Source organism: Simochromis diagramma, unplaced genomic scaffold (assembly GCF_900408965.1).
Source record: "Simochromis diagramma unplaced genomic scaffold, fSimDia1.1 OVJJ01000594.1, whole genome shotgun sequence".
NCBI lineage: Eukaryota > Metazoa > Chordata > Actinopteri > Cichliformes > Cichlidae > Simochromis > Simochromis diagramma.
In genome coordinates, this window is record NW_024387404.1 from 1 (window position 1) to 101,421 (window position 101,421).

At 42.8% G+C, this 101,421-nt stretch overlaps 3 protein-coding genes across 4 annotated transcripts; 1 reads left to right on the forward strand and 2 right to left on the reverse strand.

Annotated features, from left to right (window-relative positions):
* Window positions 1-2,777: 2,777 nt before the first annotated feature.
* Window positions 2,778-5,125, reverse strand: LOC120720739 (major histocompatibility complex class I-related gene protein-like). Its single transcript, XM_040010508.1, has 4 exons — window positions 4,550-5,125; window positions 4,005-4,114; window positions 3,256-3,360; window positions 2,778-3,046 (listed from the first exon to the last, which is right to left on the reverse strand). The coding sequence occupies exons 1-4, from the start codon at window positions 4,804-4,806 to the stop codon at window positions 2,952-2,954; spliced, it is 567 nt and encodes a 188-aa protein (XP_039866442.1). The 5' UTR covers window positions 4,807-5,125; the 3' UTR covers window positions 2,778-2,951.
* A 3,324-nt stretch (window positions 5,126-8,449) lies between these two features.
* Window positions 8,450-12,607, forward strand: LOC120720738 (major histocompatibility complex class I-related gene protein-like). The gene is made up of 7 exons (XM_040010507.1): window positions 8,450-8,681; window positions 10,529-10,789; window positions 10,970-11,248; window positions 11,358-11,660; window positions 11,832-11,933; window positions 12,202-12,219; window positions 12,472-12,607. The coding sequence occupies exons 1-7, from the start codon at window positions 8,633-8,635 to the stop codon at window positions 12,519-12,521; spliced, it is 1,062 nt and encodes a 353-aa protein (XP_039866441.1). The 5' UTR covers window positions 8,450-8,632; the 3' UTR covers window positions 12,522-12,607.
* Window positions 12,608-28,007: 15,400 nt separating this feature from the next.
* On the reverse strand, window positions 28,008-81,809 carry LOC120720737 (phospholipid transfer protein-like). 2 transcript variants are annotated; one of them, XM_040010505.1, is made up of 14 exons: window positions 81,650-81,809; window positions 74,652-74,751; window positions 74,418-74,543; window positions 70,953-71,108; window positions 62,257-62,311; window positions 59,576-59,737; window positions 59,309-59,482; window positions 54,221-54,280; window positions 35,406-35,528; window positions 34,945-35,012; window positions 34,827-34,854; window positions 34,698-34,749; window positions 34,111-34,187; window positions 28,008-28,892 (listed from the first exon to the last, which is right to left on the reverse strand). In XM_040010505.1, exons 1-14 carry the CDS (start codon window positions 81,756-81,758, stop codon window positions 28,719-28,721), a joined length of 1,464 nt encoding a protein of 487 aa, XP_039866439.1. In that variant the 5' UTR covers window positions 81,759-81,809; the 3' UTR covers window positions 28,008-28,718. The 2 variants fall into 2 exon arrangements, with proteins under 2 accessions (XP_039866439.1, XP_039866440.1); XM_040010506.1 differs by lacking the exon at window positions 35,406-35,528.
* Window positions 81,810-101,421: the final 19,612 nt, after the last annotated feature.

Genomic DNA, 101,421 nt, shown 5'->3' on the forward strand with positions numbered 1-101,421 from the left:
CTTTTTTTTGTTTTTCGGATCATGAGCTGTTTCACACCTTTTCCGTGTTTTTTTCTTTGCCATCATACTGGTAAAGCTTGATCTTGGTTTTATCTATCCACAGATGTTTTCCCAGAACTTTGATGGCTTTTTTAAATGTTTTTTTTCTTTAAAATCAAAGTCCAATCTAGCCTTTTTTATTCTTTAGGCTTATGAGTGGCTTGCACTTCACGGTGAACCCTTTGTATTTATTGTCATGCTGTCCTCTTTTTATAGTAGACTTGAATATGGATATGCCTACTGTCTATCTCAGCTCTATTAATTCAATAACTACATACTATTAGGTTATAATGTAGTATAATATACAAATATTTATTTTAGTATAGGGTGATACAATATAGTCGATACCCTTATCATTTGTTTATTATTTATTTCAATAAGTATAGGTACAAGTATTTTTATGTAATCATTATAGAAATTTTGTAATATTCATGAAAATGTTTCCTTTTACATTTTTACAGTTCAAAAATTTTACAGATTAAAGATCTACTGACCAAACTTCCAGCTTTGCAAAACGTTACACTGGGGCATCATGGTGAGAAGAAAGCTGAATATAAAAGCAAAGCACTCAGTTTACTGGTGGATTTACGTCCCTACCTTTACCCATCATCACAAGCTCTGGATGGTGACCAAAAGAAATCAGCTTTCTCCAAAGGGTGGCTGGCCTCTCCCTTAGCGATAGGGATGAATGGATCGACTGATAGATGGATCTTTTATGAGAGTTTGTTTTTTTAATTTTGATTCATAGCTCTAGAACAATAATATGCAGTTTTGTAACACTACCACTATCACTTTGGGTGAAAAACACCCGTCGTTATTGTTCTAGGATTAATGTAATAAGTAGATGGTCAATTAGGCATTGTCTTGGGAAAGGAAAAAAGTAGTTCCTCTCATTAATGTAAGGGGGTGCCAGAAGTTTGCCTTTCTAAATGAGGTCTGGCTCCCCTTGGTGGTTAAAGATTTATTTGTTAAACTGTGCATTTAAATAAATGTGTTTCAACTCTAGATGTCGCCAGACGTTAAACACAGCGACAAAGATCATTAATTCACAAGTTTAAAGTGATTATAACACAAAGATGAATTTATTCCAGTTTTTCCAGAAACTTGTAAAAGTAAGATAGTAAAATGTGTAGATTCCATAAAAACGCCACCTCAAAATAATATGTATAAATAGGAATACAGTAGGTTCTGGTTATTTGACAACATGTGTACAGATAAAATTTCCATGAAAAACCTAACTGATGCGGCACATCATAACATAACATAATATAACATAACATTTCCTGCTTGTATATTTAAGCCCCGTGTTTCCTTCTGTCCGTTGTCGCAGCGTCCCATGTTCAGTGAGTTTCTCTGTGGTTCTGGTTTTCCATTGTTCCTAGTTCTGTGCTCCTTGTTTCCAAGTGTTTCTGTTTCTAGTTTCCCAGTGTTTAGTTTCCATGTTCAGCACATTCTCTTAATATCTTAGAGCTATCTCCAGAGTTAAAAATGTTATGTCAGATTCTGTAATTCATTTACTTCTTCCCCCTTAAACTAGATGTTGTTGTTGTCAGGATTAATATTTCTCATGCTATCAGTTAGTATTTCTAAAATGCTTGTGCTGTGAGGTCCCTGAGTACATGTGATTATCTAATTAACCAGTGGACAGCTACATATATAATATACTACAACTTATATAATTATATAATATTTCCTATGTACATTTTAGACCGGGTGGCAGAATTGCTTTGACCCGTTTTTGGGTTTTTTTGTTTGTTTGTTTTATTTAGGAATAGGTAGAAAGTCCTCTCTTCCTTGCTGGCTCCATGAATCTCATGAGCTCTAGAAAGATTAAATGTCAAACACATCCAAAGTTTGAGGGCTGCAAGCAAAGCGGGCAGCAAAGTCAACTGAGCCCAGAAACAGCTGGAAACCTGTGTGGTTATTACAATAAACACAGCACTCATGTTAACAGAGGAAGAATTTAGCTGAAGCACAGTGATTTTTACAGTCACAGCCTGCTTTTTTAAACAGCAATATTTCTCCATATTTTTTTTCCTTGTTTGCATGAGGATTTCTCCAAAACATCTGTTGTCACAATTATTGCAAATCTGTTACAATAAGTAGCTTTGAAATTGTACAGGCCTCGTCTGCATCTGTGTTTCACAGAATAGTATTATCAAGATGTGGCAAAGACAAATTGGCCAGTAGATGTCAAACGTTTCTGTGTTTACTTAGTTAGAAATGAAGTACAAAAACTAATACTCTTTCATGTGGACTTCACTGTGAGTTTAATTTTTAAATTGTCTCTTTTCTCTTTTGAAACCCAGATTACTGTTTAAAAGAGCCATCCTACCTTCTAGTTCTAATGCTTGGCAACCAGGAGAGCTGACGCCTGAACCAAAACAAATCATGAAATAAGGAGGGGAGAGGTTGGATCAGACGCTGACTGGATTTTATTCTTTGTTGGCCAAAACAAAACGAATGCTAGCAAACCATCACATTTATAAGTACCTTGTGAAGAAAACATTAAACAAAAAGAAAGACTGACTGTTCTACTGTCTTCTAGGGCCCCTGCGCATAAATTAATCATAACAATGAACCCAGTGCAAGTGCCTTAAATGATTGAACAATCCTTTTAAAATAATAACAACAGGAAAAAAGATTTTCTACAAAACAAAATATTAAAGAACAAAACGAGTTTAAATTAAAATTGGAACATTTCTGCCATGTGAACACTAAATACAGGGTGCTCCGTTTATCTAAATGGTCTTTTGAATCAAGAGTCCATAACTGATCAATGGTCATAACAGTTTGCATATTAATTATCATGAAACTGAACTTACAGCCCATTGTTCCTTCAGTGGTGCTAGTTTCAGTCATTATGCAAATGTAATGTTTATAAGGTTGGGGAAACCTACATTCAGCTGAGACTAAGAAGTCATTTGGATGAATGACAAAACGTTTCTCCCACTGAAAACGCCACATCCAGATGATCTCACAGAAAGTTCAATGCTGTTCTCAGGAGCTGTAAGGGCCACAAAAGAAAAAGTATAATTTTAATAAAATCATTGTTTCATATCAAGATGTTGCACTTTTAAATAATTTAAAATCAAACTTTCTATTAAATATGAAGAAAAAAAGTCTAACATATGCTATGCTGCAGAAATAATGTAACTGAGCCATGCACTGTAGCTGCTCACTGACTGATGATCCCAGCTCCTTTGAATCTCTTACCTTTCTTCTTATTGTAAACAGCAAATCCAACAGCAGCAATGACGATGACAATAAGCACAACAAACACTGCAGCAATGACTGAAGCTGTCATGTCAGAGGGATTCTCTGCTCAGTGAAAAACACAGATAAAATGTGCAGATTAAGCAGGTAAGAATAGAAGAAGTCCACCCTGTAGCATTCATCTAGCTACTCTCACATAATGGTGAGTGGAGGTTATTGCACTATAATCTCTATGTGAGGCTCAACTGACGCAACTATACACGCAATACTATAGAATATTTAGATAAGAGAACATTTTTATCTGTTAAGCAGAGGAGATGCATATTGTTAAATTAAAGGTTTTCACAGGAGTGCCACTTAAATTCAGTAACAGCTTCCCAAATGTCAGCCCAAAAATAAATACCCAAAGTTTTTATGGATTAGAAATTCTTTGATCAATTTCGAAATTTAGAAGTTCCAATTACATAGTCCAATAATTACATTTAAAAAGTTGTTTATTAATCTTAACACTAGTAACAGCTCATATATGTTGAACCAAGAAAACTTATTAGATATAAGCACTGAAAATTAAATTAAAATTCAGTTATAATAAGTTTTCTACTCTGTTATGATCTCTATTAGTTTTTATTATGGTAATGACTAATTAAGATCAGAGTCCAAACAAAAAACAAGACAAAACATTCAAATATTAACCCACAGTCTCAGCAGACAAAATAAATCAAATGTGTTTCTCCTAAGTTAATCATTACCAGTTCTCTCTCTCCTGTTGAATCTGATTACTGTTTTATCCAGGTTGGTGATGATGTTCTTAACACCAGAGAGCTCAAACACACAGTCGTATCTTCTCCAGTTGTCAGGTGTTATGTTACGGTCACTGGGGGGACTCAAACGCAGGACTCCTTGCTCAAAGGAAGAACACAGGGTTTTTATTTACAAACACCAGGTGAAATGTGTGACAGTGACTCAGTGCTATATAAAAGCGTGCGTGGATCAGGGCTCCAGGGAATCCACGGGGAAAAGCAGGAGAACACTCACTCCTCTTCAGTCTCTCTTGGCGTCTCACCAGTCATTTACTCCTCTCTCACACCAGAAACTCCGTAGGGAACAAGGGCAGGTCCAGGGGTCTGTACACAGGGAAACAAAAGCATTAGCACAAGAACCTGAAATGCAGGTCAAGCAACGATCCAGCGAAGAGCAGTCTCGCTTCTTCCCTTTAGTAGAGGCGACAGAGGGAGAGAGAGAGAGGGGGAGAACAAAGCAGAACTTCTCAGGCAGATCTGTCGGACTGTGACATGTTACTGATGAAACATTCAGATCAACAGTTGTCTGGAAGATCTCATCATTGTTGGTGAGGATGTCTCCAGGATCCACACCCTCATGAATCTCCTCTTCATCTTTCCTAAAGAACATCACGGCTCTCTCAGGATAGAAACCTGTAGCGTGGCAGCTGACTGGAGAGGAGGAAGTCTTCTGGAGGAGAGACACAGATGGAATAACTGGAGAGAAGGAAGGTTGGAAAGAGATAAGGTGCAAATAGATGGAAGTAAACATTCAACTGTAAAAATGGGGAAGAAAGGAAAGAAGAACAACAAATATGTAGATATTAAGAAAACTATATTTTAAGAGAGAGGTGTGTGTGTAGTGTATATATTAGATGAAAAAAAGAACACAGTAGAAGAATGATATCTGTGTGGCTGGAATTCAAGATTTGAGTTCCCAGGGGTGAGCAGTAGGGAGTGTGGACCCCTCCCTCACCCTCTATGACCATTGCCCGCCCATAGGGGTTAAGGCTCAGCAAGCCGAAACTCAGGACCAGCCATGCACTCACACATACCCACCCACCTATTAATGGCACACAGAAACACATAAAGAAACACTGTATTTTGTAATTGATCCATCTTAGTGGGAATTTAAATATTATAAGTTATTCTTAGGAGCTTATTTTTGACAACACTTTGCTTCAACATGAGAGGTTTTAGGACAAAGTTTGTGTTTTCCATTCTTTAAGCACCGGTTCGAGCACCGTTTAAGCACCGGCACGGTTTCAAAAGTACCGGTTTGGCACCAGTATCGGATAAAACCTAAACGATACCCATCCTTACTGAGCAGTTTAAGACAAAACATACCTTCTTAGATGAGCCCTGGCTAGATGTTGAACAGGCACTATGCAATGATCTAGAGATTTCAGACCTACCATTTATTAGCTCAAACATCAAAAGACATGAATGCTTTAAAAGTATCAACATCAGCTTTTCTCTGACAGCATGGTGGGAGTTTCTAAAAATAACGGAGTCTTCATTAATCCCATGCAAACGTACACCTATCTGGAATAACCCTGACATATTACAAAACAATAATATGATTAATTTCCCAGAATGGAGTTTGTCAATGACCATGGAAGGCGAGTGACAGTGTTGCACTGTCTGGTGTGGCTCTCAAGTTGTAAAGGAATTAAATACTTAGAACATATATTAGAGGGAACAGAATTTATTCCATTTGACAGACTAGTTGCACAATATGGGATCAACAAGAAAAGATTTTTAGAATATCCATCCATCTTCATCCGCTTTATCCGAGGCCGGGTTGCGGGGGCAGCAGCCTAAGCAAAGAGGCCCAGACCTCCCTCTCCCCAGCCACCTCCTCCAGCTTATCCGGGGGAATACCAAGGCGTTCCCAGGCCAGCCGAGAGATATAATCTCTCCAGCGTGTCCGGGTCTGCCCCGGGGCCTCCTCCCGGTGGGACATGCCTGGAACACCTCACCCAGGAGGCGCCCAGGGGGCATCCTTGTCAGATGCCCGAACCACCTCAGCTGGCTCCTTTCGATGTGGAGCAGCAGCTGCTCTACTCTGAGCCCCTCCCGGATGGCCGAACTTCTCACCCTATCTCTAAGGGAGAGGCCAGCCACCCTTCGGAGGAAGCTCATTTCTGCCGCTTGTATCCGCGATCTCGTTCTTTCGGTCACTACCCACAGCTCGTGGCCATAGGTGAGGGTAGGGACGTAGATCGACCGGTAAATTGAGAGCTTCGCTTTTACACTCAGCTCCCTCTTCACCACGACGGACCGGTGCAGCGTCCGCATTACTGCAGCTGCAGCCCGTCTGTCGATCTCCGGCTCCCTTCTCCCATCACTCGCGAACAAGACCCCGAGATACTTGAACTCCTCCACTTGGGGCAGGAACTCATCCCCGACCTGGAGTGGGCACTCCACCCTTTTCCGGCTGAGAACCATGGCCTCAGATTTGGAGGTGCTGATCCTCATTCCCACTGCTTCACACTCGGCTGCGAACCGTTCCAGTGTGAGCTGGAGGCCCTCACATCATCCGCGAAAAGCAGAGATGAGATTCTGAGGCCACCGAGGTGAAAGCCCTCCGCCACTTGGCTGTGCCTAGAAATCCTGTCCATAAAAATTATGAACAGAATCGGTGACAAAGGGCAGCCCTGGCAGAGCCCATCACCCACCGGTAACGAGTCTGACTTATTGCCGGCAATGCGATCCAAGCTCTTGCAACGGTTGTATAGGGATCGAATGGCCCATAGCAATGGGCCAGACACCCGATACTCCCGCAGCACCTCCCACAGGACACCCCAAGGGACACGGTCGAATGCCTTCTCCAAGTCCACAAAACACATGTAGACTGGTTGGGCAAACTCCCATGCGCCCTCAAGTATCCTTGAGTGGATAAAGAGCTGGTCCAGTGTTCCGCGACCAGGACAAAAACCGCATTGTTCCTCCTGTATCTGAGGTTTGACTAGTGGACAAACTCTCCTTTCCAGCACCCTGGCATAGACTTTCCCAGGGAGGCTGAGGAGTGTGATCCCCCTGTAGTTGGAACACACCCTCCGGTCCCCCTTCTTAAAGATGGGGACCACCACCCCGGTCTGCCAGTCCAGGGGTACTGCCCCTGATCTCCACGCAACATTGTAGAGGCATGTCAGCCAGGACAGCCCTACAATGTCCAGAGCCTTGAGGAACTCGGGGCGGACCTCATCTACACCAGGGGCTCTGCCACCAAGGAGTTGTTTAACTGCCCCAATGACCTCGCCCTCAGAAATTGGCGGGTCTTTGTGTGTGTGGTTAAACTTCACTTACCTTGTTGTTTCTGTGGTCAGTAATTATATCTGTATTAATAATACCATTTTTGAAAGACATTGCAAAAATTAACTCATCTGATACGTCTTCTAACATCCAACCCTCTCTCCCCGAAAAAAGTAAAATTCATTATCTTTTCTCTAATATTAATTTTTGTTCAGTTATAGCGTTGTGGTCCTGAGTCTGGTGATTCAGTGTTGATGTTTTTTATTATTAACATTCTTTGTTTTAGTTAAGTTTCTGGTTATATGTTTTGGTGTTTTCTAGTTCTTTGGTTGCTACACGTCCCTTTTCTAGTTTCTTGTCTAGAATCTCTTTTGTCAGTCGTGCCCCCATGTCGCAGTTTGTTACTCTTGTCTCTGCACTTCATGTTCCCTCTGTCTCCCCTGTAAGCCATGTCTCCTTGTCAAGTCTGCGTCTCTGTGCCTGTCTCCTGTTTCCTGTTTTATTTTGACAGTCCTGCATCCTTTGTTAATGTTTACTATTTTGTTTACTTTCGGTCTCTTAATGTAGGATTAGTCCCAGCTGTTTTTCCCTCCTGTTTCCCATTCCCTTGTTACTTCTTGCTGGATTTAAACCCTGTGTTCCCCACGGGGACCAATAAAGTACACTTTCTTCTTCTTCTGAAGTAGCTCAGTTTAAACAGGGCAATTACAGTCCAGCTTGAGAGTATCACCCACTGTTTGATCCAATAATTAAAAATAAAACATAGAAATTAAATTATTTCTGTGCATGAATACTTATAGCTTGATTGTCTGAATCCAGCAATAGGGCATTACATTTACTTTTTCTAAATTTTAGACATTAAGGCATTTTAGAATGTCTTAAGGATATCAGAGCATGGCTGGCTCTGAATATTTTACATTTTAATGAAAAGAAGACTGAAATCATTATATTTGGGCCGAGTGGACCTGGTGTCCATCTGACTTGGGTCCTCTTACATCCTGTGTCAAACCAATTGTCACCAAACTTGCAACATTTGCAACTCAACTGAAGCAGCAGAAGTAGCATTCATAAAAAATAAATCTCTCCAAAGTATCTAAAACCAGAGTTTCATTTCTGTTTTGTTTGTTCTATGCTTTCCCATGGCATCCTGTGTGCATGCCATGGGAAAAACAAGGAGACTGTAGGAGGCACATAGTCTGTTTAACGTTTAATTTTTTCTGACTCAGATAACTTTGGCCCACCCTAACAGAATACGGACTTTGGATAGGGAACCTTACCACTCCCAGTTGTTTGGTCTGTTGTTTTTCTTGTGTTAATGAACGTGAAAATGGAAAAAAAAGATGAAGTGTGTGCTCATATTACTCCTCTGCTGCCATGTTGCATCTCCAGGTAAGCTCATATTTCAAGTTTTTCATTAAAAAAAAATATTTCTCTTAATTTATGCGAGATTGAATTGCAAGAGACATGGTCTTTTAGTTTTACTATGAGCTGTCGCCATTTTACTCATTTGTTTGTTTGGTGGAGAGTGTCAACAACTGACATTGACAGCTAACACCACCTAACTTGTCAAAACAGCACAGGGAGATATTTAAGCATATAGAAGAGGGATTTTAGACCAGCAACTGTGGCTATGCTTTTACAGATGTTTTGTTCAAAGAATTCTCACTCTTCTTTACTTCTTAATAATAATAATAATAATATTCTTAGTTTCTTTATAACACCAGCTGTATGTTAGTGCAATAACAAAAAAGTATTCTGTTTTATTCTTAAGGTGAGTGGTGGTGAAAGGAAGATGTGGGCACCCCTGAAATGTCACAGTCTCAGTAGGAGAAATTAATATTATCAGTGAATGTACTTTTGTTGTAAACGTGGCTTTAAGAATGTGGTATGGTTTTCCTGTATGTACTTGCAATGTAATTTTTGGAGTAGTAAGAATAAAGAGTTAGAGAAGAGTTATTAGCAAAAATTTAATTTTACACAACACTAAAAGTATTTCATCAGTGAGTAGGTTCTCAGTTTCTTTTCACCCTAATACTTTTGAAGACAATGCTGAATCTGAAACTATTTCTACCGTATTTTCTGCACTATAAGGTGCACTTAAAATTCTTTAATTTTCTCAAAAATCGACAATGCGCCTTATAATCTGGTGCGTCTTATGTATGAATGTTGGTTGTACTTAATGACCTTGAACTGATTTTATGCGGTACACAGCGCTCAAAATTCTGTCAAAAAATGTTTTAGTATGACTTTGGTAAGCTACAAAGCCGCACCGCTTGATGTATTGTCAGAGCATTATGGCTACCATAGTCAGGACCCTCGTGGAGTAATCTGGGTCCAAAACTCTGTCCACTTCAGGTCCCAAAGTCAAAAGAACACTGCGGCATCACTGAGAGTTAAAAACTGTCTAAATTCTTTCATCTGTAATAAAATGATCAGCGTTGCTGCTTTACCAGGCGTAAGGATTAGATTTAACATCCAGGCACCCATTATAACAGAATTTGTTAAATTTAACAGAGTTAAAAGTTAGCAGGAAGTTAGCAGGAAGTTAGCTCGCTAGTTTCCACCTAAACATCATATACCATGTTCTGACTGAGAGATTTCTGAAAAAATTAAAACGTACAGCTCTGCTATCACTTCCAACATATATGAAGACAAAAACCTAAACAGCAGTGACTTTTGTAGGGTTACTGAAGTTGGACTAGCTGGTATATAATGATGTACTACGTGATTGCTAGTGACACAGCTATGTTAGCATAACATTAGCACACTGAAGCTGGAGGATGAACGCTAACCTTTTTCCATTCGATAAAAGTTAACCTGAGGGTTCCTGATGGTTAGGGACAAATGCAATCGCATGGCAGGATGCTGTAAACGGACCGAACTTCAGTCAGGAGAACAATTGAGATAATCAATCCACAATACGAGGTTAGTCATTAATATACTGCAACAAAACCGGAATAGAGCAGCTGTGAGAGAATTCAACATTAATGAATCAATGGTACGGAAGTGGAGGAAGCAAGAAGAATGAGTTGAGTAAAGTTTGACTCATCTGACTGTTTTGTTTTGCTTAATGCGCCTCATAATCTGGTGCGCCTTATTTATAAAAACAGACCCATTCATTGACAGAGCGCCTTATAATCTGGTGCACCTTATGGTCTGAAAAATATGGTAATGATACAAAAAAAACCCTATATAATAGGAATGTATGGTAATTCAGATTTCTCCCAATTTTACAGTAAAACACTCCTTGAAGTATTTCTTCACTGAAACTCCTGGAGCTCAGAGCATTCCTGAGTTTGTGGTTGTTGCATTTGTTGATGAAGTTCAGATAGGTGACTCCAACAGTGTAAGAGAAGCAAAACCAAAGAAAGACTGGATTAAATTCTTTGAGGATCATCCTCAGGACCTGGAGTGGTATAGATTTCAATCTAATAAAATTCATCACTTCTTTAAGGCTACCATTGAGACTTTGAGGCAACGTTTAAACCAAACTGAAGGTACAGATTTGTTTTACTTGTTACTGCTGAAACATTTTGTTTTAAATCATTTTTCATTTTTTATTTTAAAAAGCCTTTATTTTTGCATTGTTTATTTGTGGTAAAGGTATAGTTTCAGGTATAAGCTGTATTGACATCTTACAGGTTTATCACAGTCACTGTTACTGTCTTTCTTTTCAGGTGTTCATATTTTGCAAAGGATGAGTGGCTGTGAATGGGATGATGAGACTGGAGAGATTAATGGATATGATCAGTATGGCTATGGCGGAGTAGACTTTCTCGCATTTGACTCGCAGACACTGACATGGATCGCTCCTAAACCACAGGCTGTCATCACCAAAATGAGATTTGATGCTCATGAACGTCGATTTGAATCAAATAAAAACTTTTTAGGCCATCAGTGCCCTGAGTTTTTAAAGGAGTATTTGCGATATGGGAGGAGCTTTCTGCAGACAGCAGGTAGAATTACATAATCTAATGAAATGTAATAGAAACTTTATATGGGTTTGTGCTTCAAAGGTAGAGTAAAATAAAATAAAGAATGTAACAACTGCCAGTCTCTCTGCAGTTTTTCCCTCAGTGTCTCTCATCCAGAAAACTTCCTCCTCTCCAGTCAGCTGCCATGCTACAGGTTTCTATCCTGACAGAGCCGTGATGTTCTGGAGGAAAGATGGAGAGGAGATTCATGAAGGTGTGGATCCTGGAGAGAGCCTCCCCAACAATGATGGGAGCTTCCAGATGAGTATTGATCTCAATGTTTCATCAGTCACACCTGAAGACTGGCAGAGGTACGACTGTGTGTTTCATCTCTCTGGTATGAACGAGGACATCGTCACCAAACTGGACAAAACAGTGATCAGGACCAACAGGGGTAAGACAAGAAGATTACTCAAACTAATGTCTGAGTAACTGTAATGACTGAATAGTAATGATTTTGTGTCATTTATTGTTTCACTCAGAGATGTCAAACTTCTCAACTTCCTTGGTGTCGACACAGTTTTCTGTTTAATATTATAAAATGCTGCCATGTGTTGTTCAACAGAGAAGCCAGCTGACACTGTGACCTTCATCAGTGCTGCAGTGGTTGTTCTAACTGTCACCATTGTCACAGCTGTGGCATTTGTAGCTTACAAAAAGAAGAAAGGTGAGAAATCTGAATGCGGGAAATATTGAGTTTAGTTTTTCAATTCATCTCCGAAATCTTACTGCCAGATCAGTTTGGACACAAACACCTAAATTCTAAAGTAACTGTAAAAGGCTCAGAGCCACAGTGAGATGATTACAGGGCATGAGAAGGATGATGTGTGAAGAAAAAAAGTACATTACAAAGGAAATGCATACAAGATATTTGTGGAATCAAGAAAAATACAAAACAAAAAATAACTGATATGGTTTATTTTTGTTTGTTTCAGGGGTATGCTCTACATCCCGTAAGTAAAATCTGCTTTTATTAATTTGTAATTTTTCAGATGTGGAATGTGATTAGAGACATTATAATCAGGATTTACGTGAAAACATAGTATAGATTCATTCAGTTTCATGATACATATTCTGCTCACTTGAATGCCACTGATCTCCCTGGGAAGCAGGGTCATTTATTCAAACAGAAACCAACAATCACTACAAATGATCTCCTTCAAAACGATAAAATATTTGTAAACTGTGTATTTTTTATCTTCCAGCTCCTGACGATGGCTCTGAGCAGTCTGAGAGACTAAATCCACAAAGTTGACTGTCCTGCAAAGAGTTCTTCACTTTACTGTCTGAATGACTTTCCTCCAGCTGCTGCAGACACTTCCACATTTCAAAGACATATATTAAACACACCTGTTAATAAAACACAGTTGATGATCATATTTTGCAGATCACTGAGAACAGGCTGCTACACTTCCTCTACATTAGTGCATGGTCATATAATTGTATCTAGCTACTGTGTGTACATGTTTCATGCAATTATGACTTCTGCTTCAGTATGATCTATGTAATCCCTGTATCGATGCAGCGGTATCACAAGTCTGCTAAAACATTTGCTAAACTAAATGTTTCAACTTTATTGATTTTTATGCATCTGACAATGACAGTTTGTTAGACCTGAAGTGTGTTATTTCACTGAGACGCTGGCAGTGTACAAAGCATGCAGTATTTTTCAAATGACACCAAAACATCTGAAGGATGACAGCAACAAACTCTCATTTGGAAATAAAATGTTATGAGTTTATTATTTTATTTTTCTGTGAAAATGACTAACCCGGGATTTCCTGCATTTGATTTGTGAGGTCTCATGACCTTGATCTTTGACCACCTCTGGCTGTCTTGATTCAAACAAAGAAAACTGTTGTTTTGATTCCACTATAACTTCCTCACTCTGTTCTGTCTCATGTGTTCAAACAAACAATTTAAATAACTTGATGTTTGAACATTACTGTTATATAGAAAATATTTTTGTTTTAGCTCAGAAGGTAAAGTTTTATATGAGGAATCATATAAAATTACAACTGCTATATGACATGATAACATTCTCTCTATCAGATGGGAGTATCAGCAAGGATCTGATAACAAACTGTCTGAAGCTGCAAGTAAAAACAGCTTGACACTGTTCAGATTAGGGATAAAAGAAAATATGCAAAATACATCACTGATATAAGTGTCTCTTTCTACAGTTTCTGGCCTTCTGTCACAGCAGCTCTCAGGTCTAACTACTGTTACGAAATCAGTTTCACCCCGGTTCTTTTTATTCCTCGGGCATCCAGAGACGGCACCGGACTCAGTAGTCATTTTCACAAAAACCTTTATTCATCTTCATTTAAGCATGCATCTTCTAGAAGGGGAGACGTGCAAGGCCGGTGTCTCTCTGCAGATCTTGCACTCCTTTGTTTGTTACAGCCAGCTTTATAGAAGTGACCCCATCATAAAACCCCCATGGTGTACAGCAAACTCTGTGTTTGTGTGTGTATGCATGAGCACATGAGTGCCTGTGTGCATGTGGGTGTGTGAGTGTAACAGTCAAAGCACTGTGTGTGTGTGTCTCTGTGTACGTGACTTCCTGCCGGTCATAAAAGTAATCTCCTCACCCAAGCTACACCAAATTCTTCTACACAACACAGAAAACAGAGTTAATGCATTACAAACACTGAGACCCCCACTCTGCATCCACTAGGCCATTGGCCTCTTGTTGTCTTACATTTACAGATAAGGTGGAGAGTCTCCTGCAAACCTACTTCTAAGTTATAACAATTATGAGTTTTTATTAAAGGTACAAGCATCAGCTACCCCCAACTGTAGCTTCCTGTCTCCTTTTATGACAGGCAGACCCCCAGTGTCCTTAAATTCCTTTCCCTCTAAACAATTACACACACTCTCAGGCCTACAGCTAAGCCAAACTGAAACACAGACAAATCCTTCCTTATTCCTCTGATCTAAACAAATTTAACACATCATATTATAATAATTATTTTTCTTGTACTCACACTACAAATAAAGAATACCAGAAAAAAATTCTGATTCTAACGGTGTGTTCACACCGAACGCGATGGACGCGAATAGAGCGTCAGGTTTACATGTAAAGTCAATGGAAAGGCGCGACGACGCGCGATTGCGGGTCCCGCGAAAATCGGAAGCAGATTTGCGTCGCGAAAACGGCAAACGCGTGAAACGCGCGTCAGTGTAGCGCGTCTGGCGCGTTTGACGCGCGAATAAAACCACGCACGTGAGTTTTTGTGTTGCATTTTGTGCATATGCGCGTTTCGCGTCTACCGCTCGAGTTGGAAAAATCTGAACTCCAGCGTCAAATCGCGCCGCGACAACCAATCAGGAGCCTGGTGACGTGGCTCTGACCTAGGTCAAAGGGGCAGATCCAGCCAAAGCCCTTCATTCTTCATTCAGTATGGAGGAAAAGCTAATCAGTGCTGTGGCTAATCACCCCGAGCTGTATGATGCCAGCTACTATTTCTACCGAGACAGGAATAAAAAGGACCTAGCTTGGAGACACATAAGTGAGGAGATCAGGCAACCTGGTAAGTTCATTCCTTCTTCTTTTTAATTTTCAGACTGACCCGATGAAGCCGTGCAAAAGCTAGCAAGCCCGCCTACTGTCCCGCGATTTTCCCACTGTTGTACAAATACCTTTCCGCTAACCAGATAATGCGTTTATTCAGAGGACATCTGCAGGAGAAAGTGGAAGAGCCTCAGGGACACCTATAATAAGGAGAAAAGGACAGAGAAGGAGAAGAGGAGTGGGTCTGCAGCAGGATCGGGGAGGAGATGGAAGTTCTTCGCGGTCATGGGGTTTCTGGACCCCTTCCTCACCCCGCAGGAGACTAGCGGAAATATGGTGCGGACCGTGGAGAACTTCTCCCCCGAGGACCAGGGACAGCCCGGAGAGGCAGCAGGGGAGTGTCAGTCAGAAGGTATGTTTACAATGAATTAATGTAGGCAGTTAATTTATGCGTGTTGTCATACAGGAGTATGTTTTGTTTATTAATAAACAGTATACAGTAGTCCCGCTGTTCATCCGTCACTGCCTCGCCTTTTCGCTGATTTTTTTTTATTGCACCGTACAGCTTTCAACAATGCGCATTGCATTGTGCAGCCCAAATGACAAATCTCCTCCGTGTCGTGTCTCCTGCACTTGCCAAACTTATCATGTTTGGTTTTGATAGCCATCATGTCCAATAGAAAAAACAGCACAAAAACACCCATAACTACGACCCTCATTTGGAAATAGACACCTGCACCGGGAGCGAAAAAGGCGCACAAAAGTGGCGCCGCAGACGGAGAAAAAGCGCGGCATAATACTTTTACGTTTTAAAATCGACAATGGTTTGCACTTCAAGAATCAACTTGTGAGAACTGTGACTACTGTTCATGTGCTGCAATAAATGAGAGACCACTGTATATAATAATAAGTATATAATAATATAATATTCTCTATGACTATTGTCTTCAACCTGTTAACATTTAATATTGTCTTGATAGAGTCAAGTAATCATGCAGCAGAGTCCTCCCCTGTTGCTTCTCCTGGCTCCCCAGTCCCTGGTCCCTCCACTCCTGCTGCTGCACCCACAGGTAGAGCAGGGCGATATGGCCAAAAATATTTATCACGATATATATTTGAAAATTTGTGATAACGATATAACTGACGATATAATTGATGCGAGACAAAATACAACTCCACAACATTACTAGCGCAAAAAGACAACCTTCCATTTATTTTCACTTAAACAAGAAGCTGGTTTTTATGTACATTAAAGCTTTATAAAAATGTAACAGTGCAAATGCAAATTCCTTGCTGAAAGTTTAACCAAAAGGCATTTCCAGTAGAAATGGGCTGACATATCCTGAGCATAACCATGTATAATATCCACTGAAGTTAAAAAGAGGTGCTTTGCAACATTAAACTGCAGTGTGCAGTACGTATTTTTCGGACCATAAGGTGCACGGGATTATAAGGCACATTAAGCGAAACAAAGCAGTCAGATAAATCAAACTTTATTCAACTCATTCTTCTTGCTTCCTCCACTTCTGTACCATTGATTCATTAATGTTGAATTCTCTGGCAGCTGCTCTATTCCCATGTTGTTGCAGTATATTAATTACTAACCTTGTATTGTGGATGGATTATCTCAGTTGTTCTCCTGACTGAAGTTTGGTCCGTTTACAGCATCCTGCCATGCGATTGCATTTGTCCCTAACCATGAGGAACCTTCACATTAACTTTTATAAGTGGAAAAGTGTTAGTGTTCGTCCTCCAGCTTCACTGTTTATGTTATGCTAACATAGCTGTGTCGCTAGCGATCACGTAGCACATCATTATATACCAGCTAGCCCAACTTCAGTAACCCTACAAACGTCAATGCTGTTTAGTTTCCTGTCTTCATTTATGTTGGAAGTGATAGCAGAGCTGTACGTTTGATTTTTTTCAGAAATCTCTCAGTCAGAACATACAATATCATGCTTAGGTAACTAGCGAAACTAGCGAGCTAACTTCCGCTTGCTTCCTGCTAACTTCTAACTCCGTTAAATGTAATACATTTTGTTTTCATGGATGCCTGGAAGTTAAACTTCATAGTTACACCTGGTAAAGCAGCAATGCTGATCGTTTTATTAAAGATGAAAGAATTTAGACAGTTTTTAAGTCTCAGTGATGCTGCAGTGTTCGTTTGACCTGAAGCATACGGAGTTTAGGACCCAGATTACTCCCAGATTTAAGAGCAACTTAGTCCGACAAATACGACAATAACGACGGCCGCTTGCATGTTCTGCAAAAAAATGTGCTTTGTCGTGTATCTGACGGACAAACACCAAACCAGTTCCACATCACTGAAGTTGCACCATTTTTACAAACTAATTCTGGTTCATCTGTTTCACTCAACAATCGGCCATGTGCGTATGAAAACAAAGGCTCTGCGCATGCGCGTTTTACTCATATTCTATCGCGATATTTCATTTTCCTATCGTTGCCTAACATTATACCGGTATTACCGTGAACGGTATAATATGGCCCAGCCCTGCCCACAGGTATGAACATCAAGCACTGATAGCTTTTTACTTGCTTGGATTCCCTTGTGATCACCTTTACTAAATATCTACAACCAATCTGTTCATATCCTGGTTTTTTTCAATTTTGAAAATGAAAATCTAGTAGCAGCCTTCTCATTACTTTGTGGTGTTTTGTGCTGTGTTTTACAGGCCCACAGAGGAGGACAGCTCGAAGGCGGGCGAAGGACGGGTCCCAGGACGGTCCATCATGTCAATCAGGTAGGAATGAAGTAAGACATTAATAGAAATAAAGAGTTGTATGTTGACATGTAGCCCTTTCCTTGCTTAAATCATTAATATTTTTGAAAAATTAATCTGTGATAAGACATAGCTTATCAAGATAGAACCATGTAACTAAAGATGAACCAAACTGTTCAGTTTTATCTAACTCTGTTTTAATAAAGGCTGGTGACCCCTGTATAGAGTCTGACAGCTGCAGGGATTATATACAAATATTCAACCAATTCACCAAGTCTCTCTGTGCCTGGGTCCTCATCACAAAACATGGCATGACAGTTTTGTACATTTTAACACAATTTAATCCCCACATTTGTGAAAGAAAAGCAAAACACTTTTTTGAAAAGTCTATAACAAAACCATCAAATCTTATAAAGGTTATTTAAATGCTGCTAAAGACTACTACTGCCAAAGAAGAATGGATTTGAATTAAAAAAAAAAAACATATCCTAACCTTAATTACTGCAGGAGAATAATGAATGATGCACACAGTGAGTAAAAAGTAAACTGAGTTAGGGCTGGGCCATATTATACTGTTCACGGTAATACCGGTACAATGTTAGGCAACGATAAGAAAATGAAATAACGCGATAGAATATGGGTAAAACGCGCATGCGCAGTGCCTTTGTTTTCATATGCACACGGCCGATTGTTGAGTGAAATGGATGAACCAGAATTGGTTTGTAAAAATGGTGCAACTTCAGTGATGTGGAACTGGTTTGGTGTTTGTCCGTCAGATACACAACAAAGCACATTTTTTTGTAGAACATGCAAGCGGGCCGTATTTTTTTGGACTAAGTTGCTCTTAAATCTGGGAGTAATCTGGGTCCTAAACTCCCTCCGCTTTAGGTCCCAAAGTCAAACAAACACTGCAGCATCACTGAGAGTTAAAAACTGTCTAAATTCTTTCATCTTTAATAAAACAATCAGCATTGCTGCTTTACCAGGTGTAACTATGAAGTTTAACAGCCAGGCATCCATGAAAACAGAATTTATTACATTTAACGGAGTTAGAAGTTAGCGGGAAGCTAGCGGAAGTTAGCTCGCTAGTTTCGCTAGTTACCTAAGCATGATATAGCATGTTCTGACTGAGAGATTTCTGAAAAATTTAAACATACTGCTCTGCTATCACTTCCAACATAAATGAAAACAGGAAACTAAACAGCAGTGACGTTTGTAAGGTTACTGAAGTTGGGCTACGTGATCGCTAGCGACACAGCTATGTCAGCATAACATAAATAGTGAAGCTGCAGGATGAACGCTAACACTTTTCCACTCGATAAAAGTTAACGTGAAGGTTCCTGATGGTTAGGGACAAATGCAATCGCATGGCAGGATGCTGTAAACGGACCAAACTTCAGTCAGGAGAACAATTGAGATAATCCATCCACAATATGAGGTTAGTCATTAATATACTGCAACAACATGGGAATAGAGCAGCTATGATAGAATACAGCATTAATGAATCAATGGTACAGAAGTGGAGGAAGCAAGAAGAATGAGTTGAATAAAGTTTGATTTATCTGACTGCTTTGTTTCGCTTAACGTGCCTTATAATCCCATGCACTTTATGGTCTGAAAAATACGTATTTGACTTTTTTATTTGGCACACTGCAGTTTAATGTTGCAAAGCACCTTTTTTTTAACTTCAGTGGATTTTATACATGGTTATGCTCAGGATATCTCAGCCCATTTCTACTGGAAATGCCTTTTGGTTAAACTTTCAGCAAGGAATTTGCATTTGCACTGTTAAATTTTTATATAGCTTTAATGCACATAAAAAAACAGCTGCTTGTTTAAGTAAAATAAATGGATGGTGTTTTTTTGCGCTAGTAAAGTTGTGGAGTTGTATTTTGTCTCGCATCAATTATATCGTCAGTTAAATCGTTATCGCAAATTTTCAAATATATATCGTGATAAATATTTTTGGCCATATCGCCCTGCTCTAAACTGAGTGCATTTGGACAGAGATTCACTTTTAATGTGTATGCATAATATAATACAGATAGATAAAAATACACTCCAAAAATAGAAGTCCTTGAAATGTACAAAATATTATTAAAAAATTAGAAAAATTGCGACACCTTGGCCAGTGGTATAATGTATACAATGTATGAAAGATCTTTACTGCAGATACTACTATGGCTCTGCAGATTTTTTCTTTTCTTTTAACCTATGTCGCCTCACCTTGAGGTTGGTGAATCTATCTATCACATTTTGGTGGTCAAGTCTCTCAAGCATCTCTTTCTCAACTGACATCACATTATACGAATGCAGCCGACAAATGCGTCCTCCTTTTCCCCGAATTTGAAGGATGGGTCGGGTGTGTCCTTTGTGGCCCACCATATCCCAGAATTAATAGTGCGGCCCAGCCAAACTCCAGTTTCCAACAATGGCGGCCGCTACTAAGTTTTAAAATTACTCTTACTAATCTTTCTGAGTCACAAAATAAACTTTTAACATATTTTCAGGTGAGAAAGTAGCTGTGTAAACATCAAATATCTGCTTGGTTTATCAAGATATTGCATATTTGCAAAAGTGCTTCGACGTTTCCGGAGACGTCTGTTACCCACCAGCTCGATAGCTAGCCGGGAGGTCGAGGGTCACTGAAGCCGCCGAGAATGGCACAACTCCGGGCACATCATTTTCAGATCACCGCGGACTTTCGCTACCTGGGTTAAATGTAATATATAAGTCACTTAGACAACCTAAAAATGTTATTGTTTGGCTTTTTTCAGTGTTTTATTTGTTTGTGAGTAAATCGGTTTGGCTGAGATTAAAGTTATTACATTAGATTAGACAAAATAAAACTTTATTAATCCCCCAGGTGGGTTCCTCCTTGGTTTTCACACAGCTGACTAAACGTCAAACAGAAGACTGATTAAAAAGAAGTATGAGATGGTTGAGAATTTACGCCTAGATAGCAAGGAGCAGACGGACGAGTTTATTAAACTCCACCGAGACAGCGGTGATGCTAATCAGAAGGCTAGACCGTCCAATTTCCCCAGCCGTTTACTTCCGGCCTACCCAACCTTCCGAGGACCCGGCCCACGTAGACCGCGAAGGCCGGGTCCTCAGGAGGATGCAGCCCATGAATTTGGATTTTTCTCCCGCTGTTGGGTCAGAGGCGGTAAAATGGCTCCTTCAAAGTTGCATAACCTGCCGCTTCAATTATGTAATGTACCGCAATGGTTCTAAGATGGCGGCACATTACATACCCTTACAGCCTAAATAATGAGGCTGTTTTAACCGACTGATTTGTGAGAACTAACTGCACCTTCCGTAACAGACTCAGAAATACTAACACGCCGAATGAAGCTAATGAAACACCACAATAAAGTGTAGCATACAGTCAAATGACCCATTGTCATTTCAAACTGGGTCTATAAAAGCGCTAGGCGTTAGCATTGGGTTGTCAGGGCTAGCTTCTCGAAAAGTCACTAGCAACAACTCGGTGAATCACTCAAACAGATGATAGACATTTCAGAGAAGAGAAGCAGCTTACCGCAGCGATCCGGGGGGAAAGTGGGCGGAAGTTCAGAAGTGAGCCAGAAACGTAAGAAAAAAGAGGCGTTCACTGGTAGTGGGAAATTACACAAAATGGACCTTGAGAATGTAAAAAATGTATGTCAATTTAATAATAATTTTACAGTATTTTTTGCCACAGAAAAAAACTAGCAGAAATTAAATTTTTAAAGTTGAATAAATATTTCAAACATGATTATTTAAATTTGAATTAATGATTAAAAGTCATAAATCAATATAAGGTCATTGTGTTAAAATGTGATGTCCACAACATAAAGCAATGTTATTGTTGAATTATCAGTGATACTTTTATGTGTTTGTGTTGGAATGGACAGCTGGAGCCTCTGCTCTAAGCGTCTCATACTGCTGCAAGTGGGTTTTTATTGGGGTCAATTGAGAACCCAGGACGTGGAAGGGTATCTATTGCTTTACTATGAAACACCTAGGGACATGATAAGCCACCACTGAAAAGTCTCTATCACCTGTGCTTTTAAACCTGGATCTCAGAATCCCCAAGAGCAGCTGGTTCGTGGACCTCAGTGTTCTGGTAGGATTATAGGGCTTTAAAAGTTCTGTTGGCACCAAACCATTGAGACTCTGAAAAACAAATAATAAAATTTTAAACTGGATCCTGAAATGTACTGGAAGCCAGTGTAACATGGCCAGCAAAAGACGAGCTGCTGCTTTTTGAACAGCAACAGCAACTCGTCCCGTCGAGTGCACACAGTTGAGCTTGAGAGTCAGGGAGAATAACAGTAAACAAAACAGCTAAATGGTCTGAAACAGGAGTATCACAAATCTCAGTGAGACATAAGTTTAAACCAACTGACAACACAAGGTCCAGTGTGTGTGTCCCTTTTCATGTGTTGGGGCAGACACTGACTGAGTGAGGTTAAATGTTCCAGTAAGATCAAGAAATTCTTCGACCATGAATCTGAATTCACAACAGACATGAATGTCTTGATGCATGCTCAATCATCCAGGTAAGTAAATCCCAAAAGTTGATTCTGTTCATCTGGACGTAGCGTTTTCAGTGGGAGAAACCTTTCGTCACTCATCCAAGTGACCTCTTCAGTCTCAGCTGACTGCAGGTTTCCCCAACCTTATAAAAAATACATTTGCACATTGACTGAAACTAGCACCACTGAATGAACAATGGGCTGGGAGGTTAGTTCCTTGATCATTAATATGCAAATTGCCATGACCATTGATCAAGAACCACTGATCCAAATAAGCATATGATGCTATCATCCTTCTGATGTGTTTGTGTCATTTAGGAAAATACCACATGCAGGGATTGCAATTCATGACATGTATGAAATGCATACACACAGATAGCTACATACAAATATTTGACTGTGCACTAATTCACAGTGATCTACAAAATGTGATCATTACTTGCAGTGGCATGTCCAAAAAATATTTGTTGGGGGGGGGGGCCAGGTAGGGGCATAGATTTGGAGAAGGGTGGCAGATGTAATTGGCAGATAATGTTAAAAAAAATTCTACCAACCGTTAACCATAATTCAATAACCCTATAAACCTAATAACCGAATGCACTTTTAACTCTTATTAGAATGAGATTTTAACCACTACGGTGCAAAGTTTTTAGATACTGCGTTGATAAAGTACAAGAGATACAATCAGAGCTTTGTCAGTGGTTATTCAGCAGTCAAGGACATCAATATTTGCATAGTATTTTTACTGACATGTAGTGCACATATGTTTTGGGCAAAAATATTTTTGAATATTAAAATACATTTTTAACATACAATTGGCAAATTAGCCAATGCCAATGCAAAACTTTATCTGCCTGTTAAAAAAAGAAGATAATCTTCTTACAAACTGGTGTTTGATTTTGAAACAGGAAAAAAGTGGGGAAACAACTGAAAAGACTAACATTTGAATAAAACCTGAAAGCAAGTAAATACTTTCTATGCTGCCTTATGGTAAACTTTGGTAATCTTGATGTATAAAGAACAACACTGGCTGATGATGAAATACAGTCAGCTGGCATGGTGACACTGCCAGTATTAACCTGCGGGGCTGGACTGGGACAAAATATTGGGCATTTGGACTAGAGACCGGCCCACCAGGTATTAAAGCCATAAAGCCTTTGAATGAAAACAAACGCTGTTGTGACAGTGATGTACACTGTCTTTTTGGTATATGTATGATTTCTATACATTTTACATCAGATAAAAACTTTGTTTGCAAGATTCAGATAATTATTTAATAAAAGCTAGATTTTTTAAATGAGAATAAGAAAGAAAAGTATTTCTTTGTGCCCCCCTCTCCCTGTTAATGCCCTACCTGGCCCCCCTGGCAAAACTTTCCTAGACCCACCCCTGCACAGTTACCAGCTGTCAGCTACTTAGAAAAGGATCCTGCTGTTATTTGTCTCTCAGAAACAGTTGATAACTTCCCTTCAAATCATTCATGTCACCTAAAAGGTGAACCTGTTTCTCCATCACCTTCAGGTTCAGTAAGGACATCTCCTGGTTTCATTTGCATGTTTCCCTCTCACCACATATCCAAACCGACATCATGACCAGCAGCTTTTATAGCTGTGGCTCCAGCAAACATCAGCTGATACTAGAAATTAATATTAAATAAATTCTAACAACAGCTGATCAAGCTTAAACATGCTGCTCTTGTTTAGCGCGACATCCGCTGATTTTCTCTTTCTGGTGCAAAGTGGGCGATAAATAAATTATATCATTCTAGCTAAAGTACGGGACAAACGGTGTCTTTTTTTTTCAGCTCAATACTAAACATGTAATATTTTCTCTGAATGAGGGACCATTCCATTTTTTAAGCAGCTGTTGGCAACTCTACTAACTAACCTTATGAATAAAATAAAGTTCACTATCAGTAACATCATAGCACCCACCCAGCTGTATAGAAACTCCGTCATGCTAGCTAGCACGCAGTACGAGTTATTGTAATTGACTGTAAAAAGTCAGCACAACGAAAATAAACTACCCCTAAACTTGGTTTATATCTGACCCACAGACTGCAGGTCATAACTTCTTACCTGAAGTTCAGTTCACCTGACACTCGGACTGGCGGCTGCCTCGGGTCTTTCCTCCTCCTGCCTCCCTTTCCCTCATCCACCTGCTGGCCTCTGTGGAAGCTCCGCCATAGCCACCACCAAACAACTGAGTTATTTTTACACATCGGCCAGCGTCTGGCCAATCCACCACCTCTCATTGTTCATGCCGTTACAAAAAAAAAAGTCATCAGCCCACCGGGCAAATGCCCGTTATGCCCGATGGCCAGTCCAGCTATGTTAACCGGTTAATCTTTTGCCGAAAAATAGTTTTCTGCAGTGCCGTCTTTCGTGCTTGGCTCTCCTACCTTTGCTAACATGATGCTCATAGTGCAGAAGCCAATGGTGCGATCACTTACACTCGGATATCTGAGCTTCACTATGAAAACATAATCGTACATTTGATATTTCATTGAATTTTATTGTTTTAGCTTCGGGGTGGAACCTGGGGTGGCCAGTCTGGTTGGGGGGGGGGGGGGGGGGGGGGGCCTGTGCCCCCCCCAGGACACCCCACTGGACACGCCACTGATTACTTGTGCTTGATTTATTCACTGGTATTTTAATGCATCTTTTTAAATGTGGAAAAGATTCAAGCAGCTGGAGGAAAATCTTACAGAGTGCAGCAAAGAACTGCTGGCAGGAAAGTCAGCTTTGTGGATTCAGTCTGTCAGACTGCTCAGAGCCATCGTCAGGAGCTGGAAGATAAAAAAAATATACAATTTGCATATATTTTAGCCTTTTGGGGGGTATAATATATTGTCGGTTTCTGTTTGAATACATAACCCTGGTTCCCAGCTGTTAAAGTAAGAGGAGATCAGTGGTATTCAAGTGAGCTGCTCATGTATAACAAACAAGAATGAATCTATACTTTTTTTCAAGGCAAGGCAAGGCAAGGCAAATTTATTTGTATAGCACAATTCAACAACAAGGTGATTCAAAGTGCTTTACAGAGACATTAGAAACAAAAACAAATAAAAAGCATGATTTAAAATTGATTAAAGTAAGCAAACAAACTAACTAACTAATTAACAAACAAACAAACAAACAAAACAGTATATAAAATCAAAACACATAAAATCACAACAGTAGATAAAATCAGTAGTTAAATGTAAGTTTTGAAATTTAAGCTTAAAAGTGTGGATTTGGTGCTTTATTCAAATGCAGCTGAGAATAGGTGAGTCTTCAACCTGGATTTAAATAAACTGAGTGTTTCAGCTGATCTGAGGCTTTCTGGGAGTTTGTTCCAGATATAAGGAGCATAAAAGCTGAATGCAGCTTCTCCGTGTCTGGTTCTGACTCTGGGAACTGATAAAAGACCGGATCCAGATGACCTGAGGGATCTGGAAGGTTCATACTGGGTCAGGAGGTCACTGATGTATTTTGGTCCGAAACCATTCAGAGCTTTATAGACCAGCATCAGAACTTTAAAGTCTATCCTCTGACGGACAGGCAGCCAGTGTAAAGACCTCAGAGCTGGACTGATGTGGTCCACTTTTTTGGTCTTAGTGAGGACTCGAGCAGCAGAGTTCTGAATGAGCTGTAGTTGTCTGACTGATTTTTTAGGTAGACCTGCAAAGATGCTGTTACAGTAATCAAGCCTACTAAAGATGAATGCATGGACTAGTTTTTCCAGGTCCTGTTGAGACATCAGATCTTTTATCCTTGAAATATTCTTGAGGTGATAGTAAGCTGACTTTGTTATTGTCTTAATGTGTTTTTCTAAGTTTAGGTCTGCATCCATCACTACACCCAAATTTCTCGCCTGGTTTGTGGTTTTTAGGTGTATAGATTGAAGTTCTCTGGTAACCTGTAATCGTTTTTCTTTGGCGCCAAAGACTATTACCTCAGTTTTATTTCTGTTTAGCTGGAGAAAATTGTGGCACAACCAGTCATTAATTTCCTCAATGCATTTACCAAGAGCCTGTACAGGGCCTTGGTCTCCTGGTGACATTGTGATATATATTTGTGTGTCATCTGCATAGCTATGATAGTTTATTTTGTTGTTCTTTATAATCTGTGCCAGTGGGAGCATGTAAATGTTAAACAGAAGGGGTCCCAAGATGGAACCTTGGGGAACTCCACATGTAATACTTGTCTGCTCAGATGTGAAGTTACCTATTGATACAAAGTATTTCCTGTTTTCTAAGTATGTTTTGAACCAGTTTAGTATAGTTCCTGAAAGACCTGTCCAGTTCTCCAGTCGTTTGAGTAATATGTTGTGGTCAACTGTATCAAATGCTGCACTGAGATCCAGTAAAACTAAGACTGACATTTTTCCACTGTCTGTATTCAGACATATGTCATTAAACACTTTGGTCAGAGCGGTTTCAGTGCTGTGGTTCTGTCTAAAACCTGACTGGAAGGCATCGTAGCAATTATTCTGTTTTAAGAAGTAACTGAGCTATAAGCGCTGCCCAGAGCTGCTTCGCCACCTGTGGAAGATCTTAAAGGTGATATGGCGGAGAGGGAGAGTTGCTGATCAGTGGAGGTGCGCAGAGGGAGTCTGGATTCCCAAAGAGGAGGATTCGAAAAACATAAACCAGTTTCGGAGCATCTCGCTATTGAGCGTGGAGGGGAAGGTGTTTTTTAGCGTTGTCTCCCGGAGATTGACCGAGTTTCTCCTTAGAAACAATTACATTGATCCATCAGTTCAGAAAGGAGTTCCTGGTTGCCTAGAGCACACTGGTGTAGTGACACACCTTATAAGAGAAGCCCATGAGAACAGAGGCGACCTAGCTGTATTGTGGCTGGACCTGACTAATGCGTATGGGTCGATCCCACACAAACTGGTTGAGCATGCTTTACACCTCCACCATGTCCCCAGCAAGATCAAGGACCTAATCCTGGACTATTACGCCAATTTCAGGCTTAGGGTCACTTCTAGGGCAGTTACTTCAGACTGGCACCGACTCCGGAAAGGTATAATAACAGGCTGTACCATCTCAGTTACGCTCTTTGCCCTGGCAATGAACATGGTGGTAAAGGCTGCGGAGGTGGAGTGCAGAGGGCCGTTAACAAGGTCAGGTGTTCGTCAGCCCCCTATCAGAGCCTATATGGATGACCTCACCATTACAACATCATCAGTTCCCGGGTGTAGGTGGATCTTGCAAGGTCTTGAGAGACTCATCTCATGGGCAAGGATGAGTTTTAAACCTTCCAAGTCAAGATCGATGGTACTGAAGAAGGGCAAGGTGACGGACAAGTTCCGGTTCTCAATTTCAGGAACCATTATTCCATGCATAACGGAACAATCAGTTAAGAGCTTGGGGAAACTCTTTGACTCCAGCCTGAAAGACTCTACTGCTATTCGGAAGGCAAATGAGGAGCTGGGAGCGTGGCTTATTAAGGTGGATAAGTCTGGCTTGCCTGGAAGATTTAAAGAAGTCCAGACACTTTTCTTTCCAAGCTCCTTAGAATCAAAGAAGACAGGCTGTCACTTATGATCTTTTATTAAAATTACCAACTTTAATGGCCCTAATTAAAATAGAGATATAAACACAAAGCTCAAGTATGTCAGGAAAAAATGTTATGTCAGTGTGGAGTTCCAGCTTCCTATTGTAACCACTCATTGAAGAACAATAGACAATTGCTGTTAAAAGGCAATTTTCAGAATTTGAAACTTTTATTTAATGGATTCAGCAAAAAACAAACAAACCCAGATGTATCTTCTACATCAGACCAGACTACATCTTCCCAGTTTCTATACAAAAGCCAAAACCAACATAACATTTTAGCAGAAGCATAGTAGGCAATGCAACTGCAAAAACTAATTATTAGCAAATTTCCATCAAAATAAACAGTATTTTAACAAAAAAAGAGGTTGCTTTTTATTTTTTTATTTTTTTATTTTTTTTTGGGGGGGGGGGGGGGGGGGGGGTCAATAAAAGATCATAAAACTATAAAAATGTTACACCTTTCCCAAAAATCAAGTCAAACTAAAAGCAACATACTCCCACACATTAGGAACTAAATCACTTTCTCTCCAAAACATTATGTATAAGGTCAATCTATTTTCAAAGTAGCCAGAGTTTGATGGTGGTAAACTCTAACAAAGCTATATTAAGTTTTATGGAGACCTTATGGAGGGTCCTTAAAGACAGAAACAAATCAATCCATCATTATTTTACATCATGCCTCTGATTTCCTTACTTTTATTACCAAGAACACAGTTTAACTGCATAGCTAAGATCTCAGTTAAACCGTTTTCTGTAAGAAATCTGTCAGATTGTAGTCACATTGTAGTCACATGTACTGTACCAATGTACCTGCACATGTGATGTGACAATAAAAGTGATTTGATTTGATTGATTTGATTTGATTTGAAACTGTGACTCCTCACAAGAAAAACAAGCTTTGGAAGATCTTTATGAAAAATAGTCAATCCAAGATGAATTTGAACAATTTCCTTTTCATACAAGCTTTAATTGTAGAATACGTTTGTGAGTATATTGATTCTTTACTACAATGGTTTCTAAGTGAGCTGAATGATGCCATATACAAACATATTTTTATGTCATTATATTATGATCACAAAGTTGATCTAACAAAATGTTCATAAAAATCAGAGTTAGAATGTTATCAATTGCAACATTTTTTGCAGCCACATCCTACAACAATCACAATGACAAAAAGCAGTAGTGGGACTGAAACTTGATACTGAGAAACCTGTGACTGATGAGCCTGAGGTTTTGCCCTTCCTCTGAGCTGCACAAGTGAAGTGAAGTTCAGGTTTCCTCCAGCCACCAGAAAGCCCTGCACACACAATACAGGGACTATTTATTTCGTCTTCAGGGGGACACATTAGACCCTGATCAACACTGGATATTTAAGACAGAAACAGATACCAATATTTGGTCATTCATCATTCATCTGATATATTGGCTGATATTTTGTTTCTTTCAGACACATGAAAGATAAATAGTAGAGCTGCAGCTATCAATTACTTTTGTAATTGAATATTCTATCTATTATTCCGTTGAGTAATCAGATAAGAAATATTTTTCTCTTATTAATGAGAAGTAATAAATGTTCAAACAAGAAAAACACATGTTTTTAAGAATGATTTTCTCATTGCTTTCCATTGAAGAAATTGCAGTGTTTTAACAAACAACTAAACCCTTTGATTGTATTTAAACACCATATCAAAATGTATTCTTGCCAAGAATTTCCAGTAATTATGTTTATGGGTTTTTTGTGCATGTTTGTGTGTCCACGAGTTTAAGTGTGCAAGTGTATAAGTATGTTTGCCTCTGTAAACCCTTAAAGGAGTATGTGTTGGCTGGCAAGAAGTAAAGCGAGCATTTTGCATTCTGAAGTTTGCCCTGTGCTTTGATGCAAAGTTTCTGTGCTGCTGAAAACAAAACGTTATGATGTAGATGTTAATTAACATAACATTAATATTAATTGAGTGTGCTACCAGCAATCCTCAGGTCAGTGGCTCAGAGTTTTACTGGCCCATGTACATTTCTATTGGCTTGTGAAAAAACTTTTATTTTTATAGATTATTAAATATAAATGCAATTTAATTGACACAATATTTTATATTATTTCACTTTCAATCTGAAAAAAATGAAAGCCATGAAATAAATATGGTCTACTACAACCCAAGCCCCCCTTTAGGCTAAACCCTGTTTTCTGGAGGTATTGCTGTCATATAATATCTGACAGCTGCTGTCAATCTTCAGCAAGCTGTATAAATCAAACATGGTATCAGACTAAGTAAACAGTTCATCTGCATATTTCAGTTAAACCTCTGAAGGCTTACTGTAGATTTCTCGTTGTGTAAAAGAAACAGCAGTGGATGGAGCAGCTAAAAGGTTTGCTTTTCTTCATGCTGGAGTTCGTTGATCAGGTGCTTTGATGAAGGACTCCTGCCAGCTAGTAAAAGTTTAATGGTGATTACGGGAACAGCCCTGCTATTTTGGATGCTAGAAACACATTTTCTTTCACTCAACCTGAGCTTCTCAGTAATAGCTGTGTACTATCAGACTCCGGCTTCACATTACATTGTGCCAGGATCACCATCACTGCCGTTATATTATCAGTGTTTTTGATGAAAAACTGGGGGCTACATTGGCCTAAAACTTCTCAAAACTTTTAAAACTTTTTAATAATATGGTGCTCCTAAGTACACTTCTATTGCAGATCTGTTTTTAGTCACAAATATTGCATTTGCATACACTTAGTCTAATTATACCAACTATCGTGCAATATTTAACTATGTCTGTGAAGGTTCTCAGTCATCCAGGTCATCGTAGTCTAAGGAGCTTGGAAAGAAATGCGTCTGGACTTCTTTAGGTTGCTTGAAGATGTTTCACCTCTCATCCGAGAAGCTTCTTCAGTTCTAGGGTCAAATGGTGGAGAGTACCAGATTTAAAACCCGTGGGAGTATCCCTCCAAAGAGGGACAAAAGGACCTCCTGATGATCCTCTACCTAATCACATGAACCAGCTCAGCGGCACGAGCCTGATCCGGGATCAGGACCTCAGGGTAAGCACTTTGTTCTGTCCGCCGTGTGTGCACACTGCGCGCTTCACCTGTCATCCCGGCGTTCGTCGTATTGTGTCTTTGTTGAAACGGTCCTTTTGGTGGCCTTCGTTGGAGAGGGATGCGTGTGAGTATGTTGTGGCTTGCGAAGAATGTGCGCGTTCTAAAAGTCGTCACCAGGCGCCTTCTGGCTTTTGCATCCCCTGCCCGTCCCCAGTCACCCGTGGTCGCACATTGCTGTGGACTTTCTCACGGGGCTGCCGCGTTCCTCTGGTCACTCGGTCATCCTTACCATCGTAGATAGTTTCTCCAAGGCTGCCCATTTCGGTCCCATTCCTAAACTCCCTTCCGCCCATGAGATTGCTCATTTACTCGTTGTTCACGTTTTTCGGCTGCATGGGATTCCCCAGGACATTGTCACATGTGTGGAGGGGGTTTTGTGTGGCCTTGGGGGTGGGGGCGAGCCTCTCCTCGGGCTATCACCCGCAGTCTAATGGACAAACTGAAAGGACAAACCAACAACTGGAATTTGTGCTCCGCTGTGTGGTTTCGGCTAATCCTGCTTCCTGGAGCTCTCATCTCTCCTGGATAGAATATGCGCATAACTCTCTCACCTGTTCTGCCCCGGCTTCTCTCCGTTTGAGGTTTGTTTGGGTTATCAGCACCCACTGTTTCCTTCTAAGGAGGCGGAGGTTGTGGTCCCAGCGGTGCAGGACCACCTGCATGGATTTGGCATCAGACCAGGGCGGCATTGCTTCGGGCTATGACACGAGCTCGCTGTACAGCAGATCGGAGGAGATCTCCTGCTCCTCTATAATCCGTGGGGCAGAAGGTGTGGCTGTCGTCTGCAACTGTTCCTTTGAATTGTATGTCTAGAAAGCTGGCGCCCCGTTTTCTGGGTCCTTTCACTATTCAATGCATTATTAATCCTGTATGTGTCAGACTACAACTGCCCGCTTCCATGAGGATTCATCCGGCTTTCGTCCTTTACATAGCACTGAAACTGCTCTTATAAAAATAACAAACGACCTTCTTATAGCAGCTGATTCTGGTCTCCTCTCCATCCTTATTCTTCTTGATCTGAGTGCAGCTTTTGACACCATCTCTCATCCCATTCTCCTTAGCAGATTAGCTTCTATTGGTCTCTCTCACACTCCACTAGCCTGGTTTAAATCATACCTATCTGACCGCGCTCAGTTCATTCAATTAAAATCCTTCACTTCTCAGCTTTCTCCTTTATCCACTAGGGTGCCCCAGGGATCTGTCCTCGGGCCCCTTCTTTTCATCATCTACCTTCTTCCACTCGGACATATTTTTCGTAAATATAATATTCAGTTCCACTGCTACGCCGATGACACCCAGCTCTATCTCTCTACCAAACCTGACTCTACTCTTCCTCCACCTTCCCTCATCCTCTGTCTAGCTGAACTCAATTCTTGGTTCTCCTCCAACTTTCTTAAACTCAACAGCAATAAATCGGAACTTCTTCTGGTTGGCACTAAACGACTGCTATCCAGAATTAACAATTTCTCTCTCACCATCAATAACTCGCTGGTCCCTATCTCTCCTTCTGTGAAAAGCTTGGGTGTCATTCTCAATAGCACACTATCCTTTAACTCGCATATCAATAATATTACACGTGCAGCATATTTCCAACTCCGTAACATTAATCGCCTCCGCCCCTTCCTCACACCTCACGCCACTGCCATTCTCATCCATAATCTTGTTATCTCTAGAATTGACTACTGCAACTCATTATTATTTGGCCTCACACAAAAATCTATCAACAAGCTCCAACGTGTCCAGAACTCTGCTGCCCGTATTATTACTAGGACTTCTTCTACCCACCCCATCTCCCCAATCCTGAAGCAACTTCACTGGCTCCCGGTCAAATTTCGCATCCATTTTAAAATAATTCTGTATACATTCAAGGCTATTCATTCTCTCTCTCCACCGTACCTCTCTGACTTATTACAGATGAAGCTCCCATCCCGCTGCCTCAGATCTTCATCTTCTCTTTCTCTCTCTGTTCCCTCTGCTCGTCTGATCACAATGGGAGGGAGGGCCTTTAGTTGCTCTGCCCCTCGACTTTGGAATTCCCTACCCCCGGACCTCAGAAATATTAGCTCATTCTCTCTTTTTAAGTCCACCCTTAAAACTCATCTGTTTAAAATTGCCTATTCTTAAATTTCTGTGTGTTTTAACTTTTATCTTCTATTTTTATCATTGTGTATATTTCCAGTTTTTATCTGTTGTACAGTGTCCTTGGGTGCTTTGAAAGGCGCTATTTAAATAAAATGTATTATTATTATTATTATTATTATTATCCCACTTTCCATGTTTCCCAGCTCAAATCTGTTTCTCGCAGCCCGTTGTCATTTCATTCATGGAGCATCATTGTTTATGAAATGCTGATAATTTATTTCTGAGTAATTTTTTATGTACATCTACAGCTGAATGTTAATAAAAGTGCCTGTGTGACATCTGGGACATGTAGCTTTGACTAAGAATTCTCTTTTTGTTTTTATGGGTTTAACAAAATATCGAGCTATATATTGCATATCGCCATCCAGCTAAAACATATCAAGATATGAAATTTGGTCCGTATCCCCCAGCCCTACCATCACTGTTTCAGCAAAGTTACACACCAATTCATCATTATTTTAGTGATTTCCAGTTGACGTAACTGGGTGTCATTACAGTTGTTGTGAATTAAAATGAGTCTATCTTTCGCCAGTAGTTTCAGGGTCCTTTCAGTGTCACCTGCTCTGGTCCCTGGAAGTCAACAATGGTTGCTAACTTTATGTTTCTTAAAACAGAATGTCCTATAAATTAGAAAATTCTCCTCAGCAGGTGTGTCACAGAGTGAAAAAAAATATAAAAGACATAAAAGGGTCGGTGGTGTATCGGGGGCTTCTGTTTACGACAAGGCTTTCTCCACACCATAGCCAAGTCAACCAGATTTTTTTTTTCCTGAAGACACAATGAGTATATACTATGATTAAAATTAGCAAGTAATTTAGCACAGACTTTGCTTTGGATGAAACCCAAGAAGACTACACTATGAAATAAGTTGTTACATAAACATTTGTAATTAAACTGGCTACAGAGACAAGTACATAAAACACCACCGTAACAGGAACAGGAAGTAATATGATACTGCAGTGAGAGCCAATACCAAAAGTGAGCAATAATGACAGATTGGGTACTGTTTTCTTAATTTATACATGCACACATACACGTACACAAAAGCAGCAGTATAAACAAACATCAACTTCTTGCTTTACAAGGCCCAGCCTAAATTGCACTGTCTTTTCAAAAATCATAATCCTGGCACCACATTATTAGAGTACATTGTATAATACATGTATATTCAGTAAACTAGGCCTGCTTGGTAAAATGCAATGTGTAGAAGTCTAGAAATACTTAGTAGTGTAGCACAATAAACTGGAGATGTACTTTTCAGGTTAGACAACAGACTCACATCATGATATTGGATCTTTCCCTCAATGAAGACCAGATCTTTAGGGAGAGGAATAAGTACTCCTTCATCAAACCAGCCTAGTCATAGAGAGAGGGGGAAATGTGTCACAACACAGTGAATTATTTTACTGATATTTTAATCTAACCTTCAATCAGGTTCAAATGCTAAAATTAAATGAATTTGTGGTTTCCTGGTTTATTTTATACAACTGGTTTCTATGAGTTCCATTAAGAGGAGTTTTCATGTTAGACAAGAGTAAGGGTCAAATCCATTCCTTTAAAAAATACATGCGCACTCTCACAACACTTAACACTCATTAATGCACTTTATTGTATTCCTGCTTAAACTCTTATCCGAGAGAATGTCATGTGATTTTACTGCAGTTAGCAAGCTATTTTAAATTCAGTTAAATTCAATTCAGTTTTACCTACACTGAGCACAAAAGGTAGTATGTTTTCGTCAATTATTTCTTTGTTGTAATAGTGTGAGCAAGGTAAGCAAATTTGTTCTCGCAACATAAACTATTAGCTTGAAGAACTTTGAAGTGATCAAACCACATTTGTGTGCTCCACTGTGTTAGTGCTTACTCTCCAAGAAATCTGTAATCTTCATTTTAAGCCCGTAGTCAGCCAGATATTTCTGCAAAGTCACCAACATCTTTATTAGTATTGTTATTGTTATTGTTATTATTGTTGTTTGCAAAAAAAAATTCTTACAATGAGTCCTTTAGCATCAACATCACATCTGAAAAAGATTCACTCCAAGTTATTCCAGGTAGTAAAAACAGACAATACACTAAAGTATAATGTACTATGTGTGAATTTGAGTTTTTACTTGGGCACTTTAGAGAGCAGAACCAGACGACTTCCTTCAAAATCTGTCTTCATATTGAGCTTACAGCTCTGTAGAGGAGAGAAAACAAGGAAAGATTCAGTGTGGATGTTCGGTTTGTGTGAAACACATTTTATGTAATAGACATTCTGATTAAATGAAAATGTCACCCAGCTCAGATACCTGAGAAGCATCAGATATTTACAACAGAAACACTCAGCTGTTATAGATGTGTGGTTCTATGATGGTGAATGTGTTAAGAGGTTTAAGAGGCTTTTGTTTGTATTTATATGTATTCCAATTAATCATGGATGTAAATATATCGAGGATCACTGAAATACTGAAGGAAGCCTAAAATTAAACATTTTTCCATGAGATTTCTGAATGGGACTTCCTGGTTTGGTGTGTGAGTGTTAAACTGAATTTTTTACTGAAGCTGGGTATTTGTGTATGTGTCAATTTACCACAGAAAGAGGTGGCTTAATGGGCTCAACTAGAGATTGTGCTATGCTGTGCACATTAGCAGAGAGTCCATCCTCAGTGATACTGATGATTGGAGGCTCAGTGAGCATCACCTCAACAGGACCCTTAAAGAAAGACAATATTCTGCTCTTGTAGTCAGTGAAAAAATACACAAGAAAAATAACTGCTGCGCTTGTATCACACCAGGAATTAAGAGTCTGTTTAGCTTGAGCAAGGAAAGTCAGCTGTAATTCCCTCTACAAAAGTATTCTTTCACTAAAAAAAAAAGAAGAAAAACCCTAGTTTAGAAACCTGTAAGTCAAATCTAACTCTTTCAGAAACAGTTCATTTGGAAGTTATCAGGAACGAGCATAGACACATTTGTAAAACTTAAACTTATACAGGAAAAAAAAATCTTTTTAACCAAGAAAAGGAAAATATTCAGCTCTGCTCGGCTCTGCTCTACTTTGGTGTATCCATCCATCCATCCATCTTCATCCGCTTTATCCGAGGCCGGGTCGCGGGGGTAGCAGCCTAAGCAAAGAGGCCCAGACCTCCCTCTCCCCAGCCACCTCCTCCAGCTTATCCGGGGGAACTCCAAGGCGTTCCCAGGCCAGCCGAGAGATATAATCTCTCCAGCGTGTCCTGGGTCTGCCCCGGGGCCTCCTCCCGGTGGGACATGCCTGGAACACCTCACCCAGGAGGCGCCCAGGGGGCATCCTTGTCAGATGCCCGAACCACCTCAACTGGCTCCTTTCGATGTGGAGCAGCAGCGGCTCTACTCTGAGCCCCTCCCGGATGGCCGAACTTCTCACCCTATCTCTAAGGGAGAGGCCAGCCACCCTTCGGAGGAAGCTCATTTCTGCCTACTTTGGTGTAGTAAAATTTTAATTTTGCATGTAACTAAATAGCATAGCATTCCATTAACCATTACTAGTGATGACTCCATGAATTCCATCACAAATAAATTTTTAACCATTAGAGGAAAAATATTCTTAACCATCTCAATGATGTAAAATTAAGTACAGCTGTTTTCAATGCCATTGACATTTATTTAGACTTTCTTTCCAATTAATCTTCCTAAGTTAACTTAAGTAATTCCTCCAAACAATCACTGAGCCTTTTAGACCCCATTCCAGCAAGACCATTAATTAATGCTTCAATCTTTTTTTTTTTTTTTTTTTTTTGCCTGTCCCGTTTGGCTCTTTTGCCATCAGAATTATTGTCTAAAGGCAAAGAAAGATGCCCAACGGATTTACTTTACCAAATTGACCATCCCAGCCTTGCCATAATGGTCCATTTGATTCACCTTTTATTGTTTATTTTATTTTCACTTGCTGTATACGGGACAGACTTGACTGGAGAAAGAAGGAGAGAAAGAAAGAGGGAAAGAGAAACAGCTGAGAAGAGGGACGGGGGAGAAGGGAAAAAAACAAAAACCAACAGAATGGGCAGGAAAAAATAATAATAATATAAAAAAAAATGCATATATCGATCACCTGGATCACCTGTTGAGAAAGAGAAAAGAAAACAAGCCGAAGAGAACAAGAGTAATAGAATAAACAACATCACAATGATATATGGGAATATGGCAGTAAATACTAAATATTAAACATTATTGTGCAGCACATAAGATCAACAGAACACTGTGCTTTGAGGTAGGAGCCAAAAAGGGGTGTAGTTTGTGGGAGTGATCACCCGTGTGTACACCTGTGAGCATGGACGCGCTTGTTTTTTTAAAAGGTTCCTTCATGTAATGATCTGCTAGAGGGTGTGGGGGGGGCCATAGCCCCGTCCTCCAGGGCATGAAGCAGGTATGGAGGAGATCAAAACTCCAGACATCCAGAGGCCCCCAGAACACAAGAGACCAAGGAAGACCAACAGAGGGGCAGCCGCGCCACTGTCCCAGAAAGAGCTGAGGAGAGTCCCAGATGAGGGTTCACCCAGCAGCCGCGGAGCAGAAGCCAGGGGGAGTTGCAGTGACGCGCCCGTGTGCTCCGCCGGCAGCCAGCTGTGCCTGAGTGACCGAGCCCCAGGCCGAGAGGCCGGGGGCACCCCGCCTCCGAAGTGGCCCGAGCGAGCCCCAGGCTCCAGGCCCCGATAAGCGGCCGCCAAGGAGTGAGCCGGCGTGTACCTGGACGCCCATCCCCAGACACAAAGAACCACCAACGCACCGATGTCTGAGGGAGTCCGCCACTGGCAGGGGAAGTGGTGGTGGGGGGAGATAGGCCTCCAAACCTTGGAGGGCCTGAGATGTCCCCAGAGAGGTGGCGTCTGATACCCAACCTGACATATAGACACAGACATACAGGCACACACAGATACAAACATCCATTCCCACCCTCATGCTCTCATATGCACTTACTCCACACTCAACCAACGTGGAGACAGACATAAAGAGACGCTGTACACACGATCACACTCCCCAAGCGTACTCTACGAACCGGGTCTAGGTACCCTTGCCCCTGGAGGGGGGAACTGCACCCAGACCCAGGTGGTGTTACCCTTTTCCCTGCGGTGGGGAGAGGCAGACCGCCCCGACTCCGCAGCAGCAGGGAGGCCCCATACTCCAGACCGCAGTCGGACGGCCAACTCCTCCTCCTAGCCCCCCCCCGCTCCAGCAGGTCGCAGAGAACGGAGGTGAGAGAAGACTCCAAACCTCCCTCCACCCGCTCATTGTAGTGTTGATGCATGTGTGTTCTAAGGTGCATTTAAAACCCAGGAGGGCATGGAGCTACCTGCCAGAGAGCAGCAGGTAAGCGCATAGTCCCTCCTGCTAGCCCTCAATGTCTACGTGTATTTAAAATTGAGAGGTGGGCAACGACGCCAGGGGGGGGGTAGCCTCCTCTGCACCCTGGTGACATACCCCTACTCCAAGGCCCTGGATGTGTGGGTGGTTGTGGTGGAGCGGGAAGAGGGAGGCAGCTGGAGATGGGGAGGGAAGGAAGGGAGGGGCAAGTGGATGGAGCGTTATTTAGGAGCAGCGCGACAGACGTCTGGTGTCGGAGTATTGTCACCTCCCCGAGTGGTAACGTGTTTGTTAATTTCCGCGGTGTGCACTATGGCCAACCCATGTTTTGGATTTTCTCTGCTTACCTGTTGTCCTGTATCCTTAGCTGGATCCATCACCCGCTTGCCTGTCAGCTGTTCGTAAAGCTGTATTTCCGGGATCACTACAGAGATCAATCTCAGCTTTAGCCTCGCATCCCAGAGATCCTTGCCCGAGCCTATACAGCGAGTGTGACAAGTGAGCTCTCCAACTCTCCCCATATTTATTGTCGCTTCTTACCGGTTGTTTGGTATCTTCCCCTAAAGTTTTGTTTTCCTTTGTCCGTAGATCCACCATGCATGTGCGGGTTACCCCTTTCCCCCCGAGTGCGTGTCAGCCCCCTTCCCTGGTTTCCCCCTGTTTATTTATCAGTGTACCTAATCTCCCACCCTATGTAAATAATTCTGACACTGTAAATAAAGAGCAGTTCCTGCATTCCCTGCACGTCTGTGTGTTCTGCCATAGAGTCCGTTCACTCAGCATAACACCTTGAACACGATAACAAATTGAACATTAAAAAACCTGGAAACAAGGAGGTGTGGAAACATGACATAAACTTAACAGATGTCCTGACAAAGAATGAATAAAAACTCATAGACTATATATGTGACACCCACAAGTGTATGGTCACAATTGTAATTTTTTTGTGAATTGTTTTTGATATAAAAGACCTGATTTTATGGTGGTATTGCACTTTTCATTTAGAGTTATGGACAATGTAATTGCGTGGCATTGCCACAAGGGGGAGTGGTGGTGAGTGCGATAGGCGCGTCTCTGCCTCAGACGAGGAAGAGCCTGCAGACCGAATGCAACTGATGTCTCCTGTCTCTGCTTTTCTGTTAAAAAAACAGGTCAGTGGTTCAAGTTTGCTGTTTATGGATGATTGTGAACTGTTTGTGAGCAATGGAAGAATATTTTTGTTTATTGGTTACAAATGTAATATCGTTAGCTTCATAGCATAAGTGCCTAAGTCATTTTTTTGTGTTTTGTGTTTCAGACGGACAGGATGATGCAGCAGTGGTAGGGGAGTAAAGTTAGGCAAAAATCTCAATTTGACCAAAAAATGACTTAGGCACTTATGCTATGAAGCTAACGATATATTGTTTGAATCTGTCTGTGAAGGTTCTCAGTCATCCAGGTCATCGTAGTCAAAGGAGCTTGCAAAGACCTTAGACCTTTGACCTTAGAACTGAAGAAGCTTCTCGGATGAGAGGTGAAACGTCTTCAAGTAACTTAAAGAAGTCCAGACGCTTTTCTTTGCAAGCTCCTTTGATTGTTTGAATCTGTTAAAGTATAAGGAATGTATAATGGTATATAAGCGGGTTAATTGCAGTGTTAGTGGTGCTGCACAAAAATGTTTTTGATGCTGAACAGCAGTAGAATTGGTTACAAATTTATTGTAAATAAGGACACTCATATACAATGATTATTTTGTAAGTTTATTCTTGCGAGAGTACAAGGTAACCAAAAGGGTTTGAGCGATGGACCTAATTGAATGTGTTTGTGTTGTTAAAAGAGAAAGGTATGCGTCTAAATGAAAAGAAAAGGACGTTGTTAAATTCTGTTAATAAATCAGACGAAGAAGAGCCTGCAGACCGAACGCAACTGATGTCTCCTGTCTCTGCTTTTCTGTTAAAAAAAAACTGTTTAAAACAGACCCCATCGAAGGCCTGTAACATATACAGACAGGAAGTGATCAAGTGGAAGTGGAAACATATGGGGAAACAGCTGATACAAATGAACATGATGCCAGGGGAAGCAAAAGTGCACAGATTGAACAGGGAAAAGATCTGGTCTACTGGAGTTCTACCTCATGTGACAAATATGGCCAATGTGATTGGCTGTGCCTTTCAAGGAGCTCTGTTTAGTTTTAGCAGCAGCAAGCCTGCGCTGCGAGGACCTGCAAGGAGGAGAGGAGGATGACAGCAAAAAGGAAGAACCTGGACATAAGAAAGTATTTTTCAAATAAACCTGTAAGTCACTTAAAGTCAAGTTCATTCATGAAATGTGTCCGTCATAATAACGTTACAGGCTGTGCTAGGCCACAAATGCTAACCCTACTGAATTTTCTGGGAGAATCCCGAATTTCAGTGCCCCTCCCGAAAATCTCCCGGAGCCACCATTCTCCCCAATTTCTCGCTAAGGAAAAAAAAACAGGGCAGGGTTCGGTGGTTGAATCATCTGTCCCCACCAATGCCAAAACCAAATCTACGCCCTTGACTTTGAAAGCTTGTTATGCCCAGATAGTTCGATACAAGTGCACAGTAGAGGTGAAGCCTTTGCCCACAAATGCCTCTAAGTTTCCATTACGTATTATAACCTTATTATTTGATTTGTGATGCATGTGTTATGTAAGTATACGGAATTACTAGTTGAGCTGTGTGGCTATTACTCATTTGTATAGCTTTGTGTCCTAGCGACTATATATAAGCACATGGTTGCTAACTTGTTATGCGGAATAATGCTAGTTCACTGAAGGTTATGTTTAATTTAGGCATCTTTAAGATTTATGTTGTCTCAATTAATACTTTATGTAGGCTCAAGGAAAGAGAAGATAATGATCTGTTTTGTGGATACCATAAACTGGAGATACAGACCAAAATAAAGAAGAATCTGAGTTGAGATTGTGGCAGGATGAATGCTATGTCTCAGTTCAACCCACTTTCGGCCTGGCGCATTAGGGGGGGCGCTAGTATAAATAGTGGCCATTTGAGCTTTCCTGGTTCGCTTACCGGTGACCTCCTTTTTGGTCACCTGACTTCCCTTGGTGTTGCAGAGATTATCTGCGGGTCACCCTTCTGAAGCCTCCATTGCAGCTGGTCGTAGCTGTAGAAGCCTCCTATGAGCCACTCTGCTCATGATTCGTGATGCTGTTTACTCGGAAGTGTGGGCCTTAGTTTTACACAACGCTGCGCTAACTGAAGTGCTGCTGCTTTGCTTTTACCGTCTGTTCCTGTTGCGAGGTTACTTTTCCTGCTGCTGCCAGCCTTTTAAAGTGGACGTCGGCATGGACAGCGGCCATATGCATGCCGGCTACGGGAGTCGGCTGGCATGCACAATGATTGACTGGAGGATTAACTTATAGTCGGGCAGACGGCAAGTTGGAGCAATACGGCGATTCCGTCTGCTCCAGATTTTAAAGTTTTATTTAGATTGTATGTTGTTTTTCTGTTGTTTTGATTTGTAGTTTGGATTTTTGTTACGCCATTGGTGGGAGGCCCTTTTTCTAGCTGCGGATCACCAGTGTGTTCGTGCAGTTGGGCTATCCCCTGCGTGTGCATATTAGTTTTGTTGTAATATATTAAAATTTTCTTTGTTTCTTTTATTCAGATGCGGAGTGCCAACGTGGAGGAGACTAGGATGTCTTGGTGGTGGGATCCTGCCTTTTTTTTAGTTTATTAGTGTGAGTGTGTGATAGTGTGCTGCACTTGTGTCTTGGTGTGTTTTCTTTTCTTTTTTTGAGTTTGTGCGTCGCATCCCTGCCCCTCCACTGGTAAGCCTCGGCTTTGAATACCTTTTTTTTAAGTATATTTGTACATTGATATTTATGATTGTGCTTTTATGTTGTTTTAAATAATTATTAATAAATTGTCAAACTGTTTTATCATTGAACCTCGTCTCTGTACTGAGTATAACGAACCTAAGTGCCTTCTTGGTGATTAGTGTTACTTCCAGTATTTTCTGGGTGAAATTCCCAGGGTGGCGTTGTCTTTTTAACTGTGAAGAATATTTACTTTATTCCCACCTCGTGCTGCCAGAAACGCATTCTATTCTTCTCATTCTGTTCACTGTCTGTCAAACTGGATAATCTAAGTCAAGCCCACATTTAGTGACGATAGAACAGTAAAAAGGCATACAACTCAGCAAATTTCACCATCATTTCAAAGGTGGCTACTGTATAAACAATGTCTGAGACATCAGCTACCAAGCCCTGCAAATGGAGACACCTGAACATCTGGAAACAAGATCATACTGTTCCAACTCAAAACATTCCAGTAGGTTATCAGCAAACATTGCAGCACTCAGAGCACGTGCCAAAGCAGAGGCTGCAAAAGCACAATTGGCGTATGTGGAACAAGAAGTGGAAGCCATGAAATGACAAGCTCAAATCCAAGCACATTCTGAAGGTGAAGAAAATGACTGCTGCTGCATCAGCTGAAGCAAGAAGGGTCTGGCTGCAGCCACTGTGGAGCTCCACAGTAAGCAGAAACATGTGACCTCCACTGCAGGCGGTAACACGTGACCTCCACAGTAGGCAGAAACAACTCCAATACAGGATACAACACAAAAACAATGGCCGTTTCTGTCGAGGCCCGGGGGATCAGCGAGACGCTGATCGGCCTTCTCTTCCTTTTCTCTCTCACGCTCTCTCTCTCTCCTCCTCTCTGTCGCCGGGGCGGAACTCATTGTGGGTTTACGCCCTCGGCTCACGCCCACAGAAGGGAACACGCCTGATGCCCATCAAGATGAATGGCATTTAAGCCAGGAGGAGACTGCTGGTCTTCGCTGGATCGTTGTCTACCACGCATCAGTGAGAGTCAAGCTATAGCTCCAGTTAAGTCTAGTGTTTATTTGTGAATATTACTCATCCTTGTTTCCTCGTCTACAGACCTCCTGGATTACCTTCCCCGTGTGAATCTCTGTTTCAAGTGTGAAGAAAGGAACTGCGATCGTGTATGTGGAAAGTTGGAGAGCGAGTTATTCCCCCCTTTTGGATTTCCCTGGAGCCCCGTCCCTCACATTGTTGTATATAGCACTGCCCTGCACTTCCTGTATATACACCTGGTGAACTCTGTAAATAAATCCGTGTGTTCAGTTGATTCAGGAGTCCTGCGTTTGAGTCCCCCGCATTGAAACTTAACATAACGATCCAGCCAGAATATGGACTCAGCGGACTCAGCCCCATAACAGCGTGTCCTCACGGCCGAGGAGGTTCTGGAACGCCACGAACAAATGCTGCAGCTCATCAATTAGCAGTTGGCCGCTCAGCGCGTACCACTGGTAAGCCCAGCAGCCTCTCCTCCCTCTGTCTCCTCACAGGTATCCGGCTTCTGAGCCTCCGGCACCCGGGCCTTCGGTCCTGCCTCAACCCGCTCCCTCGGAGCCCCCAGAGTGAGCTTTGCCAACACCGGAACCCTTTGCGGGTGAGTTTCACAAGTATACCAGTTTTCTGACCCAAATAACAATGCAGTTTAGACAGTTGCGGAGGACATATGAAACTGACGAGGCTAAGATTGCCTTTTTTTGTCCAGCTCTTATGCAGACCAGCCTTAAACTGACACCGAAACATGTACCAGGATTTTCTTGCTAAATTTAAATATGTGTTTAAGAGAGGTACTGGCGCCGATGCAGCTGTTCACCGTTTACTAAATCTTAAGCAGGGAAGACGGAGCATGGCGGAATACTCCATTGAGTTCTGGACGTTGGCCGAAGAGACCGGGTGGGGGCAGTCAGCATTGATAAGTACTTTGTTGAACAACGTGTGTGAAAAAATTTTTAAAAAAAAGAACAACGTGTGTGATGAGTTTAAGGGCAAACTAGTGATGAGAGTTACCTAAAACCTTGTCTGATGTGTTAACGTTGTGTGTGAAGATGGACGAGCATTTACGAGTGCGCTGCAGAACCAAGGACTACGTTTCCCAGAGGTCTTTGGGGCGCAGCGAAGCAGCATCGAGTGGAAGTGCCACGAGCAATATGGAAGAGGGTGAGCAACCTATGCAGTTGGGCCGCTCCCGCCTTTCACCCGAGGAACGGCACCGTCGGTGGAGGGCTGGTAAGGGTTTTTATTGCGGCCGTAAGGGTCATGTTGCCAATGTTTGTCCGTCTCTGCCAAAAGGCACCTCCACCAGTAGAGAGGAGATTATGGGTGGGCGAGGTCTCTAGTTCACGGTCTCCTCCACGGCTCATGCTAACAGCTAAGTTAAAGGTGCAGCTCCAGGTCCATTCTCTTAAAGCTCTAATTGACTCAGGGGCAGAACAAAATTTTATTGACGCTTCGCTGGCCGACAATTAAATCTAAACTCCCAGCCTCTGCCACAGTCCTCAGTGGCCAGTGGCTTCCTAACATCACTCATATCACTGAGCCTGTTTACTGACACTCTCTGGCAATTATTACGAGACTATACAGCTGTATGTGTTTCAAGCTCCGCTCACGCCGCTAGTTTTGGGTTACCCTTGGCTGCATCAACACAATCCGGTTATCGATTGGAAAAAGGACAGCATTTTGGGGTAAGGCTGCCACATGTCCTGTCTTAAATCTGCCACCCCCTCTTCCGAACCACTAATGCTGGGCTTACACTGTGCGATTTTTTCAGTCACGCGATTCAGCTCCTGCTCAAACTGTACGATTGACTCGCAGGGGTTAGAAGTTCATAGGTCACGATGCAGGGTCTCACACTATACGACCCGATGCTCTGATGCGACCTGAGTGCTCACACTGTGCGTCCATAAAAATGAAGGTTATAACAGAAATTCTGTCGCTCTCTCCCTCTCTGTTTTTCACTCACACAGACACACCACCACCATCAACTTTGCTAAATTGCTAATGAAAAACATTGATCAGGCAGCTGTGATTGAGCAGCAGTGTAAATCCAACTATTTTCACGGTTGTTGTGGTCGTGATAATTTTGTGAGGCCACACCGAAAAGGCTCGGATGAGCTTGCCAAAGTTCTACAAGTTGTGCCTCCACCGCTTGTGTCCAGATCACACGCTGCACTGCCGTGCTGCGCCGTCTTTTTCGCTGACATTTGTGTTTGCGCGTGCGCAGTGTGACAAACTGCGGTGACACCCTCACGACGGTCGCGAGGATTTCAAACAGGTTTGAAATCCTCACGACCAAGCGATTGATGATCGGGAGCTCGTCGTGAGGTGTCAATCGCTTCTCGTTACCCCACGTATACTACACGATGCACGACGCACGATGAAGGCCAAAATCGGGCCGATCGCCAAAACGGTCGCACGACTCAAAAATCGGCTCAAAATGGGCCAAAAATCGCACAGTGTAAGCCCAGCTTAACCAATTCTTCTCTCTCTGAGCCACCAGACTTTTCCTCCGTGCCATCCGTCTACCATGATCTCAAACAGATGTTTTGCAAGGATAGAGCACGCTCGCTCCCTCCGCATCGGCCGTATGACTGCGGCATTGATCTTCTTCCAGGCGCACCTCTCCCTACCAGCCACCTATACAGTCTGTCTCAGCCCGAATGTGAAAGTATGGAAAAATACATTAACAAATCACTCACCGCAGGTCTCATCCGCCCCTCGCCGTCTTCTGTGACCGCCGGTTTCTTCTTCGTCGCCAGGAAAGACAAGAGCTTATGACCTTGTATAAATTATCGGGACCTTAACAACATTATCGTGAAGAACAAATATCCACTCCCTCTGTTAAATTCTGTCTTCGGCTCCTTCAGGGGGCCACCATTACCTTCCTCCAATGCTTCGCCTGGTGGCTGTCTTTTGCTAAGGACGTCGGAGAATACATTGCCGTGTGTCCTACATGCGCTCAAAATAAAAACGTCAATCAGCCATCCTCCAGCCTTCTCCAATCTCTACCGACCCCTGGTCGTCCGTGGTCACACATTGCAATTGACTTCATCACGGGCCTCCCTACCTCATCAGGTAACTCAGTCATCCTTACTGTCATTGATCGTTTCTCTAAAGCTGCTCACTTTGTCGCCCTTCCTAAGCTTCCCACTGCTTTAGAGACAGCTCGACTCCTGACTTGCCTTCATGGGATCCCCAGGGACATCAGTCTCTGATAGAGGCCTGCAGTTCACATCACAGGTCTGGAAAGAATTCTGCAACGCCCTCGGAGCACAGGTCAGTCTCTCCTCTGATTTCCACCCCCAGACTAATGGCCAGACAGAACGGGCCAATCAGGAACAGGAGGCTCCCCAGTGCTTGGCATCCACCAATCAGACAACTTGGAGTGAGCAACTCCCGTGGGTCGAGTGTGCCCACAACAGCCTTACCTCCTCAGCCACCGGGGTGTCCCTCTTTGAAGCATCTCTGGGTTACCAACCACCTCTCTTTCTGGCCGATGAAGGTGAGTACTTTGTCTCCGCTGTCCAGCAGCATCTACGGAGGTGCCGACGTGCCTGGAGAGCCACCCGGGCCACCCTTTTTCGCACAGCTGATTTCAATAAGCTCCTGGCAGACCATCATCAGACCCCCGCACCTGCCTACGCCCCAGGACAAAAGGTTTGGCTGTCTACCAGATTTGTTCCTCTCCGGGCTGAGTCAAAGAAACCCTCCCCCACCTTCATTGTTCCGTTTGTTATAGACTCTCTGGTTAACCCGGTTTCTGTCCGCCTCAAATTGCCCCAAAATATGCGGATCCATAGCGTGTTTCATGTGTCTCAAGTAAAACCCTGCCTGTCCAGTCCTTTTATCTTTTGAACATAACTCCCGCAATAAACAAGGGACCACTGTACTCCAGTCATTTTGAGCGCACACACCTGCACACACAGGTGAATGGTGGTCCATATTAGTAGGCTTGTTAGCTACAAAAAGATGTAGTCTATGACTGAAACGGTGAGTTCAGGATTAAGAGAAACACTTCGTTAGCTGTTCTCAAAAAATCAGAAATATTGAATGTAAAATAATTGCAATGTAAGGAAAAGGAACTATTTGCCCTATTTGATGACATCTGCCACCATAAATCGCTGCAAACTTTGATGTTAATTAGCATGTCCTACTGTACTGCCTCTGCTATGGTTGGGCAGTCAGCTAAACTCCTTCCCCACATCAAGACTCTGACGACACGATTCCCGGTTCACAGGTTTAGTGACACAGGGAAAGGTGAAACTGTAACAAACAGTACAAGGCATAATCACTGTACTTATTCACCATGTACATATACACTCAACAAAAATATAAACGCAACACCTTTGTTACTGCTCCCATTCCCCATGGAATGGACGTAGAGACCTAAAATTCATTCCAGATACAATTCCGGCAATTCATCCCAGCTGTGTCCACCACCTGTGTGTAATTCCCCTGTGTTTCTCTGGGTGTATTTAAGTCATGTCCTCCGTTATTGTAGTTGCTGGTCCGTCTGTGTATTCCACCCTGCGTCATCTGTGTGTTTCCCTGCTGTCAACCGCCAAGTGTTTCTGCTCATGTTCAGGTTCGTGTTCTGTAGTTTAGTTTGTTCCCAGTCTAGTTAGTCATAGCTCCCTTTGCCGTTTGTATTTACTTTCATGCTCAATAAACCACCTTCACGACTGCCTGCGTTTGGATCCTCCTTCATTGCCTCCACACGGCTCACCTCACTCGCCGTGACAGTACGGACCAGCCAGATATGGATCCAGCGGCATTCACCCCACCCACGGAGCTTCGGGACCTCATCACGAACTCCGCCTCAAACATAATCAACCTGTGGCTAGAGCATGAGGGGGAGGCATTCCTCCACGTTCTGGAAGACAGACTGCAACAGCTGCTCACGGATTATCCCTGGCTATTGGACTCGCTACACCCACTCGTGCAAGACTTCATCCTTCACGAACTTCACCTACACCCACCAGCCGCTACCGCTTCCCAACCCAGCCGGACGCCGGAGGTTTTGCCCGGCCCGCCGGAGGTTTTGCCCGGCCCGCCGGAGGTTTTGCCCGGCCCGCCGGAGGTTTTGCCCGGGAGGAAGCGACGATCGCGCCGTTGGCGCGTCGCCCCACAGCTGGAGAGTGGGACTTCGGAACTGCCGGCTGTGGTGAGTGGAAGAGACGTTCCGTCTGTTTCACCAGTTCATATGACTGTTTATACCGGGGCTGTGTTTGTTGAGTCAGCTGCTCAGCCGGTAGCTCGGTTAGCTGCCCAGCAGTCGCTAACTCAGTCAGCCGCTCAATCATCACCTCCATTACAGTCACAGTCAGACCCAGTAGACACCATGTTACAGTCCATAGCCCAGTCAATAGCTCAGTTGGCAAGAGATTCATCAGCCTTATTATCAGTTCAGCCAGCCACTCCACCACCTGTTACTACTTTGCTACCTGTAGCTCAGTTGCCACCAGTTCAGCAGCCTGTCCACTCATTTACCCAGCCTTTATCCTCACAGCCTCATTACAAGCAGGGAACACACTCCACACAAACTTTTGCTGGTTCATTTAAGCTGGCCATCTCAGAGACAGTTGCTCCCTCTAGGGCCTCCCCAGAGGCTGGGTGTCAGTCACCAGCCAACTCTGGACCCCTAGAGGTCAAGACGCCAGCACCAGCAGCCTCACCGGAGAACTCACCAGAACAGTCTCGGCTCTCAGCACCCCCTGAGAGTTCAAGTGAGTTCACCCGTCCGCCTCAGTCCTCTGCTGAGTGTATTGGGGAACACTTTCAGCCCTCTGAGGACTGTATCCCACTGTTGCTGCCTGAGTCTAGCCACTGTGCTGCTCAGTCCCAGCCAGTGTCCACACTGGCAGAGGTCTCCGTACCTGCTGCTTCAGAGACTGGTTTCACTGGAGGGCCTGAGGAGCCCGTCCAGCCTCAAGTGTCGTCTGCTGGGGGTTTAGGAGAACCCAGCCAGCCTCATGTTTTGTCTGCTGGCGGTTCTGGAGGACCCAGCCAGCCTCATGTTTTGTCTGCTGGCGGTTCTGGAGGACCCAGCCAGCCTCATGTTTCGGCTGCTGGGGGTTTTGGAGGACCCAGCCAGCCTCATGTTTCGTCTGCTGGGGGTTCTGGAGAACCCAGCCAGCCTCAAGTCTCGTCTGCTGGGGGTTCTGAAGAACCCAGCCAGCCTCAAGTCTCGTCTGCTGAAGGGCCCGAGGAGCCCGTCCAGCACCACGCCTCGCCAGCTGAGGGTCCTGGAGGACCCGGCCAGCATGCCCTCACGTCTGCTGGCGGTCCGGGGGGGTTTGCTCAGCTACCATCTGCTGAATCACCCCCTGTGACTCCTACATCATCACCATCCACATCACCGCCTGCAGCATCCACGCTACTGCCTACAGCATTCACATCATCATCACCATCCACTTCACCGCCTGCAGCGTCGCTGCCGTCAGGTTCCGCAGCCGTCCCGCTGCCGTCAGGTTCCGCAGCCGTCCCGCTGCCGTCATCCACGTCTGGTCCAGCTTCATCAGAGTCTTCGTCCTCGCCTGGTCCAGCTTCATCAGAGTCTTCGTCCTCGCCTGGTCCAGCTTCATCAGGGTCTTCGTCCTCGCCTGGTCCGGCCTCGTCCGTGTCTTCGTCCTCGTCTGGTCCAGCATCCGCTTCAGCCTCGTCTGGTCCAGCCTCCGCTTCAGCCTCGTCTGGTCCAGCCTCCGCTTCAGCTTCAGCTCCGCCCACGCCGTCGCCTGGTCCAGCATCGTCTTCGTCTGGTCCAACCTCCGCCTCAGCTTTGGCCTCGTCTGGTCCAGCCTCCGCTTCAGCTTCGGCTTCGTCTGGTCCTGCCTCGCCTGGTCCTGCGGTTGCCACACCGCCGTCCGTGCCAGCTCGACCCGTTCCGCCTCGCTTCTGCCGGCCGTTTTCCGGGCCTCTAAGATGGCATCATGGCCTTCGGAGACGGCCTCCGGAAAGAGTTCGTCGCTGGCATTGCGGCCGTCCTCCGGACCTGCTCAGTGGCTGCCACTGCCTTCCAAGTGGTCGGCCTCCAGAACTGTTTCCACGTCGCCGCCGTTGCTGTGTGCACGGCCGGCCCCCGGAACTGTTTCCACGTCGCCGCCACTGCCTTCCAAGTGGCCGGCCTCCAGAACTGTTTCCACGTCGCCGCCGTTGCCGTGTGCACGGTCGGCCCCCGGAACTGTTTCCACGTCGCCGCTGTTGCCGTGTGCACGGCCGGCCTCCGGGACTGTTTGCCCGTCGTCGCCGTTGCCGTGTGCACGGTCGGCCCCCTGAACTGTTTCGGCTCTTGTGTTGTCGACCCCCGGACTTTCCTGTGGACTCGTGAATGGTCTTGTTTTGTGTTGGCCTGTTTTTGATTTGGTTCTGGACTCTCGTGCTCCTGGTTTTTTGTGTTTCGGGCCCTCCTTCCTGGGCCCCCTCCGCCCGCCCTGGCTTGGTGCTTGTGCTTTTTGTTTGGGGCTGTCGGGAGCCAGCCCTTTGAGGGGGGGTACTGTCACGGGTCTGGGTCCGTTGGACCCAGTATGTGGAGTTTCATGTTTTTGTTATTTCATGTTTAAGGATTTGTCTCGGTTGTATCTCACGTTTAGTTTAGTTCGGGTTCCATGCGTCATTCTGTCTGTCTCTCAGTGTCAGGTCTGCGTCTTGGTGTGGTGTTCTCATTTCCTGTTTTATTGTGAAGGTCTGGGTCTCATGTGAGTGTGTTCAGTTTTACCTCTGTCTCGTCTTGTTGATCATTCCCAGCTGTGTCCACCACCTGTGTGTAATTCCCCTGTGTTTCTCTGGGTGTATTTAAGTCATGTCCTCCGTTATTGTAGTTGCTGGTCCGTCTGTGTATTCCACCCTGCGTCATCTGTGTGTTTCCCTGCTGTCAACCGCCAAGTGTTTCTGCTCATGTTCAGGTTCGTGTTCTGTAGTTTAGTTTGTTCCCAGTCTAGTTAGTCATAGCTCCCTTTGCCGTTTGTATTTACTTTCATGCTCAATAAACCACCTTCACACCTTCACGACTGCCTGCGTTTGGATCCTCCTTCATTGCCTCCACACGGCTCACCTCACTCGCCATGACAGTTGGGGGGCTTACTGATGATGCAGTTGGGTGGAGAGCGGTTGGCGCTGTGCTGTGTGCATGTGGGGAGTTGGCTAACTGGTGATTGCAGTGGTGTGTGTGTGTGTGTGTTGGGTGGGGGACATTGTGCTGTATATAGAGGTAAGGGGAGTGAAAGGCAGGTTAAACAATAGAGGAATGTTATGTATATGTACATAGTCTAAATGTTACTGTATTACAGTAAACTTCTGTGGGAAACACTGAAACACTATTAAAAGAAAAATTATCTTAATATGGTAGTAAGAGGGCAAAAGATGTTTCAAATGCTTTCCAAATTTTTAGTATAAGAACATGCATTCTCCAAAACCATGTGAATATATCCCACCTCTCTCAAACCATTTAAAGATGAACTTTTTTTATATCAGGTTCAAGAGGTATGCAGAGCAGGTGATCAAAGAGAGACACAAGGAATCAAAAATGAGGGAGAGCACAGAGAAAGAGAGCAGGCGACAGATGAGGAGCAGTTGAGAGGGAGAGAGAAGGGAAAAGAGGAAAAGAGGAGGCACACACAGTCAGAACAATGTATTTGGTTTGTGTTGTTTCCTTACAGAAGGTCATATAGTGAGAGCAGGCAAATTAGCAAGTGAGAATGCAAGTATATATAGGAATAGATTTTTTTTTAAATTTAACAGTGTCAATAATGTTGTTAATATGTGAAATGCAATCATTTATATATTGTTACTTCAGAGAGTTACAAGTATTCTTGTAATGTTTACCACAGGGACTTGGGCCCCATGTCAGGAACCAGTCAAACACAAATGACAGGGACAGAGAAGGATTTGATGTTTCAGACATCATCACCTGCAGAAAGCCTGCCCAACCTGATCCTAGATTCATAGTAGTACAGAAGTGAGCTAAATGTGTGCTTTCTTTTCAACAAAAATGCTTCACAACTTTTCCTGGTTGCATTACAGTGCCACTTTACAAGGGGTGCTCTGTTTTCACTGTACCAAAGTTTATTCACATCCGTCAAAATTTGTGAGCAAGTGTGACCCTGCCTTTGTGAGTGTAGACTTCAGAAATTGGAAAAAAGCTATCTCCAGGTTCTCAGGGCATGCAAAAAGTCAGCTACATATCCATGCCATGAACATTTAGATGTAAAGGAATTTGTTACCAGGAACTTTTATGTCGATGATAATTTGACTTCAATCCCTACTGAAACAGAAGTCATCAATGTTCATCAAAAGACGCAGAAGATGTTAGCTGAGTCCAATTTACAGCTACACAAAATTGGCTCAAACAGTAGCAAGGTGATGGATGCATTTCCAGCTGATGACCTGGCTAAGAGCCTGCAAAACCTAAACCTAGGGACAGCGTAGCCTTGGACTGAGCTGGAGTCTTGAAGCAGGTTCTTTTACCTTCCAAGTTTCCAAGGAAGATAGACCCTTCACTAAACAAGGCATACTCTCTACAGTCAAAAGCTTGTATGACCCCTCATGGTTTATTGCTTCCATCACTATCCATGGAAAAGCCCTCATCAGAGAACATACCACCAAACCATGTGAATTGGATGACAATAGAAAATTCTATTGTCCAGAAAGACAATAGAATGCATGGAAAGACTTCCTGTCATATACCCAGGTCATATATAATAAAAAGAAGTCATGAAACTCAAAATACTGGGTCAAAAGACCCAGCCCATGATTCTCATATGGCTGCTGTTTTATACTCTTTACACTGGCTTCCAGTCGATTGTAGTTTTTGTTTTTTGTTTTTTTTTCTTATACTTACATATAGAGCATCAAATGGACAAGTGCAAATGCATCTATCTCAACTTCTCCTTAAAAACAGTGGCCCTCATAGTCTTCAGTCACAAGCTCAGAATTTGTTAGTTGTTCCTTTTTCTCCCCGGCAACTGAAGACTAGAGGTGACAAATTCTTCGGTGGCACCAAGGCTTTGGAATACTCTCTCACTCCAACTCCTCCCCAGAGAATTTGTCTATTAGTCAAACCTCAGATACAGGAGGAACAATGCGGTTTTCATCCTGGTTGCGGAACACTGGACACTCTCGAGGATACTTAAGGGTGCTTTGGAGTTTGCCCAACCAGTCTACATGTGTTTTGTGGACTTGGAGAAGGCATTCTACCGCGTCCCTCATAGTGTTCTGTGGAAAGTGCTTTGGAAGTATGGGGTGTCTGTCTATCTCAGGGTCTTGTTTACGAGTGAGGGGAGAAGGGAGCAGAAGATCGACAAACGGATTGGTACTGAGGCTACAATGATGAAGACACTATACAGACACCATAAATATATAGGGAGCTTTTCTACTCTATTTTGAACACTCAAAGTGCTTTATACAACTTGTATATACACATTCACTTGTAAGGTGCACAAGCACGTTTTTCTACTGCTCTACTGTTCAAGTGCTTCCTAAGTAACATCCACAAACATTCAGAGAGCAATATGGGATGCAGACTGGAGCATCACCAACCTCCCGGTCAGTAGGTGACCTGCTCTTCCACCTGAGCTACAGCCTGGTGACAGAGCTTAGTGGTCTGTCACTGTTTCCAGAGTGAGGCATGTCCCACCAGAAGAAGGCCCCAGGGCAGATCCAGGACATGGTGGAGAGATTATATATCTTGGCTGGCCTGGGAATGCCTTGATGTTCCACCAGACAACTTGGAGGCCGGGTGGCCGGGGAGAGGAGAGCAACATGGGATGCAGATTGGAGCATCACGTCCGGGCTTCTATTCTTAGGCTACTCTGTGACCTGGCCACAGATAAGTGGAAGGTGATGGATGGATGTCTTAACTCGATCTGTGATCTTGATCTGTAATTTTTTTTAAATGCTTCCAAAACATCTCATTATTGTATATATTGTATCTACAGTATCATGATCTTAATCCATGTGTGTTAATCTGCAAGACTTTTGTTTATGATATTTAAGCTATTGAAATGAAATAAAAACCATCATTCAGCTATCACATTTAAAATTGAAATAAGCAGATGCCTTACTAAAGCACCCATATTTTGGGATGCTGTCAAAACGTTTACATTTCATTTCACAAGCCTACCTGCTAGCAGGCCTGAAATTCTATGTGTTCAAGTTTGAATTAACTGTGGAACTGAAAACATAATTGACCCTTTAAGGTTTCCTAATGAGACATTTGTAATGTTACTTACCACAGGAAGTCCCAGTTTGCTCAGAATCACATTTATGAATTCACCAAAAAAAGTATCAATCTGTGAAACAAAACAGAATAAATGATGTGAGAAGTAGCAAGCCTCCGATCATGTAATATGCTTTTTTCATTTCTTTTTCAATTCATTTTACTTTTTCAGTTTTTAGAGAAGCTAAAGTTGAGTTATTCCTAGTGATATTTTCTTCACCTGCACAACACTAATTTTCACATTTAAGTAAAAAAAAAATCAGAACATCTCTTTAGTTGCTTTAAGAATATTACCTCTCTTTTTAAGTACAAAATAGTGGGGAAGACACAGATATGAGAGGAACCTAGGCAGACGAGAACTAAATAGGGAAATAGAACTCAATATCAACACAACTAACTGAAGCCTAAACTATACAAACAAGAACATCATAATAAAAAAAGTCATGAAACTGGTTTGTACAATTAGTCTCTCTCTCTCTCTCTCTCTCTCTCTCTCTCTCTCGCACTGCATGCTGGGAGTTTGATGGTGGTGAGTTTGATGTGTCTGAGTGAGGGTGTGTGATTTTTTTCACTGAATGCTTTCCCCCCCCCCAGTTTTCTTGCTGTGTTTCTTGTATGATCGTTTCATAGTTGTCTGTGATTGTGTAGTTTGTTTTTCAGTTTGACAGGGATGGCGTCCAGTGGGATGCTATCCCTGTCTTTGAAGCATGGAGTCAGGGTGGTGCCGCAGCCTAGCACCACTGTCAAGCAGGTGTTGTTGGCTGTAGGTGAGCAGGTGGGACATGGAAACATTTCGTATGCTTCACGTATGAATAAAGCGGTTGTCATATTCTTGAAAGAGCAGGGGTTTGTCAATCAGCTTATAGAGAGCGGCCTGTATTTGAATGATGAATTTATGCAGGTTTCACCCCTCGCAGTGCCCTCCACTCAGATCACTGTGTCGGGGATGCCTCCGTTTATTCCCAATGCGGCTTTGGAGCACGAACTGAAGTGCTTTAGGAAATTTGCAAGTGGCTTCCAGACGGTTAGTCTGGGCTGTAAGGACGCCAAGTTAAAGCAAGTTCAGTCACTTCGCAGACAAGTGTTCATGTTTTTAGACTCCCCCACACAGACACTGGATGTCTCCTTCCGTGTCAAACATGAAGAAGGGTTCGACATGGTGTATGCTAGTTCCGGGAACATGAAATGTTTTGAGTGTGGAGATGTGGGTAATAAGAAAATAATGTGTCCTCACAGGTGTCACGGGGTGGAAATGGACAAGTTACCTAGGGTTTTTTATTGTGCATGAGTTCCTGTGTTTTACTATTTTTAATATTGTACAGTGTTTTATTCTTATGGGTTTATTGCATGTTTTTTATCATATTTATTGGTGACTTGTCCTGGAAAGACTCCACCCCTCCCTGATTATGAACCTGACACACCTGGGAGGTCCCAGAGGCCAATAAGAGGGCCTGGGAGAGGCTTGAGAGGGAGTCATGGGAGATGAGGTGGCAAAAATTGTGGAGTGAACTGTGTCAGGTGGCGGCCGCTGCAAGCCCGGACGGGAGCTGGTGAAGGTTGGTGTACAGGACGTGGGAGAGCATACGACGCCAGCGAGCAGAGAAGCGGAGAGAGCTGTTCTGCTGCTGGAATAGCAACGAGGCCAGATCACGCTACTGTCACGGCGGGTGAGGAGAGCCGTGTAGAAAAGGAAAAGGAGGATCCAAGTGCAGGCAGTCGTGAAGGTGTAAAGGTGGTTTATTGAACATGAAAGTAAATACAAACGGCAAATGGAGCTGGAACTAAACTATACTGGGATCAACTAAACGACAGAGCACAAACCTTAACGAGAACGACCAGAAGAGACTAACGGCGGACAGCAGGGAGAACACGCAGATGAGGCAGGGTGGAATACACAGACGGACCAGCAACTACAATGACGGAGGACATGACTTAAATACACACAGAGAAACACGGGAATTACACACAGGTGGTGGACACAGCTGGGAATAATCAGTAAGACGAGACAGAGGTAAAACTGAACACACTCACATAAGACGCAGACCTTCACAATAAAACATCACACGCAGGCTCGACATAGAGAGACAGACAGGAAATGACATATGAAACTAAACCCACATCTTAAACCCAGATAAACAGAAACATGGAACTCTAATAATAGACATCATGAACATTACCATAACACGACAAGAGAACAAGAACACAATCCCTGATGCAAACTTAAATCAAAACACAATAAACTCAAAATACTGGGTCCAACGGACCCAGAACCGTGACAGCTACGGTGGGGAATCAGCGGCAGCGGGACAGCGCCTTACCTCCCACGGTGAGACGGGCTGGTGCCGATTGGCGTGCTACAGGAAAGCGGAGGGCAGAGTTAAGAGCTCTGCCCATCCGGGGTAAGTCTCGCGACTTATTCCACTCTAATAAACTGTAGCCAATATAAGAGTAGTGACTGTCGCTGCCCCTCTCTTCCAACATGCCGGCTCCGATTGGTTGGATTTTTAACTTTTAGTGACTTTTATACCGTGGTGGACGCCACTGGACTTTTAATGTTTGTGTTTTATTGATTTGTATTGTGTTTTTTCCCTGGCCAGGGCTGTTTTAATTCCCTTTTATATTTTTAACTTTTTTTGTATAATAAATTATATTTTAGTGATACAATTTTTTTTTTTTTTTTAGTCCGGTCTATTACCTTGGCTGCTCCACTGCTCCGTCCGTCTTTGAGGAGGGTTTCCCTCCTTTAACCCTTTAAGACCTACCATAGAACCAAGTCCATCAGAGCTTATAATATATATTTACATGCTGTAGTGCCATTTTTGGGAGCATTTCAAGTTGCTATACATCAATACAACCATTATAGCCCAGATTTTAATAATATGTATGCATTAAGTGCATAGTAATTACATAAATTGCAAAATATTGCAATACACTACAAAAAATTTGAAAATCGTTTTTGCTTTTTTAACATATTTCTAGTTAGAGAAATTTAACAGGCTTATCCCTCAAAACTGTAAATACAAAAAAGTTGCACAAAATAGTTTCCCACCACAGGAAATTTATTTTGAGTGTCTTCATAGTTTTATTTTTGAAATACGCCAATTTTTATATACTGCAGGAAAAACGAAAATAAATATTTGTCACGGTTTGCCAGGGCAAGCCGTGTGGAATACACTGAACAAAAATATAAATGCAACACTTTTGTTTTTGCTCCCATTCCCCATGGGATGGACGTAGAGACCTAAAATTCATTCCAGATACACAATATAACCATCCCTCCCAAACAGTGGTCACAAATCAGTCCAAATGTGTGGTAGTGGGCACATCTGCTATATTGAGATAATCCAACCCACCTCACAGGTGTGCCACATCAGGATGCTGATCTGACATCATGAGTAGTGCACAGGTGTACCTCAGACTGCCCACAACAAAAGGCCACCCTGGAATGTGCAGTTTTTTGCGCTATTGGGGGTCTGGGGACACAGAACCGGTCAGTATCTGGTGTGACCACCATTTGCCTCATTCAGTGCAACACATCGTCGCATGGAGTCTATCAGATTGTCAATTGTGGCCTGTGGAATGTTGGTCCACTCCACTTCAATGGCTGTGCGAGGTTGTTGGATATTCGTGGGAACTGGTACACGCTGTCGTATACGCCGGTCAAGCACATCCCGAACATGCTCAATGGGTGACATGTCCGGTGAGTATGCTGGCCATGCAAGAACTGGGACATTCTCAGCTGCCATCTGCCCTGAACAATGTGAACCATGATTCATCCGTGAAGCGCACACCTCTCCAACGTGCCAGACACCATCGAATGTGAGCATTTGCCCACACAAGTCTGTTACGGCGACGAGCTGGAGTCAGGTCAAGACCCCGATGAGGACGACGGGCATGCAGTTGAGCGTCCCTGAGACGGTTTCTGACAGTTTGTGCAGAAATTGTTTGGTTGTGCAAACCAATTGTTCCAGCAGCTGTCTGGGTGGCTGGTCTCAGATGATCTTGGAGGTGAACCTGCTGGATGTGGAGGTCCTGGGCTGGTGTGGTTACACGAGGTCTGCGGTTGTGAGGCCGGTTGGATGTGCTGCCATATTCTCTGAAACGCTTGTGGAGACGGCTTATGGTTGAGAAATGAACATTCAATGCACGGGCGACAGATCTGGTTGACATTCCTGCTGTCAGCATGCCAATTGCACGCTCCCTCATTGCTTGTGGCATCTGTGGCATTTTGCTGTGAGACAAAACTGCACATTCCAGAGTGGCCTTTTGTTGTGGGCAGTCTGAGGTACACCTGTGCACTACTCATGATGTCAGATCAGCATCCTGATGTGGCACACCTGTGAGGTGGGATGGATTATCTCAATATAGCAGATGTGCCCACTACCACACATTTGGACTGATTTGTGACCACTGTTTGGAAGGGATGGTTATATTGTGTATCTGGAATGAATTTTAGGTCTCTACGTCCATCCCATGGGGAATGGGAGCAGTAACAAAGGTGTTGCGTTTATATTTTTGTTGAGTGTATTACGTGAAGTACCCTCAGAGGTCTGCTAGATGATGTTAATGCAGCACTACGGACGATACCTACAGCCACGATTACCAACACTAACAAGCTGATCTACAATACGGCAGCAGTGATCAGTGAGATGCTTGGCTACAAGTTGAACAGCCACAAGGAGCAGTACCCTCCATGGAGAAGGAGGCTAGAGGCTAAGATCAAGGTAGCACGGAGGGAGGTCAGCCAACTATCAGAGTTGCAGAAAGGCACGATGAAGAAGGTGCCTAAGAAGTACAGGAAGCTGTCCATACCTGAGGACTTGGAAACTGCCAAGCAACAACTAAGCCTTGGCCAGCAACTTGAGGAGGTACACCAGAGAGATAGAAGGCAGGAGAATAAACCAGCTGTTCTCCATGGAACCAGCCAAGGTGTACTCTCAGTGGCAGGGGAACAATATGAGAACAGCACCACCAAGGCTGGAGACGGAACAATGTGTATGTATGTATGTATATATATATATATGTGTGTGTGTGTGTGTGTGTGTGTGTGTGTGTGTATGTTTTGGGATAGAAAGATTCTAATTTAATCAGCTGCTCTCACCTTTGGAACTTTAAGATGAAATGGTCCTGATTTGTAGAGCATCATGGCAACACTGTTGAAGAGAAACTCAGAGATTCCCACGTAAATCATCTGGTCAGTTTGTGTGAAAACTGGATCTGTGCCTGCCCTTATTGAACCAGCGTCCACACCCTGCCCCTGCCTGAATACCAAGCCCTGAAACACATCAGTGCATGCATTATAATGTCTTCTGGGTTTTAAAAATGATGCTTATATACCAGGTGTTAATAGTTTGATGTTGTTTCTCACTTTGAAAGGCACATCAAGGTTGTGAGATGTCACTTCAATGTCTTTGCTCAGAGAGTAATCGATGCTGATGTTGAGGTCTTTATCAAGAGTCATTGCCATAGTGATATTGTTTAACATCTTGTTGATGTTAGGCACAACTACTTTTTGAAGAGCAGGGCAGACCTAAAGACATAGACAAATATAAAGACAGTTAGTCCTGTTCTAATAGATGCAAATAATATCCAGCACAAGGCAGCAGATCTTTTTTTTTTATTCTTTGAGGTCCGTGAACCTGACTAATACCCTGAATGATAAACATTAACTCCAGCAGATATTATGTATATTGTGGTGGATGAAATATTATATTATAGAGACTTCTGGGACAAGGTTGATCGGACAGATAAGAATAAAGTCGACATCTGACTCATTCTAGTCTCAGATGTCAGGCCATCTGTCTGACAGCTAAATCTTGGCCCCTCAACCTGATTGAAATGCTCTTGTGGCACCTAGAGAGAGCTGTATGTGAAAAAAAATGCCTCCAAACCCCAAATAGGTGAATATAATTAAGTCATACAGAAAACTTAATGTAAGTTATTGCTGCAGTGTGCAAGCTTTCAAAAACTGATGACATGGTGAAATATGTCATATGTTATTTTTAATTTCAGGTGGTAGTTATGTAATTTTATTACCTCTTAAGCAATACATATTTTTTCATTATGTCCTGATTAGGGATGGGTACCGGTGTCCAGTGCCATGATGGCACCGGTTCTGACATAAACGGTAGTAACCAGACCGAAAAGCAGCGCACATTTCGGTGCTTTATTTCGGTGCTTTTTTTTCCTGAGCTGTGATACACTTCTAGCCAATCATTTTACGTTTCCGAGGATAGTAGGCGGGCCCAGGTACGTACGTTCTTTTAGAGCAGAACTACAGATTAATAATGCCCAAGGCGAAGCGGTCAAAAGTCTGGCTGTACTTCACAGCAAAAGATGCAAACTCAGCAGCCTGCAACAAGTGCTTTAAGCTGATACTGTGATACTGTCAAAGGAGGTAACACCTCAAATCCGATGAAACACCTGGCGACGCATAGCGTTTTTTTTAAAAGCCCAGAAATGCGCCGTATTTGATAGCTTGCTGCGAGACCTCACACCGAGCACATCTACTGCGGGTGGGTTGCCTGTTATGCAACATCCCCCAAAAACACGAAGAGGAGAGTCCTGGCCCCTAGCCCTGCCAGTGTAGCAGAAATGATGACGGATGATGATGGCAGCAGCAGCCGTTCTTCTCTGCGTGAGTAGCTTAATGTTGTTTGTGTGTAATTTACGTTGAGTAGGCTAACCACGTTATTACATTAATGCATGTAAGGTGAACTAGCAAACATCATCATAGCTACATGCGGCTGTCTTCTTGTTTGATGGCAGATACTCCCTTCACCCTGGCCAAAAAGGCTAAAATGACCAAAGAAAAAGTGGAAAACAGTTAAACATGAGAGGTTTAGGACAAAGTTTGTGTTTTTTCCATTGTTTAAGCACTGCTTCCAGCCAAGAGTGATACCATATATGCCCCATAGCTGCAGAAAAGGCTAACATTGTTATCTTTTTACAAAAAACAGCTGAACATGAGAGGTTTTTGGACCAATTTTGTGTTCTCCATTCTTTAAGCACCGGTTTGAGCACCGTTTGAGCACCGGAACCGTTTCAAAAGTACCGATTTGGCACCGGTATCGGATAAAACCTAAACGATACCCATCCCTAGTCCTGATATTTAAAACCTTGGAATTGACCAAGAGTGTAGTTTATTTTTACCATGACTTCACAGTTAGATTCTTTATGCTTTGGTGAAAAACAGTATTTATAGTTCTGTATAAGACCACACTAGGTCAAACAAATGAATGTGAATACAGTGCAGTCTTTCAGTTTTATCTCAATGAAGGAATTAGGCAAATGTTTTGCATTAACTAATGCTAACCAATGGTGAGTTACACAATTTATAAAAAAAAATTAGCAAGGTTTGATAGAGATGTGTTCATGAAGCAATGCTAAAAACTCAAACGTGGTGGTTAAAAAAAACAAACTAATATGGAATACCTTAAAATTCCAGAAGATGTGCCACATTACTTTTTTAAACTTGTAAACTAACATAATTAAATTAACAAACTAACATACTTTAAATTATATGGATTGTTTTTAATACTTGAATAAAAATCCCTTCACAGATAATGACTGCTTAAAGTCTAGAACTCATTGACATCACTAAATGCTGTATTTCTTCACTAAGGGTGCTCTGCAAGGCCTTTACTGCAGCCACGCTCAGCTGCTGCTTTTTTGTGGGTCTCTGCTTTTTCACTAATGATAACCAATTGTATTTGTCCATTTTAACCATGATATGTCCTTCAACATGTCCTAAAACAAATATGTATGACTGCCTTATTTCCTCTGATGACTATCTCTAAAATTCAAAATATATTTTCTCAGATACTGAAATCCTAGTTCATTCATGTATTGTAACAAATTTTCTGGCTGCTGCAAGAATTCCAAAACTCTGTAACAAGCAGTATTTTTTTTGTAATGTCTATAAATATCTATTTTATAAATAAAAATATATATCAAAATATATCTATGTAACCACCTGTGTATGTCTATATTGATATCTATATCTATATGAAGAGAGCAAGAGAGAGAGAGATCAGAAATGCAACAAACCTTGGACTGTAAAAGGTACTTTGAGACTGATTTTACAATGTTGTCCCACAACCACCTGCAAACAAATGAATAAAAATCATATTAAATCAGTAAAAGCATGCGTTTTGGCAAAATATTTTTTAAAAAAGCTACAAGCATTCCATAGCGCGCTCTCTCTCTCTCTATACATACACACACACACACACGAAACAGGTCGTTGTTGGAATGCTACTACGCAAGTAACCCTGGCAGAAGGGGTTACATGAATAGGATGAGGGACCTATGGATTCTTCAATACCCAACATCCACAATGATGGTGAAACAACTAGTAGCTCAGTGTCCCAACATTCGAAAGAAGGGACTGCTCTCACAGCTAGAGATTGACGAGGTACAACATTAATGCTACAGCAAGGGGGAGCCAGGACACCAGGTCAGGGGGAGATATCATCACCCCCACCCGAGATTGGGTACCAAGCCCCAAGTGCGATAGGAGAAGGATCGTTGAGTGCGAGAGGAACTGACCTGAAAGATAGGATCATGGCCAAGCTTGAAACCTGGACCCCCCCGTAGCCGGTTACCAAGATTACGTGAAGTACCCTCAGAAGGTCTGCTAGATGATGTTAATGCAGCACTACGGATGATACCTACAGCCACGATTACCGACACTAACAAGCTGGTCTACAATACGGCAGCAGTGATCAGTGAGATGCTTGGCTACAAGTTGAACAGCCACAAGGGGCAGTACCCTCCATGGAGAAGGAGGCTAGAGGCTAAGATCAAGGTAGCATGGAGGGAGGTTAGCCAACTATCGGAGTTGCAGAAAGGCGCGATGAGGAAGGTGCCTAAGAAGTACAGGAAGCTGTCCATACCTGAGGCCTTGGAAACTGCCAAGCAACGACTCACAGCCTTGGCCAGCCGCTTGAGGAGGTACACCAGAGAGATAGAAGGCATGAGAATAAACCAGCTGTTCTCCACGGAACCAGCCAAGGTGTACTCTCAGTGGCAGGGGAACAATAAGAGAACAGCACCACCAAGGCTGGAGACGGAACAATACTGGAAGAGCATATGGGAGAAGGACGCAACCCATAACGGCAATGCTCAGTGGCTAGTGGATCTGAGGGCAGACCACAGCGACCTCCCCGAACAGGGTCCAGTAACTGGGGTGCGGGGGGCCCTCGGGCCTCCGGCCTCTGGGCCTGCGGCTCGGTTCACTCTGGCACAGCTGGCTGCCGGCAGAGCCGGTGGGCACGCCGGTGCAGCCCCCTCTAGCTTCTGCTCGGTGGCTACTGGGTGACACCTTGTCTGGGGATCCTCAGCCCTTCCCATGAGGGTGACATGGATGCCCCTCTGGTGGTCCTCCTTGGGCTCTCGCACTCTGGGGCCTCTAGATGTCTGGGGCCTGGATCTCCTCCATGCCTGCTTCATGCCCTGGAGGACGGGGCTATGGCTCGCTACATCCTCTTGCAGACCATTACATGTGGAAACCATTTGAATACAAGCGCGCTGATCCACACAGGTATGCACACGGGTGTTCACTGCTCGTAGACTTAAATTACACCTTTCTTGGCTGCTACTTCAAAGCACATTGTGCGCTGTCTGTCCTGCCTGCTGCCCAACAACATTGAATATTTAGTGTTTATTGCTGTTTACACTTAGCTAGATTAATGCGATGGTGTTGTGTTTAGTATGTTGCTTTGGGGTTTTTTTTGCTTGTTTTCTATTCTTCTTCTCTCAACAGGTGATCCAGGAGATTTTTTTTCTCCCCCCCTTTCTCACTGTCCCTCTCCCCTTCTGTTTTTCTTTTCCTTCCTCTTTCTTTCTCCCTTTCCTATCCCTCACTCATGTCTGTCCCGTCTGTAACATCTGAAAATAAAATATAATAAATAATAAATGGTAAAATGGCCTGTATTCATATAGCGCCTTACTAGTCCCTAAGGACCCCAAAGCGCTTTACATATCCAGTCATCCACCCATTCACACACACATTCACACACTGGTGATGGCAAGCAAAATTGTAGCCACAGCCACCCTGGGGCGCACTGACAGAGGCGAGGCTGCCGGACACTGGCGCCACCGGGCCCTCTGACCACCACCAGTAGGCAACGGGTGAAGTGTCTTGCCCAAGGACACAACGACCGAGACTGTCCAAGCCGGGGCTCGAACCGGCAACCTTCCGATTACAAGGCGAGCGCCCAACTCTTGAGCCACGATCGCCCACATAATAAAAACAAAGGTCGATCAAATGGACCAATACGGCAATGCCACGATGATCCATTTGGCAAAGTAAATCCATTGGGTATCCTTGTTAGTCCTCAGACAACAATTCTGATGGCTAAAGAACCAAATGGAACAGGCAAAAAAAAAAAAAACATCACAGTGGCAGATATCCAAGAAAGGGTCTCCAGTATGAAGAGTTGGACAGCACCAGGCCCTGACATGGTTCACGCCTACTGGTTGAAGAAGCTGACTGCACTCCACGAGTGCCTGGCAGCACAAATGAACCGGCTGCTAGTTGACGAGAGACACCCGGAATGGCTAACCAAAGGCCGGACAGTCCTGATCCTCAAGGACCCCCAGAAGGGACCGGTCCCCTCCAACTACCGACCAATAACCTGCCTCAGCACCACGTGGAAGCTCCTGTCAGTCATCATAGCGGCTAAGATGAACAGGTACATGGGTCAATACATGAGCGGGGCACAGGAACGGATGGGCAAGAATACCAGAGGCGCAAAACACCAGCTACTGGCAGACCAAGCAGTCAGCCGAGACTGCAGGACTAGACTGACCAACCTATGCACTGCCTGGATTGATTACAAGAAGGCCTACGACTCAATGCCCCACAGCTGGATACTGGAATGCCTAGAACTATATAAGATCAACAGGACCCTGAGAGCCTTCATCAGGAACTCAATGGGGATGTGGCAGAAAACACTGGAGGCCAACCTGAAGCCCATAGCACAAGTCACCATCAAGTGCGGGATCTACCAAGGAGATGCTCTGTCCCCACTGCTGTTCTCCATAGGCCTTAACCCCCTCAGTGAGATAATTGACAAGACTGGCTACGGATAACGACTACGGAATGGAGCAGTTGTCAGCCACCTCCTGTACATGGATGACATCAAGCTGTATGCCAAGAGTGAACGAGACATCGATTCACTGATCCACACCACCAGGATATACAGAAATGACATCGGAATGTCGTTCGGGCTGGAGAAGTGTAGTCGGATGATAACAAAGAGAGGGAAGGTAGCCAGAACAGAGGGGATCAAACTACCAGAAGGCAACATTGCAGACATAGAGGATAGTTACAAGTACCTGGGGATCCCGCAGGCAAATGGGAACCATGAAGAGGCCGCTAGGAAAGCTGCAACCACCAAGTACCTGCAGAGGGTCAGGCAAGTCCTGAGGAGTCAACTGAATGGTAAGAACAAGATCCGGGCTATCAACACCTACGCCCTGCCCGTGATCAGGTACCCTGCTGGGGTAATAGGCTGGCCAAAGGAGGAGATAGAAGCCACTGACATCAAGACAAGAAAGCTCCTTACCACGCATGGAGGGTTTCACCCCAAGTCCAGCACCCTGAGGCTGTACGCTAAGCGGAAGGAAGGGGGCCGGGGACTGGTGAGTGTCAGCACCACAGTCCAGGATGAGACAAGGAACATCTACGAATACATCACAAAGATGGCCCCAACTGACAGCGTGCTCAGTGAATACCTCAGGCAGCAGAAACCCAGGAAAGTGGAGGAAGGCGAGGAACCATCATGGAAGGACAGGCCCCTGCACGGTACATACCACCGGCAGATAGAGGAGGTGGCTGATATCCAGAAATCCTACCAGTGGCTGGACAAAGCTGGACTGAAAGACAGCACGGAAGCACTAATCATGGCAGCACAGGAACAAGCACTAAGCACAAGATCCATTGAGGCTGGGGTCTGGTGCAGGCCGTGTAAAGATGCTCCAGAGACAATCGAGCACATAACAGCAGGGTGCAAGATGCTAGCAGGCAAGGCATACAGTGGGGCAAAAAAGTATTTAGTCAGCCACCAATTGTGCAAGTTCCCCCACCTAAAATGATGACAGAGGTCAGTAATTTGCACCAGAGGTACACTTCAACTGTGAGAGACACAATGTGAAAAAAAAATCCTTGAATTCACATGGTAGGATTTGTAAAGAATTTATTCGTAAATCAGGGTGGCAAATAAGTATTTGGTCAATAACAAAAATACAACTCAATACTTTGTAACATAACCTTTGTTGGCAATAACAGAGGTCAAACGTTTACTATAGGTCTTTACCAGGTTTGCACACACAGTAGCTGGTATTTTGGCCCATTCCTCCCCGTAGATCTTCTCGAGAGCAGTGATGTTTTGGGGCTGTACACGGAGCAACACGGACTTTCAACTCCCGCCACAGATTTTCTATGGGGTTGAGGTCTGGAGACTGGCTAGGCCACTCCAGGACTTTCAAATGCTTCTTACGGAGCCACTCCTTTGTTGCCCGGGCGGTGTGTTTTGGATCATTGTCATGTTGGAAGACCCAGCCTCGTTTCATCTTCAAAGTTCTCACTGATGGAAGGAGGTTTTGGCTCAAACTCTCACGATACATGGCCCCATTCATTCTGTCCTTAACACGGATCAGTCGTCCTGTCCCCTTGGCAGAAAAACAGCCCCATAGCATGATGTTTCCACCCCCATGCTTCACAGTAGGTATGGTGTTCTTGGGATGCAACTCAGTATTCTTCTTCCTCCAAACACGACGAGTTGAGTTTATACCAAAAAGTTCTACTTTGGTTTCATCTGACCACATGACATTCTCCCAATCCTCTGCTGTGTCATCCATGTGCTCTCTGGCAAACTTCAGACGGGCCTGGACATGCACTGGCTTCAGCAGCGGAACACGTCTGGCACTGCGGGATTTGATTCCCTGCCGTTGTAGTGTGTTACTGATGGTGACCTTTGTTACTTTGGTCCCAGCTCTCTGCAGGTCATTCACCAGGTCCCCCCGTGTGGTTCTGGGATCTTTGCTCACCGTTCTCATGATCATTGTGACCCCACGGGATGAGATCTTGTGTGGAGCCCCAGATCGAGGGAGATTATCAGTGGTCTTGTATGTCTTCCATTTTCTGATGATTGCTCCCACAGTTGATTTTTTTCACACCAAGCTGCTTGCCTATTGTAGATTCACTCTTCCCAGTCTGGGGCAGGTCTACAATACTTTTCCTGGTGTCCTTCGAGAGCTCTTTGGTCTTGGCCATGGCGGAGTTTGGAGTCTGACTGTTTGAGGCTGTGGACAGGTGTCTTTTATACAGATGATGAGTTCAAACAGGTGCCATTCATACAGGTAACGAGTGGGGGACAGAAAAGCGTCTTACAGAAGACGTTACAGGTCTGTGAGAGCCAGAGATTTTCCATGTTTGAGGTGACCAAATACTTATTTGCCACCCTGATTTACGGATAAATTCTTTACAAATCCTACCATGTGAATTCATGGATTTTTTTTTTCACATTCTGTCTCTCACAGTTGAAGTGTACCTCTGGTGCAAATTACTGACCTCTGTCATCATTTTAAGTGGGGGAACTTGCACAATTGGTGGCTGACTAAATACTTTTTTTGCCCCACTGTACATGGAACGCCATAACCAAGTGGCCGGCATAGTATACAGGAACATCTGTGCCGAGTATAACCTGGAAGTCCCAAGGTCAAAATGGGAGATGCCCCCAAGGGTGATGGAGAATGACCGAGCTAAGATCCTGTGGGACTTCCAGATACAGATGGACAAAATGGTGGTGGCTAACCAACCGGACATAGTGGTGGTAGACAAACAGAAGAAGACGGCCGTAGTGATCAATGTAGCGGTTCCTAATGACAGCAACATCAGGAAGAAGGAACACGAGAAGCTGGAGAAATACCAAGGGCTCAGAGAAGAGCTCGAGAAGATGTGGAGGGTGAAGGTGACGGTGGTCCCAGTGCTAACCGGAGCACTAGGTGCGGTGACTCCCAAACTAGGCGAGTGGCTCCAGCAGATCCCGGGAACAACAGCGGAGATCTCTGTCCAGAAGAGCGCAGTCCTAGGAACAGCTAAGCTACTGCGCAGGACCCTCAAGCTCCCAGGCCTCTGGTAGAGGACCCGAGCTTGAAGGATTGACCGCCTGCAGGGGCGAGTGGGGAATTTTTTATCCCCTGTAGCCGGTTACCAAAATTACGTGAAGTACCCTCAGAAGATCTGCTACATGATGTAAATTCAGCGCTACGGACGATAGCTACAGCCATGTTTACCAAGACTAACAAGCTGATCTACAATCTACACTACAGCAGCAGTGATAAGTGAGATGCTTGTCTACAAGTTGAACAGCCACAAGGAGCAGTACCCTCCATGGAGAAGGAGCTAAGATCAAGGTGGCATGGAGGGAGGTTAGCCAACTGTCAGAGAAAGGTGGAGAAGGTGCGACAAAGGTGCACAAGAAGTATAGCAAACTGTCCATACCTGAGGCCTTAGAGACTGCCAAGCAACGACTCACAGCCTTGGCCAGCCGCTTGAAGAGGTATACCAGAGAGATAGAAGGCAGAAGAATAAACCAGCTGTTCTCCACAGAACCATCCAAGGTGTACTCTCAGTGGCAGGGGAACAATATGAGAACAGCACCACCAAGGCTGAAGACGGAACAATACTGGAAGAGCATATGGGAGAAGGACATAACCCATAATGACAATGCTCAGTGGCTAGTGGATCTGAGGGCAGACCACAGCAGCCTCCCTGACCAGGGTCCAGTAACAATCACAGTGGCAGACATCCAATAAAGGGTCTCCAGTGTGAAGAGTTAGACAACTCCAGGCCCTAACATGGTTCACGCCTACTGGCTGAAGAAGCTGAATGCACTCTATGATCGTCTGGCAGCACAAATGAACCAGCTGCTAGTTGACGAGAGACACCCAGAATGGCTAACCGAAGGCTGGACAGTCCTGATCCTCAAGGACCCCCAGAAGGGGCCGGTCCCATCCAACTACCGGCCAATAATCTGCCACATACTACCACGTGGAAGCTCCAACCAGGATATACAGCAAAGACATCAGAATGTCGTTCGGACTAGTGAGTGACTAGTGAGTGTCTATACCACAGTCCAGAATGAGACAACAAACATCCAGGAAGATGGCTCCAACTGACCACGTGTTCAGTGAATACCTCAGGCAGCAGAAACCCAAGAAAGAGTAGGAACCATCATGGAAAGATAGGGCCTTGCACGGTATGTAACACTGGCAGATAGAGGACGTGGCTGACATCCAGAAATCCTACTAGTGGCTGGACAAAGCTGGACTGAAAGACAGTACAGAGGCACTAATCAAGGCAGCAGAGGAACAAACTCTGAGTGCAAGATCCATAGAGGCTGCGGTCTATCACACCAGGTAAGAGCCCAGGTGCAGGCTGTGTAAAGGTGCCCCTGAGACATTTCAGCAGCAGGGTGCAAGATGCTAGCAGGAAGGTCATACGTGGAATGCCATGAACAAATGGCCGGCATAGTATACAAGAATATCTGTGGTTATTCCATATACAGACAGAAAAACTAGTCATGGCTAACAAACCTCCTTCCTCCAAGCAGAGGAAGACGACTGTAATGATCTATGTAGCTATACTGAGAGACAGCAACATCAGGAAGAAAGAATACAAGAAGACTGAGAAATACTAAGGGCTCAGAGAAGAGCTTGAGAAGATATGTAGAGTGAAGGCAACAGAACCTTTTTTTTTTAATATATACATTTTATATCTCAGGATGAAAACCTCAAGTGGAGGCTTATTTAAAGCAGGGTAACATACTGGCACTACCAAACTTTCATTTGTTTTCTCCTCTCTCTCTGTTCTTATCTTTTTTTACAAATTAGGTAATGCTATCTGTCACGGTCCGCTGTGACAGACCGTGCGGTGGTGTGTATGGTGGACCCAGGTGCGAACACAGGTGAGCAGACGGGAGTGAACTTTAAACAAAAGCGAGCCTTTTATTGTGGCTGATGACAGGGTATACAAATACAGCAGGGATAGCGTGGCTAAACAGAAACCTAAACTGGGAATAACTAAGGTAAAGCTATGACTAAGAATATAATAGACCGGGCATGGAAACATAGAGGGTGGAAACACAGACGACGCGACACAGACTGTATGAAACACAGAGACTAAATACACATGAGGGATGATCAGGGGAAGTGGATGCACACGGGGAACACAGGTGACACTGATAATCATAACAAGGCACGGCAGGAGTGAACGTAACACTGATGGGAGATGGGCAAAGTAAAACAGGAAGTACACAGAGGTTCAAACAGGAGGGGAGAGAGCACGGGGAGAACGCAGACATAACGGGCTGGGGAAAACATAGAATAAAACACAAAGAGAGACGAGGGCTCATAAATACACAGAGGGGCACACAGGGGGTGAGAGACACGAAGGGAAAACACATAAGGAACAACGTAACAGATCAACCCAGGAAGCATGGCCTAAATAAAGAACAAAATACAAAAATACATGAAAACTAAGAATACTGGGCCCACATGGCCCAGGACCATGACAGCTATCCTTCCATATAGTGTATTTATATAGAATACATTAAATGGAAGAAAACCAATGTATAAACAGGCAATGTATAAAACTTAGTACTGATAATAAAAGTCATCATCACCCTAACAGCAGAGAAAACCAGCAATAGACTCAGTACAATAACTTGTTTTACCAGTTATTGCTGTTGACCTGTGGGTCCACATCATCAGCTTTCAGTTCACACTTTGGTATCTCAATGGTCATGTGTCCATGTAGATTTTGGCTCAGTTTCACTTCAATGGAAGTGTTCACACCTTCTATTTTGAAATTTTGTCTTCCTTTTCCAAAACTGCAACAGAAAACACATCAATTCAACAGGTTTCAGTACTGTGAGAATTTTTGCATGATGAAGGTAAACATTATACTCTAACGATTTGCTGTAGGTAGGTAAAGTATCCTAGTATCCCTTCAGCTTGCTGCCTGTAAGTTGGGGTTTCTCTAGTTTGGGGTGGGGAACTCCAGGCCTCAAGGGCCGCTGTCCAGCAGATTTTAGATGTGTCCTTGATCCAACACAGCTGATTTAAATGGCTAAATTAGCCCCTCAATGTGTCTTGAAGTAAATCAGAGGCCTGGTCACGAACTAATCATTTGATTCAAATGTGATGACCCAGGGTGAAATCTAGAACCTGCAGTACACTGGCCCTTGAGGCCTGGAGTTTCCCACCCCTCCTCTAGATGGACGAGAGAGTTGGTCCCTGAGCCTTTGGTTCAGAAACGGGTCCTGACCTCTGCACTTATGCGCCAAACGACAGTTCAGAATACCCAGCCTTCTTGGATTCTCTGAGTGGGGTGTTTGAGGGGGCTCCACCTGGGGAGTCCGTTGTCCTACTGGGAGACTTGTCTGTGAACATTCTATGTCATCTAGGTCATCGTAGTCTAAGTAGCTTGGAAAGAAAAACATCTGGACTTCTTAAGTTTTCTTGAAGACATTTCGCTTCTCATCCAAGAAGCTTCTTTAGTTCTAAGCACAATTTGTGGAGAGCCCCAGATTTTAAGCTCTGAGTGTCTGGAATAGGTGTGGCACTAATAGGGATAATTTTCTGTGAAAAAGTCACATGATCCGTGAAAACTGTTGTTGGTCCAATGGTCCAATGCTGTTGGATGTGTAGGGAAACTCTGGGCTAACTTAGCAAGTGATAACTATCTTCGTGTGATCATTTATCCTGATCGCCAATGGTAGGGTAAATGATTCTATATAACGTCTTGATGCATGCTCAGTTATCCAGGTAAGTAAATCTCCAAAAGTTGATTCTGTTCACCTTGACCTAGCGTTTTCAGTGGGAGAAACGTTTCGTCACTCATCCAAGTGACTTGTTCAGCTTCAGCTGACTGCAGGTTTCCCCAATCTTATAAACAGTGCATTCGCATAATGACTGAAACTAGCACCACTGAAGGAACAATGGCCTAGGAGGTCAGTTCCATCATCATTATGCAAATTCTCGTGACCATTGATCAACAACCATATCAACCGGCCCATATCAAGAAGGCCCTGAGTAAATGTGGTTATCCCAGTTGGACTTTTGTTAAAGCTGGGAAGGCACCAAAAGAAAGCTCCAGCCGATCCAGGAGAGGACAACTGCTGCCTAAGCAAAAACCTGTAGTGATCCCGTATGTGTCAGGAGTATCGGAACAGTTGAGATGCTTTTTTTCTAAACACCATGTCTGTGTGGCTTTTAAACCCCAAAACACACTGCACCAAAAATTGATCCACCCCAAGGATCGGGTCCCCCGACACAAACAGAGTAACATAGTGAATGCTGTTGATTGCCAGGAGGTTTGTCAGGATTTGTACATTGGGGAAACCAAACAACCTCTGGTGAAACGGATGGCACAACACAGAAGAGCTACCTCATCAGGCCAGGACTCTGCAGTCTACTTCCCACATAGCAAGGAGGTCTGGCCCGGATCTGGTATCAAGCTGGCACTTCTGACTGACTGATGTCATGGCAGAGTGTATGTCAACCAGATGTGCGCCATGTCTGGCAAGGATGCCACTGTTTATGCGATGGCATGGCATATCTGGCTCGATTGTAGTTTGGGTTATTTGGCCCAGGCTCATAGAAGACAGGTCTAGCCCGGATCTGGCATCAAGCTGGCACTTCTGACTGATCGGTGTCATGGCAGGGTGTATGTCAACCATATGTGGGCCAGGTCTGGCAATGATGGCACTATTTATGTTCTTATTTTCCTATTGTATTCTATTAGAAGACCAAATGCCATGTTGCAATACTATACTGCTACGGTAGCCAATATTTCAAATGCAGTTTTGACAGGTTTGTGAGTGTACACTTTATCCAAAACATAGTGATGGTTTAATCACCCTTGCCACTGGGTGGCTGTAGCTCAGGAGGTAGAGCAGGTCACCTACTAATCGGAAGGTTAGGGGTTTGATCCCTGAATCCTCCGCCTGCATGTCATGTGTGTGAATGTGTAAGCACTTAGTTTAGAGAAAGTGTGTGATTGGGTGAATGTGGCATGTTGTATAGAGCACTCTGAGTAATCCGGGAGACTAGAAACGCGTTATATAAGAGTCAGTCCATTGACTGTCTGAACAGTTTTGTCATGTTACTTTTGCACTGTTTTGCATGTTCTGCTACATGTTGTTATTACATGGCTTGATTAAGGTACACATTAGGCTGACATCTGGGGCCAGAGCTAAAACTGTTCAGGGCCAGCGCAGGGCCAACAGTGTGTCTACAACTGGCCCGTGGCTGCACAGAACTTACACATAGTCCACACACTGCAAAGAATGACGTCCTTTGGTGGCCCAGATCAGGTTTGCCAGAGGTAGTCCACACATGGGCCAGCACAGGACCACCAGTGTGTTTGCATCTGGATTTGTGCTGGCCCATGTTTGGGCCCCATCTGGCAAACCAGATCTGGGCCACCAAAGGGCTGTCATTCTTTGCGGTATGTGGGCAATGTGTAAGTACATTGTGTGGGCCAGATCTGGGCCATACCATGTTTGCTATGTGGGTTACACCTATATGCCAGTGGACACTCTTTCAATGATGAGGATGTACAGATCCTGGACAGGGAGGAACGCTGGTTTCAGCGCAGAGTCAATGAGGCCATATACGTGAAAATGCCATATATGTGAAAAGTTGCTTGAAGACGTTTCACCTCTCATCCAAGAAGCTTCTTCAGTTCTAAGTTCAAATGGTGGAGAGTCCCAAATTTAAGCCCTGTGGGAGTGCCCCACTAAGAGGGACATTGGACCCCCTAATGATCCTATACCTAATCACACAAGCCAAGTTGTGAAAATGGGTGTAGGTCACAATCAGTCAAGGTTTTGGGTGAGCTCATTGTGAAATCTAACCCCACCCTATCATGTGATTTCCTTAGGCTTAAATACACACATAAGGTACTTAGGGAGAGGGAACACAGCTAGGGAAAACAAGATATGTGAACTGAATCTAACTAATGAGAAAAGGGGAAGGAAAACTAAACACAACACACTTAAGCCAAGAGATTGGTTTGTCTGGCTTGGATTGGCAGGCTGTTGCCACTTGAGGCTTCGCATCTTTTTTCTGAATCACTACAACCTTCACTGAGTATTTTAGGAGCATTTGCAGCCTTTTTTTTTTTTTTTACGCACACAATAATATCACGTTCCAATTCCCCTGTGATGTTCAGGCCCTCGATTTGAAACTGGAGACCAGAATTCTCAAGGAGATGAAGAGCCATGTGACGTGGGTCTACTGCCAGACTGGTTATGGTCAGCCTTAAAGGGAGAGAGGTAACAGGTAACACAAGATAACTAATAAATATAGGAATATGAAACCTATTATTAATAAGAATATAAATGGTAATAATAATAAAACCAGTATACCTTTTCACTTCAATATAAAATATCTTCCACATGTTATATGAGAAATCTGGAAAAGTGTTGTTAACCAGTTCATTGAGAAAACCCAGACCGACATCCTTTACTGCAAAAACATAAGCAAAATACAGGGAGTGCAGAATTATTAGGCAAATGAGTATTTTGTCCTCATCATCCTCTTCATGCATGTTGTCTTACTCCAAGCTGTATAGGCCCGAAAGCCTACTACCAATTAAGCATATTAGGTGATGTGCATCTCTGTAATGAGAAGGGGTATGGTCTAATGACAGGAATATCAGGTGTCCATAATTATTAGGCAACGTCCTTTCCTTTGGCAAAACGGGTCAAAAGAAGGACTTGACAGGCTCAGAAAAGTCAAAAATAGTGAGATATCTTGCAGAGGGATGCAGCAGTCTCAAAATTGCAAAGCTTCTGAAGCGTGATCACCGAACAATCAAGCGTTTCATTCAAAATAGTCAACAGCGTCGCAAGAAGCGTGTGGAAAAACCAAGGTGCAAAATAACTGCCCATGAACTGAGAAAAGTCAAGCGTGCAGCTGCCAAGATGCCACTTGCCACCAGTTTGGCCATATTTCAGAGCTGCAACATCACTGGAGTGCCCAAAAGCACAAGGTGTGCAATACTCAGAGACATGGCCAAGGTAAGAAAGGCTGAAAGACGACCACCACTGAACAAGACACACAAGCTGAAACGTCAAGACTGGGCCAAGAAATATCTCAAGACTGATTTTTCTAAGGTTTTATGGACTGAGGAAATGAGAGTGAGTCTTGATGGGCCAGATGGATGGGCCCGTGGCTGGATTGGTAAAGGGCAGAGAGCTCCAGTCCGACTCAGACGCCAGCAAGGTGGAGGTGGAGTACTGGTTTGGGCTGGTATCATCAAAGATGAGCTTGTGGGGCCTTTTCGGGTTGAGGATGGAGTCAAGCTCAACTCCCAGTCCTACTGCCAGTTTCTGGAAGACACCTTCTTCAAGCAGTGGTACAGGAAGAAGTCTGCATCCTTCAAGAAAAACGTGATTTTCATGCAGGACAATGCTCCATCACACGCGTCCAAGTACTCAATTAAATTCAATTCAATTTTATGAATATGATGATATAGCGCCAAATCACAACATAAGTCGCCTCAAGGTGCTTCATAGATACAGAGAAAAACCCAACAATCATATGACCCCCTATGAGCAAGCACATTGGCAACAGTGGGAAGGAAAAAACTCCCTTTTAACAGGAAGAAACCTCCGGCAGAACCAGGCTCAGGGAGGGGCGGCCATCTGCTGCGACCGGTTGGGGTGAGAGAAGGAAGGCAGGATAAAGACATGCTGTGGAAGAGAGACAGAGGTTAATAACAGATATGATTTATCTAACCCACTGCATATGCATCTGGTACACTAGCTGCACAAGGGCTCAGAGGAAAGCACTCCAAGGGATCATTAACACCGCCCAAAATATCACTGGCTGCCCTCTCCCTTAGGCAGACGTTACAGAGCAATCAGTGTAAGGACAAATAGACTCAAACACTACCTTTATCCAACTGGAATAACACATCTGAATACTACAAAAAAAAATGTCCATCACACCACTCTTGTGTTAATCTATGCGCGGTCTGAAGCATGTATGTGGGAATGTATGTGAATGTTTACTGATACTTCTTATTAGCACTTTAAGTATTCTGTTTATTTTATTTATTGAATTTTATTGTTTTATTTTTATTTTGATATTGTTAGGGATGATGCAATGATCGGGGACCATTCTTAATTTCGTTGTACCTGTGACAATGACAATAAAGATTCTGATTCTGAAATGTAAACTCGAACACAATAGCTGTGTCCCAATTCAGGGTCTGCATGCTTGAAGTACACGCACTACGCGTACTACGTACGGTGCGTACTATAAGTACGAGAAGTGCGGGCCCCTGCACGGTACATACCACCGGCAGATAGAGGAGGTGGCTGATATCCAGAAATCATACCAGTGGCTGGACAAAGCTGGACTGAAAGACAGCACAGAGGCACTAATCATGGCAGCACAAGAACAAGCTCTGAGTACAAGATCCATAGAGGCTGGGGTCTATCACACCAGGCAAGACCCCAGGTGCAGGCTGTGTAAAGATGCCCCAGAGACAATCCAGCACATAACAGCAGGGTGCAAGATGCTAGCAGGCAAGGCATACATGGAACGCCATAACCAAGTGGCCGGCATAGTGTACAGGAACATCTGTGCCGAGTATAACCTGGAAGTCCCGAGGTCAAAATGGGAGATGCCCCCAAGGGTGATGGAGAATGACCGAGCTAAGATCCTGTGGGACTTCCAGATACAGACGGACAAAATGGTGGTGGCTAACCAACCGGACATAGTGGTGGTAGACAAACAGAAGAAGACGGCCGTAGTGATCGATGTAGCGGTTCCGAATGACAGCAATATCAGGAAGAAGGAACACGAGAAGCTGGAGAAATACCAAGGGCTCAGAGAAGAGCTCGAGAGGATGTGGAAGGTGAAGGTAACGGTGGTCCCCGTGGTAATCGGAGCACTAGGTGCGGTGACTCCCAAGCTAGGCGAGTGGCTCCAGTAGATCCCGGGAATAACATCGGAGATCTCTGTCCAGAAGAGCGCAGTCCTGGGAACAGCTAAGATACTGTGCAGGACCCTCAAGCTCCCAGGCCTCTGGTAGAGGACCCGAGCTTGAAGGATAAACCGCCCACAGGGGCATGCTGGGTGTTTTTTTTTTTTTATATATATCTGACTTTCAGCTTGTTGTGTTTGTAGATATATGACTGACTTATTATTATTATTATTAATTATTAAACATTCGCACATAAATAAGTTACGTCATATTCAGTACTTTTGACAGTTCACTCTTCGGCCGCTCCATCTTATTAGGGAAATTCCACATACATAAATGTCAATTTCAAGACTCAACCCCATCATTTAATTTGTTTTTGATTGAAATTGAATATTACTCGAACTCTCTTAAATTAACTTCCAATATAAAAGGTTTATCATTGATTGAAATTCATTCAGAAATGTTTAACGAATGAGCTGTCACAACTTTCAAATACAAAGTTGTTATGAAGTCTGTCACATTCCCCCCCCCCCTTTTTTCTTTTTTTTTATCCTTCATTTATTTATCCTTCTTATTTCATTGTACTGTATATTGTTACTCTTATTTGCCTTGTATGTCTACTGTACAAACTGAACTGGAATGACTGACTGTTCGCTGTGTAAGTTCAATAAAGTTTGAAGAAAAAAAAAAACCTCTTCAGCCGCTCCCGTCTGCCGTATTTTGCGGCAAAATTATCCACACCCACCGCCGCGCTATGAATTGTGGGATATATGGGACCACGAAGCATGCACCGGACCACGCTTGATATTTGGGGAAATCGACGGCGCAATTGGAGTATGCATTTGAAGTACACTTCGAATTGGGACAGCCGTCGTCACGTGGCGGTGACGTAACCACACTTGAAATGCGTACTTCAAGCGTGCAGACCCTGAATTGGGACACAGCCAATGACATGAAAACTGGACTTTAAAAATAAACAGGAAAACATGATGAGGCAGACCAAACAACAAGGGAAGGTGGGACCAAAGCCCAGGGAAAGGGGAAATGAGGGGATCCAATAACAGAACTAAGGATGAACCACTTAGTGTCATGATCCTGGGTCATTTTGACCCAGCGTTTTGTGTTTCCTTGGATTTCATTTTGTGCTTTGTGTTTATTCTGATTTTGTATTAGTTTAGGGTCGAACCTGGGGTTTAGAGTTTTATAAGTCCTACCTGTGTCTGTCCTCAGTGCTCTGTTCATGTCCATGTGTTTGTGTTGTAAAACAGTCTGTGTGTTTCCTGTTTTACTTTGAAGGTTTGTGTCTCGTCTGGTGAATTTGGTTCAGCTGTGCTCCCCTCCTGTGTGCCATTCCCTCATTACCTTCTGTGTATTTATAGGGTGTGTCTGCCTGTGTCCCCAGTTGCGTCGTCTGTGTTTCTTGGTAATCCCAGTGTCTCTCTGTCCTTTATTCCTGCTCTCCTTTCTCTACTCGTCATCCCCGGTGTCACTTCCTTATGTTTTTCCGTGAGTTATGGTTTCAGGTTTGGTTTGTTATTAGTTTCCCCAGTCTAGGTTTATGTTTAGTTCTGTCCTGACTTTGGTTATTTTCCACTGTAAATAAATCCTCATTCGCATCTCCACTGCCATCTGCATCTTGGGTCCTCATTCATTCCACAACACGACTGCTGCCCCAGCCGTGACACTTAGGGGTTTTACGGGAGCTAGATGAGCTAAACCCAAACAATAAATGGCAAAACATGAAGCCTCAACTAATAATATAAAACAAGAACTTAACATTTCCCCATACTAATAAAAGAAATAAACAATATATCATGAACTCAAAATGCTGGGTCACAGACCCAGCCCATGACAAGAGCTTTCAGTTTTCAGGCTTCTCTTCTGTGGAACCAACTTCCAGTTTGGATTCGACAGACACTATCTCTACTTTTAAGATTAGGCTTAAAACTTTCCCTTTTTGGTAAAGCATATAGTTAAGGCTGGATCAGGTGACCCTGAATCCTCCCTTAGTTATGCTGCAATAGACGTAGGCTGCCGGGGATTCCCATGATGCATTGAGTTTTTCCTTTCCAGTCACCTTTCTCACTCACTATGTATTAATAGACCTCTCTGCACTGAATCATACTTGTTGTTAATCTGTGTCTCTCTTCCACAGCATGTCTTTATCCTGTCTTCCTTCTCCCACCCCAACCGGTCGCAGCAGATGGCCGCGCCTCCCTGAGCTTGGACCTGCTGGAGGTTTCCTCCTGTTACAAGGGAGTTTTTCCTTCGCACTGTCGCCAAAGTGCTTGCTCATAGGGGGTCATATGATTGTTGGGTTTTTCTCTGTATCTATTAGTGTATGATCTACTGTAAAATATAAAGCGCCTTGAGGTGACTGTTGTTGTGATTTGGCGTTATATAAATAAAATTAAATTGAATTTAATTGAATTTCCGTGGTGCTGATGTTGCGCTGAGCGGGCAGCACCTGAAGTATTTGAAGTGTTGGAATGTGGATGTTTCAACATGGCTTGAAAAAACTGCCAGCTAGTAACGTCCCTCTCACTGGTAGGCGAAGTGGCTTTTAGCCACAGATTATTTGCGATGTGCACCGTTGGCCTGGCAGTAGATATTTACTTTTTAATGCACCTTTTCAGATTAAATCACTGTGTGTCGTACCATCAGTTAACCCTCCACGTGCCAGCTGTGGTACGAGTACCAAGGGTTGCCGGCGTCTGATCTATTGCATAGCTCTCCTCACATCAAGAAGCTGTCAATCAAAATCAATACAACTCTTCTTGCATCTGGAGCTTGTGAAAGACTGTGCGAGACTCCTGTTCACTGCTGAACAGTTAAAGCTTCACAGCAAGATCCTTGAGGGCAAACTGCTGCTGAAGCTCAACCATCACCTTACTGAGTTAAGAAATGGCGCTTTTTTTGCTAAATATGCAGAAATTGATGCACACCCATACAATTTATGGTAAAGTGAGCTGCCTTGTATGAGGCTTGAGGCTGCTGTGCCATTTGGAGAAAATTGAATATAAAGTACACAGCACATCTTTTCACTGGAAATAGTTTCCACTTTTCATATATTTATATTATTCACTGTAGTTATTAGTTTTTAAAAAAAGCTTTATATTGTGAAAAACTGAAATCTGGAAATTAGAATTGTTGTGCCTTAATTTGTTAATGGTTTTACACATATTCTATTTGAAAACACTACAATTTGTATACTTTTTTTTGTTTGTCTGATAGCATTTATTTTTTAAAAAAAGTAAAAAATAAATCAGACATTACAACCAGTTACTCAGTACTTGAGTTTTCTACTCCAGCCGTCGCTGAGAGAGGTGCTCCAATTATTTTCAGCAGCGCAGAATAGCAGCTCTGGTCCTGGGGTAAGCCGCTATAAATTATATTTACTAGTACTCCCAATTAAAGGAGGTTAAAGTACTCTAAAGGAGGTTAGTACATTTATCTTTTGTTTTCGTAACCTCTTCGTGGCGATCTGTTTGACCTTAATTGGAGGATCGAAACCCCTGCCCAGCTGCTGTGTCAGGGCTTCTCCTCGGTGGAACTGGTGTCTTGTCTCTTGTCTTGTTTTGCCTTGTCTCTGCTGTTTTGCCTTGTCTCGTCGTGTTTTTGTTTTATTTTGTCTTATCCCAAAGCATCATTTTTTTTCCTCATCCTGGTTTTTTATTTGTGCTTACCTTTTTTTGGTTCGCCTGATTCTATTGAGTTCATTCCGGATCATAACTTGCAGTCACACTTCTGTATTTGGGCTAGAGTGATCCTCCGCCCGTGTGCTGTGCTGGTGCCGGAAATCCTATATCACTTCAGGTGGCTGGTCCCAGTTTGTGGGGAGTTGCACCGACTTTTGTTGTGATTTGGCGCTATACAAATAAAATTGAATTGAATTGAATTGCGGTCGAGCCTACACAAGCTGGGGTTTGAGTTGTGGAGTGCAAGTCTTCCATTCTGCATTGTGTGTGTGTATGTAGATGCGTGTGTGCTTTTCTTTTCTTTGTGTTTATTAAAGATATAAGTTACTTTTTTATCCCTTTTATCAATGAATAGAGCCTGTCACGCTGTGACCTTTTTTTAATTCTTTTTTTTTTAATGTGTTGTGTATTTTCAAAGAGCAGAGGACTTGCCAGTGGCCCTGGGACTTCAGGTGGTGGGTCATTTTCCACATTTCTTTTTGTACAGCACTGTGTGTATTTTATTCTATTCTCAAATGATTTTATATTTTCTGGGGCTGAAATTCACCTAGGTGTTGTTGTTGTTTTAATAGCTTTTATCCAACCCCCTCTGACCACTTGATCACATTTACATGATTGAAATAAATTTACTAACAAACAAATTCATTTTAGCAAAGATACAACTTGTAAAAAAGATGAATGGATGTTCCGTGGCATTCTGTAAAACTAAAGTGAGGTGTTTTGATCTTACAAACATCAAAAGATTTGTTGGTGATTCGCAGTTGAAGGCCGGTAGGATCAGTAGCATCGGTGGAGGACATCAGGAACAGAAAGAGAAGAGAAAATACACAGGGAGTCATCCTGAGCCAAAATTCTGAAACACAAAAAAAGGAAAAAGAAATACAAACAATATAAGTTACACAATTGTACTGGATATTTTCTCCTCTTGCAGCAACATTACAACCTAAAACCTCTATATTACCACTGTTGGGGGGGGGGGAGTATTCGTATTTGTATTCGATTAAAATTCAAAATAGGCATAAAAATCCTGTTATTTGCATTAAACTCGTAATTAACGTGATAGTGTAAGTATGCTTTAATTATATCCATTATAATAATTATGGATATGCAGTATTAGTTGATGTTTTTCCATAAATCCAGCAATGAACATGTAACAAGGAACGTCATTGAAAAGAAAATAACATAACAGCCATTGCCTCATCCATGGTTAAACCAACAACTAATAAAATACCATTGTGAACATTATAAACCCCCCACCACCCGTCCTTGTTGGAGGACGCTGAACAGACAGCGAAACTGACTTGCAGGGGCAGAACATGGCTTTGATGATGAATTAGTGCATGTAGGGGGGTTGGCAGACAGTACCAGGAGAAGATGCTTTAAGTGCATGTGATTATGCATAACAGATGTTGACAGACTTTTAATATCTCTGCCTCTGCTGATTTGACTTTTGCACACATTAGATATCACTTTGGTTTTATCTGCAGCACTGACTGTAAAATGCTTCCACACAGAACTTGAGTTTTTTTGGCTGGTGGAGGACCAAGAAATGGCTCAGCAGCAGCCACACTCTTTTCTATTTGGTTTCCCAAATCCATGTGGGGAGTTTCAGCTAAGTTAATGACTGACAGGAAGCTATGCTAATGTTAACCGGCCTACATCTTGCTGTCTGCAAAAGACAAGAGTAACTCAAACGTACCATATAACTCGCACAAGTGCATACAATTCGATACAACTACACAAGCATTGTTTTAACCTTTTTAACTGAACATTAACGTTACTCTGTCAACAGCCTATTGTCTAAATTACCAACTAACTACTAACAGAGCTACGTAAACAGAACAAACATGAGAGCACCTGACTGCAGACGTCAGTAATGCAGCGTAATGGAATAATCTCCTGATCTTCGCAAAAGTTATAAACTGCCTCCGGAAACCAGTTAAGGTACAAAAAAATATATTCAACAAAAATGCACCTCTTTCACACGTCACTCACTCGTCCGGTCATGCACTGCCGTCTCGTAAGGAAACTCCGCTTTGTGATATAAATTTTTCCCTTGTTCCCAAATACAAATATTTTTTAAAGTATTTGTTCGAAATAAATATTTGTAAAAAACATGTTATTCATACCTTTTCGAATACTGTATTCGGGTTCAGCTCCACCCCTAATGGGGCTTAAATACAGGAGGCAGTAACGAGGGAAACAAGCAGACGAGAAAACAGCTTGGAGTAATTGGACCCAACAAGACGAGGGAAGAAAACTAGAGACATGGAAATGAGGCAGATTTTCAAAGCAAAACAGGAAACATACTAACTGAACTTAAACACAGACTCAGGAATCCAAAATAACACCAAGACAAAACTAACACAATGCAGAGGCAGCACGCAAACCAAAACCTAAGAACTAGAAAATCTCCCTAATATAACATACATCAACATCAAAAAATACAGAGTCCACAGAATCAGGACTCTGACACTACCGCTTCATCTAAATACTCCAGATTTCTGTCTCTTCTAATTACCATCCAACGTATGGACAGTGTTGGAAAGGTTACTTTTAAAATGTATTCCACTACATATTACAAAATACATGCCCCAAAATGTATTTTGTAACGTATTCCGTTACGTTACTCAATGTGAGTAACGTATTCTGAATACTTTGGATTACTTCAAACATTGTCATGCTTTTTACAACTACTTGAATGTACTATTGATGTGTGATTTATTATTGTTACTGAAGGTCCGCCGCTCCTAATCATAGTAACGGGACCTCTGGCTAATACGGCGGGTTCCGTGTCGGGCTCGTAGCCGAAAACTAGCTTTACTTTGTTGTGAGGGTCGACTTTGCTTGTGAGAGACAGAGAGAGGCGTTGAAAGGCTACTCCAACGGAACTTATTGTTTTGGAGGAAAATACAAACACGGTGTACAGTCGAGTCTTAATAGCGTACTTACAACTGGGCTCGTCAGGCACTCTTCTTGGCTGCAGTGGTTATTATTATATTTACATGTTTCCAGCTCCCGTTTTTGCTCGATGACAGCTCGTACTTTTCCACTCGCCTTTTTCTCCCTCCTCCTGCTCACAGGCACATAACGTGTATGGCAGTCCATTTTCCCTGCAGCACGAACTACACTGCCCATAAGGCTACATTGTTTAGGGCTATGCCTTTAGCATTCTGCCTATTAGCTTAGCACGACAAAAACAACAAAAAGGCGCTCTCTCACCCAGGAAGCGCACAGTCGTGGAGAGTGTCACCCTGTAACCATGGCAACCGTGACGCTGCCCGCTGGAACAACAGAACGTAGCTGTCAAATACAACCCAAACAGGCCTGACCTGCCACAATATGAAACAGGAAAATACCGTCGTGTAATCAGTTTCTTTCAAAAAAGTAACTGTATTCTAAATACCACCTTTTTAAACGGTAACTGTAATGGAATACAGTTACCAGAGGTGGGTAGTAACGAGTTACATTTACTCCGTTACATTTACTTGAGTAAATTTTTGAAAAAAATGTACTTTTAAAGTACCTTTTCTTTACTGCTTTAACTGTTAAAACAGAAGGCAATTGACTCTGTGCACGAGAAAATGCTAACCTCCTGGTTTGAGACCAGATGTGGGGTTGTACATTTCCGCTAGCTTTACTTTGCGGTCAGTCGCTACTGCGAAGATATACTCCAAAATCATGTCCAAAACTCGAAAACGGAAAGATCGCGTTAAGTTACAAAGAGCAGAAGGTGGGAACACTCACCACTGTTGTGTCATAAAAAATCTAATGATCAATTTTGACGTTTAAAGAGTTTAGATCGATCAGTTGTTTACATCACTCAACATAAGCAGAACTGCATCACTGCAGCAGAAGACACATCGTCCACATTCAGAAGCACATCTCTGTATAGTGACTGGTCTTATGATTTAAGTGATTTGATTTGATTTGATTTAAACAGGCAAATGTTCAGCATTCAAACTACAGGTGAAGAATAGTCAAACCAGATGTTTCCCCCGTTATGTCGATATCAGCTAGTCAAGTACACACCTACACAGCACGTTAACAAACCGTGAAAAAAGCCACACAAAAATGAATGATTGCTGGTAAGGGTTTCTATACATTAGTATTTACGAAGGGTATGTTGTGACTTACCTTCAAAATTACAGTGGTCCCTCGCTAATAACGCGGTTCACCTTTCACCTCGCTGTTTCACAGATTTTTTTAGTGCAAGTTTGCACGTTTTTTTTTTACGTCACATTGTGTCCTGCGTCCTGATTGCTGCAGACGATCTCCTCCGTGACGTCTCTCCTGTACAGTACAGAATCGCTGCATCGATCGCTAGCAGTACTGTATGTCCACGATGTCCAAAAAAACGTTTTACACCGTCAAAAAATAAAATTGGCTACTTGATTTCACCTATCGCTGGTTATTTTTAGAACATAACACCCGCGATAAACGAGGAACAGCTGAGAAATATAACATTTGAATCCCTTTTCTCTTTTGCTCTGAGGCACGGGGAAAAAATATCGACAAGTCAATGAACATCATTTACAGATATATTGGGTAAATGCCCGAGACATCTATAGAAATGTAAATTGCCGCTTGATTCATTAATTTGCTTAACTTGTTTTGGACCGTAAACAGGGCGTGAATAGGACACCAGAAACAAAGCTCCCCACAGGAGTTTCCGCACCGGAAGTAGCATATACTAACGTGCACATAGTCAATACTGCAGTGACAGAATTTATTATGTTAAACAGCAGCTTGTTTAAACAGTCTGCATAAAGCTGGGCAAACACTGTGCAATTTTTTTCAGTCGCGTTATTCAGCTCCTGCTCAAACTGTACAATTGAATCGCAGGGGTTAGAAGTTCATAGGTCACAATGCAGGGTCTCACACTATACGGCCTGATGCTCTGATGCAACTTGAGTGCTCAAACTGTGCGTTCATAACATGAAGCTTATCATACAAAATCTGTCTCTCGCTCTCTCTGTCTTTCACTCACACAGACACACACACACACACACACACACCACCACCATCAACTTTGCTAAATTACTAATGAAAAACATTGACCAGGCAGCTGCAATTGAGCAGCAGTGTCAATTAGTGGTGCAAAATCTCACGGTTCGGATCGGATTTTAAGTCATGGATCGGATCAATTTTCGAATCAGCAAAAAAAGAAAAAAAGACAAATTTAACATTTACTTATTCACTTATTGAAGTATTTTTTGGCTGTTAAAAACATTCATCGCAAGACTCATTCCATGCAATTATTAAATAAAAAAAAAGGTTCAATATAGGGCAGTATCTGCCACTCAATTCAATTTTATTTTATTTACAAAGCGCCAAATCACTAAAACAGTCGCCTCAAGGCGCTTTATATTGTAAGGTAGACCCTACAATACAGTAATACATACAGCTCATTATATCGCACTCCGCTGTGATATAATGAGCTGTCACGGTCACATAGCTTTCCGTTGCCCTGGAGGTCCACCCATTTGTAGTAGTAAGGGCAACAGAAGATGCCTGGGACAGTTCAGCCATAACTTTAAACTTCTCCTGCTCATACATGCTTGGAACGATCTTGCCACTAAAGTGGACGCGCAACGGGATATCATAGCGTGGCTCAAGCACGTTCATCATAGTTTAAACCCCTTGTTTTGCACAACGGAATACGGCCTCCCATCTGCAGCTAAACACCCCAAAAGCTTTTGTAATAGCTTTCCCCGGTCGGACTAGGCAGCAAAGGGCTGCTTAAATACCGCAAACTCCTCTGCTCCTCCACTTGGACCGCTAGCGCTGGCCATAACTATCGCTTGACAACCCACCATGCGCATCATACACATACTTTTTTTTCTCTTCTTTTCAAATCTTCGGATAATGTGCGTGCCGAACCGTGGAGTGGGATCGGTTCGGATTACGGATCAACCGCGATCCGTTTCACCGCTAGTGTCCATCCAGCTCTTTTCATGGTTGTTGTAGTCGTGATAATTTTGTGAGGCCACATTGAAAAGCCTTGGATACTTGCGTAGTACGGAAGCGTAGAGCTGCCACACAGGCAAAAGAAAAAAATAAAAATAAAAAGTATATTGTTCTAACAATATACTTTTCATGTTTGTACAATATAGTGTCATGTTAGTACAATATACCTTTCACGTTTGAACAATATAATATCACATTATTACAATATATATAATTATCACGTTTGTACAATATAAATATTATAAAGGCTACATCACAGCTCCAGTCACGGCTTCCATCACTGTCTCTCTCATCTTTTCCCAGAGTAACAGCCAAACAGGAGGATCCATTGGCTAGCACTGCATTCTTATTTTAAACTTAAGCTGGAATTCATTGCAAACTGTTTGTGTAGGATATGAATGACAAGATTTTGTTTTTCTACAAGAGTTAGTAAAACATCTTCAGTGTGATCAAATCTTCTTGCCAAACATCTGCAGCTTGGCAGTGTATACAGCACTATAATGACCAGACCTAATTCTTTTGAAAACCATACATCTTTCCACAGGTCTCAACTTCATCAGACATCACCTAGACACAGAGCTGGATGAGGCCAGCACAAACAGCAGCCTAACCGAGGAAGATGATGGATCGATCCATGGGGTCAGGAAAGCCATTTCATGTCCATTCACTGGAGGTGTGGCTCTATTGCATGGCTTTCCTCACATTAAGAAGCTGTCGATCAAAATCAATACAGCTCTTCATGCATTTGGAGCTTGTGAAGGACTTCTTAGTCATGCAGGACTCCTGTTCACTGCTAAACAGTTACAGCTTCACAGAAAGAACCTTGAGAGCAAACTGCTGCTGAAGCTTAACCATGACTTCACTGAATGAAGAAAGGGCACATTTTTGCTAAATATGCAGAAATAAATGCACACCCATTCAATTTATGGTAAACTGAGCTGCCTTGTATGTACATATGTTGAAGATGCCTCGTTCTAATGTTTTCTCTGAGGCTGCTGTGTCATTTGGAGCAAAAATCAATATAAAGTTCACAGCATATCTTGTCACTGGAAATTGTTTGCACTGTTCATATATTTATTTTATTTACTGTAGGTATTGGTGAAAAAACCTTTATGTTGTGAAAAACTGAAATCTGGAAATTAGAATTGTTGTGCCTTACTTTGTTGATCTTTTTACATATTTCTTTTGAAAATACTAAAATTTGTATATTTATTTATTTTTGTTTGTCTGATAGCATTTATTTAAAAAAAAAAAATCGGACATTTCAAACAGTTACTCGCTACTTGAGTAGTCTTTTCACCAAGTACTTTTTTACTCTTACTTGAGAAACTTTTTTGAAGACTACTTTTCACTTTTACTTGAGTAATAATATTTTAAAGTAATGCTACTCGTAACGGCGGTACATGCATTCCGTTACTCCCCAACACTGCGCAGGGCTCTAGACTAACTTTTTGCCATGGGCGTACCGGCACAAAAGTTAGGCGCACACAAATTTTATAATAATTGATATAATATAATGTGTTTTTCTGGATACACTGTGCTTTTTCAGCATTCAAAGATTGATGACACCGTGTCAAAGCATTGGCTATGAATTTCAGAAGGATCAGGCCTTAACTTAACAGAAAAGTTAGCAATAGTTCTTTTCCTATTACAGCTACATCCACTTCTGTCGTGCCTAGGCTGCTCACTAGGGCTGGGTATCATCACTGATTTCTATAATCCATTCGATTCCGATTTTCAAATTCCTTATTCAATTCAACTTAGCCTCAGACAGTCAGAAATATTATAATTCTGATCATTTATCAGTACTGACTTCTTCAGAATTGTGAACATCACAGCGGATGCCTATGTGTGAAAGTAACTGAGAATAAAACACAGAAAAACATGAAGGAGATTTTCCCGGTCTGGCTTTTTATAGCAGATAACCTTAAAAATATTCTACAATGTTCTGCATATAAAGTTGAAATTTCTTCAGTATTGAACAGTGTTGGGTAAGTTACTTTAAATTAGTAACTTAGTTACATTACTAGTTACTTCTATCAAAAGTAACTCAGTTACTTCAAGTTACTCGTCACTTTCAGAGTAACTAGTTACTAAGGAAAGTAACTTTGGTTTTACTCAGAATTCTCTTGTTAATGTGTTGCTTCCGTAACTGGATACCCAGCAAGATTGCCAGTCTTCTAGCTTGCTTACTTGCCACAAGTGCACTGTGCCACCTACCAATAGAAAGGAAAAAATAATGTGCACATTTCCACGAGAAATCCCACACTCGATTCTATCCTAGCCTGCTTTTTACATCCAACACAAAAACTGCAGTTGTGGTGCTTTCGATTGTTCTCAGAACTCGGAAATCCTGCCTTCTGAATAGGAAGATGTAGGTAACACCAGACTGCAGATGAGCTGCATACAGAGCTGGACTGGGACAAAAAAATCGTCCCGGGCATTTTGACTAGAGACCGGCCCACCATTATAGGAAAAATCATAAAGCCTTTGAATGAAAATAAACACTGTTGTGACAGTGATGTACACTGTTCTGATGGTATATATGTATCAATCTATCAATTGTTTGTTGCAAGACTCAGATAATTATTTTTTTTAAAAAGTGAGACATTTTAAATGAGAATAAGAAAGTATTTCCTTGTGCCCCCCTTTCCCTTTTAATGCCCTACCTGCCCCCCTGGCAAAACTTTGCTAGACCCGCCCCTGCACAGTTACCAGCTGTCAGCTACTTAGAAAAGGATCCTGGTGTTATTTGTCTCTCAGAAACAGTTCATAACTTCCCTTCAACTCATTCATGTTAACTAAAAGGTAAACCTGTTTCTCCATCACAGCTCTGATGATTCAGTAAGGACATCTCCTGGTTTCATCTTCATGTTTCCCTCTCACCACATAACCAAACCGATATCATGACCAGCAAGTTTACAGCTGTGGCTCCAGCCAACATCAGCTGATACTAGAAATTAATATTAAATAAATTCTAACAACAGCTGATCAAGCTTAAACGTGCTGCTGTTGTTTACCGCAACATCCACTGGTTTCCTGTTTCTGGCGCAAAGTGGGCGATAAATAAACAAGAGAGAAAAGCCAATCAGCTGATCATTGATCAGTATCATGATTGAAGTAGAAACAGGAGAGGGAGGGTGAGAGGATGAGAGAAGAAGAGGCAGCTGTGCAGCGTAAACACAGAATAACTCCAGCTTTGTGCCTTTTTCATTGTAGCTGAAGTCCGGGACAAGCTGTTCCTTTTCACCTCAATACAAAACGCGTAATATTTTCTCTGAATACCAGACGATTCCGTTTTTTATGGGACGGTTGGCAACTCTAATAATAAACCTTATGAACAAAATAAAGTTCACCATCAGTAACATAGCACCCACCCAGCTGTATAGAAACTCCGTCATGCTAGCTAGCACGCAGTACGAAAAAGTCAGCATAATGAAAATAAACTCCACCTAAACTTGGTTCATATCTGACCCAGGTGGACTGCAGGTTATAACTTCTTACCTGAAGTTCAGTTCACCTGACACTCTCGGACGGGCGGCCGCTTCGGGTCTCTCCTCTTGCCTCCCTTTTCCTTCATCCACCTGCTGGCTTCCACCACTTGCTGATGTTATTGAATCTGTGGAAGCTCCGCGATAGCCACCACACAAAGTAACGAATAACGAGCCTATCTAAATCCCAGTAACGAGTAACGCGTTCCTGGTTTTGGCATAATAACTAGTTACCGTGGTCTTTACCACAATAATAACATAGTTACTGTAACGCGTTAGTCCCAACACTGGTATTGAACAACAGAAAAAAATAGGCTTTCTTGTCCGAGGTCATTTAAGTGAAAAAAAGAAAAGAAAAAGACAGCAGCCGACAGCGCTGTAAACAACAATTTTCAGTTTCAGACTCATGAGCGAGCCTCTGTGACACGCTCTTCAATTCCACAATACTGTTTACATACTCTTTCTTCAAAACTACCCCTACTCTATTTCTTTGTTCTATCTCCACCATGAAGAAATACACGGGGTATTGTAGAGAATTTTTGGAAGCTGATGGGTCTGTCTAGCACAGGCCCAGTGCTGGAACGAGACGATTGTACTACAACAACAAAAAGCATTGAACACCAGGCAGACCTCTTTGATCTCATGCATGAGGGAGAGAACTGGACGAGCACCGTTCCTTTGCTGGACCCCAGTTGCTCTCTTCTACTCTCTCGTAACACTGCTCTTTTATTGAGGTTACATGAATATGCATAGGTTTATTAACATAGGATATCTTACATAGGTATACATGTAAACAAAGAGTACCGTCTGTGTGTATGTGTAGGCATGTGTGTTTGTGTGTGTGTGGGGGGGAGGGGGTCAAGATGTGACCCCATAAACAACTTCCCTAAAGCTGCTGGTCTGGAAGTCCAACAGTTCATCTAAACAAAAGGCACTTAGACTAAAGCAGATATACTTGTGTTTGCTATACCATAAAACAATGAAACAAGGTGCGACCTCTCTCATGACCCCAGGATGTGAGTGTGTATGCCAAAACACTCTGGAAGGCACACAGAGTCTTTACAGACTGCTAAGGATCAAACCTCTATCAATATGCAATTGATTATAAAACTCTAAGTATATATGAGTAAATATTTCTAAGCATAAATGACAATTCAATAATATAAACCTGACAGAAGCAATCTGTAACACTTTTATACAAACAGAGAACACTGAGAGCCCCTCTTAGGACTTTTGGCTTAGGCCATAAATCTGCTGTTATGGAATGCACTCTTTCCTGCTTCTGTAACTCTGCAGGCGTGACGGAAGGGCAAGAGGTGGTTGCCATGGTACTGGGAGTGTTGCCTGCAACAGGGTCATCTCCTTATAAGGAAATGTCCAGAGAGGTGCAGAGGAAGAAACATTAGCCGATATCAAACCTAAGGTATCCTTCAACTGTTTTGACCAATCATGTTAAAATTCTGTTTCTGTGACCCACAATAGAAGTGTAATAAAGAGCGATGGTGATGGAGATGTGAGTGCCTGGCTTAAAACAGAACATGTTAGCTGCATGTTCTAACATGTTCTGTTGCTTGTCATGTGTTTCTTTGGTGTATTAAGAGTTTTTTCGTGTGCTATGTGCAGAGATGTTTTTTTTTTCTGTTCTCAAACTAATCTCCCTGTTGGAGCTCAGTCTGGGAGGAGATATTTTTTTCTCCTTATCTTTCCTCATGTGGTGCATTTTCCATTGTTATACCGCTCTGACCTGTCTTCCCCATGTGATGTTTTTGTGTAATGTATGTACATGTATGGTCGAAGGGTAAGATGGCGCCGCCATTGCGTGCAATAGGTCGGCAGCCTTAACATGAAATTTCCCCTTGTGGGACTAATAAAGGCATATCAAATCAAATCATTTAACCTAAAAGTGTAAGATCAAAAGTGTAAGATCAAATGATCCGTCAATCAAGAATAATGTTGGATCAGTTTTTCAATATTTATATCTTTTATTAGATATACATGTGGTTCGGTTATTTGCCTTTTGGTTGAAAGTGCACTGAGAGAGGACGTTTTTATTAGTGATCTAAATAGTATTTTTTTCATATTAATGTAATTTTTTAATCTAATTGAATACAATCCATTTGTGTATGATTGTCAGTCCAAAGAGGGAGAGAGGAAAGAGGGGAACGTGAGGAGAAAGTACAAGGTCAGGAAGAACCAGGTAAGAAAACATACAGGTAATAGTGACAGGCAAAACAGAAACTGAAACAACTAATTTTACTAATCATTTCCCTATATTAAAGCTGCTATACAGAATCTGCAAAACAAACTGGGTTGAAACATTTTTTGACTCTCTTTAACAACATTCCAACATAACAGTATCATTGATTGGGAAGATTAAGATTAATGATATATTTTTATGTGGTTCAGCCACAACTCTACTAAAACCAGCCAATAATAGGTAGGCCAACTTTTGGACCATCTAGTTGTCTGTAGTTCTAATTGTCGACTCAAACTCTTGGTGACACTGTTACTTGGTGTTCGATCTCTCTGTGGTAGAGTATCACTTCCTGTTCCTGCTCAAACACAGTGGTGTTTTTGAGTAGCTTATCTGCTTAGCAATTTAATTAAAAAAATTTAGATACATTCTTTTTTCATAGTATAATCTTCACGTGCTTCATCCGAAGCAGACTTTCTGTGTAGTCACTACCTAATTTATAGCCAAAGTATTCACTCACTGTGTCTGTACTGTTCCGCTAGCTCAGCTTAGCTTGTAGCCGATTTGCTAGCACCATGGCTACTTCACCTGTCCCTCCTACACTTTCCTGCTCATTGTGTCAGATGTTTAGTTACTCTTCGGCCTCCTTTAGCAGTAATGACACAAATGTAACAAATTGTAACAAATGTAGCATATTTGCAGCTCTGGAGGCCAGGATTACTGAATTGGAGACTCGGCTTCGCACCCTTCATTCACCCGTTGGGGGTGGGGGTGGCGCTAGCGAGCACGATGGAGTGAACATGCTTTGTTCAGAGCTCCTGCACATTCCACCTTAAATTGCATCAAAAATAGGCACCTAAGTTACCAATCTGCTCTCAAAGACAATCTTAAACTTTTAAACAAAGGGACGTACAGTATGAGAAGGGGAAACATCCAGATTATCGGTGTGACCCAGGGATCCAGCTCCCTGGCGGCGGTCTCTGCGCTCCTCAAAGAGGTGTTTCAGCTTGACAGAGAAGTCCGCGTGCAAAGATCTCATTGTAGCCTGACTCAACAGAGACCTGGGGATATTCCACGCCCTATCATTGCTAAATTAAACAGCGAAGGAGACACGGTAGACATCCTCAGGAGAGCGCGCAGAGGAAAATTACACTTCAAAGGAAACCCAATCACCATATTCCCCAACTACACGGCCAGCGTGGCGAAAGCCAGGGCGGCTTTCACTGACGTGAGGAAGATACTCCACGATAGACCGAGAGTCCGCTTTTGCATCCTTTACCCGGCCAGATTCCGTGTCTCTTACAACAACGTTGAAAAGGAGTTTGTGGATGCTGCCAAAGCCATGAATTATGTCAAGGAAAATATGCTTTCTCCAGCAGATGGTGAACTATGACTGTCTTATCTTCTGATCCAAGGTGGAAGGTAACTCAGTTACATCACTGTGCCTGGTCGTAACTAAATCGTGCAGTTCCAATATTGTTTTAGCAGACAGCACTGAGATTTATTAGTTGTACTGAGACTGCTCACCCAGCAATTTTCCCCGATCTTCAGTTCATCATTCCACATGAAGACATCTAAACTTGAGTATTGCACTCGGGGTCCCTTTGACTCTCTGTCCTGCTATTGTTACCCCTGTTCAGGTCCCTTGTTCTCCGGGGATCATTTGATGGGTAAAAAACTTGTACAAAGTGGTTTATATATTAGTTTCTGGTTTGATGGTTCTTTTTGTATTGCCCTATGCTATATAAAACCTCGGGTCATCATGGAGTTCAAAATTATTTGTGCCTCTCAGATATCTTTCCAACTTAACCCTAAAACAGTCAAGATAGATTTGCTTAAAGTCATAAGTTATAATGTCAAAGGCCTCCACAGCCCTATTAAAAGGAAAAAAATACTAGACCAGCTAAAAAGTTTCAATTGTCATTAGGGATGGGTATCGTTTAGGTTTTATCCGATACCAGTACCAAACCGGTACTTTTGAAACACTGCCAGTGCTTAAACGATGCTCAAAACGGTGCTTAAAGAATGGAGAACACAAAATTGGTCCAAAAACCTCTCATGTTCAGCTTTTTTTTTGTAAAAAGATAACAATGTTAGCCTTTTCTGCAGCTATAGGGTATATATGGTATCACTCTTGGCTGGAAGCAGTGCTTAAACAATGGAAAAAACACAAACTTTGTCCAAAAACCTTTCATGTTTAACTGTTTTCCACTTTTTCTTTGGTCATTTTAGCCTTTTTGGCCAGGGTGAAGGGAGTATCTGCCATCAAACAAGAAGACAGCCGCATGTAACTACGATGGCGTTTGCTAGTTCACCTTACATGCATTAATGTAATAAAGTGGTTAACCTACTCAACGTAAATTACACACGAACAACATTAAGCTACTCACGCAGAGAAGAACGGCTGCTGCTGTATCATCATCCGTCATCATTTCTGCTACACTGGCAGGGCTAGGGGCCAGGACTCCTCTTCAGGTTTTTGGGGGATGTTGCTAACTCCAGGTCCGATAACAGGCACTACACCCGCAGTAGATGTGCACGGTGTGAGGGCTCGCAAGAAGCTATCAAATACGGCGCATTTCTCGGCTTTTAAAAAAACGCTATGCATCGCCAGGTGTTTCATCAGATTCGAGGTGTTACCTTCTTTGCACAGTATCACAGTATCAGCTTAAAGCACTTGTTGCAGGCTGCTGAGTTTACATCTTTTGCTGAGAAGTACAGCCAGACTTTGACCGCTTCGCCTTGGGCATTTTAAACCTGTAGCTCTGCTCTAAAAGAACGTACGTACCTGGGCCCGCCTACTATCCTCAGAAACGTAAAATGATTGGCTAGAATCTAAAGTGTATCACATCTCAGGGAAAAAAAAGCACCGAAATAAAGCACCGAAATGTGCGCTGGTTTTCGGTCTGGTTACTACCGTTTATGTCAACCCGGTACCCATCCCTAATTGTCATATAGCTTTTTTGCAGGAAACACATTTATCTGACGTTGAGCATGACAAGCTAAAAAGGTCGTGGGCACAACAAGCGTTTTATTCATCTCACAAGTCTGGCAGGAAAAGAGGTGTGGCTATCCTAGTACACAAACAGATAAATTGCACCCCACTCACTACATATAAAGACCCACATGGAAGGTACATTATGGTCAATGGCTCTATCGATGGAGTACTGGTTTCCCTCATCAATGTCTACGCCCCTAATGAGGATGAGCCAAATTTCATACACAGAATTTTTAATCTAGTGCTTCAAAAGTGTTCTGGTGTTTTATTGCTTGGAGGGGACTTTAACTGTTTCTTGTCACCTTATATGGATAAACAATCAAGCTCTAAAAGCCATGCGTCACAAATCAGTAAGGCTCTAAAACCAGTGTTGGGTGTAACGTGTTACTAAGTAACGCGTTACTGTAATTAAATTACTTTTCCACTGAAAAAGTAGAGTAAATAATTACTGTTCATTTTTAGGTATTTTAATTACAGTTACTTACAATGTACTTACGTTACATTGTAAAATAATTAAACTTGCTGAATATCATTATTTAATTTCATTAATTTATCTTCTAAACGTAGAAGTAAACTCTACCACTTTAACATCGCTGTAGTGCAGGTGCACGTCATTTCGCGCCAGTTTGCTGCATAGTCGTATTCTACAGCGGAAGATGTCGGACTCAGCTGAAGCGAGTGGCTGTTTCATGACATGGACATATTCCCGTCTCTTCACTTTTCTGAAACAAGCAGACAAGAACATTACAGCAATATGTAAGCTATGTCCTGGGGAGAAAAACTATCGGCTGCTGTTAATAGCGCGAGTAATCTACTGAAGCGCCTGACACAGAGCATAGACGAACACTTCTGACTGATTCTTGTTCATCATCCATGGATAACACCGCGGCAACTCCTGCTAAGCAGCAAAACGTGATTTTACTTCAGTAGCACAGAAAGCATCTGAAGGTGAGCTTAAAAAATGACTGCAGGCTACATAGCTGGACTGGCTATCGGGCAAACCGGGCCCGGTGGGCCGATGGTGATTTTTCGTTTTTATGGGCCGATGGGGTTTTTTTTCTTCGTTTTTTTCCGTAACGGTATAAACACTGAAAGGTGGTGGATTGGCCAGATGAAGGGAGATGTGTAAAAATAACTCAATTGTTTGGTAGTGGCTATTGCGGAGCTTCTACAGATTCAGTAACATTAGCAAGTGGTGGAGGCCAGCAGATGCAACACGCTGGCAGGTGGATGACGGAAAGGCAGGAGGAGCAGAGACCCAAGGCGGTGAACTGAACTTCAGGTAAGAAGTTACGACCTGCAGTCTATCTGGGTCAGATATAAACCAAGTTTAGGTGGAGTTTATTTTCGTTATGCTGACTTTTTACAGTCAGTTACAATAACTCGTTTCTATACTGCTGGGCGGGTGCTATGATATTGTTGATGTTGAACTTGTTTTATCTTATTTATAAGGTTAGTTATTAGAGTTTCCAAGTGTCCCGTAAAAAATGGAATCGTCTTGTATTCAGAGAAAATATTGCGCGTTTCGTATTGAGGTGAAAAGGAACAGTTTGTCCCGTATTTCAGCTACAATGAAAAAGACACAAAGCTGGAGTTATTCTGTGTTTACGCTGCACAGCTGCCTCTTCTTCTTTCATTCTCCCCCCTCCCTCTCCTGTTTCTACTTCAATCATGAAACTGATCAATGATCAGCTGATCAGCTTTTCTCTCTTGTTTGTTTACCGCTCTGAATCTTACAACAAACGTTTTCATCTGATGTAAAATGCATAGAAATCCATTATTTTACATAGTATTTTTTTTAGGGTCCAATCATAATTTCTTCAGATGTAGCTAAGTACTGTTTATGATGCCAGCATTTTCCCACATTTTCTAGATACTGTACCAGTACTGTGTGTAAAATACCATCAAAAAGTCAATTAAGTTTTTCTTTCTCACCTGTCTTTCTATCTCCTCTCACTTTTTAAAGGTTGCCATGTTAGAAAAAATATTTTGCCCTGCCATGCTGTTTATTGATGTGGCAAATGAATGGTTTATGAAAATATATCTAAATCTGTCATCAGTAATCAGTAATGATCATGTCTCACCTCTAGTCTCCTCTGTCTTAATTTCAGGTTTTCACCATGTGTTGTAAGATAGTTCAGGAGGTTAACCAAGCAGTCTACTTTCGGGTACTGTTTAGAATACCAGAATAGGGAGGATGCGTAGGTTTAAGTATATTAGATTGATACATATATACCAACAAGACAGTGTACATCACTGTGACAACAGTGTTTGTTTTTATTCAAAGGCTTTATGGTTTTTCCTATAATACCTGGTGGGCCGGTCTCTAGTCAAAATGCCCGGGCCGATTTTTTGTCCCAGTCCAGCCCTGGCAGGCTACATTGTGGAACAGATGCTACCGCTGCGTACTGTAGAGTGTCCGTCTTTAAAAAAATGTATTTATTATTTAAAGAGTTTAATTTCTATTGTTTGTCCACTCAAGGTTTATATGGATTTTAAGAAGTATTTAGTTAAATACTTATGTAGTAATTAAGTTACTTTTCTGACACAGTAATTAGATAAGTATTTTAAATACAATATTGACTAAGTAATTAGTAATTAATTACTTTTTTAAAGTAACTTACCCAACACTGTCTAAAACACTTAACAACTGAACTGGGACTAATTGATGTCTGGAGAAATAGGTTTCCTAGAGTCAGAGATTATACTTTTTACTCGCATAGACATGCATCCTATTCCAGGATAGATTTCTTGTTTACCTCTAAAACAGAAGAGCATGGAATTGACAATATTGAAATCTTACCAATTACACTATCTGACCATGCACCCTTATCACTCTCATGGGACTTAGCATTGACACCAAAACTAAAACTTTGATGATTGAATGCCTCACTCCTTAATGATAGTCAGTTTTGTAAGTTCATACATACTGAACTAAATACTTACTTGGAGTTGAATACAACTCCGGAGATATCGCCTTTAACTCTCTGGGATTGCGCCAAGGCATACATTAGAGGTCGCATAATATCATTTGCAAGTGCCAGAAAAAAAAGAAAAGAGGTCAGGCGGTGTGAATTGGAGGCCCAAATAAAACACCTAGAGCAACAACACAAAAAAGCACAGACAGCCAATTTGCTTTCCGATCTTAAAGTGTTACGTAGTGAGCTTAATAGTTTAATAACCAAAAAAATTGAGGGCAATTTAAGATTCATTAAACAAAAGTACTATGAACAGGGTAGTAGGGCTAGTAGATTGCTGGCAATAACACTCAGAAAACAGTAATCTTGTAATATGGTCCAAAGTAGAAGCCAGATCAAACCCTAATTACTAAACCAAATCAAATTGCAAGTTGCTTTGCCAATTTGAAATACAAAGTGCCAAAGAGAGAGGGAAAGAAAAACAGCGGGGAAGAGGAACGTTCATAGAGGGCAAAAAAAAAAACCCAACAAAACAAACAGACAAAAAAAAAACATATATTAATCACCTGGATCACCTGTTGAGAAAGAAAAAAGAGAAAACAAGAGCCAAAAAAAAGAGAGCAATATAATAAACAACATCATCGCGATGATTTATGTGAATACAACAATACATACTAAATATTAAATATTTTTGTGTAGCGTAAGATCGACAGCACACAGTGTGCTTTGAGGTAGGAGCCAAAAAGGGTGTAGTTTGTGTTTGTGAGCACCCGTGTGTACACCTGTGAGCGTGAGCGCGCTTGTATTTGACAGGTTCCTTCATGTAATGATCTGCTAGAGGGTGTGGGGAGCCATAGCCCTGTCCTCCAGGGCATGAAGCAGGTATGGAGGAGATCCAGGCTCCAGACATCCAGAGGCCCTCAGAACACAAGAGACCAAGGAAGACCAACGGAGGGGCAACAGAGCCACTATCCCGGAAAGAGCTGAGGAGAGCCCCAGATGAGGGGTCACTCAGCAGCCGCGGAGCAGAAGCCAGGAGGGGTTGGAGTGACGTGCCCGTGATCTCCGCCGGCAGCCAGCTGTGCCGTGCAAAGTAAGTCAAGACAGGTCGATCCTAGATAATCGATTGTTTGTGTGGACTTGGGGGAGCCAGGTATCCCAGAATGTAAAACACCCCGTTTTTTGTCATCAACTACTCTTTTAATAGTGTTTTAGCCACGAATGTCGTGCCGTAATCTTCACGTCTGGTCAGGTTCTCAACATAGAACATGTTTACAAAAGTGCTCAGATGTTTTCAGAGATGTCACTTGCTCCGCTAACAGTCAGCTGACAGTGTGTACCGAGCTCACAGCCCCAGTGTTCCATTTTAACTGTTTTGGGGTTTTTTGGGGTTTTTTGTTAGTTTTTTTGGGGGGAAGGGGTGGGTCGGGGGGGTTACGTTAACCGGTTTGTTTACATATTCCACTCTCCATGTTTCACGTGTTGCATTCGCAGATTCTCGTTTTCACCGAACGATTGTCTCTTTCCGCCTGGTCTTGTGTCTCTGTGCTTCTGTAACATAAAAAAACGAGCTGACATTTTTCTAATGACACCAGCAATCAGTGCAACAGGACCTCAGTTTACCTCCATGCATCCTCCTCCTCACCTGTCAGCTGTTTAACACCTGCTGCTAATTCAAGAAACAAACCCACGTTACCTGGTGATAGTCACAGTTTAACTGGGCAGCCGGTGCTTGATATAACGCAATGTCGGCGCATTTTTCTATATAGTTTTTTCCAGAGCGCAGAGCTGCTGGAGCTTGTTTCCCTACAGAGCACTTTATAGGCGAACCCACTTTATCAGCGGCTGATGTCCAGTCACCAGCACACAGCTTTGAAACCTCACCCGAGTTTTAGCTCTCAGTGGTTAAACGCTGGACTTCATTCACTCAGGTTTTGTCTGTCGGGTCACGTTTACTTCGCTGTTTTATTTACAACTGAGCAAATCGGTTTGGCTGAGGTTAAAGTTACGTTTCATAACTGCATAGTTTTACTGAAGTTTAATGGTTCACTGGCACATGTGTTAGACTGAACCATTCGCTTTTCTTTATCTGGTGTGTTTTGGATTTAACAGTGAATTTTGAGATTAAACTGTCTTTTAAAATGTTTTTATACAAAGAGGAAAGAGAAGGCGCATTGCATTTCCACTGAGAGGAGCAGAGATTTTGCAACAGCGTGTTCATCATGAAGACTGCAACCTGGACAAAAATATTACCTCATTAGTTTTTCAATAGTTATTCAACTGTGTAAGCACCAGATATTTGTTAGAATTTTTAGAGTTTACTTAACTATAAATAAACGAAGTTAACATATAATTTGTTTTGTTTTTTGCTGTTTCGGTCATGTTATGTTTAACTGTCAAAGGCTTGACAGTTAAACTATGAAACACATCGTGCAGACTTCTGGAAGTTAGAAGAAAACTAATACTGCTTATGAATGAGACTAAAGGCAGGAAGGTGTCCTTTAAAACTAAACATGTTAATAGGACCTCCCTATTTATATCATAGTTTATGATATAGCACGTGTATTTCAGTAATAGCCTGCTGATTTCAGTGTAGTGAACAGTCGCACAGCTCCGTGGGCGTTATCTGTGATACTCCTTAACTATAATTTATCCAAGTTAACTTCAGTTAACCATTCAGACACTCATGTCCCGGTGTTATGTCGGGTTGTTTGTACTTTTTTGCGCAGCTCTGTGGCACGTGCTGGTTACCATCTACGAGCCCTGCTTACTTCACTAAGGGGAAAACATTAACCTCTGGGGTAATTACGACGGAACTATGTGCTGGCTTCTGGACTCCGCATTGCGCTAAGGGTCCCGCGACACACAGTTTACCTATATGTGGGGTCTGTCTTGCCCACGTAGTGAGCAGCGGGCTGTTTTGTTCATTGA

What these genes read in the sequence shown, in the direction of transcription:
- LOC120720739 (XM_040010508.1), bottom strand. Translation starts at nt 4,806, where the DNA reads ATGTTTACTTCCATCTATTTGCACCTTATCTCTTTCCAACCTTCCTTC. An exon ending in CAACAGGAGAGAGAGAACTG is followed by an intron (nt 3,361 to 4,004) that starts GTAATGATTAAC and finishes TTCACTGAGCAG; the next exon opens with AGAATCCCTCTGACATGACA. An exon ending in TGTTTACAATAAGAAGAAAG is followed by an intron (nt 3,047 to 3,255) that starts GTAAGAGATTCA and finishes TGGCCCTTACAG; the next exon opens with CTCCTGAGAACAGCATTGAA.
- LOC120720738 (XM_040010507.1), top strand. Translation starts at nt 8,633, where the DNA reads ATGAAGTGTGTGCTCATATTACTCCTCTGCTGCCATGTTGCATCTCCA. An exon ending in CTGCCATGTTGCATCTCCAG is followed by an intron (nt 8,682 to 10,528) that starts GTAAGCTCATAT and finishes CCAATTTTACAG; the next exon opens with TAAAACACTCCTTGAAGTAT. An exon ending in AGTGATCAGGACCAACAGGG is followed by an intron (nt 11,661 to 11,831) that starts GTAAGACAAGAA and finishes GTTGTTCAACAG; the next exon opens with AGAAGCCAGCTGACACTGTG.
- LOC120720737 (XM_040010505.1), bottom strand. Translation starts at nt 81,758, where the DNA reads ATGACTCCCTGTGTATTTTCTCTTCTCTTTCTGTTCCTGATGTCCTCC. An exon ending in TTGGAACGTGATATTATTGT is followed by an intron (nt 71,109 to 74,417) that starts GTGCGTAAAAAA and finishes TTTCTGTTGCAG; the next exon opens with TTTTGGAAAAGGAAGACAAA. An exon ending in TTCATCTTAAAGTTCCAAAG is followed by an intron (nt 54,281 to 59,308) that starts GTGAGAGCAGCT and finishes TTTGTTTCACAG; the next exon opens with ATTGATACTTTTTTTGGTGA.